Genomic DNA, 119,031 nt, shown 5'->3' with positions numbered 1-119,031 from the left:
ACTATTTCATGGTTCCAACCTTATGTAAACTCTTAACATAAGATGCCCCCACTTCCATGTCTGTATATGATTGATTCAGAATCACATCATTTCTCCAAACTATACAAAGTGGGTCGCATCCATAGTGTCCCCAGAATAAAGAGTCCAATCTTTATTCATAAACTATAGATCGTTTGGGTTATATACTTGAACTTGATCCACATTTATGTCTATACATAAAGTTTAAGTCTACACTAGATAGTCTTGAGACCTTAGTTTATTTAACTCGAGATTATAGTATTAAATATAATGACTTTATTGAATAGAATATAATTACAAACTATGAGTTTTAGAACATAAATTTCAAAAATCTTGTACCCTTATGTCTAGTCTAAAGATCTTATACCCAGTCTAAACGCTCTATTAATGATAGTGGTCTAAACAATGTACACAATCATTTAGGTTCTATACCAATATCGTTTAGATATTGTACAGATAAGAAAAAAAAAGAAGATGAGAGGTGAAGAAGAAGAAATAAATTCTGGAAGAGAAAATGAAGCAATCACAAACAAGAAGAAGTGATAATATGAAGAAAGAGAAGTACTAATAGGAAGAGAAGAAGAATAAATCGCAAAGAATATGAAAAAGAAATGAAGTGATAATGGTTTCGCAATATTAAAAAACAACAAATAGAAAATCTTAAATTTATGAAAAAATAATGGTGGCTCGATAGGCTTTAATTTTTGGGATAGTTGCAAATTTAGCCATTAAATGCAAAATAATTAAATATATTTATCAACCATGTTGTAAATATTAGTCTATTATTGATAGATCATACAAATCTATCAGCGATAGTTTTACTATATTTACAATTTTTTTAAATGTTGTTATACCCTCAATTATTTTTGTGAAATAGTTGTTAATTATAATTACCCTTAATTTTTTTATTTTTTTATTACACAGCCGGCTGTAAATATTTTTTTATTTAATTATATAAAAAAATACACACAACCCAAATCGAGGCCCAAAGACAGACTATCATAAAGCCCAAATAATTTTTTTTGGGTTGAACTATTTTGTAGAGTGCATTCGGGCCGAAAAGCCCATAATTTTATGTTGTTTTATAGGTAGCATCTCTCTCTCTCTCTCTTTCTCTTTGAATAATTAGTCCGCATTGCTTTAGTTTTAAGAAATCAGCTGTAAAGTAAATAAGTGGTGTTCCACATTTTCTTATAAGAATATTATTCGAGATTTTTTTCACAATAATATACTGTAGATAAATTCTTATATAGTTTGAATTACAAAAATGCATTTTATACTTTTAATAATTAATTTGATTAAATATGAAGAAAACAAATTGGTACTCATAAATTTGTGAAACAGTTTAAATAAATGGTCAAAAGCAATAATAGGAATACTTAATGATATATCAATCAAGGTTGCCATCAAAATAATGTCAACATGAGACAAATGCTCGACAAATGCTCAAAACATTTAAGAGTAATCCCAGAAATTTTTGTGATTCTTTTACACCACAAATTTTACATTCAAACATTTTTTAGAAATTAATTTGAAAAACGATTATTAATCCACCCTTAACCATCTTAGTGATAAATTGATATTTAAAAGAAAGAAAAAAAAACATAATTGAGTTTGAAATTTCACAATCCAAGATTTAAATTAATTGCATGGTTTATATCTTCAATAATCACGTGGGACTTTTTAAATCACTTACATAATAATAGTAAATTTTGGCGTGGCCATAAAAGCTATTCTATATTTGTCAAAAACCTACTCATCTATCCAACATTTGTAATTTGTTTTAACATTTTTTAGATTGAATTGATGTTTGTTTATGTATTATTGGTGTGGAGTTGGTAATTCAAATATTGTCTAAGTAGGTAAAAATGTTACATATCTTTTCCTCTTTTTTCTAAGACCCAATTGCATGTTTTTCCTTTTTAATTAGAATTTCCGTTGAAATTTATTGTGTTTCATATATGTGTATGCATATGCATGATTATTCAAACTTTGGTAATTTTGATGTGATATTTATTTGATAATTGTGGTTAAAGCAAAAAGGTTCCTGTGATGTGATGTGCTTTTCTCTGTGAATGTATGAATCATTGTCAAAAAGTAAGTAATTATATATTTATGTATTTCAATTTGGATAATTAGAATCTCAATTGAAGTAAATTGAAATAATAAAAGGAAAAAAAAAATATTCACTCTCGTCAACTTTTGTAAATATACCGATTGAATTGAAATTTAAGAGAGATTAGTAAAACGTATACCGACTGAAAAGCATGTAAAACGTAAGCTTAGTTATGAATAGTAATTTATTTGCATGTGTAAGAGAAGTTTGGATGTTATTTTGAAGGATTATTATACTAAGAGAGATAGTAAATGAAAAATAGAATGGAGCAATGGAATTAGTACTTTTTGTAGCCTTTGATTTGGCAGAGGAAGGAAAGAAATGATAAAATGGAACCCCACACTTGAAAGTGAAACGACGTTTTCCCTCAATCCATTATCTTTCTCTTTGCTCCACTCCCCCTCAAAAGTAAAACCATTTGCAAAAAACACCCTACTTTCTATGCTTTATTACTACTATTATTATTATATATTAACCCCACACACCACATATATTATTAATCTCAATCATGTTTCTTAATTACAATTAATAACTACTTTAATTGACCTAAACTACAATATGGGTAAATCAACTCTCAATTGTATACCATATACCTCCATCAATTTTTCATTTTTCACTCTAATACGTTGAATTAAATGGTGTATGGTTTCTAAATTTTCAATTTTGTATATGATACAACAACTTTTGTTTATTTAATATATCTCCTACACATCTATTAAACACTTAAAACTAAAAGGTATTAAATGTACATCAATTTGAATATTTATGAATTAAATTTATAATTAATACTAAAATGAGTTTGATTCATAGTAATTAACATGACATTTTTCACATATCACTCTTTGTTTATTAAGAAAATGCAATTAAATATTCAATTGATTATATATTAAATTAGTTTTTACTATTTACGTGTCTCTAAAAGATTTTTTAATCATATTGATTGTATAATAAAAAAAAATATTTTTAATATAAGTATTAAACATCTTTTTAAAAAAATTTAGAGATATCTCTTAAACACAAAATTAACTTAAGTTAAATTTATTAAAGTGACAGCCGCCTACCAAACAACTAAAATCCAAATTTCTAATTTGACATTTAAGCTAAAAATAAATTACAAGTTTAGCTCGTAAATTTTTAAAACGTTTATGAATTTTTAAAAAGTTTTTAGAAAGAATATATATGTGGATAGGGGAATGAAATATCAAATGAAAAATTGGAAATGGGTAGATCTAAATTTTCTTTTATATATATATATATATAAGATTGAAGTTTATAAATTAAGTAGAAGAGAAGTTTTAAAATTGAGGAGTGAACAATGTAAGAAAAATAGAGAAAATGGAGAAAAAAGAAGTGTTGAATAGAATAAAAGGAAAAATGAGTGATAAGGGAGAGTAGAGAATGATGGCGGTGAATAGAGGAATGTAGTGAAGCTAAATGTGTAAAATAATGGGGATATTAAAGTGAAATTATATTAATATGGAAGTGAGGTAGGGAGCATATGCATATAATTAAATTATAGGTTTGAAGGACACAAAACCTGATTTTGACATTCTCCTAATTCATTATCACTTCCCACCAACTCTTTTTTCCCCACCCACACTGCCACACATTACTTCTCATTTTTTTCACCATTTTTGCTGCTTTTTTGTAATTCAATTTTATTTGTTTACTTCACTCCAAATTATTTGTAAAAAAAAAAAAAGGTGATTTCTAACTATAACAATTAAAATACTTGTAACTTGTTTGTGAAACATATATGTATGAACTTATGCCATATATATCTTTCAAAATATTTATAACCTATATGTTTGACAAAATTTGTATTGAATTAAAGAAATAATAGAACAGAAATGTTGACGTTGGAGGGTTTGAATGGAATATGATAAGAGGGATATGACAAAGTTCATACATAAAGTAAGTGATCAGCTACTTCAATAAAGTGGTGTTTTGGTTATATCAATTTGTTTGATTAAGAGACTTTCTATTTAATTAATTAATTAGTTAAATTATTATTATTATAAGGTTCTGACATGAAATGTAATGTCTTTATGGAGAAAAACCAATGAGTAACTATATAATATAAAGATTCCTTTTGGTATTATTATTATGATTATTTATTGAAAAAAATAAATAAACTTTAGTGGTTAGATGGCTGTTTCGAAGACTGCATCTTTCTCTGACTTTGAAATTTCCACTCCCACAAATATATCTTTACAATTTTTATCATTCTTCTTTCGTTTAATTTTTTTTTAATTATATTTTCAAGTTTCAATTCCCTATACATTCAAAAATATTCCCCTTATATGACACAATGTTTTCTTTTATTTATAAATTTAAGTTTATATATACCACTGTTCTTTATTTATAGCAAGAAGAAGAAAAGGCATAGGAACTCTAATTCTTTTTAAAGTTATAGTCTAAACTTTTTAAAAAGTTGGGATTTTGTTATTTGTAATCCTACCAGTTACTACCCTATTTTTCATTAGTTAAAAGATGGAAGTGTGTAGTCATAGTGATAGAAGAAAGTATTGATTAATACAGCACTGGGACGTGGCCAAGAATGCTAAAAGGATGTGGGCAAGTAAAAGTTGACCACAACATTTGATAGTGATACATTTATGGGGTAGGACTAAGGGGTATTTACACACATTTTACTTAAACTTTTGATTTTGATTTTGGTTTTGTTTTATTTGTTAAATATTTATTATTAGAGTTTTTTAATTTAAATTTAAATGTCTACCTCTCTTTCTCACTTAAAAGTATGTACCTAAATCAATGTTTTGACTGACAATCTTTCAATTTCAAAATTTTTTCTTCACCTAAGTTTTTAGAATTCAAATTTATTCTATAGTTTTTTCTTCTCCATGAATCTCCTAATTTATGATTATATTTTAAAAAGTTGAAAGGGCTAACTTTGATGAAAATGCTCATAAATGCATGACGTGAAAAAGAAAGCAATGCACATATTATATACACAAATCTAAATCTAATTAGGTAGATTTTAGAAACTATAAATTTATACTTTTATTATTATTATTATTATATATGTCACAAACCTAACTTATAACTGCCCCCAATTGACTAAAAATCTGTCACGATTGGAAAAGTTGCAGTTTGCAGGCAAGAAACCCCATGAGTTTTTTTTTTTTAATTTTAAAAATAATATATTAAAGTATATGTGATATATAATAAAGTCCTTAAAATAGGCAAAAAAAAAAAAAAAAAGTCAATAATGTCAAGCTATTCCACAGCTGGTTTATTGATTTTATTTCTTCACATCCCATGTGGGTATCTCTTTTTTTGGTGACTTCTCCATCAAAACTCCCTACTTTAAAAAAAAAAAAAAATTATTCCATCCCATTTCAATCACCCCCACATTGGACAAATTATTATTATTGTTATTATTATTATTGCCTCTCTTTGGTTTTATATGCAATATTCTTCATTTTTCTTCAATCACGATGATGATGCTACTACATATACCATTGTTTCTATTGTATCATGAATATCTCACCCCTTTCCCCATTTATTTTTTCAAAATTAATTATTCTTTCTATAATGTTTCCATATCTCTATCAACATCAATCACCAAAAAGCTACATTATGTTCTTCATCTCCTCCACCTATATATCTATAATTATATAACCCTAAATTTGTATGGTTTCTTTTTTAAGCTCTACTCAAAATTAGGTCATGTGTATTAATGAAAGACCTATATTATTGTTTTACTTATATACTTAATTTTCTTTTGTAGTTTTTGTTCATTCCCTCACTATCTCTTTGATGTGTGTAAAAGGATCTACGAGAAGTAGCAATATATTATAAAAAAAAAAAAAAAAAAAAGAAGACATCATATAGTTTGAAGAAAGATTTTGTATAGTTTATAAGATATGTTGGTTCATATCATTTCATCACTTCAATTTCATATTAGCTCATCCATGCATATAATTGTGTCCTTTTTCATGTCATAATTAATCGAAATTTGGTCTTTTAGGTTTTGTACTTTTTCTTAGTACATAGTTATTCCTTATCTTATTTCCTCCATTAGATCATTATCTCAAATGAGTGCTGTTTTGTAAAAAGTGGAAGATTGTGCACTAAATGAGATGAATCTACAACCCTTTTTCTTTTCTTCCTTTTATTTTCTTTTTCCTAAGGCATTATTTATAAAATATGGAGCCAAATTAACTTACCCATATGAAAAAAAGAGAAAAGAGTAGATATCAAACTAGTAATAGTTTAATATTATGAAATAACATCTAAGGTTTAAAAGTTCATAACTTACCCATAGTTGTTATATGGAATTCAACCATCAAAGTTAAAAAAATAAACATAAATAATAAAAAATAAACATATGTAATTCCTCGATAGTTTGTGAGTTATGTCGGTTAACAAAGAAACAATTTATTACTAGAGAAATAGATTACAAATTCTAGAGAGGCATTCCTAACACACACATATACCATTCTCCCATGCAACTATATAGATTCTTCTAATCCTTGGACTAAAAAGGAATTCAAAACATTTAACACACATACCATTTTCATCCTACGCGTGCTAAATCCCACCGATCTACCTTTTCGTGCAATATCACCACGACCCGCACATGCCAAGCCCCATCAACACACTCATATACATAAATTCAACAGGGACAAGTGAAAAGAGAGATAGATAAATAATATGTACTAGAACAGTATGCAAAATGTATATAAATAAAAACCACAAACTCATATAGCAAATGATGAGCAAATGAAAGTTGGGAAAAAAAGTACAAAAATGTAAGGAAGAATGGAGAGAATTGCAGGCATAAAGATTAAAGAATGATCATTCAAATTCTATCGAAGTCCAATCCATAAGCGTGATGGTGGAACAGTTTAATTATTGGTTTGTAGATTCTTTTGTTGTATGAACTTTATGAAGGAAAAAAAATAAAATTTAACTTAAAAAAGAAACAAAAGAAACAATGTAATGAAGACGTCTTGGTACATTATAGGTAAATTTGGCAGACACACATCTCTACCTAACTCGAGAATTTAGTATTTAAAAAGCTGAAAATTTTGACCCCTAAATCATATTCTTATTCCATTATTCATAACATAAATATTGACTTCTTCTACCTAAATTAAATATGATTGATAGCGATAAAAATGAGTGAAATACGCTTCCTCTCATGTACTATATATAGGGTTAGTACATAGGGTTGTGACAAGAATACTAATCGACAAACAAAGTATAAAGAACAATAAAAATTTGATGCAGTTCATTAACGATATGTTTTTTTACATTTATGGATAGCTACCAGGAGAAGTAATTTTATTTTCTTGAGGAGAAAAAGAAGTACAAACAAGAAGAATGGAAGGTTATTTATGACACAGTCTCTCTTAAGGGTTTAGTGAAACTTTGTTTTGGTCTACAAAGTTTTAGATAGCAGACTTAATTAAGGTGGAAATGTTTTGGAAAACTTTGAAATCTTATGATGAAGAGTTTCACGTTTACATTAAAATATGTAGTATGTTTCTACATTTTTGATGATTGGGTTAGTTGGTGTATTAATTTCACCAATTTTAAATTAGTTCTAAAGCAAATGGAAGCTCAATTTTAAATTGAGTACTAAACTAATATAAGTTTGACCCCAATAAAGTTCTTTTTGTTAATATTTCCATTAATTAATTAAAAGTGAATGAAATAATATTATTCTATTCTATTATATAATATATCTATATATATATATATTAGAAAATTCACCGTTTAGAAATTAAGAAGTAGATCTAATAAGCAAAAATCCACCATCCAATTCGAGACATATTTCTAACTTCATCCCTTCTAGTTGTGTGTATAATAGGACAAAGATCTAAGGCAAAGTTCACTTTTTTACACACCCAAAAAAAAAAAAAGAAAAAAAAACATCATAGATGAAGTAAATTGAAAGATCTAAATTCAGCCTCTCTTCTTTCTAGTTTTAATCTTTCTAATTCCAATTTCTCTGAATGTCAAATGAAGGTCATGACCATGAGAAGGAAGAGGATCATCCTTATTACCCACAATTTGATCCTTTCACTCACAACTTTCATCATCAAAAACCCTTTGAAGTTCCTCCTCCTTTGACAAACCCTTATTATGAAGCTTTTGATATTGCTCCTTCTAGTGTGGGGTTTTATTCTGATTTCTCACATGCCTCATCTCAATATGACTACCACAACATCTTCTCTACTCCCATTGAGATGTCATGCTCGTCGTCCGAGGTTATTTCTTCGGTCGACGATGCTTTGAAGAAGTCATCAAGTCTCGGTCGAGATCTGTCGTCAGTGGTGACTGGTGAGCACCCATCAACACCGAATTGTTCCTCTACTACGTGTTCGTCCGATGAGGTTGTCGCGGGTGGTGGTGATTCTTCCAAGAGCGGAGAGGTGAAAGGGTTTGATGATAAAAAGGGAGAAAATAGCAAGAAAGTGTAAGGTGTCTTCTCTCTAAACTAACTCCTTCCATAGGATTTTCGGAGCTTGATTTCAGAGTTGCTTTTCCACTTTTTAAAATTTAATTGTTAATTTTTCAATTTATGCAAAATAGTCAATGATCAACAAACAAAAGAAATAGATAGGGTTTGATGAATGTTATGTTGTTGAGAGAGCTTCTCTAGCTCTCAAGACTGTACTTTTCTTCTTTACTTCTCTTTTGCTAAATGTTATTGTGTACTTTTCTTCTTTTACTTCTCTTTTGCTCAATGTTATTGTAGTATGGTGTGAGTATGGTGTGAGTTTTAAAAGGTGCGTCAATCTAGTTCCATGAGATGTTACACATCTAATGATTTTTTTTATCATTTGTTAAAAACAAAAAACAAATTTACAAGATAAAATTCAAAAGAGGTCAACACTATAGGTTATTTTTTAAAATCTGAATATAGAAGAAAATTGAGATGGGTAATATTTATTTAAGAAAATGTTATAAGATGAAATTATTTCTCAGATAATAGAATTATAACTAATTGGATATATTACCAAATTAAATGTCCATTGTAAGTACTCTTTCATGACTCATATACTCATATTTTGTCTTGAGATAATATATATTAAGAATCCTACCATGAAAAAATTATGGAAAATTATAATGTTTGTAAATACATGTCGCTATAATTTTGAGATGAAACATCGTCGCTATAATTTTGAGATGAAACATCGTGTTACTATTATCTAATATGATATGGATTGTATAGGGATGAAGGAAAAAAGAAGGAGAAAAGAGAAAAAGGGCCCCGATTCGCCTTCTTGACCAAAACCGAAATTGATAATCTTGAAGATGGATATAGATGGAGAAAATACGGTCAGAAAGCAGTCAAAAACAGCCCTTTTCCAAGGTTAATTTCCTTTCTTTTCTCCAAACTCATTCACTCTTGTTTACCTCATTAAAACCCCCAGTTAGAAGAAAAAAAAACTTCCGTTAACATAAACTAATAAGTTGAATTATATCTTAAGTTATTTAGACAGAGAGCTATATAAAACAATAATCAGATTTGTGACATATAATCTAATTAAGAACAGTGGTCTAATTGAGAGATATTGTAACCCTAGAAATATTTATATGGATTTTCTACTCATTTTTCTATTGTCTTTTGTAGTTTCAATGGCACATGCATTTTACTTTTAGGTTTGAATCCTAATTTGTTTCTAAAATTACTTCGTTGTTTAAATTCTAGCATCCCATGTTTCAACTTTATTCTGGTTTTCAAACTTTCAATAGTTTATTTTAGTCCACTACTTTTAGAAAACATAAAAACAATTTTGATCATCACTTTTATTCTAATTTTAACAAAATTAATGACTTTATGTATATCCCCTACTAGCTACTAAATGTTAAATACGAGCATCATTTTAATTTAGCGAACTAACTTAGAGATAATAATATATTAAGATAGAGATTTAATTGAAGGTAGAAAGTAACATAAGAAGAACAATAATGATATTGCTTTCTTTTTCCTTAAAAAAAAGAATTGGGTTCATAAACTTAAGTTTGAAAAAGATAAAAAAAACTAAAATGAAACTGAAGCGATCTTTGTTGGAGTATGCAGAAGTTATTATAAATGCACAAGTCAAAATTGCAGTGTGAAAAAAAGAGTAGAAAGATCATCAGAAGATCCATCTTTTGTTATAACAACATATGAAGGCAAACACAACCATTATTGTCCAATTACACTTCGTGGCCATAACCCCACCGGAGTCTTGCCGCCCTCCGTCACTCCGCCCTTGTTTCCCCCGTCGCCCAACTTCTTCTCCGCCGAGTCCTTCTGTGAAAATCTGCACCAACAATATCAGTATGGCGGCCTGTTCCAAGATTTTATCAATAATCCATCATTTAATAATTCAAACCAACACCCATCAAATTAAATTATTAATCTCTCTTTCCTTAATTATTATTAATTATATATATGTGTATTTGGCTTTATAATAGTTAGCCTAATTTAGTGAATTCCTCCTTCTTACCTCTAATATCTCATTTCTTGTTCTTAATTAAGACAATGTACTATAGTTATGATGAACCATATTGAATTAATTTATGTGTTTTTCATTATTTTTTTTTTTATAGTTTTGATGGATGAAGGATATGTAGTTAATTAAATAAATAATATGGATGATGGAGTTTTATGTTGATAACGTAGAGAATAAATAATTTATAAATAAAAAAATGAAAAGATATCAAATAGTTATTTAGATAAGCCTACATTTCAAATTGCATCTAACTATGTGGATAATGTACATATATATAGTGTAGGTGCAATAGGGAAAAAGATTAAGCAATGATTTGGAATTTTTGTTTCTAATTTATTTAAAATATATTAACTAGGGGGTGAGAAGATTTTAAATATTATCTACAATCATGCCCACTATTAGTATCAGGGTTTTATTAGAAGTGGGAAGATTACCTTGTAATGCTCAGTTTTCATTAGTTTATCAAGTTTTTGTTTTTATATTTAAACTTTTTTTTCAAATAAAAAGGTTAAGTTAGATTAAGTCGACCCTGTATGTTCTTTTCTTTTTGTGTATCAATAGAAGATTATAGTATAATGGTTGTATTACTTAAAAGAAACAATAGAAACAGGGTAAAGAAAATAAATTAAATGGGGATTAATTGAAAAATAAAGTGAAATTAGTATAGAAAATAATGGAGAGAGGGTTGAAATTGAAAGTGGTGAGTGGTGGAGTTGGGATTTATATGATGATTTGTGTCAATTAGAATCTCCACATGTTTGTGATACCCAATATTTCTCTATTTTTCAATTTGTTTTCTTATTCCTTTTTCCATTATGCTTACAAGTGTAGGGGACTAACAATCATTGAAATAAAAGGGTTAAATTATCATAATGATATTATGGGACTTTCTAATTTGTGTATAAACTGCTTCTCAACTCTTCAAAAATATCATAATTTTTCTTTTTAAAAAATCTTTTAACACAATCATAAATTTTCAATACATTCTTGAAAATAACTCTACGTTATCAACATATTGTAATGTAATCAAAATTACTGTAACCAAATAGGTGTTGGAATGCATGCCCAATTGAGAGCGGAACAAAAATGTGTTCGTAAAACATGAAAACGATTGAAAATATAATTTAATTGAAAGATGTTGAAATAGAATGAATTTTTTAATAACAATTCAAGCACAAAATGGACAATCTAAATATGAACTTTTGTTACATTACACATTTCATTTCAATGCAATTACGAGTTTCGAATGTTCTCCTTACGTCTTTGGTATTTTCATTATTCACGTTTTTTTCTTGGAATAGCTTATATACACCCTAAACTAAGTAGGCAGCTTTACTTATTTGTTTTGAGATAAACAAAGGTGGAACCATTAACAAAAGGGATAATTAGATTAAAAGAAGAGGAGAGAGAGATAAAAGATAAAAGTAAAAGTGTTTTTTTAACACAGACATTGATTCCCATCCAAAACTAAAGGGTAGTTCTTAAGAATATTTTAAAACTTTTCAAAGTACAATAATATTTTTTATATAGAGTACAAAATTTAGGAATTTTTTATGTAATTTAGCAAACAAAAAAAGAAGCTATTTTTATATTTAAAATTTTTATTAAAACATTTAAAGGGTAAAAACAAGTTATTTCTAAAGGGTGCTGAGATTAATTAACATCTATATGTGTTCACAACTATGAACTGGTTCCCTAACTCCTATTAATATCTTAAAAGAAAAAAAAAAAACCTCTTTTTAATCTCCAAAGTTTTGAAAGATGTGCATTTGATCCGTGAGATTTAAGAAATAAACATTTTTTATCCTCATCTTTATAAGAATACCTCACTTGATTTTTACTTTTTTTAATTGTTACTTTTTAAGTTCTTGAGTTTTTAAAAATAGGTTAAAAAGTCATTTAAAATTTTTTTTGGTTTGATTTTCAACCGATAATTTAAATTAGATTTTTTTTTAAGAGGGTATTACTTTTAGAAAAAATTCTTTTAATATAAAATGTCATAATTATTTAAATAAATGTATGAAATTAATTAATCCTATTTTTTAAAGACTTGGGACCAAAATGAGTTTATTCAAGTTAGGCCGAAAAGAGAAATTGATGGCTTAAGGGAAAAATCTAATGCAAAATATATGGTGTTGGTTTATTTTGTGTTGAAATTGGAACGTATATTCATATTCAGTCTCTAATATAAATATAAATATGGTTGAAACATTGTAAGTCTGTAAGATCCCTACATACTCCAATTATTTTCCTTTCTTTTGTTGATTTTAGATATTAAATAAAGAAAGAAGGAAAGTAGAAGAGAGTATCAAAGAGAAGAAAAATAAGTGGAAGGGAGGTATGAAATGAAAGACCAATAAATTATTATTATTAACTTTTTTTGTAAACAAAAACTAACGATCTTCATAAAACAAAAAAAAATGTATTTTAGAATTTTCGCAAACCTTGAGAAAAATGAATTTTTATTCAAAAAGCATTATTTTTCAAGAAATTAATTCAAAATACACTATCAATTTAATCTAAAAAGAAGAAGAAAAATAGTAATAAATGCAAGAAGAAACATGAAAACTGAGAGATGGAGGAAAAAGGGAAAGGAAGAGAAAGGATGAAAATGAAAGTAATGATGGACATTAATTGATTTGCCAAACAACAAAACTTTGAAAATTGAGGTTGCCTCTGACCAATGGCAAATATAATGCAAACACAGTTTATAACTATTTTTTTCTTTTCTTGCTTTAACTTCACAACATTACTTCACTAAGAGATGACTTCACTTTCACTAATCAATCAATCAAACAAAACCAACCTCCATTCCTTTTCATCATTTATTATCATCATCATCATCACCCTCTGGTAGTACTAGAAATTCACATGATTTTTACTTTATTTTTTTCACTCTTTACCCATCAATTTCTCCATTTCACAACATCAAGTTTTCCTCTTCTTTGAAAGCGATTACCTCATACCAATGAACATATTATTAATGCTTTTGCTGCAACAGGGAGCAAGTCAAAATCATCGACAAACAAAGAAAATATAAAACGTGCCTTGATCATAGAGATTTACTTAATTCACTAACAAATTTAGCTATCTCAACCAACAGAGAATGAGCAAACTATTACCAAAAAGAATGTTATATTTATAGATCAAAAGACACTAGGAGAGTTAAAAGAGTTCGTAGAACACACTCCTCTAAATTCTAGGATCAAAATAGTAACATAAATACAAATTTAAGACCCTTCAATCGATATTGTAGAAAGATGAGAAACGAGGAAAGTGTAATGATAGCCAAAAGCATGGGAATGGTCAATGCAGAACCAACCAGAAACTCATTCTCTATTGGTGAAAAAGAAAAGAAATAAATAGGATTTGAATTATGGTCGCCATGCACAGAACAGCAGCAATCAAAGAGACGCTCAAAAAGGAGAAAAAAAAGGTTGAAAAACAAGAGACGAAATTACAATGATGTAAATTAAAGCCAAACCAGCTCAGCCATGTCCGGTGGTCCTTCAGACAAGCCTGTACAATCTCTCTCCCATTCTCTCTAAATCTCTCTGCCTCTCTCAGACCTTTAGTTCTTGTGTGAGGAAAATGAAAATGGCTCTTTTGTTGGACCTCTCTCCTTTTCATCACTATTTCATGAACTCTAAGAGTACTCCTGAAATGAGCAAACAGCAGATGCTAGACCACCATCAATTCAAACTTCTCTCTAGAAAAACAACTTTTTTTTTTATAGACATGAACATGGGAGGTGCAATAATTTACTATGCTCATGCTTTTGTCAGTTCTATTCATGGCTTGTCTCTGATTTATGGCTCTCGGACGGCCCACCCGTCTGGTCTGAACCTGATATTTCTTTCATTGACTCAATCTCCAAGCTTATTGATCGGCTTTTTCGGCTCCTCCTATCCTGCAAAGTAGTATGTAAAAGATGAACTTTCCCACTGTATCTTTGAACCATTAGCGAACACTTCACTGCTAAATCAAATTGGTTTCTGAACCATGATTTGTTTAGGATGGAGTTTTGCATGGTGAAGAAATGAAACATCTTGAGATGTTTTAGTAACATAATAATGGATTGATGGAGACTCGAATGACTCAGGTTCTGTAGCAGAACACACATCGTCAAGTGTTTTGACTGTGTAATAAAGAAAGCTTGACGACGTAGCTGCCAACACAACTATGCCAACATAGGACCACAATAAAGTATATACATCTAACAAGTTCCAGCAGAAGTGTCCAAAAATGTGGTCACAGTAGAGACTTGAATGCAGTTGCACAAAAATTTAATAGCCATTGTCCTATAATATTCTCTTTAAATGATAAGGAAACAGAAATTGTCATGAGGTTTTGGAAAAGGAGTTAAAACTACAAATTTCTCACATGGTGAAATCAGAGAAACTTGAATCATATTGTACCCAATGCATTAGACAAGACTTTTTGCTTTTAGTAAAACTGAACAAGTGGCACCTAGCTAGATCGGAAGCATGTTATTTTAAAGAAAATCATTATTGTAGAGCCAGCCAACAAATGAGTGAAATGCTTTGAAGTTTAGACAAATGACAAAGGGACAACAACCAATGATGCAATCACAGAACAAGATAATGATTTTCATACCTCGTGGAGTGGAAATTCATCGGCTTCAAGCATTCTTACAACATGACTCATTTTGGGTCTCTTGATTGATTCAGGATCAATACACCTAAGAGCAACAAGAAGGGCACGTTTTAAAGCACGAGTAGTTGGCTTGATCTCTAGGTTCATGTCCACAACTTCCTCTGCTCTCCTTGTTGCTACCATCATCTTTAGCCACTCAACCAGATTAACCTGACAAAAACGCAATTCACAGGGTTTCAACAAGCAATCAATATAACTAATAACTAGAATACTTTATGAAATGCGTGCAGTAGCTAAAAATATCGCCAGAAGCTATTTCCTTAAGAAATGAAGATTGATTGAACAGTAAGGATATGGGATTGTGAAACAGATACAGGCGAGTACAAAGAAAGCATCTGGTAGTACAAGATAAATCTCTCCAAGGAATCTAAGATGCATGGACACTTTACTTTGGATAGTGTGTCTGTGTCGAACATGTGTCTATCAGACACTTGGACAATCCGACACTTGGTGGACACCTATCGGATACTTGTTGGTGCAACAAATGGCATTGGACTTACATAGAACACTCTTTAAGTAGACTAAAAAGACACGTATATGACAATAATTATAACTTTTGAGTGTAGAATACACCAAGCTAAGTCTTCTAAGAATATAAATGCATCAATGCATTTACTATGAGTTTTTTTTACTATAAAGATGGCATATATTTTTTTAAAATGAATTTTTTAGTAAACGTGTCCTTGCCGTGTCCTAGATTTTAAAAAAATGGTGTGTCACTAAGTCTGTGTCGTGTCTTGACTGTGTTTCATATCCATGTCCGTGCTTCTTAGCAAGGAATCAGCAAAATAACCGCATTCAAAGATGTAAAATAGGAATTCCGGCAGGTTACCAAGATATTGACATGCACAACCATCAAGTTAGGGTAGAGTAAAAAAAGGGGTCTAAAAATAATAGATACCTCATTAGAAGGACGTGCATAATCCACAGGATCCCTCCCTGTAATTGCTTCTAGCAAGAGAACACCGAAGCTATAAATGTCACTCTTTTCATTCAACAAGCCTGTATTTGCATATTCTGGCGCCACATACCTGAAATTTGTAAAAGATAAATTTATACTACGGCTCCTAGTAAGGGATGGTAAAATCTCAATGAAATGAGCTCCATTTTACCCAAATGTTCCCATAACTCTAGTTGTGATGTGACTCTCTCCCGAGCCCAAGAGTTTGGCCAATCCAAAATCAGAAACTTTGGCATTGAACTCATCATCAATCAAAATGTTGCTTGATTTTATGTCTCTGTGAACAACTTTTGGCTCGATTGCTTCATGTAAATACGCAAGCCTGCATAAGGTTAATATACATGAATCTATGTTAAACCTGCCTATAGTCCTCTTGTCTTATGTATGTTAGTTGCTAATGCACCAAACACAGCACTTGAGAATAAATCAATTAAAAAACATATTACTACTATAAGAACTATCCTTGCAATTGGCAGGCTATATTTTGAAGACTTACGCTTTAGCAGTGCCAAGAAGCACCTTCATGCGAGCCTCCCAAGTAAGTGTGCCGTGTTGGCACATGGCTCCATGTAGCCACTGTTCTAGATTTCCATTGTTCACATATTCATATACTAGCATCCTACACGAAGAAAACGGGTAAAGTCAACTGTTCTAATAGCTTTCAGAGCAATAAGCAAATTTCAGAAAACATAGAGAAATGGAACGGTAAAATACGACTCATGAAAAACATGTATATATATCTTAACAACCCCAAAAAGGGTTCTGGTATTTTTTTAATGAAGACTAATAATAGATGATGATGAATTCTGTAATACCTATGAACTCCTTCTATGCAATAGCCCAGCAGTCGGACAAGATTCTTATGCCGAACGTGGCCAATAGCTTCCACTTCAACTCTAAATTCTTTCTCTGCCTGACCCCTAAATGCATTTCAAGTCAATAAGCAAATTTTCCAAAAGTACCATATTAGGAAAGAACAATGTTGTTCTTTGAACAGTAAATCCTTACAGATTATTGAGAAGTTTTTTCACTGCAACCTCAGTGCCATTAATGAGTCTGCCCTTATACACAACCCCATATCCTCCCTCTCCAAGAATATTTTCAGTGGAAAAACGATTAGTTGCAAGCTCTAGATCCCTGAGAGTGAACCAGTGGCCCCACCCAAGATGTGAAATTTCTGGCAAGCCAACAAGAGGAGACGGTGGCACAACTCCTCCAAATCCTCCATACGACCTTGAAGCCTGCTTACGAGCATTTCCAGAGCTTCCTTCTTCCCCAGATTGTGAATTGCCAGCTTTTTCATGTTGGTAAGTGGAGCTGCATTGGCTATTGTTATCAGGTTCACTTGATTTTGTTACAGCCCTTACTTCTGAATTTTCATCATTTCTTTTGACATCAACTGAAAGAAGTCTATGTTCAGGGTGGTCATTGGGAGTTTGAATCCCAACCTGATCTATCCTGATATCTTTTATAAAATTAGGGAATTTGTCCATAGATCTTTTAGATTTTTTTCTAAACAGGATCCACATAGATAACAAACCAAGAATCAAAATTATAAATGCACCAATGCAAATGCAGATCAAAACCCATAATGACAATCCCCAAAATGAAGTCTTCTTGGATAAATGATCATTCAATGAACTCCCAGACGCCATATCTGATCCACTGTATACTAAAGTTCCAAATTTCCAAGCCACAGGAAACTTCAAGTTCAACCTCTTAATTTTCAACACATTCCCATCTGGAAATTCATGTATGATATAAGGATTAAGGACCTAGAAATAGAGAATCAACCAAACATCAGTAATCTTTTTTAATTAGAACAAGCAGTTGCATTGATAAGAACAAGATTACAGAAGATATACACCAACTCAGGGATTATTATAAAGGAAGTGAAGAGTAAAGAAGTTCTTTGACCAAGAACTCCAAGGTGAAGCAACAACAACCATCACAATGCCCCATGTCTCACTGAGATCTTTATAAACACCACTACAAATACTTCAACTGAGCTGAGCCGAAATCAATATTGAGTTCTTTTCATTGAACACAGTTTTATATCATCAATTCTTATCCATCTGGATAGACTATTGAAGTTGAACCATAGCAAAAGCCTTCCATACAAAATCCCAAGAAACATTTCCGAAACCTAATTTCTCGCACAACCAATTATGAAGTTCAAATTTCAGGTCTAGACAAAAGAAGAAAATACCACAAAAAAACACAATTCCTCGATCCAAACAAGAGACAAGAGCAATGTAATTCGTGTAACAGACAGTGATTTAAAGAACAAGGGATTTACCTCATGTAGTGATCAAAGATAGACCCAGATTTGCCCCTTCCTCCAGGAACCCAGAAAGGGAAACAAAGCGAATCGTGTTTAGCCAATGGAGACCCAAAAGGCATGGAGGGATAGGCCAAAATGTTGTCTGAAATAAACTCAAACCCCAACAAATCCAAAGCCCCAAAAAGATATAATAGTAAAGGAGTAATTAACAAGTAGGGATAGTGGGCCAAAGAGAAATTCTGAGAATGATAAAATAGAAGAGGAGAAGAGCACAGACAAAAACAAAAATCTAATCCTTAGAAAGAGGAAAGGGGTTGAAGAACTAAGAAGGGAAGAAGGGAAAGAGAGAGAGAGAGAGAGAGAAAGAGAGAGAATTGAATAAGATAATTGGAGAGGATTTAAAGGGTCAGAAAAGAAAAGGTGGATGAAAATGGTTGGTGGGTATTGTAAGGCAAAGCGTCAAGTACAAAGGGACCTCTCTGCAAGCTGGAAAGGAAGCTTGGTTTGCAATGGAGGAAACCACAGAAAGGAAAAACAGTAAAGGAAACGCAAAAAAGAAACGAACAAGAATAGGACATTCATAACATAAATACCAGAAAAATAAAACAACACACAAAAGAGGAAGAAGAAGAGAAGAGAAGAAGAAGAAGAAGAGAAGAGAAGAAGAAGAAGAAGAAGGTAAAGTTGTGAAAAAGAGTCAAAAACTAATCAAACCCAAATATTGAATTCCCAATCCAATTCAATCCCAAGTCCCAAAACTCCAAATTCAAAGGCTTTAAGCCGGGTCGAATCGGATTTTTGGTGAAAAAGCAAAATGGGGAGACGCATCTAACACCGTTAAGAGAAGGGGGGATGGGAATGATCTTGATCGTTAATGGTATTAATTCGACAACTGGCTTGTAATCATTTGGAGCAAAAGGAAAAGGCATAACCAAAAAAACGGTGAAAGTAAAAGGCAAAGAGTGTAGATTAATACGGCTTCTTCTCAGTCATCACCAACGAAACAAACAATCAATATCAAAATTTTTCATTTTTCTTATTATGTTTGAAAAAGGGGAGAAAAACCCAGAATTTGATGATTGATTCTTTAGAAAAGTTTTAATTTTTTATTAGATGTGAATAAAATTAAGGAGACAATTGGGTCAACTCAACTGGTTTTGGAATTTGGAATTGATTTTTCTTTTTTTCTTCTTTTTGCATTTATTGTTTGTTTAGAAATTTTCAAAGTAGAAAAGGAAAAAACATTGAACAATCCATCAATTATAGCGGCAATTAAAGAGAAAAGCCGGCGTGAGAATTGGAATGGACTCAACCTTTTCCCCAACTCAATTCTTCTTTTCTTCTCAATTCAATATCATTCATATTCATATTCATATTCATATTCATATTCATATTCATAATAATAACTATGTAATTACCACATATCGTTTCAATCAGACTGCCGCATGATGAGTAATCGACATGCCGACTCTCCCAACACTATCACTGCACTCTCTCTAAACTAACTTCTTTCCTTTTAAACAATTTTCATCTTGGAACTCTTACCAAATTAACCATCAAACTTTGTATATTACATTTCCTTCTTCTGCTCTTAACTTCTAAACCTATTTTACTTTTTTAATAATTCAAAGTTAATAATACAAACCCAATCAATTCAGTTATTATGTACTTTTAAAAACGTGTATCAAATAGATTTTAGTTGTTTATGATAATTCATTAAAGTTTTGAAAGAAAGCATACTTCAATCCATGAGAATTGAGAGTAGTTTAAAAGTATTATTTGAATGACATAACTCTAATTTATAACAATTTAGTTTTTATATCTCCAAATCTGTTTTCATTTAGTTCATAAATATTAGTATTTGATAATTAACTTTATATTTTTAAATTTGTAACAACCTATTTCTTGCAATAAAAAAAATTCATCAAATCACCCTAAAAACATTTTATCAATTTTAGTTCATAAATATGTTTTTAAAGACATCTATTAACATTTCAAAATGTCCATAGATGATAAGATAAATATCACAAAGTTCATCCATATTTTTCATGCTAAAATTTAAAGACGAAATTATTACAAATTTAAAGCATAGGAATTAAATCAAAAAAAAAAAAAAAAGATGGAGATATTTTTAAACGTTAGAAGATTTTGAGTATTGGATTTTTTTTTTTAATTTGAAAAATGGTACAATTAGGTGTTAAGGGATTGTGATAATTTGGTTTCATTTCGCATTCCTTGAAACTTATTTATTTTTTATTTTATAGAAAACAAATTTAAGGTCAAATAAATCTTCTAATTACAAATTACAATGTCTAATTACATTTGAACTTAAATTTAATTTTTGATTAAATGGATTTACTTTGGTTTTTGAGTTGCCTGAAAATGCAAATAGCAACTAATTTCCTTCAACTTTACTCAATGTTTACTTTCTGAAAAAACCACTTCATCTTTTTTCTTTCCATCTCACATAAATTAAACTAAAACAAATAGAGGGAGAATTGTCAGAAATAACGTCGTTTAAGTTTTGTCGTATAAAACTATCACTCTTTTTTAAAAATTGTTGAAACATGTCCATCCCGATATTGAGATTTCGCTAAAATATTGATTTTTTTTTTCAATTTATCGATTGTTTTGGGTTTCCGATGCATCTAGGTAGATATTACTTACATTCTATCTTCCCAAATCTTAACTAATTTTTTTAATTACATAATATGGAGAAAATTTGGAAATCGAGATTTATATCCATTTTTTAAATTTGATTATCTTAACTAAATTTTTTCGGTGCATGTGGATACCTCATATAATGTAATCTATAGTCTAGAGTGTACTTCAAGTACCTTAGAAACTCTTACTAACACATTACAATGGTTATGCATAGGATTGATGGTGTATCTTGCTAACATTCCTACTTAAAAGAGAATATCAGGTCTTGTACAATTAATTAGGTACGTTAAGCTATCAATAACTTTACAATGTTCTAGAGACGACACACCTTCATCATGTTTTTCTTCAACATCCTCTTAGTTGAACCATTGACACTCCTATTTGTGTCCATTATTAACATATCATCAACATATAAGTAAACAATGATATACTCTTGATCCATGGTTTTAACATGTAGATAAATGTATCACACCCATTTATCTTAAACTCATTCAATAACATAGTGTGATCAAACTTTTCATACAATTGTTTTAGTGCGTGTTTCAACCCATAAAAAGGCTTAACAGGTTTACAAACTTTATTTTTAAGTCCTTTAACAACAAGCCCTTCATGTCGTTTCATATAAATTTCCTTCATTTAAATCTCCTTTTAAAAATGAGTTTTTACATCCATTTGGTGTATTTTTAAATTTTGTAAATTTGCTATTACAATTAACACCTTTATAGATGTAATTCGGAGAATAGGTGTCGAAGAAATCTAGTCCTTCCTTTTGGCAAAAGCCTTTAACTAATAAGTGGGCTTTCTATTTATCAATAGTGCCATTCACCTTTAGCTTTTACTTAAAAATCCATTTAACTCCTAATTGATTTTCTTCGTGGAGGCAAATCAACCAATAACCAGGTATTGTTATGTAAAATAGATTCTAACTCACTATTGATAGCTTCCTTCCAATAAGGTGCATCAGGAGATGATAAGGCTTCTTGAAAAGTTTGAGACTCACCTTCTATCATGTAAGTTATGAAATCAAGTCCAAAAGAAGTAGCTTTCCTAGCTCTTTTGTTTCTTCTACATTCAAACTTAGTTTTCAGAACATCTTTTGACCTTTTGAAGAGCTAGCCTCACTAGTTCTTTTGGCACCAATAATTGTGTGTCCTTCCTTTCTTAAAGGAAATATATCCTCAAATAATCTAGCTTCAATGTGTTCATATGGTATTATAATTAATATCATGTATTTTTTATTTAATCACCAAGCAACATTGTTTATAGCTACACAATCAATTGTCTTAGCTAGGCCCATGTTTGGTCCCTTCTTTGTAAAGGAACTTGTACCTTTGTCAAGTACCCCACACTTTTGAAGGCAGATTTCCATTCCACACTTTGTAACCCAACTTATTAGTTTTCTTATATGGAATTGTATTTACTATAAACTTTGTTGTAAGCAAATAAAGCTTCCCCTCATAAATTGTGAAGTAAACATGAAGTATTTAACATCCAATTAACCATGTCCTTTAAAATTTGGCTATTTCTTTCAAAAACACCATTTTATTGTGGTGTATAAGGTTATGTAGTTTGATGGATTATACCTTTAGCTTCACAAAATTCATATAGAAATGATTATTCATATTCACTACCTCTATTTGATCTAAGAATCTTTATTTTCTTCTCAAGTTGATTTTCAACTTCTATATGCCTTAGAAATATTAAAGGTCTCATCTTTAGTATGTTATAAATAGCAATATTTACTACAATCATCAATGAATGTGACAAAGTCTCTCTTACCACCACTTGTGGGAATACTTTTCATGTCACATCATCACTGAAGATTAAATAAAGTAACTCATTAATGTTACTTCTTTTCATATATACAAATGACTTTCGAGTAAACTTTGATTTAACACAAACTTAACATTTTTGTCTATTACTAATTTTTAAATTCAACGATAGTTATAAACTTACCATTTTATTTAAAGAAAATAGATAATTAAATGCTCCAATCTAGAATGTCAAACATCACATAGCTAGACAATATAAGCACAAGAGTTGATAATAGACAATATAAGCACAAGAGTTGATATTATTATTATTATTCTATGGCATTTGTGCAAGTACATTCAATTTGAGCATGACATCCCTTAGATAGTCTTCTACCACATACATACCCCTTGGTTAGAATAATTTTATTTGACTCAAATACAAGCTTGAACCCATCTTTTATTAAGTAGAGTTTCTGACGCATCATTAAGAGAGTAAGTATCTTTCCAAAAGTTGATTTTAGTAGGATCTTTCCCTTTGCTTTCCACAGAGGCAGTTGAAACATTATCCATGTACAACTTATCACTGCCATCTTACTTCTCATATGTAATGAACCATGACTTGTCCTTACAAATGTGCCTAGTTGCCCTAGTATAAATCCCCCAACCTCTAGTATCCAAGCAATATTTACCACAGAAATGATGGCAACCAAATCGTCATTTTCCACGACTTTTGCTTTATTATTAGAACTTTTTCCTTCTTGTCACCACAATAAAAACTATCTACTACAACAATCGTGTCATAAAATAGAAGAGACGGAAAAAACAAACTGTCACAAAAGGTAAAAAGCAACGGCGACTGGAACAAAACAACATCATCTCTCACAGAAGGAGATCCACATTCAGAAATAATGTTGGCCGCCGAGGTTCATCTAGGCACTAAAAATAGTGACTTTCAAATGGAGGATACGTTTTCAAGCATAAAGATGATGGTACTTTGTGAATACATTTCAGATTTATAGATATTTATGGCTGGTATTTAAATCGGTAGAATACTTCCTAGATACTGATTATTAGAAGGCCTTTCCACTTCTTTTCTCTTTGTTTTCAATGTTTTATGATATTGTAAGATTGTTAATCAGTACATAAAACTAGTATTTTTTTTTCCTATCAATTTAACATTTTTGTATAAAGTTTTAACACCTGTGGTTTCCTACATTTTTGTTACTCAATTGGAAGAGTTTCGATATTTTTAAAGAATATATATAAAATAATTATTCACAAATTTTAGTTAGAAGGATTGGGAATAGAGATATTTTTAAAAATAGTAAAATAAGTTAAAATATTTACAAATTATAACAATATTGATAGAATTTGAAAATTTTGCTAGTTATAAATATTTTGTCAAATTTGCTATTTTTGATAATTTTTTTCCGCAATAAAATTTGAATTTTCGTTATTTAAAAAAAAAACAAGGTTTTAGATTTTTAATCTATTAGTTTATTAACAAAATGATAAAATACTAAAATAGAAAGTTTTAGCTACTCCGCTATATCTATAAATATAAAATTGGTCAATATGATATATATAAGAAAGCAATATTCTTTATTTACATATAATAATTTATTAACATGTAAAAAAATGTTTAAATAAGTAATAAATTATATTAAGAAAATTATAAAAAAAAATAGAACATTTTGACAAAATATTTACCTTTCATATAAAAGTTAAATGTAATGAATTTTGTTGGGTTTGTTCTGTGGTAGTGTAAATAATTTTTTTTGAAAAAACCCCTAAATTTTATTAAATTTAGTATTGTTAAAAATATGAAAAGAAAATGTATGATATTTGTTGGTACGAGATTTTCAGAGAAATTTAATTTCTAAAGTTGAACTTGTGTTGGTTGTATTTGTGTTGTTTTGATGTAATGTGGTTCGATTTCTAGTATTTGATTCTTTTATTTTCTCTTGGTTAGATGGTTATGTTTGATTTGAATAAGTAGAGTTGATGTTCTTGAAGTTAAAGTCTTGAAAAAAAGTTTGCATCTTTAAAGAAATTTTCGAGGGCATCTTTGAATGAATTTTCGAGGAAAAAGCTTATATGAGACGTTCAATTAAGAAGTTATGGAGTGTTGTAGCTCTTGAGAGAATTCTTCCAATACTTTGTAAAAAAATTATAGGTTTATGTGGTGAGCGAGTTTGAACCACCTATTTTCACCATTTCTTCCAAAACTATTGTCCTTCTCCAATTAATTTTAACATATCTGGTGAGTTATGATACTCCCACTCAAGCTCTCTCAAACTCAATCATGTACTCTACATATTTACATCAAAACCCAAGAAACAATGAGTTAAGCGTATTCATTCATTTCCAAAATAAAATGGACAACGCAAGAATCCACGATCTTCATGTATTGTCTTCCATATATTTCACTATTAGTTTCTTCAAACACACATACCCAATAAAGTATTTGAACCTTATTTACTGAATCATTTCATTGTGATGATGTTTGAATGGAAGTTAAAATGTTAAAACATGTATCACATAAAATAGATTTGTTTTAGAATACTTAATAGTCTACAAAATCTAAGGTGGATTTATACTGTTCCTGAAAATGCAGTTGATGATAAAAGGTGGAACAAGAAAATCAACAAAAATGTAAGATTAGTTAACATTCACAACACACACCCAATTAAAAAGTTGAGAATTCCATTAACAAACATAAAACTATAATAATAAACACATTATAAAAGGATGCATTAAAAACAAGAATCCGTGGGCACATGAAGAGAACACACACACAATTACACTAACAACTTACACCTCACTTTCCAGGTACAAAGTTAGTAGCATAGGCCCAAGCATTGTTGTTAACAGGGTCAGCCAAGTGATCAGCCAAATTCTCCAATGGCCCTTTCCCAGTTACAATTGCTTGTACGAAAAATCCGAACATCGAGAACATAGCCAATCTACCATTCTTAAGCTCCTTCACTTTCAATTCCGCGAATGCCTCTGGATCATCAGCCAGCCCCAATGGATCAAAGCTCCCACCTGGGTAAATCGGGTCAGTGATTTCACCCAACGGACCCCCAGCAATTCTGTACCCTTCCACTGCGCCCATGAGCACTACTTGACAAGCCCAAATCGCTAGAATGCTCTGTGCGTGCACCAAGCTTGGGTTCCCCAAGTAGTCGAGCCCACCTTCGCTGAAGATTTGTGATCCAGCTTTGAACCACACAGCCTCGCCGAATTTGACTCCGTTGCGGGAGAGGAGCTCCGGGAATACGCAGCCTAAGGCTCCGAGCATGGCCCATCTCGAGTGGATTACTTCGAGTTCACGGTTTTTGGCGAAGGTTTCGGGGTCGGCGGAGAGGCCGGCAGTGTCCCAACCGTAGTCACCGGGGAATTCTCCGGTAAGATAGGATGGGGGTTCTCCAGAGAATGGGCCAAGGTATTTGACACGATCGGGGCCGTACCATGGGCTACCGGAGGAAACGGGCTTGGGCTTTCCGGCGGTTTTTCTCATGGTAATGCGGCCTTCGCCGAGGAGGTCGGAGGCGGTGGGGGATAATTTGACGGCTTGGCCGGCGAAGGAAGGGGAGGAGAGAGCCATGGATGAAGCTGCCATCGTATCTGTTAGTTAGAATTGGAGTAGTTTTTGGTTTGTATGAGTGAGTTGAGGGTTTGATTTGTTTTTGTTTTATAGATGAAGAAGAGAATAGGGTCCTTATCTTGATGAGATCTCTATCTGTTTCCTCATTGGCTAAAATGAACACTCCCAAGATTTTTGTTTTTATTTAGTTTATTTTCAATTGCCATATGGCAGTTTATCATCCACAATTACAAATGTATGTTATTTGCTTCCTTCCACTTCCTACTTCCTATGGCTACTCTATCATATTTTGCTTCTCTCTTTCTGTCTTGCCCAATGCTAGACCTCCACGTACTCTTTATCTTTGATATCATATGCCAACTCTTGATAAGGATAAGAAAAATAGATCAACTTCCTTGATTTTGCCCTACTCATTGCTGACCCCTTAGTTTTGGTGTTACATGCTCTTTCGAATTCAGAATATCATACTTTTTCACATCTTCTTCAACAATTATACCAACTAATTCAACTCCACTGCCTTAAATCGCCAATTTTACAACTCCACTGTTTTTTTTCCGAAATTTTCAGTAATGGTCAAGAGGGGTTGAATTATAACGGAAGATATGCAAACAAATTAAAGTCATTATACAAACACGTCCTTAAGATACCAATTTAGCAATATGGATCTTATTTGAGATATCAACTGTCCAACATCCAACATCCAACATCCAACAAATGTCCCTTTGGAAAATTCAAAATCATTGTTGAATAATGATATAATAGTAATTAGTAGGTAATTGAACAACGTAAATACCTTTCAGAAGTGAAAATTTACAAAATACGAGATAGGGGTTGAGTTTAGAGTTAATCATATTCCCTTTCACATAATTGTGTATCCAACGACACTGCACATTTACAACAACAAACGCATCGCAGAGGAAAGGTCTTTTCATGTAGAGAGACTTGATCGGCATTCATAAATTAGAAAATGGTAGTTACCGGTGACCCTTATAACTTAACCATTGTAATATCAGTTTCCATGAGAACAACTAGTTTGAGTACACAAGGGTGATTTTACAACATAATCTGCAAAACTTTCAAGCTTCTATGGAAGCAAAAATTGTACAACATTTTCCCCCCAAAATCAAAGAAAGCGATCAATCCTTGGCTACTATGTGCAGAAGAAGGGGGAGGGCAAAGGAAAATAAATTTAAAGAAATTAAAAAAGAAAGAAAAAAAAAAAAAACCTCGATATATATATATAGATATGTATATATATATATGTGCGGCTGCATTTCTTTGATTACTCTGACATGTGATGTTAGTCATCAACTTTTGTTGAAATATACAGGCGTCACAGCTCTTGGTCAAACCTCTCATCTTTCATCCCGTAAGTTAGACTTTGTATCTCTGCTCATAATTTTTCACTCAATCGCGTCCTTACATGTTTCATTATATCGGACTTGCTCTCGACCCCTGCAATCACCGTACATTCAGTTCAGAGAAAAGAATACATAACAATATAAGGATTAAAAGAATAGAACGGAACAAAATACTTAAGCTTTTTATGTCAAAGTTTGACGATCATGCTGGATTTACAAAAACATTCAACCCTTCAACCAAAGAGCCTCCACTTTCCTAAACCCATGTTGAAGCCCGAAAACATAGCTTCGTAGGCTGAACTGCATTTGCATACTTTCAGCTGACGTCCACACCCAACTTTTTAAAGAACACAGCACGGACGGCATTTAAATGCATCTTCAATGGTACCACAAATAAGTATTAAGATGCTGTGAACCATTACAATAGGTAAGAGGTTCCGGTTCATGTTATGTCAATTTGATGGTGTCAGCTCTTGGAATCATATGATTGGACAAAGTAAATTCAAACCTCAACATTAATCTCTTTGGTTGGGAGAAGTAGTTTCTTTTCCTTTTCTTTATACTCGTGAACGTTTAGACCAGCTTACATGCACCTCGACTAATCTCCTAATCGTCAAGGAAACTCGTAAAATATTAACTCCTAAGTATATAGCTACCATGGATTGACCCATAACCTCTTAACCTTCTATCAAGGGGATGTTCCTTTATTTACCACTAGGTCAACCAATGATAATTTGAACGAGTGGTTTCTTGTAGGAGGAAGAGAGAGGTTATGTTAGAATCATTGTCAAAATTCCTTTTACTCATACATCTGGCATGTCTGGTTGAATGATGTACTGCTGATCTGCCTAACATCATGCGACATGGATGGAAACCCACAACATCACAAATTGTATGGTTTTTATGAACCTTACAAGTATTAATCAGTGTGCTATCACATTCTTCCTATATAAGTTCCTTTGTGATCTTTACTATTTTATTTTGAAAGGAAGCAGAGAGTTCCATTTGAACCTATAAAATTTACACTCTTCAAGGAATTTCCAAAAATCCCTCTAATTGGAAGAATCATAGAGTAAGAGAATTAAAGAAGTCATTTGAGGATTCTACACTGACAAGATGCAAACTGCCAAGAATCACCAACACCCTTAGCTCTCCTAAAAAGTACGTCTGTTACTCTCTAACCAAATATGACTAAAAGAGACTCTTATGATGTCTACTTCAACTTTGTTCTTGAATTATAATCAACACAGAATAATAAGCAAACTTTGAGGTACTGAATTAAGAAGATCTGAAATAAGTAAACAACAATTTCTTATCAAATACGCCTGAAAGAAAGCCGTAGGTAGCTTTCCTTGTGAAGACTCTTTTGTTCTCATTTTTCTTAGCCAATGAAACCGACCTATTGGTGATGTCAACAAGAAGCAATCAAGCTTTGGGCTGCAGAACAAGTACTAAATGGAAGTTCATTTCTAACCCTAATGGTGTCAATAGGATTCTTCACTTTCTATCCCTGGTCTAATTTTATCATAACCCTTGATGATTGTGTGTGACGTCGGAGTTAATGAAGAACAAGATGATAAGAAAAGGAGGAGGTTACCAAACCTCTCCATGAGCTAAGGTACCTATAAAAATTTACCAAGAGAGCTCTATAATCATTCCAAGGTCTTAAGTCTGATGAGGAAAGAGATGTTAACCAAGATGAGGTGCTCCACAAAAGCTATGCTGAAAATAAGTAATCAAAGATAAAATCGGAAGTGGGAAAAAAAAAGCTGAGGCTTTTATAAGAAATATAAAAGAACATTTTGGAGTGACTTAAGATGCCTCTGCAATAAATCATTAGATAGAAATTTTTAAGGCGGAAAGTTACCCCAGGTTTGGTTCTTTGGAGAGAACGAAATTGTCGGTCTTTTTTTGTGATTCTTGCTCCCCTTTTGGTAGATTTTAGGCATCAGTCCTTTCTACTGCTTTTTTCATGGTGCAAAATTAAGCAGCATGCTTTCACCCATTATAGCTTATCTTTTCTAATTGCCAATTGGCGATCTTTCTTGTCATCACCCATAGGTGTCTCGCATTTTCCCCTAATTTCATTTTTTGTTGAAATGTTTCTTTATCCCAAAAAAAAAGCTACCTCAGGTTTTGATCAATTCATTAGCATGCACAAGTCTTATTCTTCACCATTTTTTCTCCTTAATGAGAAAGTCCTATTATTTACACAAGTAATAAATCAAGAATAAAACTTCAAAAAGATAATGTTGACACTTCAGAAGGCGAAAGACAAGAAACCTGATTCTTTGAACGAGCTACAGCAGTCCAACCCTGAGGATTTGCATCAGCTGCCCCATGGCTTATAAATGCAATTGCTCTCGATTCTTCTTGTCTTTGAACTTTCTTAGGAGGTGGCAACTCTCTCATAATCCACAATAAAAACGCTGATGGAATCAAAGAACCTAACAAGAAACAAGTTTGACCACAATAAACAAAACCTTGCTAATAAATGGAAAATGCATGAATACACAAGCAGACTTGCATGGATTCATTTTCTCTGGGATGACGATCCATCATTTGAAGTATAATTCAGGAAATTACAACTCGGGAACATTCATTATCATATAATTATGATCCTGTATTTTAACGAACACTACAAATGATTACTGAGGAGCAGGAGATAGTGCAGTCAACTTTTACAAGATGCCCACCTCTAGGACCTTTTTTCTTTTTATGTTTCTTTTATTTTAATAAATTTAAATGGATACGAGCCCTTCATTGATAAAATGAAATGAAAATAATGGTCAGAATACAAGAGAATTATACAACGAACAAAAAAAAAACTAAGAATGACACAACCAAGCATCTCAACTAGGAAGACACACCCTTAGTGACCAAATCATTTCGAGAAAATGTACCAAGACTAAATAACATCTCAAGCTAAAGAAGAAATAGTGACCAGAACAAAACAAGCCATACAAAAACCCTTTAATATGTATGTATGTATGTGTATATACATATATATATTAAAACCTCTAGGAATAATTTTCCATCTACAAATTACAAAATATCTCATATTTTTAAATTTATGATGAACATAAGCCTCAAGAAAGCCAGGTGAACTCTGGACCTACTAATATTCATCACTTTAAAAAACCAAAGTTTTGTTTATTTATTTATTGTTGTTATCCCGCACTGATACTATATTGAAAGAATAACAAAGAACAAAACACAAGTTTACGTGGAAACCCTAGTACAGGTAGAAAAACCACAGTGTAGAGTTTTTTTATTATTTGGTTATATCACAAAAGATACAAAGGGAGAAGATTAATAGCCAACAGAAGCCAAAAAAAAAGGAAAGAACAATTAGGGTTACATAAAATACAAAAGAACCCTTGGGCTTTCAACACACAAGCGCACTAATTCTAACAAAATTAAACTTTCATTCAGAAAAAGCTAATAATGAACTGAAGTATTAATGACTTTTGAACATAAATGAAGTAATTACGCTACAAAGCGACCCTAATGCATGGGGGATAAACCATTTTTCTGTTAACGTAGTTGCTTGTTCAAGCAATAGATCAAATGTAACTATAATATCAGGCTCATAAAAACAGATCTCAATTTTCAACAAATACAGTGCCAATAACAATATAAAGATACTGCACCCAATATCCCATCCAAACGAAGTCAGTTCAGAGGGTTGAAAGTTTTAAACTTTAGTTACACAAACTCTTTTAGCTAGTAGCTATAATACATACATATATACACACACACACATATATATAACAGAATAAAAAACTTTGGAGGAAAATAAAAAATCAAAAGAGGATACCAAATTTCTACCAAAATCAACCCAAGAAGGCAAACACGGCAAACCAGTATCTAATACTCAAATAATTTAGATCCCAGGTCAATAAAAGAAATCAGAAGGACATACCCATGCAGAAGTACAAACTTAAAATGACCGATGCCTCTACTCCATTTGTTCTCTTGAAGCGCCAATTATAAGAAAGCTATCATAAGTGAGAAATGTTAGAAACTTAAACGAAGCATATATATATGAGATCATTCACAACCAACTGGATCCAAACACATAAAGAGAGTCTACAACTTACAGGAATATCCGTAAGAAGATCTACCAAAGCACTTGATGTAAAACATACAACACAGACAACTGCTAGACCACCAACCTGCATGTAATAGAATTATTCCCAAATCTTGAGATTTATTAGATTTCAGATAAAGGTCCTATAATGTATACTTTGTGGATAATATCTTTGATTTTAAATTATTAAGCAATTTAATCTTAACGGATTTCCCGTCCACATCCATACACATTCAGGAACTAACACTTCAACTGACAGGAGAGGGAAAAGAATTACACGGTAATTATAGAACTTGAGTCAATTACCTTCTTCATCTCTGAAGAAGCTTCCTCAGAACGAACTTTTTTCAATCTGTAAAATAACATAAATCCTGAAAAAAATTTAGGAGAGGAAGAAGAAAGAAAAATCATATTGGGTCAGACATATAAAGAGATTGAAGAAAAGAAAAAAAACAAATGCAAACTACCAGAATATCACATCAAACAATTATAAACTTCTTAGAAGAAAGCCGAAAATATCAAGAGAAATTGCTCACCATAGAAGCCTAGGGCTCCTCCTGATAGGAGGACTGTAATAGCAAGAAAGTCTTCATACACCTGAAAATAACCAATAAGTTGAAATAAACAGCATTTAGGAATTAATTAAATTGTATCAATACAAGTACAACTACTGGATAAGATACCTGTAGATCTAGGAAAGAAATGTGAAACTAAAACCTATGTATAATACTAACAAATGCTACAAAATGAAAACACTATTTCCAGTTTAATCACAGCAAAAAGAATATGGCTGCAGCCTGAAATTAAGAATATTACATTTGAACTTATATTTATTAGTTTTGTTTAATGCTTTAAGAACCATAGCTCCAAAGTCTGACAAATTTTAAAAGGACTAACTTTGTTCAAGGAAAGAAAAAGTATTAATTTTGCAAATAAATTCTGGTAAGTCCATAACTCTAGTTTTCTCTTTATTTAGATTACAGTATGAATCCAACTTATGTCCAATTTGAGAATCCGTCAACCATATTATTCACTTAGCCCTAAAGGCTTTTTTTGTCAAGTCAATTTAACTGCCATGTCTTTCAGATACCCTGCTGTAAAGCAGTTGCATGCAACAACTGAATTTTAGACAATATGAACATGAAAACCAGATTCGAAAATGAAAAGTAATCTATACCCTGGCAACAGCTGTAGAATCAATAGGATTTTTTCCTGCCCCAATCCAGATCAAAATAGAAACTGCGACCATGAGTAAAAATACCAGCATGACAACCTGAAAGATAGGGATGGCTGATATAAGATTATATTGGAAAAAAATAAATATCAAACAAGCAAACAATACATGAACAAACACAATTACTTCACACAAATAAATGATACTAATAAGATGTTCCACATTACCACAATTACAATTTTTTGCCTACTTCCAAGGTGAATAGCAGGAAACCCACAACATCTTCGATGCCCATCTACATTTGATGAACCAGGTTTATTTTTTGAATTTTCTAACAAGGTCTGTCGAATGTTATTTTCTTCATCATCATCGTCATCCTCTTCGTCATTTGCCTGGTGGCAAAGGTCGACCCTATGATATCATATACAATAGAAGCATATGTATACCATATAAATTATACAGCATTTTGAGTTGAGTGGAAAAAATTCACAAAAAGAAAATGCACTCGTAATTGCATTGCTACAATTTAAACCATTAGCCCCATATTTCCAAATCCAAAAGTACAACTAGAAAGGAGCTTAAAATTTATGCTTCAACATGGAAGAGCTTAAAATTTATGCTTCAACATGGAAGATAATCGATGTCAGTAAAGGATAAGATGATTTACTAATTCAAGAATAAAAGCTTCTACACTAGAAAACGGTTGGAAACGTACCAGAAAGACAGAAGTAGGAGAAAAGCAGCAAGAAATAATATTTTAGGGAAGGCTGCAACAGCAATTCCACTCAAAATTATTAGTATATGCTATGTCTGGGCGGGAGCACATAAAATAATAACAACTGTTGAAAACATACCCATGAGGACAAATGCAAACACATGAGACCAGCAGTGCCAGAGCTGAATAATAGTAACTAGTGCAAATATGAAATAGATCATATAGCCTGCAAATCAATCACCAAGTTTCAAAAATTAACATGGTGTTATGTCCAGAAGTTAATGAGAGGCCATGATAGTAGAGAATCCAGAAAAGAAAACAAAATAAACAAAGAACAGTATGGTACAAAGTTTAAGGATTGCAGCAGTGTACTAGTTGCAGACTGCCGTTCATACAAGTGCACAAAAAAAGTTAGACTACTCTTTTATAAAGATTAAATTGTGTTAAAGCTACTAAATCAGTCTAAATCAAATGCCTGAAACGGTTCAACCACAGTAGGTATATATCTTTTTGTGAATACAATAGAGGTACTTTAGATTTATCAAACTCACATAAGCCAAAATTCTTAACATTTTCAATATGATGCCCTTACTAGTGTTTTGAAAATGGACCAGGTTGATCCAAATGCAATATTGAACGTAAATTCATCCCAAGAACGTGAATGAATAGGCTTAGGTAGCATTTGTATTATAAAGGATAACTGGTCATCTCAACTAGTTACTTCTGTTTTTTTGTAAGAACCAGTCATTTTGATTAGTACACGCTTACCCAAGTTAGATGAGCCTATCATCAGATGGAGTGCCTGCAAGTTGAATTCCAAAGAAAGATTATTATCACATAGTGAGAATGTTAACAAATAAACTTTCTTTTCAATTGCTAACAATCAATTAAAAGAAAGTTCGCAAATGACACCATACTTAGAAAAGAAATGTAATCTTTTAAGATCAAAGAGATTTTATTATTGACTTCCTCTTGAGTGCTCTTCCTATGGAATTTGCTGGTTTTTAAAAGAACATGGGTTCTCACTACCTACATTACAGTTAAACTTGAGGGAACTATTGCCTCTTACGCACTTTGTGCCTAGAATTCAAGGAGCCATGTCATATTTGTACTTCAAAAGAGAAATTATTAAGAACAAATATCATCCGTGTTTCCAAATTCCACGAAGACATCTTCAAAATTGAAATCCTTCTTAGTTATAATATTCATGAAGAATTAAGGGGTAGAAAGACTATGTCTCACTTTTTGACGTGTCCATCCATCTTGTTGACTCCGCATGTGAATTCTGATGAGCTGGAATAAAAACCAGAACAATTAACGCATAACAAAAATTACTAGCAATAAACCATTCACTACACAATTTAATGTGCAAAGGAATGCAAGAATATATTCCATCGCTCACCACCGTAAGTTCTCCAGTACGAAGAATTAAAAAATTTTACGATAATGAAAAACATGCTCCATTTGCTTGATATGGAGTGATGTCTCTCATAGTGTCAATTCTTATTCCTCTCAATCAAATGATTACAACATGTTACAAAACCATAAGTCTCACAAATTTAAATGCACGAAAAGAAAACCATAATTTCTGAAGTGTAAGTAAAGATTACGGAGAAAAAACTTGAAATTGAAAATTGAACAGACTAGCAATATTAAACAAATGCAGACACTCGAACTCATATGTAAAAGAAAGTAACGCACAATCCTATATCCCTTTGACAATGTCCCTCAACAATCGAGCTTAGAACCGGTGAACAGTCTGTCTTTCCAAAAGAATTCCCAACCTAAATTATCCCTAAAGTGTACCAATGTGTTTTTAAGCACCAATTCTCAATTACACCAAACGTTCAGCTCTTATCTACAAAGAATTTGAACTTCAACTCCAATGCCAAATCATTAATAACCAATCAAACCACAAATACATACATAGAAATCTCGTCGGAACAATTCTAAGATGCAATTGAAATTAAAAAAAAGAAAAAAAAAATCCCGAAACTGTTGACAATTACGAGAAGAGGAGCTCACCTGAGAGAAGGCGACGAAAGCAAGAAGACCATTGAAGGAAGCCATAACTACATCGAGAACGAGAAGGTCGAGAGGAAGACAAGAGGTGTTGGAGGAAAGTAATTCCAGCACCATTTTGAAAGGAAAGAGGAAGGTGTGGTATTCAGATCGTGTGGAGAGAAGAGAAAGAGAAAGTGATTGATGGTGAGGGAGAGGGAGAGGGTGAAGAGGAGGAGGGTAAAGCGTGTGGCATCGGCGGCGGGGAACAAAGGGAAGAATCTGAGCGTACGGATTGAGGAGAGAAGTGAAAGAGAAAGAGAAGGAGCAGAGAGAAAGGGTGTGTCGTTGATTTGCTTTGTCGCTGGCGACGGTGGCCGTCTTGATTTTGTGTTTGTGAGAGGCAGATTTTCAATTTTATTTTAATATTTTGTAACTAAAATATAAGCCACCACGTGAAAAACAGACAAATACTATTGCACTCATATATATATGTATCTGTATACTTTTTACCTTTAAGTAATTAATAAGCTAACTTTTTTAACTCAACCTTTTTCACGGCAATCATTTTCTCTTATTACTCAAAAAGTTTTATCCCTCCGTCCTCTCTCTCTCTATCTATATATATATATATACATCAAAATAGTATTTAATGCATTATCTATCCAATTCAATTGAATAAATAAGTTTATCCGAACCTATTTTGAGAAATTTTTCGAATCATTAATTTAATTAATAGATAAATGATGTAGCATACAAATGATAATGGTAGAAAGCATGAATCATGATAAAGTACTAAAGATGTGTTTTTCTAGTTAATGTATACAAAATATACTTTTTGGTGTCTGGGCCAAGTATTATACACACCAAAAAGAAGAGAAGAAGATTGAAGAAATGTTTGTTTTCATCTTTTTTTTATGCTTAAAGTTTAAGCATATTCAAGGAAGATGACACCACTAAAGTTTACATTTCCATGAACATAACTTATATTTCCTAATTTACCAGCAAAGTTGTCATTTGAATAACCATGAAAGACTATACCTTAAAGTTGTTCCTCTTCATTTGTTTTCTTCTTAAATACTTGGAATTTAAACGTGACTAAATTTCTATTAATTGGATAGAGAAGAAAAGGGTTAGCAGTAGACAATGCGTAGAGACATATCAAATATTTTAATATCCTCGATTTTCGTGTATGGAAACACATTGTCATCTCAACTATTCTCACTACCGGGAAAAATCTCCAATCTAAGAATGGAAGCTTAGGAGGAGGATGATGGTATAATTGACATAGACCCAAAAATGATCCTTGATTAGACCCTTATACCCAGTATTGATTTATCCAATAAAAGAAGGAAATATGAAAGGGAGTTTGGTTATTATTGTACAACAAAAAGGCTACAAAAGGTAAGAATTTAATTTAAGAGATGCAGTTTGATTCCACACCACAAACATTCCTATCAACGTAAAAGTGTAGAATCTCTGCCCCATTATTCATGCTTTCAAAATTAGAAAAAGAGGATGTGAATATCCTTAATTCATTATTCACAATATTATAATATTTATTTAATATAAATTTCAATTACATAAAACTATTACAGTATTAATAATTATAATATAAGGTATTTGTATTTTTTTAAAAAAATTGTTCCTTCTTTCTTTTTCATGTTTTTAATTTCTTGTTGTTTTTAGCTTCTAGTCCCAAGCTTCACTCTCATAGTTCTCTTTTTCTTCTCCCACCATAAATTTATAAATAAACAAAAGCAACCCTTGTTGGAGATGGGTAAAAAAGTGAAGAGATTTGAAAGAGTATATTTATCATTAGTGCTCTTTCATGGAATTTGTTGGGGTTTTACTTCAGAAGAAATCTGTTGGAAAAAAGAAATAGATGAACTTAAAATGGTAAAATAGTAAAGATGGAACTTGAAATTTGGAGGTTGAAAGAAAAAAAAAAAAACAATAAAGAAAAACAAAGAGTTATAAAAGCAAAGATGAAAGAATCAAATTAAAAGTTTAGAGAAAAAAACTAAGTGAAGCGTGGCACCATAAGAATGAGCCACGTGAGTAGGTTGCTAATCATGCACTTCACTTTTGCTTTTGTATAATATTTTATCATACGACATATTTGCTAATAAAGTGGGTAGAGAATTAATATCATATACATATATATAATTGATGATATATTTAGATCAAATAATTATCGAATTACACACTAATATATAGCTAGTCTTACTGGTAAGTTGGAGTCGAATTTAAGAAGCAAGCAGTTTTTCAAGCCAAATTATTTTCAACCCGAAGTAAGGGGGCGTTTGAAGTTTTGAATGCAATAAATAGTAAACTACAAAGGAAATAAATTTGCATAATTCAATATCAAAAGAATCTAGTTTGGGTTTAACATAATTCTTCATTCAATGTATTCAATCATGCTTTTATAGTAATTACTAAATTTTTAGGTTGCTTTCACTTGATCAATTCAATTGAATTTTTCTAAGCAACTAGTTGATACAAATTGAACCAATGAGAAGCATACAAATTTCAGTTTACTAATTAATTGCATTATGATCAAGGGCTCGTTAGGTAAAATACTTAATTTTCAAGTGTCTAACTAAATATATTATTCATGCGAATTCAATTATAGGTTAGATTGATCAATGCCTATAGCAAGCAAACTTAAATTACCTATTGCTTCAACAAAGCGATAATCTAGCAATCTCCAAGTGCCTAAAAACAAGATATTAAAACGTTCCAAACAAAATTAAATTAATAAACCAAGAAGATCTAGTTCAAAAATCACAAATACATGGAATGAATGGAAAATCCTAAACAACCCTAGCTAGATACATGATACATGAGCTCATTCTTGACATGTCGAACGATGAGAAGATGTTTGGAGACATAAACAACTTAGAAAATTGAGAGAAACACAACAGCAAGATTAGATGAAAATCTTACATCATCATGGTGCTGCAAGGCATGCCAATGAAGCTCTTTTTAACTTGCTTTTGCTTTGGTTGATGTCATATGACTTATATTTCACCCAATTAAGCTCCAAACACCAATTTCTATCCTAAATTACTCAAAACCTATAAAATATTCAAATAAAAATGTAAAATCAAGAAGCAAGCTAGAATTAAGTAGAGCTAGATAGCACATTTTCGGTGCTATCAATCTGATTTTGATATGTTCATATAAGTGAAATGAAGTAGTTGACTTTTCTTTTAATTTTAATATGTGTATACTGATCTCAAGCTGGACAGATTAAACTTTTATTGAATAAAAAGTTAATAAAATATATGAATACAAGATAATATAAGACTAAAAAAATATGAATTTGATGTGAAAATACAACTATACACCTAATACTCTCCCTCAAGATGGAAAGTGAGTATCAATCACTCCCATCTTGGATAACAAGTAGGAAAATAACGACTTGGAAGGAAAACTTCCTTTTTTTTTAGGCACGAGTTTCACAACTGCTTTGTAAGTCATCCAATCAAGGGTATGAGCATTGTTGCGTCTAGCTTTAATTGATTTCTACCATCTCCTTACTTCCTTTTAAAGTAGGAATGTGGTTAGCCTGACCTTCCTCTCTGCAGGATAATCCATCATTCGAAAGCACTTTTGTGATAGATTTAACCATGCATCTACATTAGTTGGATCTGTAAAACCCTAAAATATTGTGCTTCTAGAGGTTTGAGTCGCTCTATGCCATACTTAGTCCTCTCGATATCACTAGGCACTGAGCCCATCAACTATACTAACCTTTGGGCAAATCTAGCAAACCGATCATTCTCTACCTCAGTCTAAGCTCTCTAGATACTATATTCCCCTTCAAACTGTCCTTGGGTTGAGTCTTGTGTCTCGTTTTGTTTCTGCCTATGTTCTCTACTAAGATGTGATTGCATGACTCCTATAACGTATCAACTCATTAAACATGTTGTAGATGACTTAACTCTTGAACTCTATCGCAAACTCTAACTCTGACTTAACTTACTCTTAAGTTTCCTCAAGACTCTTACTTTGTAGTTCCCAAAGAACTAACATACTCTGATACCGAACTATCACACACTCTCTCAAACTGCCTTCTTTAAGTCGAAGAGAAGACATGAAGCTTATAATTTTTGTTTCCCTCCCAAGAATACTTGTTGACCCTTAACTTAACTACTAACTCAACAACTAAAATCAAAAGGAATCATAAATGTAGAAACCTGAGAGAGTGAACTTTTAAAGTTCTAATAAGTCTTAAATACTCAAACAAAATATATCCCACAACAATTTCCTATACAACATTCAAAACTCACATAATATAAAATATATAGACTATATGCAGGCTTCAAATACAAGACATATTGAAATGGTAACTATTGAAATGGTAACTAAGACTCTCCAGTAGATAGGCACCAGTAAGATAGACTCCGGGTCTACGATCTTTACCTAAGAAGTGAAAACATTTTGAAAAAAATGCGAACTAAAGCTCAATGAATCACTATTATCTTTTAAAACGAAACATGCTTTATAAATATGCAAGTAATACACATAGCAAAGTGATAAAATAGCTTCTCAAGCTTTTCTCTTTCTCTCTATATCCTAAATTTATGTATAACTTTGAGATGAAAAACTATGCATTAGGAGTGCCCTCATCTTGATATAATTGCTCTAAGATGGATAACTAGGCGTCCAAAGAGGCCCTCGTCTCTAACTAATCTCTGTGATGGAAAATTAGGCATCTATTGAATGCCATCATCACAATATATAAACCTTTGTGCACAGGAAACTCCATAGCATAGTTACTATAATTCTCTAGGTATCTCAAGTATAGAATTAAACATGCCTTCAAATCACAAGCTTAACTCAAACTAGAACATGTTTAAATAAACCTCTTGCATACATCAAAGTTCTATTCTTTAAAACGTGCTTTGCTAGAATCAATCTCAAGCTTAAATACTTAGAAACTCAACATAACTCATGCTTGCTTGAAATTCTCATAAGTCTCATGAGGTTTTAAAATATGTTTTACTTAAATCTTGAGCTTAACCAAAGAACTTAATAATATCAGTAAACTCATGTTATTGCTTATTAACAGTTCACAAGCTCAATTATAAACTCTATCTTGGTTAAATATCATGCTTTGGGAATAATTTTCTAAAAGCTGTATACAAAATATGCACATTTAACTTAAATCATACTCAAATCATTTAACTAGTAGTTCATTTCGAAAATCAACATTTAAACTCATTTTTGTTACTAACAAAGATAACTCTTTGGTCTATAAATTTTTTCAATCTCCTTTTGACCTAAAATAAGAGAATTCGCAATTAATCTTCCTAATTCAGAAGTAGCTCAAACTTTACTTACAAATTACAAAAACACTAAAAATAGCCTAAAATGACACTTAGGGCATGGTTGGTGCTTGGGATGAGCAGTACGTACTAGAGGATGCACATGTGCACACACAGACCCATCAGATTGCCTAGCAGCGTGCTAACCTCGCTACATGTCTAGCCACACATCTGTGGCATGCCACATAACCCTAACACGCGCTTCATGTTGTTTGGCTATGCATTGGCCATCCTATACACACTTAACACCCCACACTTACCCCTTTGCACCCCCACATTCACATGAATTCCCTGTCACTTGACCAACACTCACATCACTATCTCTCATCCCAAAAGTCTTGTGCAATTCAGAGTTCAATCTCAACTTCAAAAACTTATGACTTTAAATCCAACCACCAAAATGAAAAACTTCCTTCAACAAAAATACTCTTAGCTTAAAATCCAACAATGGCACTTTCAAGAGGAGTGTTGTGTGATCGTGGTGACAGACACTATTTCTAATATCAGTAACATATATATACATGCCTACAAAATTCAATATTTCAATAATTTTGGCATTTGGAATATATTTTTTTTCATGTATAGAATATAAAATTTGGGTGAATTTGGAAATGTTGTGAAAATCAATATATTTTCCAAATAACCCTTTTATATTGAAGCAACAATTTCAAAATCAATTTTACATTATTTTTTCTTAATCATGGCATGCCGTCTACCAGCTGGCTATATATATATTATTTATTTGTATTAGTCTAAAATGAAAGGATTACATTTCGTAAAAAATGGAGGACTAATTTGATAACCGGCCGTTGCGTTACCTTTTGATGAAGATATGGGTTTTATTTGGTATTTGTTTTAAGGAATAAATTTTATTTTTATTTTTTTTTTTAAAAAATGAATATTGTAATTATACCGTTATCCATGTCCCTTTCCATACAACGGAACGGAACGGAACAATGTAGCATACAAGTTGGCTACTTGATCTCCTCCTTTTCACGCGTGCCTATTTCTCCTCCTTCCTTTTTTTTTTTCTTTTTCTTTTAAATATATAGTAATATAATATAACCAATTTCATATCTATTCTTTTTCTTTACCCAACTATTACAATAAAAATAAAAGTAAGTTGCATAATTAAGTTAAACTTCATAAATACTCTGTACTGTAACTATAATATCCTCAAATGGATAGGAATCAAAAATATTAATATACATAGGTACATATATGTATATGTATATTAAATATAAAATTTTAAGACATTTGGAAACAATGCTGTATTCATTTTTCATTTTTGTACTCCCCTTTAGATAATTGGAGATTTTAGGGAATGTCATATTTTAAAACAAATGGCACAACTTCAGCTCTTTTCCAAAATTTCCCCAAAGTGGGGTCTAAAGGCTAACGTTACTTCTTTCTTTTATTATGATCAAAACCTCTTAACGGTTACTTACATATTTTATAAAGAAATTTGAAATTGAATTAAAATCCTAATTATCCAACTTTAGGATATACAGAAATGGGTTGGAATTAATTGCATAGATTTCCCCACCATCTCTACATATATTATTTGCCAGCAAATACATTGTTCTTTAAGATTCTCCCCCACAAACAAAAACAGAGTGGCCAAACCCCCAAAATAAAGAAGCCTCCATTTATTCATATTAACATAACATACAGAGCCTCTGCATTTTTATCCTTTTGTGAGAGAAACTGACAGAGAGTTGTTTATTTTATGGGGAAGAAGAAGAAGACAACATGGTCGTTGAAGAAGATGATGAGCAAAGAGCTATGGCCATGGCGGTTTTCTTGGCTATTCAGAAGAAACCCAATTGATTTTCAAATGTTTCATTTTCTCGTCGATAATGTCTTCTTCAAGATTGTTTCTGTTGTTGAAGCCATTGTGTTGGTCTCAACTCTCTGTTTCTTCTTACTCTGTTGTGGGGGTCATGTCTGATCTTTTTCATTTTTATTTGTTTGATTGTCTTTTAGTGACAACTGAGTAACGGAGAATATGATCGGATCAAATTAAGGCGTAGTTAGGAAAATGAGTATATATCAATTGTCGGCTTGTGTTGGATTCCATTTTTCTTTTCTGTAGGCATAATTTGTTTGTGGTTTTGTTGTAGTTGTAATTTATGGTGTATGTATTCCCAAAACCCTTCCTTCCTTCTTCTTTTCTTCTTCTTTCCCTTCTTCTTTCCTTCTTCTTTCCTTCTTTTCCACATACACTCTGTCATTTTAGTTTAGGTGGATGAATGATCCAAACGTTAAATTTTTTATGTAAAGTTGAGAGATTCAAAACTATGATATAGACTTCAATTAATTGAATTGTATTCATCATAAATAATTTATAGTTAAATTGGAATATGCGTTCTTTCCATACATTAATTACATTTTATGTAATAAGTAGATGATTTCTATTAATTCACCTAATACTTTATTGTGGTACTAAATAAACCTTAATGACGTGAATTCCTTCTCTCTATCTCCTAGGCTAAAAAGAGAAAAAAAATAAATGAAAAGTGCTATGGAATGGAGTTTGGAAATTCTCATTTTTCAATCATTTTCTACTTGTACTTACTCATGTTGATTTTGTTTTTAGTTTTCTATTTTGAAATTCAGACACATTTTCTTTTTTTAAAAAAATTGTTGGTGCAAGTACGGGAGGATGCAGTGAAGCATGTATTGTAAGCAACAATTGGTGTTTAGAAGTTTGAACGCCTAGATTAGATGAAACTTGGAGCATGGTTACCTCGTGTGGTCGCCTAGACTGGTGAACGACTGGTTGGTGGACGCCTAGACTTAATGCTTGGATGCTTAATCGAAAAATATAAATTTGTTAGATGAGTCGAGGTTCACCCTCTCTTTAAGACGTTTTATGACTCTGTCTGGAATACAAATAGTTCAGTATATCCATGTCACTCATGGGATAAAACAGGCAGAAAACTCAATCAAAGTTGCATCAAAATCAATCGAAAATCAACACATGCTTTGAATGACTTTGCTCTGAAAACAAAAATAAGGGAGATAAGTTTTGAGAGAAATTTGTAAGAGAAGTATTTCTGGATGATATAAGATAAGAGGAGTGAAGGGACTATATATAGTGTTGAGTTTCGTAACGCCTCAACGGTCATAAGAGTATTAATGCATGATATTTCTAACGCCTCAAAGTCTTAATGTGTCAATACCTCCTCGCCTCAAAGCGTTTACATTATGTTGTGTCTCAACGCGTTGTCGCTACAAAATCTCAACGTCTCAATGATGGCATTGCCCAATGTCTCATTTAAATAATTAAAAAAATTAGAACAAACATTATTGCTTACTAAACCACGCCTTGTTCGTACAACTCTACATTTGTCTATCTTCTCACCCCCTAAGAATCCAACAACCACCTCTAACTACAGACTTAGTGAAGTGACTACCTCTCTGCGACCAACTTAAGAATCCAACAACCACCTCTAGCAATACTAAAGTATGCACAAAGACAAGTGGAGATCGCTCACCATATGAGGTAAAGATAAAAACTGAATATAGTACAACTTGATCAAAATGTTTAGAATACATCCTGAAAACTAACATGTGTACATAATTGTAATAGGGCACATAGCACACTAAGGAGAAATAAACAGGTTGACAAGGTCAATCGATGAAAAAGTAATATATGATGAAATGAAGCAAAAAGGAAGAAGATCAAATGAAAATGGTATAGTCCTGAAAGATTGAAATATGTTTGTTATACTGAATGACTATTAGATAATAAGAATTGTGGAATACAATTACAAAGTATTTGTAAATATGACGGTGTGGAATAGGTTTTGTCATCATCAATGATATGTATATACTTTTGTTATTAAAACATTGAATCTGTTTATTGGCATTAGTGACTAGTACTTTCTAATAGCCGTGTATATGAATTCTATATAATTTATGGGTTGAGTACTTTATCGATGACATGAGATAAGTAATGTGTATGTAAATTATATATTGTATTTGACAAACTAAACCTACTGATATGAATTTCAATTACGATATTAACAAACTAAACGTATACATCAACCACACGATAATAAATATATAGAAAAGTTACAATCCATCCACCATCTCACACAACCTTTACTCATTGTAAAGCCATCACAAATAATGTTAAAGGATATGTTGTAAAGTAAGTATTCGATGAAAACCGTAACACAAAAAAGAAAACGTCTAATGAAAATAAACATGAATATTAATGTCTCAATATAATAGTTCTATACAATTGGCAAAAAGTAAAGAATAAATTTTTTAAAATAAAAATCAACTAAAATAAGTGGATACTCGTAATTAGCACGATTTCAAGGGATAAAAAAATTTAAATTTAAATTGTTATTAAAAATATGTATTATGTATTATTTAATAGATTTTTTTTATAAATATTTTGGAATATAAGTTGTTATTAAAAATTTATGTTTGCCATTCAATTTTTGGGATGATATAAAACCTAAATGGAATTTGTTATTAGAAGTATGTATCATGTATTATTTAATAAAGTTTTATAAATAGTATGAAATATAAAGAATCTGAACCTATTGAATATATTTTTCATTCTTTATATTGTCTAAAATTTGAATTCAAACCGTTATTAAATATGGATATTATGAATTATAGAAATAAAATTTTAATTAATTAATTTAGGACTCGTTTCGTAACGTTCTCATTTCCTGTTTCTTGTTTCCTGTTTTCGGTTTTCCGTTCCTTCTTTTTTTGGAACAAGAAACAGAAATGTGTTTGATAATTGTTTTTGTTTCTTGTTTCTTGAAAAAAAAAAACAGAAACAGAAAATGTGTTTGATAATTGTTTCTTGTTTCCTGATTTTTTTTTTATTTTATTCGCATTTAATTCAATTAAACATCAAACAAAAATATATGTTCTCCATTAAACATATAAAAAAATAAAATTATCAAACCTAGATATGAATGTCATCTTGTAATCTTATGGAGAAGGAGATGAAGATTGAGATCTGAAGAACAGAGTCGACGAGAGAAAGACGAAAACCCACTACGAAGAGGAGGACTGAAACTGACAAAACCCCACAAATTTAACGAAAACCCACAAAGAAAACACAATTCACGCAAAGAGGAAGAGAAAAACCCAGATCCAGCGAAGAGGAAGGCGTCATGTAGAGAAAGAAGATGAGAGACAAAGAGGAAAACAACGAACACGATGAGAGGAAGAGAAAGATGGGTGGTTATTTGGGAAAGACGATAGAGATAAGATGAAGGAAAATGGAAAAGAAAAATGAAATAGAAAAGGAATTGAAAAGAAGGAAAAGGAAACCTTATTGTAGGTAACTGACAACTAGTTTTCAATTGTTTAAATTAAAATCTAATTTGTAAATTCTACTACTAAACACAAATATGAAAATATGAAATATAACAGTGTTTTCATTCATTCTCTTATGGTTAAATTTTTGTTTTTAGATTATCTTTCAAACAAATTCTTAGAGTACAAAATCTTGCACTAGGAGCTCATAGTATATCAACTCAACATTGTCGTCAAATACAAAATTAAACAAATTTGCACTTTAAACTTAAACATCATATCTCAACTTTGTACTTCAAACAATTCTATGTTTATGAAACACAATTCTTTCTTTTAGTGTTTAAACAATTATCAAACACAATATTGGTAAAACATTCAACTCTGAATTGTAGGTAGGTTTAACAATTTCTAAATCATTTATAAGTCTATAGCATATGCACTAATTCCTTAATATATGAAAATTATATTTAGAAATATAAACCATAATTTTGAGGGATCAAAAGAGTTTGTTTTCAATAATATTATTTTTGTATTAAAAAGTATTTTAAAGTGAAAAAGAAAAGAAAGTTTAAACTATTTAAAATTGACCCAAAATGTTGAATTAGTAAAAATGAAAGGTAATATTAGGAGAAGAATACATAGTATATAGTATATAGTATATAGTAATATAGTGATTGATTTGAATTACAATAATTTAGATTTAGATTTATAATGCTCCAAATTCAAGAAAACGAATAATAAAAAAGGCATTCCCCGTCTGACGACTGAAAATTCCCGTCTTCCCACCGATATGGCGTCTTCAGCCGCAGCCTCACCGTCACCGTTCCAGTCTCAGCGATCTCCGCTCTCTTCCACTCCGGCTGCCGCCTCCTCCCCTATTCACCGATTTTCTTCTTTCAATTCCCCTCTCCCCGTTAACTCCACCACCACCACTGCCACTGCTACATCTCCTCTCGATTCCTTTGCTTCCGACCCTGTTTTCTCCGCTTTTCTTTCTCCTTCTTTCTCCTCCACTTCCTTCTCCTCCGCCGCTCTTTCCTCCGGCTCACCCGCCTCCACTGCCGAGAAGCTCCAGAAGGCCATCCGTCTCCTTGAATCACAGCTTCGCAATGAGGTTCTCTCCCGCCACAATGATCTCCTCTCTCAACTCTCATCTCTCAAGCACGCTGAGAATGCCCTCTCCACTGTTCGATCCGGTGTCTCCTCCCTCCAGTCCACCGTTCGTCATGTCCGATCCGAGCTTTCTGAACCTAGAAATGTCGTTTTTACCAAGACCGTTCAGTTCTCCAATCTTCATCAAACCACCGAGCTTCTTCAGCATACGATCCGTGCCCTTCGTTTGTCGAAGAAGCTTAGGGAACTTGCTTCTGCATCTGCTGATGACCCGGAGAAGCTGGATCTTGCTAAGGCTGCCCAGCTGCATTGCGAGATCTTGAGCCTTTGTACTGAGTTTGACCTGGCGGGCATCGATGTTGTTGACGAGGAGTTGAAATGGGTTAAAGAAATTGGGGATAAATTGAGAACTGAGGCTATGAAGGTTTTGGAGAGAGGAATGGAGGGTCTGAATCAAGCTGAGGTGGGGACTGGTTTGCAGGTGTTTTACAATCTTGGTGAATTGAAGGCGACCATTGAGCAATTGATGACCAAGTATAAGGGTATGGGGGTGAAGAGCGTAAGTGTGGCATTGGATATGAAGTCAATTTCGGGGTCGGCGGGAAGTGGATTTGGTCCGGGAGGAATAAGGGGAAGTGGGACGCCACAGATTGGTGGAGGTGCTAAGGCAAGGGAGGCGCTCTGGCAGAGATTGGGAACTTGTTTGGATCAGTTGCATTCAATTGTTATTGCTGTTTGGCACTTGCAGAGGGTCTTATCGAAGAAACGCGACCCTTTTACTCATGTTTTGCTGCTTGACGAGGTTATCCAGGCAAGTGATACCCAAAATCTGTTCTGTAATGTAGATAATGAAACTATTATTTTTTCATATAAGACTAGCGAGCGATAAGCCTAAGATATAGGTACTGATTTTAATTTAGACAACACCTTTCGTTACCTGGGTCTCGGTCACAATTAGTTAAACATTTTGGTAGATTGATATCTGTCTCTAAATGACCAATGTAGTATATGAAACAGAGAAACTGGGTGCATTTGAAATCTGTGATCACTTGGTGACATTTGTTGAATATAATCTAGAAGTGAAAGATATAGTAAAGCGGCTGCTGAATTTCTCTGTTGTTAATTTTGAGCATAAAATTCAATTTACTGTTAAACTTTGATAAAATAAGTGATTCATTAGTTGGTCATCTCAAAGCTTTTTCTACTAGTTGACAGTGGGAGAAAAGATGAAATTAAGATTTCGAGTAGATTTCAGTCCCAAAATTTTTCCATGTGCTTTGAAGTATATCCAAGTTGTCATCATTTTCTTTCCACCTCATTTGTTGAAAGTTGTGAGATTTCAAAGCAAATTGTTAGTCAGATCATAGTCACTGCAAATTACATAAGGAGATACTTACCTTGTCAAAGTTTTTTACTCACAGAATTTGAAATAAAATCTTTTGCGATTCACATTAGTCCTTGTTCTGCTCAATTTTACACCCATAATTTGTATAGTTATCTTAAACTTTCTCCTATTTGCAACCAGTCTCTCATATAACCTATGCGTTGTTTAGGAAGGTGATTCCATGTTAACAGATAGAGTTTGGGAGGCTCTTGTGAAGGCTTTTGCTAGCCAAATGAAGTCAGCTTTTACTGCATCAAGCTTTGTGAAAGAAATATTCACTATGGGGTATCCAAAACTGTTTTCAATGATAGAGAATCTTCTTGAAAGAATTTCACGTGATACTGACGTCAAAGGGGTTGTGCCAGCAATAAGTTCAACAGGAAAAGATCAGATGGTTGCAGCCATTGAAATATTCCAGACAGCTTTCCTCGGCTTTTGCTTGAGTCGCCTGTCTGATCTTGTTAGCTCTATATTTCCAGTCTCAAGTCGTGGTAGTGTTCCCTCGAAAGAACAGATCTCAAAAATCATATCATGTATTCAGGAAGAGATTGAATCTGTTCAGATGGATGGACGCTTAACTCTACTTGTGCTGCGTCAAGTTGGCAAGGCTCTGCTCTTACTGGCTGAAAGAGCTGAATGTCAGGTAGTTTGTTTTCTGATGAAATTGGCATATTCTAACCACTACTGTCTACTATCATATGCAATCCAAAGTTATATGTTTATACTGTTTTTCCATGTTATAAAAATGGAGGTAGTCATAGTGCCCCGAATTTAGTCTTTGTTGTTCACCAGGGGGGCCTATTTGTTCAATGTTTGTGCCTCTAAAAAATTCCGCTATAGATATTCTTATTCCCATACTGTTTTTCCATGCAAGATTTACTACTAAGCAATTTGTAGTACAGTAGCAAAAGTATTGTCCATCTACAAGCCTTGGTATATAATATATTCTGTCTTGTTTCCTATGAAAATAAAGTATTGTCCATCTACAAGCCTTAGTATATAATATATTCTATCTTGTTTCCTATGAAAATAAAGTATTGTCCATCTACAACCCTTGGTATACAATATATTCTATCTTGTTTCCTATCATAATAAAATATTGTCCATCTACCAAAGATCCCATGTGACCTTGGAAACATTGTAAATCAGGATTATTTACATATAGGACTTGACAAGTCTTCTTTCTAGTGTGGCCCTGCTTTGCTTCACCAATCCATACGATCTCAGATTTTTGGGCTGATGTAGGTGAAGCTCTTAAACTGTCAGTCTGTCACTTGGTTTTGTTATTCAGAACTGAACAAAATTTTGTTCCTAGTGTGGAACTGCTTTGCTTCACCAATCTGTACTATCTCAGATTTTTGGACTGATGTAGGTTAGGCTCTTAAACTGTCACTTGGTTCTGTTCTTGGTGAATAACTGTCTTACATCCTTCATTACTTGCTTGTGAAAATGAAATGATTCATTGATTGTCATAAGAGGGGAAAGTTTTTGTTTTATGGGAAGGATCGTTCTTTTCTAGTGATTTTTGTTTAAACCCAAGTTTAGATCAGAAGAAATTATTTTTGGATTATAATTCTCAATGTTGGTGGAATATATTTCAATATTCAAATATTTACTCCGATTTGTGACTTATCATATTATTGAAATTTGATGGCAGATATCTACCGGTCCTGAAGCTCGCCAAGTAAATGGTCCAGCAACCGCAGCCCAACTTAAGAATTTCACATTATGCCAGCATCTGCAAGAAATTCATACTCGAGTATCATCTATGATAACTGGGCTACCCATCATTGCTTCTGATGTTCTGTCTCCTTCATTAGGTTCAATATACGGGGTTGCCTGTGATTCTGTGACATCGTTATTCCAAGCCATGCTCGACAGTCTCGAGTCATGTATATTGCAAATTCATGACCAGAACTTTGGTGCACTGGGTTTGAATGCCGCAATGGACAATAATGCATCACCTTACATGGAGGAACTGCAAAAGTACATTCTTCACTTTCGCGGTGAGTTCTTATCAAGGCTGTTGCCTTCATCCAAAAATGCAACCATCTCTGGAACGGAAAACATTTGCACTCAGCTTGTTAGAAGCATGGCATCAAGAGTGTTAATTTTCTTTATCAGGCATGCTTCTCTTGTCAGACCTCTTTCTGAATCAGGAAAACTACGAATGGCTAGGGACATGGCTGAACTGGAGCTAGCCGTGGGTCAAAACTTGTTCCCTGTAGAACAACTTGGTGCACCATATCGAGCTCTTCGAGCATTTCGTCCGCTTATATTTCTTGAAACATCTCAACTGGAGGCATCTCCACTACTGCACGATTTGCCAGCGAGTGTCATACTTCATCATCTATATTCTCGGGGTCCTGAGGAACTGCAGTCACCGATGCAAAGGAACAAACTTACTCCTCAGCAGTACTCATTGTGGTTGGACTCTCAAGGTGAGGAACAAGTTTGGAAAGGTGTCAAAGCAACTCTAGATGATTATGCCACTAGGGTACGGGCCAGAGGAGACAAGGAATTTACTGCAGTATACCCTCTTATGCTTCAAGTAGGATCATCATTGACACAAAATTCCCCAGCTACATAACATGCTTCATGTCTACAACTGTTATTTTATAAAAAATGTCAGTCTGGACTGTGTTTCAATGTTGATTCCTTGTTGATAGTAGCCGGGGATATGAAGCTCAATTGATCCGAACATGAAGTTTAGGTACCAAGCCATTCACTTAATTATTCACTTGCCTTAAAACTGGATGAAGAAGCAAAGATACCATCCTCGAGTTCCATTTTCCTCATAAATGCAAGACCGAATTTTGTTTGTTTTGCTGAGGCTTCCAAGGTCACTGGATGATCAGATCAACTTTGAAGTATTCGACTTCGTCACTTATGCTAAGCCGGTTAGCTATACTTTTTTTAAAAACCGATTTACATGTTGAATTTCTATTCTTTTGTTCATTTGTTCTGCCATTTACCAAATAATAGTCGAGGACTGTTCCCTGTGCAATACATTATGAGTGTTGTTGGGTGGGGGGGATTTCTAATAGTTATAGCATCATGGTGTAAACATTTTTGTGGATGATGAGGATGAATTATTGATTTTGATAGGCTTTACAGTACGATGGTTGACTGATGAATGATTGTTTCAGGCGTCTCCTAAGTGCAAATAATAATGTAAATGGGCCATTGGCTTTAATTATTTGCTTTCTCCTATAGTAGTTTAGTTGAGTAGTGATTGCACTGCATCTGCTGGGATATGTGCAAGGAAAACAAAGAACTCATCAGTGCCTTTACTTTTATAATTAAACTATATCAAGTATGTTTGAATTCTAGTAATATTTACTTCCACATCTAATAATTTAGATCTCATAATGTTTTATTATGTAGCTCAGGTACCAATTATTGAAATTTTAAGGAACAGGATGCCATTGAAGAAATTGTTTCAACTCTTTTTTCACTGTGATGTTATGTTCTCTACTCTACTATTCAGTGAAATGGTAGTGTATGAACATGAATCACACATTTTAGAAAGCAAACAAATCTAAATACAATAAAAATAGTAGTTTCTTTCTTCTTCTAAGTACAGAGTAACATAGGTGCATCCTTACGATGGTGATCGTCAAAATGGGACTCGAGAGTGACACACCTCCTTATACGAGTAGCTAGGTAGCTTGTAGGCAACGACATAACCCTGGTGACGAGGCACAACTCAATCCTTCATCCTATTTCTTTTTCCAAAGATCTTTAGAATCCTCAATAATTGATGTCATATAGTTATCCCCATTCCCCCATTTGTTTCTGCCATCTTCATACAAAACTAAGCTGATAACACAACTAAAATCAATAATGGAGCAGTTATGAAATTGTGTTGAAGCAGAAGGAGGACATTGATGGTGGCCTGGCTTGGTACCTCTGGCTGGGCTCCAAAGAAACAACCGAAATGTACAATTCACTCTTTAGTAATTGAATAAAAAGAAAGAAAGAAAGAAAGAAAAAGAAAATCTGACACAGACACCCACACTCACACGCATTGGGAAAAGAAAGATGACACACATAAAAAATAAAAAACCAACTTCCATTTTCCACTACTTGGGATTTTGGATTTTGGAATCAAGATTATCTCTTATATGTATTCACCCCATTTCCTTCATTCAATGTGAAAAGACTTGTCCCCACACCACCACTCAAAATCCTTATTTCCACATGCAATTCCCAAACTTTCATCACTGCCATGCCACTGCCACCCAACCCATTAAATATTTTGAAACAACATTAAAAACCAAACCCAAGCTTATGGAAAAAAAAAACTTTCCCATCTCTCCATTTTTATTTGGGTCCAAAAAGAAACCAAAGCATTGATTGCTTAGGGTGAAAATTAGGCAGCCTGAACTCTGACCCCTTTTAGCTTTTTGGTAGGGTACCCTATTACTACTGGAAGGACCAACCCACCCCCACAAAAATCAGTGTACAGTATTTTATTTTATTTTTATCACTTTGTTCTACTTCTCTTTCACTCTTTCCAAAACATAGGTTTTGATTTGATGAAAGGCATAAATTATTAGTTTAGAGTTAAAGCATCCTCATCCATAAGCAATGTATTAGTCCTTATAATGATGCCTCAACAAACCATCTGTTTGTGAGTGGAAAAAGAGTGAAAGATATTGATCTATATCTCTATTTCCTTTGTTGCTTCACATATGGGAACCTTATTCATTAAATAACAAGCTCTCTTTTTATTTTCTCTCCCTCTAAGCTCTGTCTCTTTCTTCAATATCGTCGAAAGAGATAGGTGAACTCAAGACAAATTTAAAAGGATTTATTTCTTCCTTCAAACTTTTTCTATATGGGGTGTAGGTGAGATGAATAAGATTCCCTAAAAAAACTCAAAGATAGAGATTTGAAATAGAAAGAGAGTGGTATGGGGAATCTTAAAATGTGAGGGTTAAAAGAGAGTGGACTATGGAGATCACATGTGGAATATTAAGGCAACACCACTTGAAAGAAAATAAAAGTTACAACAAGGAAAAGGAAAAAAAAGAAAAAAGAAAAAAAGAAAAAGAGTTAAAAGGCAACCACATCATCAAGGAAATTAATAAAGATGGAAATAACTTAGTAAAGGGACATGTAAAAAGTGTTGATATAAAGCCACTAAAAAAACAGAAAATGGTTGTAAATCATTTTTGCAATCCTTTGTTCAAATCTAAAATGAACAATATCAATATCATGTTATTGTAAACAAACCTTAAAAGAAAAAAAAAAGAAAAAAAAAAAGGGTTTGTTTGTGGCACATGTGTTGAAGGATTTACTGTTGATTTAAGTTGGAGACAACAATCTAAGGTGTCCTTTCATATAAAGTAAAGGATGACCTATGATGCTAATAATACTAGCATCCACCACCCCCTTTCTCCTTTTCCCTACTTTGGTTTATTTTATTCATTTTTGGGTTGAATTGAAATTACTTTTTGATGATTTTCCTTCTTTTTTTTTTTTTTTTAATTAGATTCTTGTGTGGTGTGGTTTAACAAAAGCACTATGATCTATATGGATGATGCGAGAGAAGCAACAATATTAGAAAGCAAAAGAAAAAGAGATTATTGTTATTAAAGTTTGTAAGTAAATTTTTTTTTTAGCAACTTTTAATCTACTCTCAACACAAAATATTTTTAAATTTCTCTCTCCCTATAAAGTTTCATAATTATGTTGTGTGAATGATGTTGGTCCAACTCTGACAGTCATATGTAATTAATATGCCCCCCTATGCCCTTTTAATTTATTTATTTGCTCTTTCGTCCTTTTATCATTCAAAGTGGTTGGTGGCTACCTCTACCTTCACACCCTATAAACATCCATTTATATTTCCAAAATTATCAAAAGGAAATTTCATTAAATATTATGTTCCATATATCTCTAAATTTATCTACATAGGTGATTTATTTATTTATTTATTTTAAGTTGAGTAAGAAGAGAGTGATAAGGTATGGAGAAAAAAGATGAGGAGGAAAGTAGTGAATGATGTAGATGAATTAAGAATGTGGTTAATGAAAGAGTTGTGATAAAGATGATTAATTGTTGGAATGAGGAAATAAAGGGATCGGAGAGGGTAAGATGTGAAGGGATGGGGTTGTGGGTTTTATTAAAAGAAAAGAAAAAAAAGAGAAGAAGTGGTTGAACTAAAATAGAGTTTGAAAGAAGGCATTAAAGGGGAAAAAAACCATATTTAAAAAAAAAAAGAAGAAAGAAAGTGAGAAGTCGGTTAGACCGTACCCAAAAAAAAGAAAAAAAAAAGAAAAAGAAAAAAGCCCTTTCAGTCTCCTTACGTGCGTCATCTGCTTTAATACTCCACGTCGCATATTACCCACAATCTCAACTCTCTCTTCTTCCTTCATTATTATATTAATCACATTATATGTTTTTATTTAAACAACCAATCCAATATTCCGTTGGAAAAGGTCATGAATCTCGTAAATCTCCTCCTAACTTTCCCTAAATTACGGGATTGACCCGCATCCCCCTCTTCTCTTTTCCTCTTACTTCTTTTTACCTATAAATACAAACCCTCACATCATTTCTCTCTTCCGAATACACTTTTTTTTGTTCTTTAAATAAATTTCAATTTCCCAGAGCAACGCATTTCAATTTCTCTCTTTTTTTTTCCTTTTTTTGTATGTGATATGGGTATGGGATACGGATCGCCATTAACGGCCTTCAATGCTAACTCTACAGCCGTGGAGACCGCAGCTCTCTTTCCTCCATACAATTCTACTTTACCAATGGATTCCTTTCCTAAGGCCACTGCGGTGCTTCCCACTTCCACAGGTGTTGTTATGAAATCCGATAGCGGTATAACCTACAATCTTCCCATTCCGGCCAGAAAGCGACCGAGAGATCATCATCATCATCATTCTTCTACTTCTACACTAAACCGATTCGTTTCCTATCCTTCATCGCAACTTCATAATAATTCACAGAAGAATTGCGGATGTAATTTGTATTTTCTGGGTGAAGATATCTCAATTCAGATTCAACAACAACAGATGGATCTAGATCTATTGATTTCACAACATGTACGGTATAGCTTAACTTTTGAAAAATATATATTTATTTATAGATGTGTGTGGAATTAATTTCAATTTTACTTAATTTTGGGGGTTGTAATTAGCAGATGGAGAAGGTGAGAATGGAAGTGGAGGAGAAACGGAAGAGAGAAGCGAGGAGAATAATGGAGGTAATAGAGGTGGGGATGATGAGGGTATTGAGGAGTAAAGAGGAAGAGATAGAGAAGATGGGGAAATTAAATTGGGAATTGGAGGAGAGAGTGAATTGTTTGAGTATGGAGAATCAAATATGGAGAGATGTGGCAGAGACGAATGAAGCGACGGCAAATGCGTTAAGGAGGAATTTGGAGGAAGTGCTGCTTTTACAGGAGACGAAGACAACGGTGGTGGTGGTGGAGGAGGAGGTGGCAGAGTCGTGTTGTGAGGGGGGTGGTGGTGGGGCAGAGGAAGAAGATGATGAGAGGAGGATGAGGAAGAAGAAGAGGAAGCAGGAAGAAGAAAATGAAGAAGAAGAGGAAGCAGAAGAAGAAGAGAGAAGGTGTAAGAAATGTGGGAAGGAAGAATCGTGTGTGTTATTATTGCCATGCAGACATTTGTGTTTGTGTACTGTTTGTGCTTCTTCTTTACATAATTGTCCTATTTGTAACTCTACTAACAATGCTAGTGTTCGGGTAATCCTCCCTTGACACTATACAAATTACGTTCCCCAATTCTCAACCACAAACATCTTTACTCACTACTCAAATATTATGTTTTATATTTCCCAATTCTCAACCTCAAACCTCTTTACTCCCTACTCAAAATTATTATTATTATAGCAGCAATCATATAATTTGGTATTCTTCACTCCATAAATTGAGTTAAGTACTTCAACTGATCCATATTTTAAGGGGGGATTTTCAATTATATAGGATGATGGCCGATGGGTGACTGTGGGAGTGGGTAAGAAGCGGAAAATAGTTCAAGAACTCCCTTCATTCTTCTAAAACCTTTTCAATTTTGTTTTCTTACCTTTTTTTTTTTCTTTTAAAAGAGAAAAATAAATAAATAGACAAAAACTTACCACCATCTTTTTACTATAAAAAAAGAAAAAGAAAAAGGTAAGTGTCTTTTATTATTTATTATTCTTATGGGATGGAATATTAGGAGAAAATTAAAAATGAATTTATTCTCCAGTAAAATGATAAATGGAAGTATATGAAAAAAAAAAGGAAGAGGAGGTGGGAGGATGAAGGTTTAAAAGCTGACACGTTGGACTCCCGCAAATATCGGTGTTGGAGGTAGGACCCACACACAAAACCCCCTCTCCCTTTTAACCTTTCACTTTACTTTTCAGTTTTCACATACCCACACGGATTCCAATTTCCTATTCCTATTCCTATTCCTATTCCCTTTCTCATATTAATAATATATATATATATATTATGCCTTACTCTATTCATTAAATTATCCCAATCCAATTATTTCTTTATTTTCTTTAATAAAATGACAGAATTTGGCATCTTATATTTATTACTATTATTTAAGTTTCTCAAGGGTATCCTTGAATTCAACTTTTCTCTTTCCTGCCAAAAGTTTGATACTTTCGTTCACAAAAACTAAAACAATTACTTCTTTTTTTCTTCTCATTCTTCTCCTTCCTTATGTTAATTCTTATTTGTTTCTATAAATACTTACAAACTTTTCATTTGGTTCACCTAAATATGCTAAAAAACAAATTTACTAACTTTTAATTTGGTTCACCTAGATATTCTATAAAAAAAAAAAAAAAACAAACTTACTGTTTTATTTTATATGAATTTGAGCGTAAACAATGATAATAATAAGATATCCATAAGAAAAATAGTTTTGTCAAATATAGAACTATTTGGTAGATTAATGTGATAGGGTTAGATATATAGTAGTAATGCGTGAGAATATGAAGTAGATGGGAGAATAATAGCATTGTTGTTGTTAAATTGAAAAAAGATAAAGGTGAGAAGAATGTTGGACAAAATTAGATGTGTGAGAATTTGATGATACGTGCCAAAAACATGAAAATAAGAATATTATTTTATATATATAAATGTACCTTTTATCTCACCATAGTCCAAAATTGTTACCCAAACAAACAAAGCAAAGTTTAAGAAGAAGAAAAAAACAATAATTTTTGAAAAAGTAAAAGAAAAAGAAAAAGTTAAGAATAGATTGGTTGAGGAGTGTTAGATAGGGTTTAGGGAGGTGTGGTAGGTCAATTCTATTATTTTGTCTTTTCAATGGGAAATGTAGAGTAATAAAATGAAATGGTAGAAATGAAAAAGTGTTGGAATTGGAATAGTATGGTATGTTACTAAAATTAAAATTAAAAATTGTAATATCATCATAAGGAGATGATGGAGAATTAAGAAATATTTGGTGACTTCTCAAAGGAAAGAAAAGAAAAATGGGTTTGTTTTGTATTAAAAAGGGACAGGGATCTCAAGTCTTTTTATGTGGGCTACCACCACCATTTGTCCCTTTTATAACAAGCATTCTTATTTCTTTCTTATCACTTTTTTCTTTTTTCCTCCCTCCTATGGCCCCCACTATGATTTTGTCCTAATAAATATATATATATATATATATATATATAATTCTTTGTTTTACTTTTTTTTTTTTTTTTAATATTATGTATAAAGAGAAGTTATTTGAATATTAATATATCACAAAGATTATGATTTCCTATTATATTATTTACTACTTAAATCATTTCTTATTAACCATGTATTAAAAATATGATATACTATGTATGATCATAAGAGATTGAGATCCACTTACAACTCAATCTTTAAAACCAATGTTAAACATGTATGAAGTTTGAAAATCATACCATTTCTTTAATATGTATAAATACATATATTAAAATAACAAATCTACTTATAAATAAGACTTAAAGACATTATTTTTATGTCATTGCAATTTACAAATTAAAAAGAAAAAAGAAAATATTATTTAAAAAATATGGTTTTCAATGGGTGAAAGTGACAAAGGGTTTATAGAGTGAAGAAATATACTTTACATTTTTAAAAGCATTGTATCTCACCTTATTTAGAATCATATTCCATTCTATATCATTGAATTTTTCATTAGCTAATTTTATTCCCTAACGTGAATTTGGTTTCTATATTTTACTTCTTCTTTTTCTTGTTTAAAACATTATTATTATTTTAAAAATATATCCTCAATAAAAAGTGATTTGAATTGTTGTCGGTTACGTAAAGATCTAACTTATCTTATAAACATAAATTTTCATGCCATTAAATTGATGTTTGATTCAAAACTTTTGAAAATGATGTGTTATATATTTGAATGATATATCGAATAATTATCATTCTTAAAATTATCAAATTACTAAAATTTATATATTTTTATTTAAAAGAAAAAAATGATGAATTATAATTTATTTTAGAATTTTTAAAAATTAATTTGAACGTCTAAACCAATCTACTAAATTATTGGTTGTGAGTTATTAGAAAATGAGATATTTATATAGTTTGGCATTAAAATGTGGCCGATTTTGAGGCTGTGGGGTGTAACAATCCATCTCTTCAAATTGTATTTTCTTTTTCTTTCTTCCTTCTTTTATTAAAAGAAGGAAAAACGAAAAGTTTAGATGAAGATGAAGCTATGTGGAAAATGACAAAAATTTTACTCAATAATGAAATGTATATATTTTTGTGTTGCGTCGTTGAAAAAGATTCCATTATTTGTTAAAATAAAATTATCATTACATCAATAATGATGCATGCTTAAATAATTAATTTTATTATTTTATTACAAATTAAATTTCAAATAATAAAAAAAATAAGTCAAACTTATTACAAATATGATCTTAACATGTTATCTTTTATTTGGATGATAACAATTGGGACCCTAGACTTTTAAAAATAATTAAGAATAATTAAGAAGTTTGGATGAGAAATGATAATGATAAAAAGATGAATTTTTAAAATTTGAATTTAAATTTAAAATGTAAATGTGTAATTTTGGGAAAGCGCTGCCCGACCCTCTTTAATTAATTTATATAATTAACTATTATAAGTTATCAAAAGCGAAGCAATGGGTCTCTTTTCATTGGCTTTGGATTGCTCTATTTTGTTAGTTACGTACTTGAAGTGAAGGCTAAGTATTTCCAATCAAATTCCAACACGTGGCTTCACTTTAATATTTCCTTTATTTTTTATTTTAATTATTTTTTGAAATGTTCATATTTTAGTAATATAACATAAAAGACAAAAGAAGGAGGGGAGAAATAAAATGTAAGGTCGTTTTCTCATTATTGATGCTAACCCATTTGTTTCAAGCTTGAATTTTATACCATTTTTTTTTTTTATAAAAACTTTGTTGACAAAAAATAAATTAAAGTAGTGTAGTCGTGGAAGAAAATTTTCTCATTTTTTTTATAATAATTATTTAACAATGTAACTATTAATATAACTATATATATATATATATGTATATATATATCAATTTAATTATAGTGCTAAAGACTATGAGTAGGATTGTACCACTTACATCTCACAAACTAATATAACAATTACAACAATTAAAACTCTCATTTATAAACGGGTCCATATTTAGACCTTAATTAATATTATTTAATTTCATACCCATATTAGGTTTAGCCTCTGATTTTTTAAAAAAAAATAAAATTGAGAGTTGATCTAGGTAAGGCCTAAATTCGAGAGACGACATAATTTGTGTTTGAAAAAAATTCATAATCTTAGGTTTTGGACCCACTAGACAAATAGGTGAATATATATTAATCATGAAACGACTTAAGTTGTGTTTGGTTTAGCCATCCTACAACCTCGAACATTGTAACTATCTTGAGATTGTTGATGTTACAAATAACCACAAACGTGTTTTAGGGAAATAAACAAAACGTCTAAGAGAAATGGTAAGTAATTATCTTCTATAGAGAGATTCGATATTACTACATTCTCTCTAAGAACTTATACAACAAGGTATAGTAAGTAAGCTCAATATCATATTGATGAATTAAAAACTCTTACACACGTTAGCTTAGAAAATAAGATATCAAATTAAAAAAAAAAAAAGTAGATATCGTTGAACAAATTTACAAAAGACATGTAACGACAAAAGATTTGTGCGAGTTTTTCATGCAAAGAAATGGATGCAGTTAATCATTCAAGGACGGAAGTTGATTTTTTCCCTCTAAATTAAATTAAAGTAATTAATATGAAAGTTGAAGTATGAAGTATTATATATATTATATGTATAGAGTTGGTTCCACCACTATTATTTTTTGGTTTGGTCATTAATGAGTCTTGAAATCTAAAAGGAACAGCTTTTTATTAATGTTAAATAGGAATAAGGATTTGATGATGATGTAAGTAGACACTCAACCATTGAAGAACATACATACAAAATCATTGACTTTGATATCTATAATTAAATATTTATTACTTTAATTTAATGAAGAAGGCCCCATTCCCCATTTAAGTAAAGATTAATTTTACAATAATATAAAAGTTTTAGGTTTGTTTTATTATTATATTGAGTGTCATAATATTTTAAAGAGTATAATTGAGGGTGATGGGAGTCTCACCCCATAATCATTTCCCCTCCCATTAATGACTATTTAATTATATCTTATATTATTGGGATTTAAAATGTATGTAGGAGATCATAAACCATGGATATGGAATAATTCACAATCACTATTTTCTTTTCTCTCTAAGTTATATATCAACCACAAATCTGCTCAATAATGATGATAAGTGTAGATCTATGTTTGAATGAAGAAATTAACAAAAAAAGAAAAGAATTTGATTGCTTTTGGGTGTAGCTAAGGTTTGTGGGAAATAATTAAGGACAATTATTTAAAGGGTATTTCTAATTAATATAAGGTTTATCCAATATTTTGTTTCTACAAAACTGTATGTCTCATCTCATCTTTATATAAATTAAAACCCAATATCTTTGAGGGCCAAAATAAAAAAAAGATAAATAAAACTATTCCCTCCTAACTTTTTACCCTTTCCCCTTCTTACATTATTATTCTTTTATTTGGAGGGGATAAAATCCCAACCTTACTCTTCCATACCAAATTTTATTAATGATTAATATAACAAATATTCACTATGATATATTCTACCAAAGTTTAAGATTAAATGTATATCATGAATTTTTTAATTAATTATAGAGTTGGATTTATAAATTTATTGTGTTTTATTATTTGTCACATTTAATTGTTTCACTTTAATATATTTAAAATTTACCAATTTACATGTAACAAAATCATAAATGGTAAAGTATTAGTGTAGTAGTTACAATTACACTTTTAAACTTTGAATTTCTTATCTAATAAACATCATTACCATTTTTATCTAAGAATTTCTTTATTTCTTTTAAAAAAATTATTTTCTAAATTTAAATTAAATTATGAAAATAAAGATCATGGAAACGAAAAGAATCCATCTGAGTGATGTCTAAAAAAAGTTCATTTTTTTTGTTGATGTTTAAAAATTAAAAGAAATAAAGAGATAATTGCAATTTAATAATTAGATGGAAAATAATTACAAATATAACACAAACATAACAAAAATTTTATGAATATTTTGAAAAACTAAAAAATAAAAAAAGATTAGGGAATGGTAATTAAGTAATTCAAGATTGGAAATAGGAGAGTGGGGGCAACAATGGTTGAAGCGTAGGCAGTTGTAGTTTTAGTTTCATGTTCTTGCAATTGATTGTGTTTGCTCTTTTGCTTTCTCTCTTTACAAAGGCCCCACTCCCCACCCACCCCCTCACACACATCAAACATCAAACACACAACCATTTATCTTTATATTACCAATTTTTTATCCTTTTTCTTTCTTCTTAATTTTCTTCAACGCCCCTTCACCTCAACATCAATATCTATCACTACACATAATGGGATTCAATATCAAATATCAAATATCAAGATGAATACCAAATATATGTATCTTAAATGCTCATTTACACAAACCCCCTCAACCCCATTGCCCCCACATCTCACTCCATATTTCTTCCCTACATCAAATCAATCTCATCTTCACTATTTCTCCCCCTTTCTTACACGCGCTACCTTCATTTGATTGAGTTACAGCCAATCATGGATGTGTTAGATTTCATTTCGTTAAAACATACACCTAATACTATTTGTAATATAGGTAATAAGTTAAAAGTAACTAGGCGTGTTCTTCATCATTAACTATTAGGTTTCTCTTTCAACTCAACACTATACTAGTTTTGTATATGTTTTGAGGTTTTGAAATAATTATTAAAAGAATACGGATTCCCACTCACATCTACAATGAATATATAAAAATGATGAGCTCCAAACATTATTGTATATTTAGATAAGGAGCTTATGATTATGATTTTGATTTAAGATTATCTCATTTAGAAACATTTGAAGTCTTACCTTACTAAGCTAGCTTAGATCGTGAGAGAAAGTATGTGTTTGAGATAAATATTGTATAGTTTATCTAAAATTGGATCCCAAATAGAATTAATTTGTCTCACTTTTCTTAAAACTTGGTTTTCTTTTAACATTCTGCTCATGTTATCACTCTAGCAGAAACTATTGAGATGACTTTATATTCGATGTGTATTGAATTCTCAACTCTTGACTTTTGTTATACGCTCTTACTTGCCGATCTTACTCCTTTCTCTATCACATCCATTCTCAAAACTCTTGTTATTTACTTTCTATTAGTAGTAAGGACGAGGACAAAGACTAAAAGTCCAAGAATTAAGAAAGAAAAACACATTTTTAAAAGACTAGGTCAAAAATTGGATCATTCGTAACAAAAAAAACTTGACAATGGTTTTCTTCTTCTTTAAGTTCTCAAAATTTTTCCCATAAAGTTTAAGGTATAAAACAAGCCTAACACGTACAACATTTAATAAATTTGATAATGAAAATGGTCAAATCATTGTTAATCATTTTCATGTATGTATAGATTCTATGTTGTGGTTGGAAAATACACATATATATAGAGAGAGAGTTGTTATTAGTGGAATGATGAAGAAGTGAGGGGCTAATAATGAATATAAACATGGGTAGTAGATGTTGATGTGTCAAATGAAGAGTAGAGAGAGTAGTAGTTCACAAGTGTTGGAGATGGTTGGCTTATGCCTTTTTTTCTTTTTTTCTTTCTTTTTTTCTTTCTTTCTTTAAAGACATAACATAATGGTGGCTAAAGATAAAAGAATCCCACATTATCATATCTTTGCCTCAAAAAGCAAACAAACTCCCCACAAACCACTCACCTAGGAATCATATCTTTTCTTTCTTTCTTTCTATAATGTGGGAATTTTTCAATACTCTATCTTTTACATGGAAATCTCAATCACACTAACCTTACTTGGTGCTCTTGCTCTCAATTCTCATCATATTGGGTGGAGTAAGTCTAAAGTTTGGTTCTTTTTTTCTTTTTAATTCTTTATAAAATCAAACACTCCAATCATGTCATTCAAATGTATGTAACCAAATGTAACCACTCCAAACACTCAATAGAAGATAAAAGTAAACAACTACTATTTCATTACTGTTTCAAAAACACAAAACACAACCACTAGTTTTTGTATAAAGGTATGGATTGAAGCCACTTTTTGTGTATAGTGATTTTAAGCGCATTACTTAAAAAAGAAAGTGGTTATAGTGATTTTATGTTACACTTTTAGTTCTAAACTTATGAGTTTTACTTCAATTCAGTTTTTAGGTTCTACAGATTTGAATTGTCCCTAAGTTTTAAGATTTGCACTAGTTTTCATCTCCATGTCTTTTCCAAACAGTCAGTTTTAGTCTTTAAAGTCAATGTGTATTAAATTAATTTAAAATAATAATGAAATGAAATTTTAAATGATTATTTTTAAAAGTAGGAAAAAAATTAAAACTATTTACGAAAATATAACCAAACTTTCCTATTTTTAAATCTAATTTGAAGGATGATTAAAAAGTTTGAGATCTAATTAACTATAATATTTTAATTCTTGATAGAATTGGAGAAAAAAGTATTTGTGTGTGAGAAATTGAGCACCAAGTTTTGTTTGTTCCATGAATGATATGATGAATAGGGAAGTGGCAAGATTTGAGCGTTCATCTTCATCATGTGGCTTCACACATGACTTACCACTCCAATATCCATTATTTTTCTTTCCATGTTCTAATTTAGTGGAAGGCTTTTCCTTAAAACGTGTTTAATTTGGAACTAGGAATTTTAATGGACAGACAAATAATAAATAATTTGAATTATTGTGGTGGAAATTAAAGTGGAAAGCTCTGAGATGAACAATGTTATGTTTTGTTAGTTCAACATATTGAAGAGATGCGTGTAATAATTAGTTAAGTGATGAAAACATTGGATCTGTAGTTATTAGAATTTACATTTTGGATAAAATGGTCCAATTGAAATAAAAGCGATGTTTCAATTTATTTTGTTTTTGGGATGACTATTCTGTGAGAGTGGATGGAGACGTGTGAAAGTTGAAAGTGACAGATGAAGAAAATCACAACTTCGAATGAAATAAAAGAGAAGTGAATGGAGAAACAAAGTTTGGTACAATCAATCAATATACAAACAAATGCATTTTAATTGATTATGGACAATTGGGTCATCATTTGGATGAGGAGAATGGTCCCATTATGCCTATCAACTCTCATTATTTGTAATTTGAATTTCACAACCCACTTCTATTTCTCTATTCTATATTATTATTACTCAATCAAAACACAATTCACTCTTTCATCCTTTCCACAACTATCTTCCTCTATTCAATTCCCCCTTTTTTTTTTCTTTCCCTTTTCCTACTTTCTCATTTCTCACTATTATTCCACTTTCCCCTTTGTTTATAGCATACATACATCATGCTCTCTTATTTCTATTAAACACAATCTCAACCATATAACTATCTTCCCCACACATCACCAATCAACCCAATCAACCCAAATAAAATATATATATTACCATTTCAAATTTCAATTAGACTAACTTATGGACTAATAAACATCGACTATAATAACTAGTTTAGTGCCCCAATCCCCCCAACTTATTAGTGATGGAAAAGTCAAACTTTAAATTAAAATAATTTTGTCTTTGATTAAATCTTAGAAGGAAAATAAAAAAGCGTCATTGACATGTATGAGGATGATTTGCTACCTTTGAGCAAGAATCAAATTTTTACGATTACAAAGGGACAGAGAAGGAAATTGGTGCATTAGCCTGTAAAAAAAAAGCAAAAGTATCTGTCAAATTGTAAAGAGTACCTTTGAAAGTAAAAAATAACTGAGATCTGATACGAATTTACCATGCCATTTTAGCAGTGAAAAGGTTGAATGGGGTGGGGGGTAGGTAGCAATTAGCATAGAGAAAAAGAAGACCTAATTTACATAATATATATATAAATATATATATATATCAGCATCTAGTTGATGGTCTGAAAAGTAAGAAAATTCATATTCATCTCTGATTTTCACTCATTACATCTCAGCTAAGAAAAATGGAGTGGGAAGTTCTGTCATTGCCATCATGGATGAAGACAGAAACAGTGGCAGGCCTGACAACCTGGGATCCACACCTCAAACCCCAACTTATGATGTCTCTCATTAACCTACCAAACAAAAACTCCTTTTTCCTTTTTTTGCTTTCAGATCTATCTCCAACTTCTGAGTTAATAATGGACCCAACCTTATCAACCATTCATACATGATGATGCCCTTCTGGCTTCTTCTGACACTTGTCTTCAAAATTTCCATACATATTCCCATCTCTGACCCGGACAAAAAACTTCACCTCATGTTACATAAGATATAAAGATTTGGTTTCAATACAATATCACTCAATAGTATCAGAGACTGAAAAAGAAAGAATCTGTTTAGCTGCAAAATTGAACTTGACATCCCTCTTCAGGCTTTCAAAGGAATAAATTTTGTTGTATTGAGGTTATATTACACACTATGGAGAGAGCCTTCAGAAGATCTAACATACTAGCTCAAGAAACTTTTCATTTGAACAATCTAGGCAAAATAATTTCACAATAATGCATGTTTATTCATAATGATTTGGCTCAGATAAGCTAGGGTGTTCTAGATACAACTGCAAACTCAGAGGTCGGCTGGTCATGGACTTGATGGGGGTGATTACTGGTGGTTGTTGCCATTGTTTGGTATCTGTTGGGATCCATGATTCTGCATCCTTACTTGTACTGGAACTTGGGAGTGTTTGGAAGTAGGCAGTTATTTCCCATTTGCAATCTGTTATAAGGTAAAATTATAAAAGTTCTTTCAATTTTGTATGAAAGAATTATCCAAAATGGAACAACTGGAGATTTTTAAGGATTGTAGTATAGAAACAGCTAGTAAGACTATTAATGAATTACCAAGCTCTCACCAGGAGGAAGAACCTTGGTTAAAGGTTCTGAGACAGACAGCTTGATCAAGAATGCTCGTAAGGCAAACTCCAGGTCGGAATTTTCAACCTTTGATTCATAAGACTGGTTCACTGTGAGCTTGAAAACAAATCTCTCCAGCTGGACGTTGCTATCACTGTTGGAAAATATAACCGCCACTCTCTCCACCAGTCCCTAGTTGTAGAGGAAACTTCTGTTCAGACTAAGTAATTTGGATACAGAATTATTTCACATTTATTGTTATTTCTTTAGTTTTCTTTTGGTTCATGAAGTTTCATAGTTGCATATTTCAGTGGCAGATATTGTAGTAAAAAACTCTCTGCCTAACAGGATAACAAAAACAGGAGATTGATCATATGCTGTGGCTTCATATATTTTAAGCTCAAACTCTCAATTAAGGCTGAAATCCAACAACCAGAATATGCCCCAAGGAAGAAGTAGTTAATTGATATAAGTTCTATACTCACTAAAAGGTCTACTATTTCTCTGAGATTAATCAAGTTGGATATGCCATATCAAAATTGAGTCGTATATAAACCTAGTTTACGTTTTCAATGGACTTCTCTCGGTCCAAGATTCATTGAATGGAGTTGCATGTGCAAACACAGGTGGTCTTGTACCATGAGAATACTAGTATAAAATCAACCTACTCAAAGCTTATGGTCGTAACATCTAGTCTAGTACCCCAAAATTGAATTTTTGCATCTAATATTTACAACCACAGAACCCAATAGTTTCCATCACTGGATCCAATCAGTAACAGCACTCACTTTTCCTAAAACCAAGCAAGAAGTAGCCACGTTAAAGAACTGGTTCACTGTTCAAGAGTACCCTTGGCAAAAGGACTTGGTTTCAACTTTTAATTCTAAATGGCACATGGGTAGACAAGGAATTTAGGACCATCTTTAGCAGATGGAGAACAAGAATACAAGTGAACGGTCAACCTTTTGGATGAAAGGTAGTAGCCCTGAAACAGTTGAGTGGATGTAATCCTGCAGCTCAGGATGTCGAGCTTTCTGCACAACCGCATTCATGTACCTCCTTCTTTCAAAAGCACCTTCACATAAACCCCACCAATTATTAGTCACAATTCCTATCTTTTCCTTCTTTTATTTAATTCATTGATCACTGAAATTGACTACTGATATCTTATTCCCTGCGGTTGGGAGGAGGTGAAGACCAAAAACTAAAAGCATCTTTTATTAATTATTTGGTAGAAATACAATGAAAAAACTTCATGCAATCAACATCATTTCCCAGAAAAGAAGAAGCAGATAATAGGATCGTAGGCACATAGATTAAAGAAAGAATAGCACCAGAAGGGTAAATGCCTTTGAGGAAAACAATTGATGTAATGGCCACTTCCAAAAAATCACCTAGAATCTGAATAATCTCACCTGCACAAATAATTAATTCAATAGCAGATCTACTTTACTCATATCACCAAAAAACTGAAGATACTGTGGGCTGGAAAAAGTATGGATACAATGGAAAACCTTGAGGTGGTACTTTATTGTCTCTTGAGTCCATTGGCTACATAAGAAGCAAGCGATATGGCCTTTAAGCTAAACGTTCAAATTCTGAGCATAAACATCTAAGCCAATTGCATAGACGATCTCATTTCTCAAGCACAGTCCATTTGACTTCTCTACATAACAAAGCCAATCGTTGCTTCAAGTAAGTTGCATGAATATCAAAGATGATGTTGCATTTTGGATGTTAAGTCAAATACTAAACTGTTCTAGTTATCTAATTACTTTATCTTATTAAAGTTCAGTTCTAATTTCTGGACTTTTCGTAAATATAAGCATCAGTATTCAAGATTTTAATAAGAGATTCACAACATCTTTCCATTTTCTGTAGCTATCAACAGGTTTATTGTAGCTCAACTCACGCAGACAATCATCCTGAAAGAGAGCAAATATTAAGAGAACATAATTCATAGACTTGCTCAACTGTTTATCATAATAACAATGTTCCTAAGTTCGTTCATTTCACCTTCCATTTATTGCCCATTTAGATTAAACCAGACACGTCCTGGAAGCTAAATCCTTTTTCCCTATTTTAGGAAACAGACAAAGGAATCAAATACAAATCCAAAAGACAAGAATGACCCAACAAAATCCCAGCAAGAATCATCAATGAAGGAGAAATTTAACGCAAAATTAGATGGGAGGGAAGGAGATTTAATTATTTCGTTTCCTTTTAATCGTTTCTTGGGTGGGAAAGAAAGAATACAAAGAGTTAAAACTTACAAAACATGGGTCGTAGTCGTTTAAGCTTCTGCTCTGATATCTAGAACTGGAAACTTGGGTTAGCAAAGGGATCGATTCATTCCGCTTCATAATCTGTAAAAATGCTGCGCCATTTTCAGTGTTAAGTTTGAGTTCCGCTTACATTCGGTTTTTTCATAGTCGGTTCGAAAATGAAATAAACAAACCGATTTCTTTTCGGTTTGTTTCAATTTTTTATGTTAAAAAAAAAAAAAATTAACCGTTTACAATTATACTATTAATCTTTTAATATGATTGTTTTTTAAATTATTGTAAACAGTCTCATCAATTGTTTCTTTCTTTTTCTTTTTGTTAAGTTGTACTTTTGATTGGAAGTTGAATATTTCTTTTTTAAAAATGTAATTCTAACAAATCATCAAGGTTTGGAATCGATTGAACAAAAGGTTTGAAGGTGTAATTGTAACAAATCTTACAACTTAAGAATGATTTCATATAATTTATACGCTTACAAAAATACAATTTACTCCTCTTGTGAAAACATTACTGGTGAAAATATCCCAGGATGGATGCTAATTTCTACGCATGGCAAAAGAAACCAAAACATTCTCTTCCAAAACCACACAACACAATTAGATTTCCCAACTGAGCTTTCCGTCTCATTCCACTATGCTTCTAAAACCAAATAATTGCTTCCATGTTCAAGTCCAATCGAAATCCATGGCCCAAACTTTGTGGCCTTTGTTCCACATTGATTGTATTAATGCGAGGTTCCATTTCCATTCACTTGACCCCTTAGTCGAAACTACATCACCACCACTGTGGTGAGTGTTGTTAAAGCTAGAACGATTTAAATTCCTTGTTGAATACTAGTTGAGTAGAGAAAGATTCCAAATCTCATCAGTCATTTACAAATGGTCTTATGCATTGTTTCTTATCCTCTAATTTAATAACGCCATCCTTCCTTTCATTTGATTTTTGGAGGAAATTAAGATATGGTTGAGAAGAAGGTTAAATTCGGTTGGCAATGAGAAGGTGAGGATGAAAATGAACCGAAAGCAGAAAGAGGAATGATGGATACAAACAAGAATTTAAGTTTGAAAGTAAATGCGGAAAACAAATAGATAGGTACAAAAGAAAAAGAAAGAAATGCTAATTGAGGATAACGATGGGAGTGAGTATGCAGGTGGAGGATTCTTATTATTTTCGTTTCTTTGACATTTTATAAAAGTAAACTTAAGATTTAAGAAAATGGTATTCTTACATCAATCACTTTAGACACCAACATAATCCCAAAACAGCCCACACCCTCTTCCAAGCCCAACACCACGGATTATCAAACACACTTCCATACACATTAAAAGTCCAATTCCAAATGAGAACATCAACAAGTTCCCCCAATTTGATCAAATGAAATTTTAAGCTAATAATAAATATACCTTAACAAACAATTTCACAATCTACATGTATTGGTATTCACTTTTTTTAACTTTATGTTTCAATTTAAAAAAATGAATGACGGTGGTCACAAAATCAATTATGAATACATCATACAAAATTAAAAATTAACATATGAAAGAGTAGTTGGATTGAACATATCTAATAAAAACAATTTATCAACCAGAATGTATATTATATGCATCACAAACATAAAAAGGGTTAGTTTTCGGTAATCAACACAAAAATGTAAAAGTTTATTCTAATTTCAATATGATTAATTAAAGATGATGATAATTTTGAAGATCAATAACATGTTCAGAACATTTGACCCACATAACATATTTCAACAGGAATATATATTGGTTGTCCATACAAACTCAAAACGAAGGTAAAAAAAACAGTTGAAAATGAAAAAAAAAAAAAAAAAGGATTTTTTTCCAAAAAGATAGGCTTGTCTTCCTATATGATATGATGATAGAAATAGGGAACTAATTAGAACCTCTTCGCTTCAGAATTCACAAGGTTGTGTTGTTGGCGCATGAAAATTCAACAAAATGACTGCAATCTACAGCTTGTCCTCGAAATCGGAAAGTGGGGTCATTTGCTCCTTCAACCCCTTCCTCTTCCTGATATCAGCAACCAACTGCGCAGCTTGAGACCCACTTTCTAATGGATCTGAAGACATCATTTCCCAATGGTCAAACACACACTGTGGGAATGCCTGGCCAGAAGTTGCAGCTCTCAAAGTGCTCGAGAACCCAAATGATTCGATAACGGGGAGATATGCCTTAATGTTGTAAAGAGGTGTGCCAGGCCTCTGCATTTCCTCAAAGACGTGCCCACGCTTTTGATTAAGAACACTGTAGATACCACCAAGAGCTTGCTCGGGAGCCTGAATCTCCACTAGGTACACTGGCTCAAGAAGTCTTGGTTTGGCAGTCAGCTGAGAAGCGTAGATTACCCTCCTAGCAGTCGGAATCACTTGACCACCTCCTCTGTGGATGGCATCAGCGTGAAGCACCACATCACAAACTTCAAAACAGATGCCCCTCATGTTCTCTTCCGCCAATGCACCTTCTTTCGACGCCCATTGGAAACCAGCAACAACAGAATCCTTGATTTCATTCAGGTATTGAACTCCCTTACACATATCAACCACCATGTTAGGGCCGGTAGTCTCAGGACCAAAGCACCAAATCTTCTTAGCAAGATCTTTGTCCCATGCAAACTCCTCTGACAAAATTTTAGACCTAACTTTAGGATCATCTCGTGGTCCAATGCGGCCATCATCAATAGCCTCTGCCAGTCCATCCTCCATGGGTCGTGCTTCCATGTACAGTCGATTGTGCTTGTTAGGGGACTTGCTCATCACTGTGCGGCATGACCTCTCAAGTACGGTTTCACGGAAAGAGACAACAGGGTCAGATTTTATGATCTCAGCTCCACCCATGAAATCATCTTGCAAATCCTTCAAACAGATCTCAAGATGTAGTTCTCCAGCGCCAGCAACAATGTGCTCACCAGATTCCTCCATGGTACACACAACCATAGGGTCTGACTTGGCCAGACGTTTAAGTCCTTCCACAAGCTTGGGAAGATCAGAGGCCACCTTGCACTGAACGGCAACACGCACGACGGGAGATACAGAAAACTTCATGGCTCGAATTGGATGAGCATCGACTTCCTTTTCATTTGTCAGAGTGGCATTCTTAGTGATAAATTGATCCAGCCCAACCATGGCAACAGTGTTACCACAAGGCACATCCTCCACTGTTTCTTGCTTCTTTCCCATCCAAATGACAGTTCTCTGGACGCTCTTAACATACAAATCTTTTTTCTCACCAGGAACATAGTTGGGGCCCATGATTCTAACTTTCAAACCAGTTGAAACTTTCCCAGAGAACACACGTCCAAAGGCAAAGAACCTGCCCTTATCAGATGCTGGAATCATCTTTGATACATAAAGCATAAGAGGTCCCTCAGGATCACAATTCCTAATGGCACTAGCGTAAACATCATCTTGTGGACCTTCGTACAAATTCTCCACACGATACTTTTGAGCCTTGGCAGGGGATGGAAGATGAAAGATCATCATTTCCAAAAGAGCAGTACTTGCTGGTAGCCATGTTTGCATGACCCGCTTCATCAGTGGTTTGCCCATCAGATCCTTCTCATCAGACTTCATGACAACACCAAGCTTCTGCAACATGGGCCATAGCTTGTCCTTCCGATCGTTCATGCAAGTTGCAATGATCTGCTTGATAGGTTCGTAGCAGAACTGGACAAACCCACGCTTGCATGTTGGCGTGCCAGTGTTCTTGCTTGTCCACTTCTTGGTTGCAGGATCAAAGAAATTCTCACCCCAAAGTCTCTCCATCATCTTCGCCTCATCTACTCCAAACTTGGAGGCATACATCTTCGCAAAGTTAGTCAGGGTAAATGCCCAACCATGCAAACCAGCAGAGAAAGCAACTGTTCCTTTCTCCGGGTACACTTGAACATCGCCAAGAAGTGGATCCTCATATGTGGCCATAATCACATTGGCATTCTCAATGACCCTCTGGAATGTTTGATAAGCCTCTTCTCCATCCACTTGAAGTTCAAGGAAGCACCTATCCATCTTGTTAACGGTCAAGACGGGTCTAATCCTCTCTCCCAAAGCCTGACGGAGCACAGTCTCTGTTTGGACACAAACACCTTCGATGCAATCCACCACAACAAGGGCACCGTCAGTAATACGCAAAGCAGCTGTAACCTCCGACGAGAAGTCAACGTGCCCAGGTGAATCAATAAGATTGATAAGATACTCATTTCCGTGTCTCTCTCCCTTGTAACTTTTCAAGGATTCATCAGACATCTCATAGTAGAGGGAGATTCCAGTAGATTTAATGGTGATACCACGCTCTGCCTCATCTTGGCGAGTATCTGTCATTCGTACATCACCGGCAACTTCTTGTGCAATGATACCGGCAGCAGCCACAAGAGAATCTGTAAGAGTGGACTTCCCTGAAATGTGAAAAAATATGAAATGTAAGATTGAGAAAATGACCATCTATAATACATATAAGCAAATGATGACCAAATACGATGAGACAACCCACTAATTAAAAATCTGGTAATAGTATAGATAGAGCTACAGGCAACACAGGTCACTAAATATCAACAAGAAATTCCATTCCCAAGTCAACCACACCATATCATGTCTCTTGAAACAAAACCCAATTCATAAAATATAACATAAACTGATCGCCAAAGAAACCAACACTCGACGAATAGAATCTAAGCATGAAAATCTTACCATGATCAACATGAGCAATAACAGACATATTACGAATGTTATGCTTGTAGTCCATAATCCTACGAAGCTCTTCAGCCGTAAACTTCACCTGAGAACCCACGAAAACAAAAACGCAAAAAGTTACATCGAGACAGAATCAAAATTACAAAAGAGCAACTAGCTTAAAAATGGGAAAGAAGAAACTAACCATCTTGACAAGTCTTCAAATTTCAGAATATTCCGAAATTAAGATTGTTGTTAGGCTGTGAAAGATAAAACCCAAATGGTAAAACAATCAAATGGAGCAAGAAAGCAAGCAACACAAATCTAAAGAACTAGTCTGAATCATAAATTTAGGACAATTCAATTGAGAGAAGGAACATAATTATTAAGTAAGGAAAGAGAGAATTGAGATACCTGTAAGAAGAAAGAAGAAATGGAGGGAGAGGAAAGGAAGGGAAAGGAAGGCGCCTCCGTTAAGCCTCTACGAAGAAGTAAAGGCGAAGAAAGGAGAAGCGAAGTGGGATAGAGGCAGAAGAAAGGAAGGGGGAAAATGGGATGTATTTATATGTTGCTTGGGAAAAGAAATGTAGTGTTCCGTTAGGGTAGGGTTTGGTAGTTGGGCCTTGAAGGTGTGTTTTTGGGCCATTTAGTTACATTATGGACTCTATTTTCCATTTTATCATTTCTGTTTTGCACAAAGAGTGGAAGTTGTTCCTTTCTTGCTCATTTGGTACGGAGCTACGGATGTATTCTTTGCATCTTTCTTCCGTTACATATTACCCAAATTCTAACAACAAATATACTTTCTAAAAAATTACTTTCTTTTTTGTTTTCTAAATTATAAGTTACAAAGTAGATAAGAAGACTACATTTTTAGATTTTTAGGTCCTACAATGTTTGAGTAATTTTTTTTAAAAAAAATCAAATAGTTACCAAACGAAACTTAAAACTTACTTCTTTTATCTTTGTTAATTTTTAAATTTCAATTTTATTTTTTATAGTATCGAAAAAAAGTAGATCACGACAAAAAATTGGATAAAAAGTAGAACCTATAAACTTAATTTAAAAAGAAAAAAAAAACAAAAAGCGTACATTTTGAAATGTTTATTATATTATTTTAGCACAAGATGATAGATTCAATTTTCGAATTCAAGTGAGGGAGTGTTGCCAGTCAGATTTTGAATTTACGTTGTATAGGCTTGAAGGAAGGAAGTAAAATAAGTGCACTTAAATTACTCGTCTATAAAAAACTTATGTCCAACGAAATTTGAGACCACTCACCAAAATTGTAGTTAGTGTCATAATGTAAGTGGATATATCTTTGTATTAGCCAAGAAGATTATGATTCAAATCTTATTACCCATATTAAAAAAAATGAAAATTAAATTGAATTCTCATGTTTACTTCAATAGTTTTGGTTGCAAAATAATAAAAAAATGAATTTGTGTTCCATACTATATTACTAAAACATAAAACTAAATTATTTACTAAATATTAGTTTCAATATTAACAATTATTAATTAATTTATCAAACATGTGTTTATAACAAAATAAAAAAATAAAAAAATTAGGGTTTTAAGTTTAGTTTTTAATTTGATTCATAGGTTTTGAGATTTACACTTTCAACCTCAAATTATTATAAATACTAACTTCAATCTTTTTAGATTAATGTCTATTAATTAATTTAAACTAAAACTAATTTAATTTCCCTATCTTTCCACTGTACACTTATTTGAGCTTCCTTTGATATTTGGGCGTGGTGGTCTTGTTTATCATCAATTTAAAAACAAAGTGAACAATAACATAATTCTCAAATATCAATCCTTCCACCCCAATAACGAAAACATTGAACCAACGGAGAAATGAATCCAATCCCTCTCGAAGAACAGATATCTATAAAGTAATCCAAACCAAAACCTGATACAATTTAGGATCCTCACTAGAAAAAAATTGGCCTTGGAGGAAGGAAGAAAATAAAAGGTCCCAACCTCGTTCTTCCAAAAACTGGAATGTTTGTTATACAACAAGTGCCTAATTTATCTTTTCCAGTTTCAAATGAATGGGGAAGAAAACTGTAAAAAGCTTCAGAAACACCCCAAAATGAAACAAAGCAAGATGAATTCAACATAGGAGAAACAAGCTATTTGGATTTCTTGAGAAGATTAGAGGTTTGAAACTCAGCATCATCTCTGATAAAACTCCACCAAATATAGGTGAGAGGGATGGTAGTGGCATGCCAGAGAGCATGAGCATCTACAAAGCCTTTATATGGTGGAAAATCATAGATTTCCAGTAGTAGGGCTAAGCCACCTCCCACAACCACTGTCCACAGTTTCCAGCGAGAAGGATGATGAGTTACACCAGCCCAGATTGCCCATATTAGAAGTTGAGAAACCCCCATGGTAACACAAACAATCATGTTCCACCCTGCAAAATGTCAAAAGATTTTGGTTATTTGTAGTGAATCTATCAGACATAATTCCAAATTGGAAGACAGTTCAGGTTGATGGAAACTAAAAATGTTAGACTCGTTTAGTAACCATTTCGTTTTAGTTCTTATTTCTAGCCAATTCCAAAATCCAAAAACAAGTTTATAAAAACTACTTTTTTTAGTTCTCAAAACTTGATGGGAAAAAAATTTAGGGGTGGAAGATGGTGTTTAGAAGCTTAATTTCAAACACTAACTAAAAACAAAATGGTTACCAAATAGCCTTGCAAATATGGTGATAACCAAACAGCCTTACCAAATAAGACGACATTAATTATAAGTCCCACCCCCCCACACACACACTAAGATTAGGGTCACTCCCAAAATTGACGGTTGTAATTTCAATTTTATTTCTAATAAGTTTCTGAAAACTACTAAACTTCCAATGTTGTGTCTAGTAGATCTATAAATTTTAAAAAATTCACAACATTCAAGGACTAACTTTGTAAGTTTGAAAGTTTAGGAACAAAACAGACACAAACATCAATAACTAAATTTGGTTACTAATTTGAAATTTAACCAGCAAACGTTTGAAAATGTTTAGATATATTTCCACTTTGAGGAGTCTGCCCTTAAGCTATACCTAGTCCCGGATACAGAACACAGCGACAGTAACAGGCACGCCAGGAGAAAATGAAAAGTCAATAATAAAGGGAGTATGAGGACTTCTCACCACCAAGCATGGGGCCATTTTCTTTGAATGTGGAGAAACAATTTTAGAAGAATAACTTGCATGAAGAAGAAATGATGAGGTAATGTGATAAACTAAATGAAAGGCTTATGAGATTTGTATCACGGCATTGCTATATTTGTTCATATCTTGGAGGCCTAGCAATGTGAGGAGGTAAAAAGGAGTAATAGTTACCATAATCCAGTTCGTAGAAGTTGATGTATAAGATATGTGTAAGGGCAAAAGCAAGCAAAGGAGCTGCAACCATGACTCTGGTAGCCTCATGTCTCACATTAAAACTTCTTAGAATCGCCAGAATGAGTGAAAACCCAAGCACTGCCACAGCAGATGAGTAATCTAATTTCTCGGTCAAATCCACGTCACTGCACTTCAATGACACATATTAACAATCAGGGCATGCTACCAAATTCAGAAATTAATTTTGAAATATGGCATATAATGAGTTTCCTTGCAATCTTCTAAATACTATTGAAAAAACAACAAATTCTGGAGCCAAAGATATAAACGTATGATTTTGCAGTAATTCATGAAGACAAAATTAAAAAGCTCACCGACTATGGAAAACAGCACTCCAAAACCAAGAGTTCATTGAAAAGAGTGCATAAATGTGCCACAAACTGGCAAATTCATAGTATGCCTTCTTGTCTTGTCTCAAAGGTAATTTGTAATATAGAAGGATAAAAAAGGACAGCCAGCCATGAAAATGCATTGAAAGGTTGAGGGCAGAGAATGCAACAGAAACAGGTTCCTGAGCAAACAATCCACAACAATAATAAAAAATATGAATAGGTATCATTACAATTCCAAATGCGCTATGCAGTGGTAATTTGATAAAACAAACCTGGATCCCATAAATACGCTTGAAAGGCCATTTACCATGATATTTAACAGGATCATAACCAAGTGCTTCTCTTTCACCCTCTCGTTTGACCATGCAATGGTAACGGCAATCACTCTGGCAGTCCCATTGTTTCCACCTTAAGTAAAGTGGTTCTTGCATATACCAAGGCTGACCAACAGAAACACCATCCGAAGAGAATTTGCACTGAGGAAAGCATTGCTGATCAATGCATCCTATTTCTTCACAGTGTTTAACACAAGTTCTGAAGCAAAAACAAATAACAACATTATTTCACTGTTCAATGATATTTATTAATGTGAAATTATGAAATTGAGACCACATAATAGATAATTGAAATAGCATGATCAAAGAAACAAAAAAGCACTGTACTTCTAAACTTAGGGTGGCACCATTAAATGCAATTGAATGAATCACTGAAATAACTAAAGAGATACTGTCAGTCAATAAACACAACGATGAGCAATATTTTAGGAACAAACAAACACAAAACTGCTGAATCTAACCTCCATGCACAAGAAGGAACTAAAAGAAACCTTTGGTGCACAAAAATTAGTCACTGAACAGATAAGATTGCATACCAAGTCAATGAAACACTAAGAAAGAAGCTGGTTCAAACATTGCCTTTTATTAGTCAGTCCCCTAATAAACTAGACTACGAAAAGAGAGCTATTAAAACTCAATGACATTAGCTTAGCATTACTTAAATTTCTTTATACAAGGTGAAAAAAATTGGAGCACGCAACATAAATTATGATCACTGAATGCAAAACAAATGCCAAGATTACAATTGGGGGGGCGAGGAGATCTAGATCATCTATGTACAGAATGTTGAGGTCCCTGGCTTCACTATTGTGAATAAAAATGAAGAATATGCAAAGAAATCTTAGACAAAAGGAGTACCTGTAGTGTGGGTCAATATCTCCTGCACTAGCATTCAACCCTTTCACGAACCATGCAAACACCACTAGCAAGGCAAACCGATAGCACTCCCTCATCTGTTTGAACAGAGATTAGAGATATCCAAATGGCTTCCAGTGTTAAGCAAGAACAATAACTTAGGTGTTGTTTGATAACCATTTGCCTTTTGGCTTCGTTGGCTTGAAGCCTTGAACGAACAAAATACTTTTTGAAGATAGTTTACTGATCCTAGCTCTTTTTGTCATAATCTTCAGCTTTACGCATGTCATAACTACAACCAATTCTTTTGTAATTACCCAATTGTGTGATACCGAACTTTTTCTCTAATTAGATCTTTTTGGGATGGTTCTCTCTTTCTATGCCCCGAAGTTGTATCTCTCTTTCGATCAAATTCATATGTTCCCCATAAAAAATGCTTGTTTTCTCACAATTTACTGGTGTTAGTTTTCATCTTTCCCATGTAAACATTTAAATTCTTAGCCAAATTTCAAATTCCAAATTCCAAATTCAAGTTCTCAAAAATAGGTTCAGATTTTGAATACAGTCCAAACACAAGTAGGAAACCAATTGGTAGAAGTAGTGTGAATAATCCATTAAGTAAATAGTTATCAGCCGGAGCCTTAGAAAATATGTCGGGGAACAGGTAATTAACAACCACAACATTTAGGAAGGAACTCAATGATACTGTGGGCAACAATTCAGTTCAATTCAAGGCTCTTCCACACACATCGGAGTGTTAAGAAACCAAAGATCTATAACACTCCGAAGCTTATTCAGACCTCAACACAACAGAAAAGGAAAATGACGAATAAAGATAAAGATTGTTCCAGAAATATTAGGAGATGCGCAATCATCCATAAGATACAGAAATTGGGTTGACATAAAAACACCCATTTAAAAAGAAATGTAACACATCAATTCATCAATCACCAAATGAGTTCAGAATGAATCAGTGTAAGAGTGAGCTAGAAAAATAGCAGATTGGATCATTAGAGTAGAATTAAAGCAGGAACAGGAAGAAAAAAAAACTCGAGAGGAGGCGAAAAATGAGTTGTTTTCCTTTACCTTTTGGGGAAGGGAGAAGGAAAATCAGGCGTTGGGAGTGCAGATTGAAGCTGGAGCAATGGCAAAAAGAGTTGGGAAGCGCAGAGGAAGGAGAAATTGAGAGATTTGAATTGGATATGGGGAATTAGGAAGGAAGAAAGGTGGAAACCTAGGCAGCCAAACACTGGGGAATATGAATCTTTTCTCTTCCATTCCCATTTCTCTTCCCATTGTTTATTGTTTTCACTTTCTTCTTTTCTTTTTCTTTTTTTAAATAAATAATTGTTTCAATTTATGGAACTCATATTTTTCTTTAGATTTTTTTTTTTTATCTTTTACACCAATACTATTGTAGATAGACAGTGGTGGTTACTAGTATCATTATCGAAAAAGGGACCCTTTCGACATTTGTAATTTAAAAATACGTAATTTTATGAATGAAATGTCAAGAATTTTTATGATAAGATAGAGGTAGATTAAAATTTCAGAATTTTTAGTGTAAATCAATTTTTGGAATTGTTCATGTGGAAGGGTTGGAGTTGATTGGTACACTTAAGAACACTACCATAATGTTGATTAGTATACTTTTGAGATTAGATTTATTATAGCTATATAGTTTTGGAATAAGTTAGTTAGGATGTTGAGTTGAATTTGTGGCTATATGATGAAATTGTATATATTATTTTTGTAAATGATATGAAATGTTCGAGTTTAGAAACTGTATTTGATAAATCTCTTCGTTCATAACTATTTATGGAACTATTGTTGAGCCACCATATAGGAATTATGGGAGCACATAAACAAAAATATAATTAAATTATTTTAAAAAATATGAAATGACTTTTATGGTTTTTAAATGTCATAATAAAGTACATTCTTCACGTTTTTTAAATGTCATAAACAAGTACATTTTTATGGTTTTTCATTGTTATAAACAATCAATTTCTTGATAGTTTTTTCGTATCAAGTAAAGAACATTTATTGACAGTTATTAAATGTCATGAACACTCATACTTTTGACGATAGTTTTTAACTGTCATAAAAATTTGTATACTTAACGTTTATAAAACGTCAACATTCACTATTTTTTATGTTTTATTAACTGTCAAGAACTTCGACTTTCTTAATGCAGACTTCCATGATAGTTTTTAAACCGTCAAGAATAATAATTTCTAACACTTAAAAAACATTAAGAGAATCTGTTATTATAGTAGCGTATACTCAGATGTTCATAGACAAATCACACATATCGATGAATTAAACTCTTGTTGATATCTTTTTCTTTGGTTCATCGTTACGAATCATTTTTATTTGTTTATATTTTTAGATTATTAATTGATTCTTAAATTTTGAGTTTATTTTATTCATTTGATCTCTAGATTTCAAATTGTTACCCATTAAACTATGTGATTGGTTTCAATTTAGTCTCTAAATTTCAAATTTGATTTTTGTTTAGTCACTTTATTTCAATATATTTACATTTTTGGCTATGATTTTTCATTAAATATCACTTTCAGTCACTAGAGTTAATATCTGTTGATTAATTTGAAATAATTAAGAAGAGAATTCAGATTTTACTATTTTAATAGAGATGAAAAATAGTGTAAACTTATTTGATTATAAATATTTTAATTCTTTTCAATTAGTTAATAGATATTAACACAAATGACAAAGAATGAATATTTAGTGAAAATCAAAGTTAAAAGTCTAAAACTTGTGATGTAAGAAACCAAATTATAACAAAATTCAAATCTCAAAAACTACAATTAAAATCAAACTCAAAACTTAGAGGTAAATGTGTAATATTTTAAAACTTAGAGACAAGATAGAAACTATTATCAAAGTTAGGGAGTAATTCAACCTATATCAAATAAGACACATTATCATCTCAAATTATATCGTTCTTTAATTAATAATAATTTTTTATTTAAAGAAAGAATATTTATTTTAATTTTATGACAAAGATATCTTAGATTTTTTTAAAAAATGGACGACTATACGTAATTACAATATAAACATATGTTACAGCACTCCTCCTCAAGCTAGAGCAGATATGTTGATCATGTCCAGCTTGTTGCAAAAATAGCTTACTCTTGCTCCATTTACTGCTTTGGGAAGGATATCTTGCGAATAAAATGAAAATGCACTTCAATATGTTTAGTTTGTTCATGAAATACTAGGTTGGATGCAATGCGAAGAGCAGCTTGATTATCATATCATACTTTAGCCGACACAATAACACATAAGTCAATTTCATATAAAAGTTGGTGTATCCACACGATTTCACACGCAGATTGTGTCATAGCTCTATACTTTGATTGAGCACTCGAACATGACACTACATTTTGTTTCTTACTTTTCCACGACACTAAGCTGCTTCCAACAAAAACATAATATTCAGAGGTCGATCTTCTATCTTCTCCATATCCAACCCAATCAGCATCTGAAAAACATTCAACCCTTGTATGACTATGGATCTTTACATAAGATCCTTCGTCTAGTTGCAACTTTTAGATACACATAGGATTTGTTCTACTGTAACCTAATGATCCATAGTCGTGGAAGACATAAACTGACTCACCATACTTACAAAATAGGCAATGTTAAGTCGTGGCGTTGTTGAATAGTTCAACTTTCCAATTAATCTTTTATATCTCTTAGGATCTTTAAATAATTTCATTCCTTAGCAAGTTGCAAATTTGGTATGATTGGAGTACTACATTGTTTGACTCTTAGTTTACCTATCTTAAACAACAAATCAATCACATATTTTCGTTGGGATAGATAAATACCTTTCTTGCTTCTTGTTACTTCAATACTTAAGAAGTACTTCAATTGTCCTAAATCTTTGGTATGAAATTGACCTTGGAGGAAAGTTTTGAAAGAAGATACACCTAACACATCATTTTCAGTTATAACGATATCATCACATATACAACAAGCAAAGTAACACTATTGTCAGATCATCGATAACATACAAAATGATTAGACGTATTTTTCTTCATAACCAAAACATTCGAGTGTTTGACTGAACTTACCAAAATCATGCACAAGGATTTTGTTTCAGTCCATTTAAAAACTTTCGAATGCGACATAACTTATCACTCTTTCCCTAAGCAACAAACTTATTCTTAATGTCGAGTTGGTTCAAGGACCAACCCTGAATAACAACCATGGTAAGAAATAATTGAATCTAAGTTAACTTGGCAATAGAAGAGAATGTATCAGAATAATCAATCCTGTAGATTTGGGCATAACCTTTGGTAATGAGATGAGCTTTCAACTAAGTCATTGTTCCATTGAGATTGACCTTTATATCAAATACCGAGGATGAGATAAAACTTCTTTTCAGTCGAACGCGAAATCAAATCCCAAGTACCATTATCATTCAGAGCAATCATCTCCTCAACCATTGCACTACGCAACTGAGGATGAGATAAAAACTTAATGGAAAGAGTTAGGGATAGAAGTGGAATCAAGAGATGTAATAAAGGAATACATGAAAAAAGACAATTAGGTATAGGAAACAAACAAAGAAACAAGATAAGCACAAGTGTGTTCACCTTTGCGAAGGGCGATGGAAAGATTATCACTTGGTCCTAAATCAAATGGCAAAGAAGTTAGTGGTGGAGGACATGAGTCTGAAGGTTTCTGTGGAGGACGCTTAGAGTAGACATGACAAACAAGTAGGCCGAAAGGAAGAGCCATAGAGGAAGGTGGAGGGAAGGATGATATGGGAGAGGTAATCTCAAAGATAAAAAGATCACCATTCTCCCTGACTTGGACTTGACAATGGTTAACTGGGTAGAGTTTCAAAGGTCGTAACATTAGGAGATACAATATACTTGTTTAGATCAGGAAAATACAATGATGCCCTTTTTTAACATGCGAATAGCCTAAGAAAGTGCATTTCAAAGACTTTGGATCTAACTTAGTATAATGAAAATGAATATCCTAAACAAAAACATATAAAAAATCTCACCATTAAGGATAGAGGAAGGCATTCGATTAATCAGGAAGCAAGTAGTGGAAACAACATCAACCAAAAGGACTTCAGAACGTGCATTGTCTAAAATGATAAAGCTCGGGCTGTTTCAAGTAAGTGCTGTTCTTTCTTTCAACGATTCCATTTTAAAATGGAGTGTCTGCACAAGAGGATTGACAAATGATGTCATGATCACTTAAGTAAGAGCCAAATATATGAAAGAAATATTCACCAATATTATTAGTGTGCAAGGTTTTGAGAAAGACATTAAATTGAGTTTGAATTTTAGCATGAAAGGTACAAAAATGAGACAACAACTCTATGAGACCCGCTTCTAATTTGAGGATAAGAAGTAAAACCTGGCTAAGTGTTTTGAAATTTGAGTTTTGGTTAAGAAGTTTGCGTTTGAATCAATCTGCAGAAAGGATTAAGTGATAAAATCTTTTATGGTTAAATATAAGTTTTGTAATTTAGAAGTTAGTTCGCTAGGAAAGTTTTGAGAAAAGAAGGGTTTGCGGTAGGATCTATAAGTCTAAACGTTCACAAAGAGAAAGAGCCTTCGCGAGAAAGTTGGAAATCTGCGAGAAGAGTTATGCATCAAGACTCTTGAAAGTTGTGTTAAACGATTAAAACTATTTGGAGAATGGAAGTATGTCAAACATTTTTGTTGTTACAAATTGAACCTTTTAAGTTTGATAAGAAGTAGGTCACGAATTTGATCAACAATAGTTTTTTTATGTGCAATTTTATGTCATATGTGAAATTTAATTAAGCATGAATTCTAATTTATGTGTTGAATTATGCATTGTGATACATAGTACATTAACATTAGGCTAAAATTGAAGAGTGGGCAAAAAAAATTCATGTTTGAGAAATTTCGATTTTCATATCAACATCACAATGCATAATAATTCATCTTTCATAATACACAAGTTTTATAAATGTCCATTTTCATTGAAAACAATTAAAAAAAAACTGTTTCTTTTTTTAAAAAAAAACTTTCTTTCAAGAATATAGAATTATTTTTCATATTAATGTAGAATTTCCTCAAAATTTTTACTATAACTTTTAACTGAAAGCTTAAACTTCGTTATAAAAAATTCCCACAAATCATATTAGCCAAAATATCCGTTTACTTTCAAATTAAAGTGTGATTCATTGAAGAAAATTGTCTAAAAATTAGTATTATCAACCCATAAAGTAATTTTTGCTAAAGAATTTGGACATAAAAAAATTCAAATTGTAGTGAATTTCGTTTCTTTACCAATTTTGTCTTTTGAATATATTTTTGTCTTTTGAATACATATTTAAAAGATAAAAATATAATGTGTTAAATAAAAATGTTAATGGTATTAATAGTACCACTAGAAGAAAACTACCCTACAATGACAGTTATATATCTCAAAAAATGAATGGAAGAAAAAAAAACTGTCACGAAATATAAAATTTCGCGTTTTTGGCGGAAAAGACGGAATTTTTCGGAAAACACTTTTCGTGACAGTTATTAACTGTCATAGAATGTTAGGGTTAAAATTTTTTTCTTTTTTCCTTTTCTTTTCTTTTTCCTTTTTCTTTCTTTTCCCTATTTCCTTCTTCCTCCCCGTGCGTCCTTCCCCTTCTCCCCAGCCGCAACCGCCGCGCCTCTTCTCCTTCCTCCCGTACGCCGCGACGACTCCACCGTCTCCTTCTCCTTTCCTTCTCTTTTCTCTTTTCCTTCCGCCGTTCCCTTCCGTCTTTCTTTCCGCCGCAGCCCAGCCGCCCCATCCTTCCCCTTCTCTCCGTTCGCGAAGCAAAACCGCCACCGCTCCGCCGGTAAGCTTCTCTTCCTTATCTCTTTCTCTCTCTCTCTATGAAGTTCTTCATTGTCTCCATTGGATTGTTTCTTGATTTCAGTTTATCCCAATTTCATTGGATTGTTTCGACGGTAAGATCTTATCCTCATTTCCAAAAGAGATGTCATGGCTAGTGTCGATTTCTTTGCAATCTTTAAAATTATTTTCTTTGTTTTCAAGAATTTGTGTAGGTTGGTGATGAAACATTTTGGTAGCTTACAATGTGTTCGATGAAATGCCTCAATGAAGCATTTGGTTGATTTTTGATTGATTTTTGTTCGTTCGAATTAGGAAATCAAGGCCAAAGGAGATGTCATGGCTATGGGCTGAAGCTTTGAGAAAAAAAGAATGAAAAATGAAATGTGAGATCTTAAACTTTGTACTTTGCCTTAAGTTGTGTCAAACTAGTCAATAAAGTAACTTAACTACCAATTTGCCTTAAGTGCCGGGTTGTTGGGATTTGTTTGCTGTAATTTGTCTAGGGTTATGTGTGTTTGTGATGTGTTGTTAGTGAGTATGTTGAATTTTGTGTTCGAGCTTCCAGATGTGAAACATTTTGGTAGCTTACAATGTGTTTGATGAAATGCCTCAATGAAGCATTTGGTTGATTTTTGATTGATTTTTGTTCGTTCGAATTAGGAAATCAAGGCCAAAGGAGATGTCATGGCTATGGGCTGAAGCTTTGAGAAAAAAAGAATGAAAAATGAAATGTGAGATCTTAAACTTTGTACTTTGCCTTAAGTTGTGTCAAACTAGTCAATAAAGTAACTTAACTACCAATTTGCCTTAAGTGCCGGGTTGTTGGGATTTGTTTGTTGTAATTTGTCTAGGGTTGTAACGCCCCAAACTTGAAGGAAAATTATTTTGAGAGAATTATTTCGATTTGTTCAAGATTTTTTTTTTTAAAATATGTTGAAGGGGAGAAAGAAGATTTGAAAATGTATTAATATAATTAAATATATATATATGTATTTAATTATATTTTTATTATTATATATATTTTACATTTTATTAAATAAAAGAAAAGAAAATGAAAAAAAATTTACTTTCTTCTTCCTCCCGTACGCCCATCCCTCTCTTCTCTCCGTTCGCGCAGCAACCGCCGCCGATCATCTCCATCTTTTTCTTCTCCTCTCCGCTCCTTCCAGACCCAACCTCACCGTCGCGTCTCCCCTACTGAAGCCGAACGCCCGATCTGCCGTCTCCATCTCCGTTCGCGAAGCAGGACCGCGTCGTTGCTCTTCCGCCGCTGCCCGGTCCAGATCTGCGTCGTAGCCCAGCAACCGCCACCCCTATTTCCTTCTTCCGCCGTGCGTCGCGACTTCCATTTTCTTTCCGCCGCAGCCAGCCGCCCCATCCGTTCGCACAGCAACCGCCGTCGGCCATCTCCATCTTCTCTTTTCCTCTCCGTTCCGTCCAAACCCAGCCGGACGTCGCTGCATCCGTCGGCCGCCATCTCTGTTCGCGAAGCAAGGCCGCCGCGTGAACCTGTAACCGCCGGCTGTCTCCCCTCTCCTTTCTCCTCTGTTTTCAGCCCAGCCGCCGTCGATTCATTCTCCTCCGTTGTCTGCACTGCCGCGCGACTCTCCGACCATCTGTATACGGTCTCTCCGTCGCACGTCATCTCTTTCGCAAAGCCACTGCTCGATTTCTTTCGCGAAGATTTGGGTAAGTTGCAAAAAGATTCACATTGGGTTGAATTTAAATGACTTGATGCGTTGAAGGGAATTATTGAGAAATTGTCTTAATGTTTAGGTTCGTTCTTCATAGACTTCAACGTGGTTAAGGAGCTTAACAAATTTGAAGGTAAGGGGTTTTCTACTGGACTCACTTATGATTGTGAATTGTATGTCTGAATGATTATCTTTGACTGAGTAAAGATGTTGAGATGATACTTATGAATGTACACTGTGGATTGACTGAAAATATATATATATGCATAGGAATTGAAGTAGACTTAATGTTGAATGCATATTGTGATTGTCATGGAATATATATATATGTGTGTGGATGTGGACAGGACGAAAATTGTAGATTATGCTTGTATGAGATGCAGATGCGATCTTGTGATTGTCGTTTAGATTGGGTGTCGTTACGCTAAAGTATGACTGTGTGCTGGTGATCTGAGGGGTGTATTGACTGATGTATTAGTATGTTATTGACAGACATATGACCTAAGTGAGATAAGTTGACTGTTAGGACGTTGAGAGAAAGAACTCTATGTTTTGAAGTATCTGAAAGATGGGTTGAATGGAATGAGGGGATAAATTGTTAGGTTGTATTGGGATGTGTGCCTTGTAGGTGTCCCACGGGATCACCAATTTATTTTGCACCTTCGGGAGCATTTGACTGATATGTGTTTCTGCAGAACACTAGACTGATATGAACGTCCCTCTGGGCGTTAGACTGATATGTACGTCCCTCGGGGCGTTAGACTGATATGTACGTCCTTCGGGGCGTTAGACTGAAATGTGTATCCTACGGGATCACAAGACTGCGACTGTACAGGGTGTCCCAATAGAACTTTAACAATTTATTTTCCCCTGACGAGACCAGTAGAGGGTCTCTTACTGAGTATTTAAAATACTCACCCTTCTTATGTTTAATTTTCAGGAAAAGGTAATAAAGGTGGCAAACCGGCGAGGGGCAGGAAGGAAGCGTGATTGCCATAGGAAACGTGTAATTGCTTCCGCTTAATTAAGATTGATTTGAAATTTAGTTTACAAACGTTTGTTGCAAACAGTATTATTTTATGTTTTCTTGAATGTTTAAAAATCAGGCCTGACTTGAAGATGTTTTTTTTTAAAATTGCTTATGTTTTGTTTTACATTAATCAAAGTCTTTTATTTTGTTAAAAATTAACGATCTCGACTTACTTAGAAAAGTTGGGTCGTTACAAGGGTTATGTGTGTTTGTGATGTGTTGTTAGTGAGTATGTTGAATTTTGTGTTCGAGCTTCCAGATGTGAAGTATATAAAATGTTATTTGTAATTGTTTTAAACTTGAAACGCCTTTGATATTTGTTATTCTCTTGTGTCATTACGATTATGTTTCAGGACATCTACTGATTAAAATCATGAGACCTCATGCATACGTGTATACGCATAGTTATATATATTTAAAAGTTATGATTTTGGTAATCATCATCATGGGTAAAGTTTCAGTAGTGGTTTACATGACACCAAGAGTTAAGATTAAAGAGAAAACGAGTGAGTTGTACACTTATAGAATGGTATTACTTTGGTTTAAGGACTTGTGAATGATCTATATGTTTTCTTTGTAAGAAGGATAACAAGGTGGAGTCGAGGTCCAGCAAGGGTGCAACACTGAATGAGCTGGTTGAGCTCAAAGGTTGTTCTTCCAGCCTATTTTTCGAGGTTAGAACCTTTTCATTGCACTGTCGTAATCTGGAATTTTTAAGGTACAATGTTTTCTAATTTTTATTTTTAATTAGATATAGGATGATAACATTTTGGTTTTATTCTTGTTGGTGTATAACTTATAAGGATGTTTTAACTATCCTTTTGCTTTTCATTATATTACTTTCCTATATGGCCTTCTCATCATGTTTGTACATTGCGATCATATTTTTTCACTCATTGATATTTTTTTCTCTAATTCCAGTGCAGAAAACATAAAGATCTTTATCTATGTATGGCAAAGTGCCCTAGTGGGCCATCTGTGAAGTTTTTAGTTAATGCCATTTGTTTTCTCTATTGTTGATGACCATATCTGGTTCTGAAATTACCAGGTATGCTTTATTTATTTCCTACTTGCTACAGAATTTAATACTAACCATGATCATGCTTTATTTATAACCATCACTCCGTTAGCAACACCACTTGAGGAACAATGCGTGTTTTTAGTGAAGTACGTTAAGGTATATATAGATAAATGTCAGAAGTGTCGTTCTTAAGATATGAGGCATACAATCGTCATTAGGAAAGGAATTTGGCATGGCAAAAAATTAATTGATTTGAAGAGTTTGAGATTAAGCAGATTTTGGGGAATAGTTTTTAGGAGTCCTAGTTGGGGATCTTGCTATTTTTCTTTCTTATGTCAATGATTTCATTGTTTTTCTAGTTCACTGTATACATTTCCATATAATTGATTGTTATCCTTTAAACTTACATGTTCAATTTTCCATCAACTGTTGGTATGAGAACCCACTTTATGTATCGCCAAACCAGGTTAGATTGATTGTCCAACTTTTTGATCATTTGGGATTACACTTCTTCACACTATTATTTAATGATCGTTTGCCTAATGTAGTCCTCATGTGCTTCTTTTCATTTCATGGAATCAAGTGTTGAAGTTCTTGTTTGTGTTCTGTATTTTGTTGAGACATTGATTTAGTTACTCATTGACTGTACGTATGTGTTATGGATACTTATATTCATGTTGTCTTTGTAGGTTCAACTGGAGTCGACAACTTCATGAGTTTTCTTTCAAAGAACATTTCCAGAGACGAACATTCTCGGTTGGTCATTTATGCTAAAATCTTGTTAGATGTATTCTAATGCTATTTAAAATATTTTTTGATTAAGGGCTAGTATTTCGTACATGTGGATTATTGAAACTTGTATTAAGATGTACAAATATTATAAATCGTATTATAGTGTATATATATTAAAGTGTTGGCTATTTTTTTGTACATTGGTGTGAAACTTGTATAATTTCAAATTTGTCATTCTCAGCTACATTATTGTCATTCTAATGGTTCGTGTAATGATGGAGTTGCAATATATTTGACTGGAAAAAAATGTCGTCACTAGCAAAACAATGACATTTAATGTTATCGAAAAACTGTCACGATTGCACAATCGTTGACTGGAAAAAAATGTCGTCAATAACTAAACAATGACATTTTTACAAAAAAAAACTGTCGCGAAAAACATATTCATGACAATTAATACATGTCACGATAATAGAATTCGTGACAATTATTTAACTGTCGTTAATAAAGAAATGATGATAGTTATTGAATGTCATAAAATAAATTATGACAGTTATTGAATGTCGTTGAATGTTGATTAACGACATTTATTTCATGTCATAAAATAACCTATTGCGACAGTTTTCAAAAACTGTCGTCGAAGGCCTTTCCATGACTCCCGCTTCTATGACTGAAAATAACTGTCGCGAAATCCGTTCGCGACAGTAAATAACTGTCGTCGTAGACCACTTTTGTACTAGTGAGTTCAGCTGTGTTCATTAATTGAGAACACGAATTTTAGAAAAAATTATTAGTAAGGATACTTTATCTAGAAAACGTTATCAAAGAATGTAAAAATAAATTTGTACAACCTAATAATTATATTTTATGTTTCTTGTAAAACTCTTTTTTTAAAAATCTTTATCTTGAAAAGCAAAATAATAATAATAATAAACTCCATCTTTTTTAATAATTTGTCTTATGTTTTTTAATTCAGTTACTAAATATGATATTTGGTGGAAGTAGATGTTTGGTTCTTCATGAAAATCAAGAAGTAGTAGTAATTAAACTTCCTCCTAAAAACATTTTTCTGATATGTTATGAATGACGAAAAACTAATTAAACAGGTCATCAATACTAGTACTCATCCTCATAATGGATTCACAGTAACTAGTAATGATACTAACAGTATTTACAAATTCACAATGTAAGCTACTTATGACGTTAGAGTTATTACTGAAAGACCAAGAGAGGATAGAACATACATCCTTTGACAATAGACATTGTATTAGACAGTTAGCGTACTTTCGGCTAATCCATGAATCCGACTTATGTTTTCGTCAAAAAGTATAGGAATGGATAGAAGATGTTTCACCATTATATGTCATTTACTGAAGATGACTGATAGATTAGTCAAAATGAAAGTTATAGATGTCAAAGAGATAACTGTCATGTTTCTGCATATATTAGCGCATGACGTGAAGAATTAGAGATGATTCAAAGAAAATTCATATGGTTTGGTGAGACAATTTCTAGGCTTTTCAACCTCGTCTTGTTGGCTATTTTACGCCTTACATGACGAGGTTATTGAAAAACCTCAGCTAGTACCAAACTCATGTATGGATCTGTGGTGGAAGTGGTTTGAGGTAAGTATCAATTGTATGGACGTTAGTTACACGTGTCTACATATGTGTATGAATAATCATAATTTTATTATACCGCAAAATTGTCTAGGTGCATTAGATGGCACATACATCAAGGTAAATGTCATTGCAATTGATCGTCAAAGGTATATGACATAGAAGGGCAAAGTTTGAGACAAACGTACTTGGTGTTTGTGATACGAAAGGCGATCGATGTTGTGTTTTTTTTAGTTGGTGGGAAAGATCAATAGTCGATTCTCAAATCCTTAAAGATGCAATAGTTTATATTCGCAGGATGAGTTTTGAAATAGTCGAGTTCTAAACAATGTATTACTACCTATGTGATGTTGGGTATCCAAACGCTGAGGATTTATTGGCTCCATACAGAGGAGAAAGATATCATCTTTTAGAGTGGCATGGTGGAGGTAATGTACCAACAACAGCAAGGGAGTTCTTCAATATGAAACATTCTTCTACTCGAAATGTCATCGAAAGAGCGCTCAGGTTGTTGAACGACTGTTGGGTAATCCGTAGAGAGTCATACTACCCAGTCCAAATCCAATGTCGCAATAATGGCTTTGTTGTCTCCTACACAATCTTATAAACAGGGAGATGACTAAAACAATGAAATCCCCAACGATTTGGATGAAGATGATTCCACCTGCGCTACAACTGTGGGTGACAAGATTAATTATATCGAGACCTCAAACGAATGGAGTCAATGGAGGGATGAATTGGCTCATTAGATGTTCAATGATTGAGAGTTACATAATCAGTAGAACTCTTATGGTTATTTAACTATTGTAAACGCATAGGGTTTTTTTCTCATTTGTTTTTAATTGCTAATGTTTTGTAAGATGTATGCAATAGTAACGGGCAATTCATGTATGCTTATGTTATGATATTCACTAAATGCTAAATTTGACTGTGTACAATTTTTTATGTTGGATCCTAGCCCCTTCGCGTTACTCGTTTTATTAAATTGTGTATGTATATACGCTAGAATGATAAGTTCTTCAAGAGCACCCAAACATAATTGGACTAAGGAGGAAGACGCTAAATTTATTACATGAACATCCTAATTAACAAAATTTAATAAAATCAATTTAAGAAAAATGTGTATTTCATGTACCATATATGTTTGGCAAAAAAGAGTAATAAAAAACTCAAATTATAATAATTTGCACCCCAAACACATATTATAATAACCCAAACTATAATACTTTGCACCTTGAATGTAGACTATAATAACCCATAATTATAATACTTTGCATCTTAAAACACAAAGTATAATAACCTAGACTACAATACTATGCACCCCAGACATAGACTATAATAAGTCAAACTATAATACTATGCACCTCAAACCAAACTATAATACTATGCACCTTAAACATAGACTATAATAACTCACATATACTATTATAACCATAGACTATATTATAACTCACTCCCAAAATGCTTCATTAAACACAAACTATATATAATAACTCACATATACTGTTATAATCATAGACTATTATAACGCATTCCTGCCCCAATTGCTTCATTTATATCCCTTTAGTGCAGTAGGTTGAGTTTAAAGTAGGGAAACAAAATACAACATGCCAGTTATGATAGTTTTGAGGTTTTCAATTAATGAAAATTCTCTGGTATAGATGACAGAGACTCCTTACCAATCTTTTGCAATTCTCAATTCGAAATTACATGCCAAGTACATAGATATGTTTGATCATCTTAGTTGTGTGGAATGTTCGAACTTGGAATAAGGATTTAGTGCTTCTCCTTACTTTTTGGTCTTTGATCAAATGGTAACCCAAATCTAATTATTTCTCTTGGATTGTGTCAAATTGATTGGGAGCGTTTTAGAATTTGATATTAGGAGTTCACCGAAACCTAAGATATCGATTGTTTTAAATCTAATTATTAGAAGAATTTTTCATAATAGACAAATGTGTACAAAATAATGAAAGCTATATTACATATGGTTTATTAACTTCAAATGTAGTATCACAATTGATTTCATTCTTACAAGTAAAGATAATGATTTCAATGGATAAAATTGAATGTTTGACTCAAATTTGCATATTATAAACACTAAACTCCATTTTAAAACTGATTCAATGAATCAAAATCACACTCCAAAATTGATTTGAGTTCTTCCCATTTTTCATAACCAAACAAATCAGAAGCATCCTCATCAAAATCCGAGAAACTTGACGACGATGGCGACACATTTGCCGATGAATTATGATCTGCCGATGAATGCTGATCAGTCAAGCTACAAAAATTTGTCATCATTTGGCTGTCATGAGACATCTGACTCTGATGAAAATTTTGAACATCGTTCATATGATCAAAGTTGATAAATGAATTGTTAGAGGTGAAACTTATGTAGCTACTTTGTTCGTTGTCATCGGAATATCGATCGATATCGATATTTTTGGTTGCCCTAAAGTTCATGTTCTCTACTGCTCGGCTAATTTTGGCTGATGGAACCTCCCTCCAGTTTGGTGCATTAATAGCCTTTTTAGTGGAGATGTTTCTTTTGAAAATTCGACACAAAGTCCAAATTTCCTGCCAAGAAGGAAAAAGAAAATAATTAAGTTTTGAGTTTGTCTCATACCCTTAGTCAAATTTTCTAGCTTGTTTGTCAAACATTTAAATTTTAGTCCTTCCACATAAAATATGAAATCTCAATTAGCTGCTTTTGGAAAATAAATCCCACCAAACTTAAATTCATCTTAAGAAAAGTTCAAAACTATTTAATGGCAAACTAAATTTTGTTCAACTTCAACATTTTGATACAAGATAAGTTTAGATAGTATATTATACTTTTTGGATTAGTATTAAATTAAGGAAATTAGATTGTAATTTAAAATATAAGAGCTAAATCAATATATGCCTATGAATATATTGAATATCACCGCAATAAAAAATAGAGCAACACAATTCTATATCTAAAAATATTTTTAGTGAAAAAGTTCGATTTATTGCGTATGTTTTAAAAACGTCTAGGCTTTTTTTTTAAAAAAAAAAAACTAAAAAAATGGTTTCACCTTCATTTTAGTTTAAAGAACATTATCTGGAATTTGAAAGTTTTAAAACTAAAAGTGATGTTTGTTCTTTGGTCAACCCTTCTTAATTTGGATTTTAAAAAAATGAAAAACAAAAATGTTTCTTTTGGTCAACTACTATTCATTCTTCTACTTTCAAGTTATTATAAAAGAAAGCAACTGATATATATTTGATCAAATTAAACTATGATTTTTAGTTGGTCTCCATCTTTTAGTGAGTATAGTATTCTGAACATGCTCTCTTCTCCAGATCATTTTCTCTCCCTAGAAGAAATGGGTAAATTTTTGGTATATAAAATTTGTTACTTACAGCTTCATGGAGGTTATTTTTGATAATATTTCTGCGAAAGGGATCCGAGGAGTAGGGGGAGGAAGAAGAAGAAGAAGGAAGACGGAATTCATTCATCATCCACTCGGTTTTAGTTCCTCTACCCGCAGATCCACGGTAATAAACAAGTGTCTTCTTCAACCCAACAAGAACACAACGATCATTACTATAAATTGGTTTATCAATTCCTGTTGCTTTCCAAAATCCACATCCCGTTACTCTATTTGGCCTCACACTATTCTTATACTTCCTCCCTCTTTTGCAAAAGAAGTACCATTCTTTTTCCCCTAACGTCCCACTATTACTCGCATCTGCATTATTATAATACAGAAAACCCGATGTTAATAATAATAAAAAGAAAAAAAAGAAAAAAACAAAACTGACGAAATAGTTATAAAAAAGTTTAACTAGATTTTTAACGTACGAGGAAGGTCCCATGGGCTGTATTTGTAGATGTCGATTTGTTTGATGAGTTCGATGGGGAGGGGCTTGTTGTGAACCTTACGACGGAGGTAGAAGTTGACTAGCTCTTCGTCTGTTGGGTGGAAGCGAAACCCTGGAAGAGGGAATTGGGAGTCGTCGTTGTCGTTGTTGTCGATTGCAGTCATGTCAGGGAATTGTGAGGGATTGGTGGTCATATTATAGAGAAGGAAATGAGAGGAGTTTGGAGAGGGTTAAAGGGAACTTGGGGGTTTAGGGTTTTCTTTTGGTTTATGTATATATATAGAGTGTTAAGGGGGATGGGGAAGTGTTTGAATATATATACACATATGTTTGAAAGTCAAAAGTCTTTTTGTGGTTCTGACTGCTCTAGAGTGTGTGAGGAAAGGGTTTTATTAATGTGGAAGACTTTGTTGTTATTATTGTTGTTTTTTTTTAAAGGGCAAAATGGTTTTGTTGAATGGAAGGACTTGTTCTTTAGAAGTACACCATTTTGGACTTCACTTTTTTAAAAGGGGAATAAACATATAGCAGATATGTAAAACTGATCAGTTCCAACATAGTTAAAATGGTTAATTAAAACATGAATTAGATCTTTAATTAACTTCAAACCAACATGTCAAATATTCAAATCCTAAACAATACTATATAAAAATAGTTTAGGACTTTGGTTTCCAATTTCTTCTAAAAATAGAAATCTTTTTTTTTTTTTCATTATTACAACACTGTAATTAAGATAAAAAATTTAAGATTAATAGATGGTACTAAATTTAATTTACTTACGATATGATTCTCAAGACTTTTTCTCACACTTTTTCTGGAAACAGACTTTTCCTGAGGCTTGAGATTACCATTGTTGAATAAGTTAATATTTAATCAGATTTCATTTCTTACAATCTTCTCCTTCTGTTTTTTAATAATTTAATTTTCACTATTGATGATCAGTACTAGTCATAGAAGACTCATTACATATCTGACTTCCTTGAAAGAAAATGATTAAATATATAATTTTTAAAGTAATTATTATTATACCGAAGATGTTAACTAGCATCGATTTCTGGAGCCGAGTTTCATTATGAACTCCTCGACTGAAATGGATGAGAAGGTTCACATAAAGTTGATATACATTTTGAAGTTAACCATAAAGAAATCTCATAATTGATGGATAGATAACCTATTAGACACTGAAATTTTATTATATTCATTTTACAATATCTATTAAATACAATCCTAATTTTGATTAAACAAACCAAGTAAAGAAAAATGTTTATAAGAGAGTAGAGACCTTTTAGCAGGTTTTGATGCAATTAATAACGTATAAATTAAATGCTTTGAAAATGACAACAAGAACACCTTGACCCTATACATTTACTAAAGTTATTAGTGTTATTAAATTGTTTAAAGTTAAAAAAAAAAAAAAGGAACAAATTTATTAATTATTTTGGGTGTAAAATTTCAATGCATATGGTCCCATTCCATCATGGGTTCATTTTCCTTGACTTGGAAAATCACACTTATTTGTGAAGAGGAAGCTGAATTCTTTGACTTTGAAAAAGTTAAATTTTAACCCATCTCCACCACACTAAACCTCCAGAAACTACTCACCTTCACCTCCAACTTTGGCTTATTCTTTCTATATATTTGAAAACAAATCATTAAACAATAAAATAACTTATTTAATAATTTTGAACAATATGAAGATAAAACTCTTTCATTTTTTTTAAAAAATTTCATAGCAACTTTTGTGTAAGGAAGACAGATTTTTGACATCTTGCAAACTGACTTAAATATGAACTTTGTTTGATAATTATATTGTTTTCTAAACTAAATATCATTCGTTTCCCAATATCTTAACTCTTAACATATTTCACCGCAATCAATAATATTATTTCTCTTCAACTTTTTCAGTAATATGTAAGTTGAAATTTAAACTTTTGATATTAAGACATAGTGTAATATTTTAACCAATTAAACTAATTAAGTTTAAATTTAAATAAAACATCAAATTTAATGGGTTCATAGTTACAGTCATAAGTTACCATATAACTCTACCTTAAAATGCTGGCATGCTAATAGTTATATTTAGCTTCTAGAGGTTTTGGTCAAAAAATTAAAGGAAGCCAATTAGCCAAAATAAAAAATAATAATAATTGAAACTAAGATTATGGTAAAAGTTGAAGGAAAAAACAAAAAAGATTTTCAGAATCTTTGTTAAGTTTATTTATTTTGGTGGTTTTGACGAACTTAAGAGGTTGAAATACAAACAAAATTTGAACTTTGAATGAAGAAAATAATAAAATTAAATTAGAGACAAATTAAACTACGAATTAAAATCTAATTGATAAGGAGTGGATAATCTTAGATGAGAAAAGCATTACATCACTAAAATTCAACAGCGATCGAAGGGGGGAAACACCTTTTATTTTCCCATATAGTTTCCAAATCAATAACCATATATAATAAAGTAATTGAATTTGTTTAAATGACACAGGAAAATTTATTTTGCCAAGTCAAAGATAATCCAAACATACATTGACCAGACCCCATCTAAAGTTGCTTTGAATCTATATTATATAGTTTTAGTTACATACAATAATATAATTTTTAGTGACGTGATAAGTTTTGACGATATACACCCCACCATATAACCTATCAAAGTCATACATAGAGCTCCAAAATTTCATCAATTTTTTAATTTTATTAAGAATTGACTGGACCCTTCTACAAAATGAGTTCCCTATTTTTCAATTAATATACAATTTTAATGTATTATTATTTTGAGTTACGTTGCAACTAATTCCAAAATAATTTTAAATATATACCACACTATACCATTACACCTTAATTATAATTATATCACATTATTGATTCCTTGTCTGTTTTTTCTAATTTTAAAATCAGCACTTTGCATTTCTATAGTGGAATGTATTCTTTTTAATAGGTTCTAAAAATATATAAATTCATGAAATCTTACACAATATTATATGTTTCTTTTACGTGAAAATATTGATAACACTCAAATCAGCAATCTAGCTTCGTCTAATTCGGGTTGGTTTCATGATTTTATGATCTTGTTGGATTATTTTATAGGTTTCAAATAATTCAAACGTAAAAATGAGTGTTGATGTTGATTTGGAGCTTAATTGGACAAAATAGAAGTCACACGATATCAACATGGACAAAATCGAGGCCAAAGAAGCTAATTTAATTAACTTATGTGTTGCAACACTGCAGTGCCCCACTATGGCACATGTGCGGTGTTGTAAGACACATAATGGTAGTGATTTGTGAAAAGAGTACAACATTGCAGTGTTTCATAGGGTTCCGAGATGTGTCTACGCGTCTGTTTCCATCATCGCCACGAAGCCACATCATTTTTCATAAATTAAAGTTCATCGAGTAGTTGTTGGCTCTCTTCGATACTATAAATCTGCATGAGCTTTCTCTCTATTTTTTGATCTCTTTCAGAGTCTATTTTAGTTTCGAGCATATTCTCATCATTGTGGATGAAAGGTTAAGGTGCACTTTTCCTAGCTTGGGGGTCGTTAGGATTCTTTCCCTATTTCATTGTTGTGAGCTTTTGAACTTGATGTTACAAATGATTTGATTGTGTTTTAATTTTTTATTAAGGCGTGTTATTGGACGCTTGTAGGTGTATGTTTATCACTTGAATTGAAATACAATATCATGATACTTCATAGTATCTATTTTTATAGAAGAAAAGCATTGAGTTTTTTTTTTTTTAAAAAAAGATACAATTAGGTCAGCAGGTGCATCTGAACATCTCCACTAGTTGGACACCCCTATAGCACCTTTATCATCTCCATTTCATTAAAGATAAAATGAATAAGTGTAGCGAATCAAAGGAGACAACAAAAGAAGGGCTAAAGATAAGCTCCGATAAAGTAAAGTTATACAAAAACCTATAAATTTAAAGCAATGGTGCTTGGACTATAATTAGCAAAGAGGTTTGATATTCTAGTTCAGAAACTTGTGAATTCGCAAATGTCTTCCCAGAGATTGGTGATCAATTTGTGTTGGTCTTTGAAAAATCTGCTATTTCTTTCTAGCCAAGTGGGCCATAAAGGACAGAAGAAATCGTATTGAAGGGAGAATCAATTTTCAAATTATTATTTTGCCAGCCTAAGAGACCATCCACTTTTTCTCAAATTTTTCTGTTGTATTGCAAGATATGAATAAGTGATCAATGTCTTCAGCATGAACTTTACACAAAAAGCACCAATTTGGATTCAGATATTGTAAACCCTGGATCTTAGAGAAACTTAAGTCTTTTTTAAGCACCAAAAGGCATGAGTCTAGTAGTGTTTTGACAAAGCTTGCATTTGTTAATGAGTTTACTGATGAGATTTAAAAGTAAGCATGTTTAAGTTAAATTTTCATAGTATTTAAGATGAAGAATGATTTTAGCATGTTTCAGACTATACCTACAATATTCTAAGATATATATAGCAACCCTTAAGGGAATATTGCCTGTGCACAGAAGTTCCTTTGATGAAGGTATTCAATAGATGCCTAGTTTCCTATCATCAGGACAAGTTAATGAGATGAGGGTTCTACAGATATCTAGTTTCCCCATCTCAACCCTCATTTGGTTCGTAGGTTTTCCACCTCATTGTAGCTATAGTGGGATGCCTAGTTTTCGTCTCGTAAATATCGTATCATGAGATAGGGCTTCGATGCCTAGTTTATAGTTTTCATCGTGGTGATTCTTTGAGGTATAGCAACTGAATGAATAAGTTTGAGATAAATGTTTAAGTTTGATGTACATTTATGTCAAAGAGTTAATTGTTAAAGACTTATTATTTCAAAATTATGTTTTATAAAGTCGTCCCTCACTAGGCTATTTAGCTCACCCTTTTCAAATGATTTTCACTTTTCAGGAAGAGTTTGTGATCCATAAGCCAGATTCGTTATCACCAGTCTGTTATGCAAGTTGTTGATAGTTTTTTTATACTTTTGGTTAGTACTTAGGTTAAGTCATGTCATGTATATAAGTTTAAGGTTAGTTAGTCAAGATGATTAATTTTCGTATGGTTTAAGCGTTATATATATTCATTAGCACTTAGTCTTAACTTGTTCTTAGAAGTTATATAGTGAAATATGTTTAAATCCAAAATTATTGTGTTGGTATGCTGCTTAAGTTTTAATTTGTTTAGCATTCCAAGGTTCAGTAGTCAGAATCCTCTGCTTCCACATTGGGTAGTGGAAGCCGGTTTTAAAATCATTCAATTGTTGACATTCAATATTCCAAAGAGGTCTCTAGGTCTGAAAATCCAAATCTAAGGTAATCTGACTCCAAGCATCTTTAATAGATCCACTTTGGATCTTAGAAAGGGCTAACAATCTTGGTCTATATAGGGAAAAAGAAATTTTTTTTTTTCATTCCATGCTCCTTTTCAAAAGGAAAGGTGTTCACCATTGTTCATTTTCCAAACCACTTGAGCAAGATACCAGCGTAAGCCTTTTATGATAGATCTCAGAGAGCTTTCGAGCTACTGTATTTCCCACATGTGGAAATTTTCCCAGTGTAGGATTAGTTGTATTTTGCTAAGATAAATCTTTTCTAGAGAGGATGTGGTTCATATTGGAACCTGTAAAGCCATTTACAAAAGAGAAAGAAATTTGTATCGACATTTATTAATTCCTAAGGCACATTTCTCTTAGGAGATGTGATCATCGACCATCTCATGAGATGCATGTGTTTCTCCTCATTGGAATCTTTCAAAATGAAGTTGCGCTAGTGTTTTTCAATGGATCTATATGTGCCAATCGAATATTTGAAAACAAAAAGTTGGTAGGTGGGAAGACTTGCAAGAGTCGAATTGAAAAAAAAAAAAAAAAGATGATTTGTCACATTTAGAGATATAAAAATATTTTCAATTACTCAATTTCTTATGATCTCCTCACATATATTTTTCCAAAAAAAAAAAAGGATGATTTTGCCACATCGTTTGCAATAAGGATACCATCAGTGATTTGTCTCCCTTTAACAAAAGTCATTTGAATTTCAAAAATTGTATAGGGTGGAGTCTTCTCAAGTCTTTTCGCAATGGTTTTAGCTATAAGCTTATACAAAGCAAGGTAAAATTAATCAGTCTGAAATTAGATGCAGAAGTGCAATTCTCTTTTTTAGCTATAAGAGCAATATAAGTTCCATTGATATTTTTATTGATAATACCTTTGCTGGAGATTTTTTTTAAAATCTCCAATATGTCTATTTTGAGTGAGCACTAGCTTTTCTTAAAAAATTCCATTTTGTAGGTCACACCCTGTGCTACACGTGTCCTTATTTGCCATTGGATATGAAACAGAACGTGACTTGAGCAATCCTAACGTCTCTAAAGTGAAATGTCAGAACGTTCACTTAAATCTTTGATCCTTAAACTTAAACTTTACCAAATAAGTGATTCAAACCTTAACTTGCAGTAGAAATAAAAAATCAACCAAACTCTTTTATTAACTTAACATATATTATATCCATCAATATAATACACATGTTTGTTAAATACAACAACTATAACAATTAAACTTTAATGCCCTCAATAGCTTCCAATCTTTAAAACTCCCTGTTTGCTCGCCTTGCTTTCTTAACCTAGTCTCAACACCTGATCACCTGGGGAAGGAAAACCTTAAAATGTAAGTCGATAACTTAGTGAGTGATGCTTTTAGAAACCTTTTGGAGAATACAATGGAATCACATAAATTCATTTTCATTTTCATAAACATGCTTTCAATGCCTTATTTCAATAAAACATATAAATCACACATTAGCCTTTACTTATTCATTTCCACCAAGAACATGAATCATTCCCTCATCGAGATCTAGGATTCGTTTCACCAGCATCAAGTCGCATAGACCTGAGATTCTCTCCTCACCAACATCTAGTGCTTAAACTTGTGATTCCTTTCACCAACATCCTTTGGAGATTTTTTCTGGTTCATTTCGCGCTGCTTAGGTTGTTCACTCAACACCTTTACTTATTATGTGCACATCTCATAATAGTTAGCTCATTAATAGGAATAAGGCTAATGGTTTACTCACATACAAACATAACCATTTTGTGACACCTAAACTCTTATTACCTATTCACCTCTTACTTATGAATTTACACCTCCTACTTGTCAAAATTTAAGTCTTTGCATGTCTTTACACCTGAAATCCAACATATCGATCACTAAAATTTTTAATGATCCCGACCAAAATCGACCTGAGATCACCCCGAGTTCACCAATTAAATCCTTTCGTGTCTCCATTCTCGACCTGCATAATAATGAGATAGCCCCGAGATCCTTCAAATTGTCCTTTTTACTTTCAATCTTGTTCTCGAGATTGCCCGAGATCTCCATAGTCTTACTTCTCTACGTCCAATCTTGACCAAACAAGCATTAAAATTGTCCGAGAACTCTCTATATTTCTCTCTTTTCTTTGAATCTCGATCGAACAAGCACCGCGATTTGTCCCGAGATTACACTTATTTTTCTAGCTTGTCCGAGATTCTACATGACCACCCGAGATCAAACTTTAAAATTCTTATGTTTTCATCTCAGTCTGCTATAGCTCCGAGATAAACCTTCTTTCTTTAAAACGCTTCTTTAAAATCCCCTAAAAAACTCTTAACTAAAAAATTCTTATTTACCAAAATAACGTCCCTTCTATTTGGTACGAGTCTCATAGTGTAGCCATTGGGCTTGGGTCTTTGTTATTATTAGAGGAGTTTAGAGTCAAAATGATTTCACTTTCCAAGAACGGCGAATATAGTTTGGGTTTAGAGTTTTCTGAGATGGGATTTCAATCAAGGTTGTCCATGAACCATAAGTTAGTCCCGGGGTGGGTGTAAATATTGTTGAAAGGGAAATTGCAATGGATGACTATTTTAGTAATAATAATTAAGGATATAGCAATATTTTTTAAAAAATTGCAAATATAGCAAAACTATCACGGATAGACTTCATATGATATATCAGTGATAGACCAATATTTGCAACATGGTCTATCAATGATAGACTTATATCATTGATAGAATTTGACAAATTTTGCTATATTTGCAAATTTTTTAAAATTGTGCTATATACTTAATTAATTTAAATTTAATTGCTAAATTTACAACTATTCCTTGCTGAAATGCGCAACAAACACTTTTTCAATTGCTTCATTAATTGGTATTGCAAATGTCCCCATTATCATTGACAATGTTCGTAATAATAATATTCCTTCTTTGTCTAGCAATACACACTTTGTGGAAGAAGGCAGTGTTTCGTCTCCATTAATAAGCCACATTCTTTTGCATTCTTGAGCCCAATATTGAGCTTCTTTGAAGCTTCTCTATTGAGATTCGTTTTGAGAGCTGTTCCACGAGCACTATCAATATCTGTAAGATTATTTTGACTTTAAAGTTTATCAATGGCATCGATTTTCCAGATCCATGATCTTTTATCTTCCTCAGTGACTTTAAGTCTATTTTTGTTCCAAGTACGGATATGATTCATTGATTGCTTGAAACAAAGAATTGAGTTAGCTTACGATTCTAAATAATCAAAAGAGTATTGATCTAATCAACTTAGTATCAAATCAAATAGAATAATTAGCTAGCCACTTGAAAGTTAATTGTTCACCCAAGATGCTCTTAATCTTAATGCGATTAATATAATTCAAACACGTATGCGTTTCATCCTGTTGAAATTCACTAATTTGTGGTTAGGACAATTTGGTTAGCGTTTCTAATTAAATTAAGTGAGGGATTTGACATCGAGATCTAGTAATGAAAATGACATGATCGAACAAATCGAACTAAAGAGTTCTATTTAGACCAAAGCTAGGATGTTTTAGTCATTGAGTTTTATAATTTACTCCTTGTGCATAATTTGGAGGATGAAAGTGCAATAAAAGCAAATTGTATTTTAAATGAGATACAATAAACATTTTCTAACACCAATGTTTATTTTCTTCATTCAATGTTCAATAATTGATCTTAGTTTAATAATAATTAACATGATTTTATAATTCCGTGAAGTTGAAGGTTAGATCTCTAACTTGTAATTATTGTATATAGATAAGCTTATTTTAATATAATGAAATAAAACCTTATTTATATTTGCATAATGTGAAGCATTTTTTACAACTAATTACGCGATCGGAATGCCATTTCTAACCACAGATTGATAATTAACTTGTCAAAATTTCATTTTAAAATCGATTCTGTTTTGGCGTTTCATTAGTTGAGTCAAAAATAATTTGATAGGATGGTTGTAATTAAGCAATTATTATTGTATTAAAAAATTTTAAAACGTACAAATATGATTGAGATATTTAAAAAACATGAAAAAGATTTCTTCCTTCACATTTAATTTTTACGGGTAGATAAATGTTTTGTTGAGTCATACTCAAATGAGTGAGAAACATTTTGAGTGAAAAAGAAAGATGATAAAATGAAAGAGATGTTATATATATGGCATAACTCTCCAGATATAATTAATTAGTTAAAAAGTAGGGAGGGGGCTTTGGTCAAACTACATAAAAAGAAAAAGAAGCCTATGCCAAAGGGCATTGGAAAGTCACCTTGGTTGGTCTATCAAAATCTAGACTTCCCCTTTGGTCAAATATTCCAATGCTATACTAATGGTCATAAGTCAAGTCACAAATTGATGTCTCTCCTTATATAAATTTAATTTTCTACCTTCAAAATATAAATCTCACATATTAAAAAATAAAGTTAAATAAAATCATACAATTAATTTCACTTGAATTTTTTTAAAAAAATAACTATAAAGTTTCAATGGATTTAGTTTTTGAATATCATTTTATGCATTACCCAATCATGGAGTCTATATATTATGATTAATAATGTTAATTATATAAAGCCAAAATGAGGAAGATTGAAATGTGGATATTTAATTAAGTTGAGACAATTTGTAGAGTATGGAATATGTAATTAGATCATGTATTGGATAATGACCCAAGTCATAGAAATGCATATTTTAGAATATTATATTTTGTAATTGGACGGCAGGCTTATACGTTTTTTAAATCAAACCAAAATGAACTAAATTATATGTTCCAATCCATGAAACATACTCCAATAAACTATGGTTTAATTACTTTAGGAAACATGCTAATGTCTTTATTTTTGTTTTTCTTTTGTCTTAATCCATCTTTCGACTAATAGAACAAAATGAGATTTAACTTGTTTCCTTTAAAAATGTGTATTTATATCAATTACTACTAAATTAATATGGGACCTATTGTGGGATTGTGGGGTTGTGGGGTGTGTTTTGTTGTTTGCTTTTTTACATTTTTGCAAATAAAGACAACCAACTTGAAGTTACAAGAGAAGGGTTAAGGGTTAGATCTCTGAAATTAGAATGTTTCAACTTTTTGAATGAATATTACTTGTAATTGCAAAGATTATTATATTAGGTGCAACATTATTGTAAAGTAAGATATATTTTAATTAAGGATGTAAGTAATTGTTATTTTTAATCAGGATAAGATTCCCTTTTTATTTCTTTTTTCTCTTTTAAGTACACCTAATTTTTTAAGAAATACATATATTTTTTTCTTTTGAGTAACCTGTGTTAATTCCTAATTGACTTTTTCTCAAAGAAAAAAAGAAAAAGAAAGGAAAACCCTTTTTGATTTTGCTCTTGCAAAATGGCTTAAACACAGTTTATTTGTGCTTACAAAGGCCTCCTGCACTTAGAAATTAAAAATAATCTCAAATATATTCTAAATAATTCTACGAGAATTTTTTAAAACTAGAAAAATTGACGAACTATTTATTGTGCGTACCAAAATAGAGAGGTATGCGTTATTAATCTAAACTGAGACATGAAATTCATGTCTAAAAATCATTTGGTTTTTTAAATTCAAAATTCATGTTTGTTTTCTAATAAAAAATGGAAATCATTTTTCTAAAGGTAATTTTTTCATAAATAAGGGAGAAAGGACGGTAGAAGAAGGATTAAGCAACAAAATCATTAGAGTTATTTCTACGAAAAATGAAAGAAGCTTAGTGAGAAGAAAGCATTAGAGTTTCAAGGCATTATGAGTTAAAAGGAAAACTTAAATATGTGAGTGATTTTTTTAAAATTAAATTATTTTTGAGCTTTCCTTTCCAAGTGCATGTGGTTTGTCATGTTGTTTACACGTAAATGTTTTGATGATTTTCTAAAGAACACTTTTATGCTAAAGTAAAGTTTATACGTGATGTTGTAATATTGCTTTACATGTTAAGGTTTATGAGAAGAACTATTTCTTATGAAAAGTCTAAATGATTTCTAAAATGAATCGTGTATGTTTAATTGTATTGTATGCTTTGATGAAGAGTAAACCATTAGTCATATTTCTATTAATAAGCTAGCTAATTATGTGCACTTAATGAACAATGACAATAATGTAGAAAAAGCTTGCATGACCAAGTGAAGTTGACCAATGGCATAAAAGATGTGTGTTGTGTTTAGCAGCCAAAGCAGCTGAAAATGAACCAGGTTATTTTTTTAGGGATATTGTTGATGAAAATGTCATTACAGTAATCTATGCATGTGAATGATTCATATTCCTAACGAAAGGAATAACAAAAGGCTAATGTGTGTTTTATGATTTAATGAAATGAGGCGGTTAAGCCTGTTTATGAAAATGATTTCATTTTTTATCATATTCTCCAAAAAGGTTTTCAAAATTATCACTTCATTAAGTATTTGACTTATGTTTTAAGTTTTCCCTCCTTGGGTGATCAGGCGTTAAGGCCAAATAAGGAAAGGTGAGACATGTTGTTGTGCGAGAAAGCTATGCAAGACATTTAAGTTTATTGTTATAATTTTATTTTAAGGTTATTTGTAAAGTGAATTGTCGAATTGTGGACTTAAGGTTATTGAGAGAAGTTGATTGATTTTATTTCGGCTGCATGATGGTTCCTAAAGATAAGTTTAAACTTTGTTAGTTGATTTTGGAGCAGGACGTGACATTACATAAGATTGAACAATGAATAGTCACTTTTATGCTATAATATCGTTTATTATACAAACTAACTATTTTAATTATTGATAACTTAGGTAACTTAATATTTAGTTCTAAGCTAACTATGAACGAGTTCACACATAAGATTATCCTTAGATCTTCCTTGCTTTCATCTGCGCTAGTTACCACCTTTCGACCTTCTTTCGTGTTTCCACTCTGTTTCCAAGTCAAGCAAAGTTGTTTCCTATTATGTTCTCGCAGTCTTTTTCTTTCCCAAGCCAAGCCGCCCAGCCAAGTTTTTTGCATTTTTCTGCCCTTATTGAGCCACTTTTGGTAAGATTTTGGATGATTTTGGATATATCCATCAAATGATAATTTTTTCTTGGCTCGAAAATATATTTATTTTAGACGATCTAATTTGGAGTTTTTCCTTGAAGGTTCAATTGACTAATCTGGAATAATTAAATTGTGAAATTTTTTTCAATCAAGGTTGAATTGGTTTCAACCTCAACTTTGGTAAGTTAATTTGGAAATTGTTTTAGGATAATATCCAATTGTTAATTTTATTAAATAAGTTATTGATTTTTTCCGCACGGTTTAGAAACTGTTCAATTGGGAAGTTGTGACTATCAACTAGGAAATATTTTATTAGCTAAATCTCTCAAGTAAGAGATTCTACTATTGGACCTTTGAATGAAAATTTAAGAGACTACATTGATGGTAGCTAAAATTCATAGTTGAATTGTGTAGATGTCGGCTGATTTTATATGTTGATTATGTATGTTTTATGGATTGCATGATTATGGACTATTATGTCTGGTGTTCCATGCAATTTTTACAATTGTTACATGCTTTGAGCTATGGAGTCTTTTTAACTTTGGTTGTTAGGTTTGTACCCCACTTGTATTGTGTTCCTACGAGGTCAATCACACGACTAGGAGTGTTCCTATGAGATCACTCGTATGATTAGGAGTGTACCTACAGATCACATGCACAATTTGGGGTCACTTGTATTGTGTCCATATGAGACACTCACACGACTAAGGGCGTTTCTATAGAATCACTCGCATGATTAAAGGTGTACCTATGGATCACAGGCACGATTAAGGGTGTACCTATAGATCACTCACACGACTAGGGGTGTTCGCACGAGATCATTCACACGATTAGGGGTGTTCGTCTATATATGGTATTACTCGCTTAAGTGCTCCATTAGACACATGATCGCATTATTATTACTTTATGGTGCCACCTAACGAGAAGTTAAGAGATCACATAGTGAGACTAGTAATGAGTCCCTTACTGAATATATTTCTATGTACTCACAATTTTTCTATGTTTAATATTTCAGGCAAAGGTAGAGGATCTGACAAGATGACGAGCAACAATAAGGGCTCGTGACATACCAAATGAGGACTCATTCCCGGCTTTCTCTTTTCTTTATTACTCTTTTAGTAATTTGATTTTAAATATTTGATTTAATTTGTTATTATTATTTATTTATCTTTATTTTCTTTAAAATTTTGTTAGAACCTGCCGGACATGGTTTTTTTTTAGTATTTTTACCGATTTTGCCAATTTTATGTTTTACAAACAAATATTAGATATTAATTTAACAAGAATTTAGTTTTTCTCTTTTCAAGAAAGTGTCAATTTTTATTTATCTTTTGGGTAATGACCCCATTTTAGTTTAAGAGTTTAGATCGTTACACGATGTTACGAACAACCTATGAAAAATTAACTTACTAGTCATGATTATAACAAATGAAGATAAATATATCTATAGTGAGAGGAGTTGCAACTACGAGGGTTTAGTAAAATGACCCGTTAGTTAAATGAATGTCGATTAATTTGGTCTAAAAAGGTTTAGCCAGTTAATTAATCTTGGATCATTGGAGCCTATGATCAATAGATTTATTAGCTTCCCCTACTAGCTCATATGGAATTAACTTAGAATAGTATGTTAAATCAGTTCTAATAGTTCGAATTAGGCCAGGAGAGAGAAACTGACAAACATATGTAATATAACCGTTAATTATCAGTTTGGAGATATAACTTTATGTTTAAATATAAAAGATATGAGTGCAGATTCATATTCAAAAGCTCATAAATGATGGAAATAGTTCAAAGTTGAAAAAAGTAAAAAAATGTTGACTTTTAACTTTGAAAAATCAAACTTTGACTAGATTTATATTCAACTCAAACGTGATTTGAATTTCATGAAAATGAATGATAATTTATGCTTGTGAAATCGTAATTAATGAAGAAGGATAAAATGGTAAAAAATCAAAATATTGACTTTTGACTTGAATGGTCAAACGACAATTTTACACTTTGACTAAAGTTAGTAGAAAAATAACATTTTGTTGGATAATCCCACCAACCCTTAATTAGTGGGTTATGTGGATGCTCATGGTAATGACACCAAACCAATTAAATAAAACAGCACATTTTGAATAATTCGACTAACTCATTAGTACGTTAAGTAGAAGTTTATTATGATGACACCAAGCCCACTAAGAATTAATGCAATGTGAGGAGTTAAGCTTTCTTGAGTTTACATATACAACTTTTGCATGACTTTTGTCTATTTAAAGGTCCATTTTCAAATGGATAAAAAACTTTTGGTTAAATTTTCAATTTTACTTTTAAAAATACTCACCAAAGATTTATTTCTAATCCTTTACAATCCTCCAAACTTTCCACCTCACTCTCACTAATCTTTATCTATCAGATCCTACAATTTGATTTTATGTCCAGATTAGAACAGCGGGTCAACACTAGTGGTGGTCCGAGTTCGTGATCAAGAAGAAGACGAGTAATTCATAAGCTACAAAGATAATCTCTCTTTTAAACCCTAATTCATTTAGTTTAGGATTATGACATGTTAACTAGGATCAATTAAAGTAAAATATCGATCCATTTTCTATTGCACATGTCTAAGTGTTCTATCAACACTATGAAAAAAGATTATCTAACTAAAGATAATATTTATACAAATGGAAATAACTTTTATAACTTTTTCATTTTAAAAAATTATGCTAATAAGTATTGCTTACATTTATTTACTTTTTTTTTTTATATCAAAATTTTATTATCTATATTTCATGAGTATTCTTTTTCTTTAAAAAAATTGAAGTAAGTATTTGAAAATTAAAATAAATAGTTTTAGAATGACACAATATTAAAAAATAGTAAATTTTACAAAATATTTATAATTTATAGCAAAAATTTTAAAATTTTTATCACTCACTAATATGCTACAGTGATAGATATCGATCAATGTTTATTATTGATAGAATCCAAAATTTTGGTCTTGTAAATATTTTAATTTATTTTACTATTTTAAAAAATGTCTCTAGTTATTTCTTCCTACAAAAGCAAGAAGAAAAATCAAACAATTTATACTAGTGTAATGGGTTGTTTTTGTCCTTTAAAATTTAGCTTAAAAAATGCACATATTTTCATAAATAATATAAAAATTATTATTCTTAATTCGTAAAAAAAAAATTCAAAAATAAAAATGTAAAAGTGGAATAGTTATTAAAACAAGAACTTAGACTATTTTGGATTTTAGTTTGGGATGAATTGATATTTTTATATTATTGTACTAATTATTTCCATTGTAAGTAATTAATTTTCTTTGTTCTTCCCGTGATTTTTGTATTGTACGTAGAATTAAACTATCACTAAAAACACAAACATTAATTAATTAAATTTAAGCTCTCTCAATTTGTCTGAACCATATGAAATATTTATATATATTTTCGATTATTGATCAATATATCCCTTAATCCGCCAAATTGGTCGGCATATCATCCTTAATCAAACATATTAAAAACACTAATCAACTCATTAACTCATAATCCTCAACAAAAGACCAAACTCTTCAATACACCAATTAATAGAACAATAATGTAAAAACAACTCTATCCAACTCCAAAAATTCTCATTAGAAAGAAAAAAAGCAATGAAAACACAAAATTCGTCCCGCCACAATAACGTAACTAAGAATTTTATATTGTTGGATGAATGTATGAGAGAAAAACCATAAAAACAATACCTCCAAATTAAAATTATATATCTTGTAGTTTCATTAGGAGGTATATATATATAGATTTTCAAATTCACATCCAAACAATCTCCTATTGAAACAACCACATGTGCTAGTGTGTTATTTACAAACAATACTCAAATCAAAGGTTGTTTGAAAAAGGATCAAAACCAAAATCCACAATGGATCTAAGTTCTTCCCAATCATCACTAGATCCAAAAAATTGAGTCCCATTCTCATCAAAATTCGAGAATCCCGATGAAGCTGGAGATTGGTTTACTGACAAAGGAGGAGACACAGATAGTACTTCAGCTGCTAATTCACTATTATTTCTCTTCATCTTCTTCTTCATTGTAAACTCCTCCCATTCTTTTTTTTCTTCACTAGCCAAGAATGGTTTCTTCTCTAATTCAAATCCGTTGTACGAATTCGAGCTAAAACTTATATAGGTTGCTCGTTGATCTACTCCGTCGTAGGATGATTGATCATGATTCACAATATTACTACATGTTTTTGTAATTTTCGTTATTTCCGGCCGGTTGCTCCCTGGAATTTCTTTCCAATTATATCGTCTACAAGTAACGTTCCGTTTGAATATCCGACATAATGTCCAAATCTCCTGTATTGACAAAAGAAAAACAAACAATTCATTATTTAATATATGTTTACTAGTCTATCAATCTAAGCTTTTGTACGATTTTTTTTTCTCTTACCGCTTCTTGTTCTGTTTTCGAGAAGTGGGAACTGGAAGAAGTAATTGGAGGGAGGCGAAATTCATGCATCATCCATTCAGTCTTGACACCTCTCCCTGCACTTCCTTTGTAAAAATCTAGGGTTTTCTTTAGGCCAATGCAACGATTTCCCTCCCCTTCTTGTGAATAGATTGGCTTGTCAATACCAGTTGCCTTCCAAAACCCTGCTCCTGTTACTCTATTAGGTCTTACACTATTCTTGTACTTTCTTCCTCTTTTCACGAACACGTAGCACTCTTTCTCTCCCGTCGCGGCACCGCCATCTGCAATTTTTCAATAACCACAATACATTAGAGTTCCATTTTTTTTTTTCATAAAAGCATTTTCTCTAAAAAAACTAATCAAGAATGAGAAAAGTAACCAAATGCACACAGTCAACTATAAAAGCCTCCCTATGTTATTCACCCTTGCAACTTCAGTCGTGGTTATTTTTTAGGGTTAAAAGTGAGAGGAGTGTTAAAAATGTTAATATATAAACCGGTATAACTTACATGGAAGATCCCAAGGATTGTGTCTATAGATATCAATTTGTTTGATGAGTTCAAGGGTAACCGACTTCTTGTCGACTTTCCGACGAAGGTAATAATCGACAAGCTCTTCGTCAGTGGGATGGAAGCGGAATCCGGGAAGTGGGAATTGGTAATCATCCATATCAGGATCAGGAGGAGAAGTTGTAGCCATGATGAAGAGAAGAAGAGGATGATGAAACAGTTGATTTTGGTATGAGAGAGAGATAAAAGTTTTGGGTTATTAATTAATTTGTGAGTGGGGAAGAAGAAGAAGGTTGGGTATTAGGTTTATATAGTGATAAAGATTCATAATAAATAAAGGAGAGAGAGTCAAGTCTTTGGCATTGACTGAGAGAGCTAAGGGATGGTAGATTAGATAAATATGTGAAGAAGAATCTCAAAGACTTGTTCTTTAAAGCTTACCATTTAGGACTTTTTTTAATTCAAGAAGAAAGAATAATAATAATACACACAAAATATAAAAAGGCCATAATTTTGTCATTATACAATTGTCTGCATTTGCATGGTCTTGATCATCTAACCATATCTTTCGTTTTGTGTATGTGGATTATTATATATCACTTTTTAATTAATTCTAACAATATTCATCTCTCTCTATATATTAATGTGTTATGTAGTTGAATTATTAATAACTCCTATGGTGAAACAGATTAAGTCCTTGTAAATTCTAAGTTAACGTATAAGTTTTTTTCTTCCCCTTTTTTATCTATGAAACCAAAATTTCTTTGGATATATGAAAATTGCTAAATTTGCTCATATGTAGTTTTCTTTTAAAAGAAAAAGAAAGTTACACTTGACATTTTAAGAAATAGGAACTGATGTGTGATATTACCGTTTTAAATTTTAATGAACTTTTCAAAATCAATATAAAAACTTACCATTTTTTCTCCAAAATTATAATAACAAATACTATAACGGTTGGATTCCACGCTTGATAAAAAAGAGAATAATAAGTTAAGTTTATATTTGTCTATTACTTAATCATTTTAATCTTAGGGTTTAAAAAGAAGCATATTATACAAAATTTCTAACCTTAGAGAAGTCGCTAGTGACGAACTATTTCTCTCTTATAATAAATTAATCTCTCATTATATCCATGAATCTAACTAACACACTATTAATGTAAACTACATATTGATTTTTTTTTTTACTGTTTTTACTTTGTATTTATCTTTGTTCTTCCATTCCGATAACACCAACATTTGTTACCGAAATGTGTCGTAAGTTACTAATTTAACTATGAAAAGAATATATGAATATTTTCTTAAACAAAAAGCGAATTTCATCCATACTTTTTTTCATTAATTTTGGAGAGAAAAAATGCATGTTTGATATTTGTTGAATTTTTAAATGAAAATTTATATTAATTTATAGAGATATAATAAATATATACTAGATGAGCACACCTTGCCGTACAAATTTGATTGGCTAATTTTATTGAATAACTCGCCGAACATTATAATATTTAAGTATGAAAAAATTCATAAATATTAAAACTTACACGGGTGGTGTGTCCTAAATTGAATCCATAATTTCTTAGATTTTTATCAAGATATCATGATTTTGTATATATTACCATAGACCGACCGATGATGATAGTAATAGTTAAAATTATACTTGGTCAAGAGAATAAGTATTTTTAGAAGAAAACGAGAATTATTTATTTATTTATTATATAATTTAAAAAGAGTTATTTAAACATACATACAAATGAAAAAGGACCATTTAAAATTATACACCTTCAACTGTCCAAGATACTTTTCCCTACAATATAACACCAAAATTGAACATAAAGAACAATAAATAAAGGACCCTTTGATAATGATTTTATTAATTCCCATTTTCTTAATTGTTTATTTCTGATCACAAGTTATAAATTTGTCCAACAATTTTCCTTTTGCCCTCTCTATCACACTCTTTTAATAAAATATGCAATTTAGTACAATAGTGAGTGGAGAATTATTTCAACCATAAACATTTATACACTAATTAAATCAAACTCAGTTTTACCTAATGAAACTGGATTGATATAAACACAACTTAGTGAAGAGAAAAATAATATTACTGTGTATTATTTATCTCTAAAAAGTAAGTATACGTAGGATAAGTTTAAAGGTCCAAAATTTGAGCTAAGGAATCTTAGTAGACAATGAACTCTTTCCATATTGAAATTGTGAGATACCAAAATTTGAATATAAAAAGGTCAAGTTAATAATGAAATTCTGACTTTTTTGTAACCAATATTTTCAATTCATTTCATTGAAGAAGATGAGTATAAAAGAAAAGAAAACTTTACTGAGTTAGATCATATAATGTGAAACTTGGCATGTAAACATTTGATTCTTTGTTAAAGTCCTCACAAAGGGACCACCCACTCCAAATTTTGTGGTCATTCTTCCTTTACATAAACTCAAAAATTAAATTAAAAAAATTATGAGTTTCATTCAGTACATTTAAAATGAGTTATGAGGTATTTTCAAATATGATAAAAATATATAAAAATATTTATAAATATAGCAAAACATACCTCGATTGATATTGCTGGAGACTATACTATCATCTAAAATATTTTTAATAATTTTATCAATTAAAGCTAATTTAAAGTATTTTTAAATATGATAAAATGAATAAAAATGTTTACATCACATATAGATGAAATTGTACTCTATTTTATAAATATTTTTAACTATTTCAATATTCACACGAATCTCCAACAAAGGTAATGAAATATTAAATGGTCAAACCATATTAATTAATTAGAGCTATAAAAGCAAAAAATGTGGTTTGAAATTTCAAAGTTCCTGACTTTGTTTGTAAACCAAAGAACTTTCTCAGTCTCTTAGTGCCACTTGTTTTTAATATGATATCATAATTATTTTGCCAAATATATATATTAAAGAAAAGAAATGGACTTGAGGATTTTCATTGTTCGTTGATTTATGAGTTTTTTTCCCTCTAATTTTGTAGGGTAAAATAATATCCATCCATTGTGACAATAACCCTTTGAAGATTTCGATCCTTCTTATTTGTCAGCCAAAAGATGATATTTTTGACTTTGAATTTCCTTTTGGAGAATTCTTATTCTTAATTAATTTCTTGATCATTTTTCATAGAGAGTTGTGATTAATATTTGTTCTTAAAATTAATAGAAAATATTTCACATACACATCACCTAACTGTGGGTTAATTACGTTAATAAATCAACCATAGTTTAATATATATATATATATATGTTCTTAATATAATTAAAAAGATCTGTTCAAAATGCATCGTTGGATTTATATAGTTGCTCTAGAAGCTTCAATTTTGTTTATTATTTTTTGGACACAATATATAATACAATCTTTACAATATGCAATATGATTGACAGTTAATAGGCCATTCTTTTAATATTTTAAACTTTCTTTTTAAATTTTTGTAAAGAAAAACTCAATTTAAAAATTTGTTTCTTCCACTTAAACTTCAATTAAACACAATGGTAAGATATAATATTAAAATTTTCTTCACCTACTAATTTAAGCCTTTGGATGAAATTGATGATTCAAGAGGTAGAAGAAATAGTTCAAATTTAGGTCTAGTTTGATAATTATTTGATTTTTTGTTTTTTAAAATTAAATTAAAACTCATTTTATCAATAAATTTCTTTCTTTTCCTTCTTATCTATCTTTTAATAGTGTGTTTTTTGAAATTAAAAATCAAGTTAAAATCTGAAGAAAAATAATAACGTGTGTTTTTATTTTTGAAATTTTGATAATTTTGGTTTAGGATCAATTCAACTTTTATGTTTAAACTAGATGCAATTTGTTGAAAGAAATCGAGAGAAATTTTAATTTTAAAAAGTAACAAATAACTAAAATGGTTACCGTAAAGGAACATTTTTAAAAATAGCAAAATAAACTAAAATGTTTACAAGATATAGCAAAATTTTGGATTCTATTATTGAATTTTCTATCAATATAGCATATCAACGACTATCAGTGATAGAATTTGCTATAAATTGTAAAATTTTTTATTTTTGAAAATTTTCCTATTCAATATATTCAATCTTACGTTTCTCATTAATAAGTTATAAAAAGGTTGCTTTCACCTAACCAAATCAATTGTTGTTCTAAGTAACTAATTGACCCCAATCGAATCGATGAGACACATACAAATTCAAATTCATATAAATTGCATTAAGATCTAGGGTTAGCTCGAATATTTAGTTTCCAAGTACTTAACTAAATACTCATGTAAATTCAATTCTAGGTTAGATTGATCAATATTGCTCATTCTATTAATTAAGCAAACAATCCTAACCTAATAATGCTTCAACCAAGCGGTAATCAAGCAATCCCCAAACGTCCGATAACATGATATGTGTTTGATTAGAACAGAATTGAATTAACAACCAAGAGATAATCTAGTTTGTAAATTATAAATACATCGAAATAGGAAAAAACTCTAAACAAACCAAGTTAGAATTAGAACCTTAGCCTTTCATCCACATGTCAGATGACAAATAATGTTGGAATGCATAAAACCGATTAAAAGAACTAAGAAACTTAAGAGAAATTGAACCATGGCTTCTGAAAATTGGATCTCCCTTGTTCTAGGCGGCAAAAATTATTATTTAAAAAAACTTAAAGGTGGGACAGTGCCACGATGTTGACGGTTTGATGCGCATAAGACAAGTTCGGATCGTCAAAACGTTCTAACATAGTGCCACAACATTGTGTGTTTTTCACAAATAAAGGACTCTACTATTTACAACGTCGTAGGACGTCTTAGTGCTGTAAACTTGGAATAGGTGAATATGGCCTTTTCTTTGTACTTTGACTTTCGGTTGAAGCATCTTGATTTCGTTTTTTCCTATTTAAGTTTCGTATCAATATTAACACCCAATTCTACCCTTAAATTGATAGAAGAGTCTTCAAGATGGCCAAACAGAAATTTAAAATCGTGGAAGATCCCAAATAATTAAGCAAAATTAATAGCACATTTTCGATGTTATCATTCTATTCACACTTACGGATAGCTTAAGTTTTGAAGAGAAGAAGTCTTACGTCAAAGGGAAGCATAGGTGTCTAATGAGTTAACTCTATGATCGTTCTGTAATCATGAGTCTACATAACTCATTGATATTAGTGAATTATCATTTCTAGACACTTTGGGTCCCAGATGTTAGGTGTTGTTACACTGAATTGAATTACCAACTCTCATGTATTCTTTTAGTATACTTTTGTTATTTTATCTGTTGTTACTATTTTTGCTAAGACATATTGTGTGACATCTTTAGTTCATACTAGAATAACCATCTTTACATAATTTGAATAAGTTTGTTGATAAATGTAAAACCAATGTATACAAAGTGTAGAAGTCAAAGCCTCTATGATTCAAACTATTATACAGTTATATTGTCAGTATTTTTTTTGTCCAAAAAGTTTGTGGTTAGTATTTTCTTACACCTACCATATTGAATAATTGGCTTTTACATGAAAAGTCTTTTGAATTTTTGTTTGAAAAAGAGTTGTG

At 32.0% G+C, this 119,031-nt stretch overlaps 10 protein-coding genes and 3 long non-coding RNA genes across 22 annotated transcripts; 5 read left to right on the top strand and 8 right to left on the bottom strand.

The window, feature by feature from the left end:
* The first annotated feature begins 7,910 nt into the window (after positions 1 to 7,910).
* Positions 7,911 to 10,696, top strand: LOC105435792 (probable WRKY transcription factor 12). 2 transcript variants are annotated; one of them, XM_031886750.1, is made up of 3 exons: positions 7,911 to 8,585; positions 9,345 to 9,485; positions 10,230 to 10,696. In XM_031886750.1, the coding sequence occupies exons 1-3, from the start codon at positions 8,122 to 8,124 to the stop codon at positions 10,510 to 10,512; spliced, it is 888 nt and encodes a 295-aa protein (XP_031742610.1). In that variant the 5' UTR covers positions 7,911 to 8,121; the 3' UTR covers positions 10,513 to 10,696. The 2 variants fall into 2 exon arrangements, with proteins under 2 accessions (XP_031742610.1, XP_011656990.1); XM_011658688.2 differs by having other exon boundaries at positions 7,914 to 8,585; positions 10,197 to 10,696.
* Positions 10,697 to 13,911: 3,215 nt separating this feature from the next.
* Positions 13,912 to 19,293, bottom strand: LOC101214087 (probable receptor-like protein kinase At2g42960). The gene is made up of 8 exons (XM_004145687.3): positions 18,552 to 19,293; positions 17,261 to 18,027; positions 17,068 to 17,172; positions 16,749 to 16,871; positions 16,404 to 16,574; positions 16,193 to 16,322; positions 15,232 to 15,441; positions 13,912 to 14,524 (listed from the first exon to the last, which is right to left on the bottom strand). Exons 2-8 carry the CDS (start codon positions 17,905 to 17,907, stop codon positions 14,402 to 14,404), a joined length of 1,509 nt encoding a protein of 502 aa, XP_004145735.1. The 5' UTR covers positions 17,908 to 18,027; positions 18,552 to 19,293; the 3' UTR covers positions 13,912 to 14,401.
* Positions 19,294 to 25,598: 6,305 nt separating this feature from the next.
* On the bottom strand, positions 25,599 to 26,643 carry LOC101213845 (chlorophyll a-b binding protein of LHCII type 1-like). The gene has a single exon (XM_004145686.3). The coding sequence runs from the start codon at positions 26,577 to 26,579 to the stop codon at positions 25,776 to 25,778; it is 804 nt and encodes a 267-aa protein (XP_004145734.1). The 5' UTR covers positions 26,580 to 26,643; the 3' UTR covers positions 25,599 to 25,775.
* An 846-nt stretch (positions 26,644 to 27,489) lies between these two features.
* Positions 27,490 to 36,327, bottom strand: LOC101213605 (tobamovirus multiplication protein 1). The gene is made up of 13 exons (XM_031888301.1): positions 35,933 to 36,327; positions 35,150 to 35,200; positions 34,676 to 34,709; positions 34,047 to 34,133; positions 33,908 to 33,959; positions 33,420 to 33,603; positions 33,196 to 33,291; positions 32,555 to 32,615; positions 32,325 to 32,389; positions 32,029 to 32,103; positions 31,851 to 31,926; positions 30,209 to 30,372; positions 27,490 to 28,019 (listed from the first exon to the last, which is right to left on the bottom strand). Exons 1-13 carry the CDS (start codon positions 36,044 to 36,046, stop codon positions 27,996 to 27,998), a joined length of 1,083 nt encoding a protein of 360 aa, XP_031744161.1. The 5' UTR covers positions 36,047 to 36,327; the 3' UTR covers positions 27,490 to 27,995.
* A 10,921-nt stretch (positions 36,328 to 47,248) lies between these two features.
* Positions 47,249 to 52,235, top strand: LOC101210035 (conserved oligomeric Golgi complex subunit 5). Its single transcript, XM_004145757.3, has 3 exons — positions 47,249 to 48,463; positions 49,206 to 49,679; positions 50,694 to 52,235. The coding sequence occupies exons 1-3, from the start codon at positions 47,330 to 47,332 to the stop codon at positions 51,624 to 51,626; spliced, it is 2,541 nt and encodes an 846-aa protein (XP_004145805.1). The 5' UTR covers positions 47,249 to 47,329; the 3' UTR covers positions 51,627 to 52,235.
* Positions 52,236 to 55,492: 3,257 nt separating this feature from the next.
* On the top strand, positions 55,493 to 56,858 carry LOC101213369 (probable BOI-related E3 ubiquitin-protein ligase 2). Of its 2 annotated transcripts, none has more exons than XM_011658686.2 (2): positions 55,493 to 56,100; positions 56,196 to 56,858. In XM_011658686.2, exons 1-2 carry the CDS (start codon positions 55,708 to 55,710, stop codon positions 56,775 to 56,777), a joined length of 975 nt encoding a protein of 324 aa, XP_011656988.1. In that variant the 5' UTR covers positions 55,493 to 55,707; the 3' UTR covers positions 56,778 to 56,858. The 2 variants fall into 2 exon arrangements, with proteins under 2 accessions (XP_011656988.1, XP_004145732.2); XM_004145684.3 differs by having other exon boundaries at positions 55,507 to 56,100; positions 56,199 to 56,858.
* A 9,678-nt stretch (positions 56,859 to 66,536) lies between these two features.
* LOC101209787 (DNA polymerase zeta processivity subunit) lies at positions 66,537 to 69,940 on the bottom strand. Of its 4 annotated transcripts, XM_004145756.3 has the most exons (6): positions 69,768 to 69,940; positions 69,009 to 69,160; positions 68,829 to 68,909; positions 68,457 to 68,569; positions 67,494 to 67,686; positions 66,537 to 67,357 (listed from the first exon to the last, which is right to left on the bottom strand). In XM_004145756.3, exons 2-6 carry the CDS (start codon positions 69,040 to 69,042, stop codon positions 67,152 to 67,154), a joined length of 627 nt encoding a protein of 208 aa, XP_004145804.1. In that variant the 5' UTR covers positions 69,043 to 69,160; positions 69,768 to 69,940; the 3' UTR covers positions 66,537 to 67,151. The 4 variants fall into 4 exon arrangements, with proteins under 4 accessions (XP_004145804.1, XP_011656987.1, XP_031743932.1 ...); XM_011658685.2 differs by lacking the exon at positions 69,009 to 69,160; XM_031888072.1 differs by lacking the exon at positions 68,829 to 68,909 and having other exon boundaries at positions 69,768 to 69,939.
* On the top strand, positions 69,091 to 69,976 carry LOC116404730. Its single transcript, XR_004217762.1, has 2 exons — positions 69,091 to 69,189; positions 69,376 to 69,976. It is a non-coding gene; the product is annotated as an uncharacterized LOC116404730 (long non-coding RNA).
* Positions 69,977 to 71,418: 1,442 nt separating this feature from the next.
* On the bottom strand, positions 71,419 to 75,015 carry LOC101218226. Its single transcript, XR_969743.2, has 4 exons — positions 74,878 to 75,015; positions 74,669 to 74,723; positions 74,482 to 74,569; positions 71,419 to 74,189 (listed from the first exon to the last, which is right to left on the bottom strand). It is a non-coding gene; the product is annotated as an elongation factor 2 (long non-coding RNA).
* Positions 75,016 to 76,309: 1,294 nt separating this feature from the next.
* On the bottom strand, positions 76,310 to 80,733 carry LOC101218465 (post-GPI attachment to proteins factor 3). The gene is made up of 6 exons (XM_004143133.3): positions 80,488 to 80,733; positions 79,405 to 79,499; positions 78,484 to 78,745; positions 78,194 to 78,390; positions 77,817 to 78,004; positions 76,310 to 76,890 (listed from the first exon to the last, which is right to left on the bottom strand). The coding sequence occupies exons 2-6, from the start codon at positions 79,497 to 79,499 to the stop codon at positions 76,604 to 76,606; spliced, it is 1,029 nt and encodes a 342-aa protein (XP_004143181.1). The 5' UTR covers positions 80,488 to 80,733; the 3' UTR covers positions 76,310 to 76,603.
* Positions 80,734 to 85,917: 5,184 nt separating this feature from the next.
* On the top strand, positions 85,918 to 90,937 carry LOC116404346. 5 transcript variants are annotated; one of them, XR_004217184.1, is made up of 6 exons: positions 85,918 to 86,263; positions 86,575 to 86,645; positions 86,923 to 86,993; positions 89,571 to 89,660; positions 89,908 to 90,034; positions 90,697 to 90,937. It is a non-coding gene; the product is annotated as an uncharacterized LOC116404346 (long non-coding RNA). The 5 variants fall into 5 exon arrangements; XR_004217183.1 differs by lacking the exons at positions 85,918 to 86,263; positions 86,575 to 86,645; positions 86,923 to 86,993 and adding exons at positions 87,912 to 87,951; positions 88,039 to 88,089; positions 88,897 to 88,962; XR_004217186.1 differs by lacking the exons at positions 85,918 to 86,263; positions 86,575 to 86,645; positions 86,923 to 86,993 and adding exons at positions 87,937 to 87,951; positions 88,039 to 88,089; positions 88,897 to 88,902.
* Positions 90,938 to 94,318: 3,381 nt separating this feature from the next.
* LOC101221797 (transcription factor JUNGBRUNNEN 1) lies at positions 94,319 to 96,465 on the bottom strand. The gene is made up of 3 exons (XM_011660105.2): positions 96,191 to 96,465; positions 95,749 to 96,077; positions 94,319 to 94,938 (listed from the first exon to the last, which is right to left on the bottom strand). The coding sequence occupies exons 1-3, from the start codon at positions 96,402 to 96,404 to the stop codon at positions 94,471 to 94,473; spliced, it is 1,011 nt and encodes a 336-aa protein (XP_011658407.2). The 5' UTR covers positions 96,405 to 96,465; the 3' UTR covers positions 94,319 to 94,470.
* A 15,634-nt stretch (positions 96,466 to 112,099) lies between these two features.
* Positions 112,100 to 113,758, bottom strand: LOC101221571 (transcription factor JUNGBRUNNEN 1). The gene is made up of 3 exons (XM_004149999.3): positions 113,479 to 113,758; positions 112,949 to 113,250; positions 112,100 to 112,854 (listed from the first exon to the last, which is right to left on the bottom strand). Exons 1-3 carry the CDS (start codon positions 113,666 to 113,668, stop codon positions 112,378 to 112,380), a joined length of 969 nt encoding a protein of 322 aa, XP_004150047.1. The 5' UTR covers positions 113,669 to 113,758; the 3' UTR covers positions 112,100 to 112,377.
* Positions 113,759 to 119,031: the final 5,273 nt, after the last annotated feature.

This window comes from Cucumis sativus, chromosome 6 (assembly GCF_000004075.3).
Source record: "Cucumis sativus cultivar 9930 chromosome 6, Cucumber_9930_V3, whole genome shotgun sequence".
Classification (NCBI taxonomy): Eukaryota; Viridiplantae; Streptophyta; class Magnoliopsida; order Cucurbitales; family Cucurbitaceae; genus Cucumis; species Cucumis sativus.
Note: the sequence above shows the minus strand (reverse complement) of the source record. Positions and strands in the feature narration are given on the sequence as shown.

Bases quoted from the DNA above. Each gene is read 5' to 3' on its own strand.
- LOC105435792 (XM_011658688.2), top strand. From the start codon at position 8,122: ATGTCAAATGAAGGTCATGACCATGAGAAGGAAGAGGATCATCCTTAT. The intron at 8,586-9,344 runs GTAAGGTGTCTT...TGGATTGTATAG, and splicing joins GGAGAAAATAGCAAGAAAGT to GGATGAAGGAAAAAAGAAGG. The intron at 9,486-10,196 runs GTTAATTTCCTT...TGGAGTATGCAG, and splicing joins AAAAACAGCCCTTTTCCAAG to AAGTTATTATAAATGCACAA.
- LOC101214087 (XM_004145687.3), bottom strand. From the start codon at position 17,907: ATGGCGTCTGGGAGTTCATTGAATGATCATTTATCCAAGAAGACTTCA. The intron at 16,872-17,067 runs GTATTACAGAAT...TTCTTCGTGTAG, and splicing joins TGCATAGAAGGAGTTCATAG to GATGCTAGTATATGAATATG. The intron at 16,575-16,748 runs GTAAGTCTTCAA...AACCTTATGCAG, and splicing joins CTTCTTGGCACTGCTAAAGC to GCTTGCGTATTTACATGAAG.
- LOC101213845 (XM_004145686.3), bottom strand. From the start codon at position 26,579: ATGGCAGCTTCATCCATGGCTCTCTCCTCCCCTTCCTTCGCCGGCCAA.
- LOC101213605 (XM_031888301.1), bottom strand. From the start codon at position 36,046: ATGGTGCTGGAATTACTTTCCTCCAACACCTCTTGTCTTCCTCTCGAC. The intron at 35,201-35,932 runs GTGAGCTCCTCT...TTTTTATTCCAG, and splicing joins CTTTCGTCGCCTTCTCTCAG to CTCATCAGAATTCACATGCG. The intron at 33,960-34,046 runs GTATGTTTTCAA...TTGCTGTTGCAG, and splicing joins GTTTGCATTTGTCCTCATGG to CCTTCCCTAAAATATTATTT.
- LOC101210035 (XM_004145757.3), top strand. From the start codon at position 47,330: ATGGCGTCTTCAGCCGCAGCCTCACCGTCACCGTTCCAGTCTCAGCGA. The intron at 48,464-49,205 runs GCAAGTGATACC...TGCGTTGTTTAG, and splicing joins TGCTTGACGAGGTTATCCAG to GAAGGTGATTCCATGTTAAC. The intron at 49,680-50,693 runs GTAGTTTGTTTT...ATTTGATGGCAG, and splicing joins CTGAAAGAGCTGAATGTCAG to ATATCTACCGGTCCTGAAGC.
- LOC101213369 (XM_011658686.2), top strand. From the start codon at position 55,708: ATGGGTATGGGATACGGATCGCCATTAACGGCCTTCAATGCTAACTCT. The intron at 56,101-56,195 runs GTACGGTATAGC...GGTTGTAATTAG, and splicing joins ATCTATTGATTTCACAACAT to CAGATGGAGAAGGTGAGAAT.
- LOC101209787 (XM_004145756.3), bottom strand. From the start codon at position 69,042: ATGGACTCAAGAGACAATAAAGTACCACCTCAAG. The intron at 68,910-69,008 runs GTTTTCCATTGT...TTATTTGTGCAG, and splicing joins CAATAAAGTACCACCTCAAG to GTGAGATTATTCAGATTCTA. The intron at 67,358-67,493 runs GTGAGAGCTTGG...ACCTTATAACAG, and splicing joins AACCAAGGTTCTTCCTCCTG to ATTGCAAATGGGAAATAACT.
- LOC101218465 (XM_004143133.3), bottom strand. From the start codon at position 79,499: ATGAGGGAGTGCTATCGGTTTGCCTTGCTAGTGGTGTTTGCATGGTTC. The intron at 78,746-79,404 runs GTACTCCTTTTG...TTTTTGCTTCAG, and splicing joins GATATTGACCCACACTACAG to AACTTGTGTTAAACACTGTG. The intron at 78,391-78,483 runs GTTTGTTTTATC...TTGTTTGCTCAG, and splicing joins AGCGTATTTATGGGATCCAG to GAACCTGTTTCTGTTGCATT.
- LOC101221797 (XM_011660105.2), bottom strand. From the start codon at position 96,404: ATGACCACCAATCCCTCACAATTCCCTGACATGACTGCAATCGACAAC. The intron at 96,078-96,190 runs GTACGTTAAAAA...ATAATAATGCAG, and splicing joins CAGCCCATGGGACCTTCCTC to ATGCGAGTAATAGTGGGACG. The intron at 94,939-95,748 runs GTAAGTAACAAA...CCTTCTTGGCAG, and splicing joins AAAATAACCTCCATGAAGCT to GAAATTTGGACTTTGTGTCG.
- LOC101221571 (XM_004149999.3), bottom strand. From the start codon at position 113,668: ATGGCTACAACTTCTCCTCCTGATCCTGATATGGATGATTACCAATTC. The intron at 113,251-113,478 runs GTAAGTTATACC...GAAAAATTGCAG, and splicing joins CAATCCTTGGGATCTTCCAT to ATGGCGGTGCCGCGACGGGA. The intron at 112,855-112,948 runs GTAAGAGAAAAA...TTGTCAATACAG, and splicing joins CGAAAACAGAACAAGAAGCG to GAGATTTGGACATTATGTCG.